The sequence below is a fragment of the Ipomoea nil genome, unplaced genomic scaffold (assembly GCF_001879475.1).
Source record: "Ipomoea nil cultivar Tokyo-kokei standard unplaced genomic scaffold, Asagao_1.1 scaffold1026, whole genome shotgun sequence".
In the NCBI taxonomy this organism is placed as follows: domain Eukaryota; kingdom Viridiplantae; phylum Streptophyta; class Magnoliopsida; order Solanales; family Convolvulaceae; genus Ipomoea; species Ipomoea nil.
Genome location: NW_017617454.1, coordinates 2,612,202 through 2,756,380, shown reverse-complemented (window position 1 = coordinate 2,756,380; position 144,179 = coordinate 2,612,202). Strand labels below are relative to the sequence as shown.

General features: G+C 33.6%; 11 protein-coding genes and 1 long non-coding RNA gene across 22 annotated transcripts; 6 read left to right on the top strand and 6 right to left on the bottom strand.

Annotated features, from left to right (window-relative positions):
- Positions 1 to 9,104: 9,104 nt before the first annotated feature.
- On the bottom strand, positions 9,105 to 10,571 carry LOC109180172 (esterase AGAP003155-like). Its single transcript, XM_019329656.1, has 5 exons — positions 10,260 to 10,571; positions 10,079 to 10,177; positions 9,811 to 9,997; positions 9,627 to 9,728; positions 9,105 to 9,393 (listed from the first exon to the last, which is right to left on the bottom strand). Exons 1-5 carry the CDS (start codon positions 10,479 to 10,481, stop codon positions 9,317 to 9,319), a joined length of 687 nt encoding a protein of 228 aa, XP_019185201.1. The 5' UTR covers positions 10,482 to 10,571; the 3' UTR covers positions 9,105 to 9,316.
- An 11,008-nt stretch (positions 10,572 to 21,579) lies between these two features.
- On the top strand, positions 21,580 to 21,963 carry LOC109180252 (classical arabinogalactan protein 7). The gene has a single exon (XM_019329741.1). It carries the CDS (start codon positions 21,580 to 21,582, stop codon positions 21,961 to 21,963), a length of 384 nt encoding a protein of 127 aa, XP_019185286.1.
- Positions 21,964 to 32,185: 10,222 nt separating this feature from the next.
- Positions 32,186 to 61,308, top strand: LOC109180455 (protein DETOXIFICATION 27). 3 transcript variants are annotated; one of them, XM_019330053.1, is made up of 7 exons: positions 32,186 to 33,127; positions 59,490 to 59,576; positions 59,725 to 59,781; positions 60,299 to 60,537; positions 60,716 to 60,834; positions 60,928 to 61,017; positions 61,140 to 61,306. In XM_019330053.1, the coding sequence occupies exons 1-7, from the start codon at positions 32,289 to 32,291 to the stop codon at positions 61,197 to 61,199; spliced, it is 1,491 nt and encodes a 496-aa protein (XP_019185598.1). In that variant the 5' UTR covers positions 32,186 to 32,288; the 3' UTR covers positions 61,200 to 61,306. The 3 variants fall into 3 exon arrangements, with proteins under 3 accessions (XP_019185598.1, XP_019185597.1, XP_019185596.1); XM_019330052.1 differs by lacking the exons at positions 59,490 to 59,576; positions 59,725 to 59,781; positions 60,299 to 60,537; ... (1 more) ...; positions 60,928 to 61,017; positions 61,140 to 61,306 and adding exons at positions 33,403 to 33,489; positions 33,602 to 33,658; positions 34,188 to 34,426; ... (1 more) ...; positions 34,715 to 34,804; positions 34,935 to 35,078 and having other exon boundaries at positions 32,188 to 33,127; XM_019330051.1 differs by lacking the exon at positions 32,186 to 33,127 and adding an exon at positions 58,332 to 59,247 and having other exon boundaries at positions 61,140 to 61,308.
- On the bottom strand, positions 42,090 to 49,173 carry LOC109180458. Its single transcript, XR_002054077.1, has 3 exons — positions 48,529 to 49,173; positions 46,256 to 46,258; positions 42,090 to 42,101 (listed from the first exon to the last, which is right to left on the bottom strand). It is a non-coding gene; the product is annotated as an uncharacterized LOC109180458 (long non-coding RNA).
- Positions 61,309 to 62,917: 1,609 nt separating the features above from the next.
- On the top strand, positions 62,918 to 67,827 carry LOC109180456 (protein DETOXIFICATION 27-like). The gene is made up of 9 exons (XM_019330054.1): positions 62,918 to 63,301; positions 63,608 to 64,149; positions 64,579 to 64,665; positions 64,809 to 64,865; positions 66,246 to 66,484; positions 66,565 to 66,683; positions 66,803 to 66,889; positions 67,028 to 67,082; positions 67,787 to 67,827. Exons 1-8 carry the CDS (start codon positions 63,002 to 63,004, stop codon positions 67,076 to 67,078), a joined length of 1,482 nt encoding a protein of 493 aa, XP_019185599.1. The 5' UTR covers positions 62,918 to 63,001; the 3' UTR covers positions 67,079 to 67,082; positions 67,787 to 67,827.
- A 6,612-nt stretch (positions 67,828 to 74,439) lies between these two features.
- On the bottom strand, positions 74,440 to 75,741 carry LOC109180457 (putative clathrin assembly protein At4g40080). The gene is made up of 2 exons (XM_019330056.1): positions 74,575 to 75,741; positions 74,440 to 74,458 (listed from the first exon to the last, which is right to left on the bottom strand). The coding sequence occupies exon 1, from the start codon at positions 75,641 to 75,643 to the stop codon at positions 74,597 to 74,599; it is 1,047 nt and encodes a 348-aa protein (XP_019185601.1). The 5' UTR covers positions 75,644 to 75,741; the 3' UTR covers positions 74,440 to 74,458; positions 74,575 to 74,596.
- Positions 75,742 to 88,811: 13,070 nt separating this feature from the next.
- On the top strand, positions 88,812 to 90,016 carry LOC109180164 (protein MIZU-KUSSEI 1-like). The gene has a single exon (XM_019329646.1). It carries the CDS (start codon positions 88,838 to 88,840, stop codon positions 89,564 to 89,566), a length of 729 nt encoding a protein of 242 aa, XP_019185191.1. The 5' UTR covers positions 88,812 to 88,837; the 3' UTR covers positions 89,567 to 90,016.
- Positions 90,017 to 98,202: 8,186 nt separating this feature from the next.
- LOC109180163 (probable glucan 1,3-beta-glucosidase A) lies at positions 98,203 to 101,790 on the bottom strand. 9 transcript variants are annotated; one of them, XM_019329641.1, is made up of 11 exons: positions 101,466 to 101,790; positions 100,997 to 101,110; positions 100,792 to 100,907; positions 100,585 to 100,704; positions 100,319 to 100,504; positions 100,090 to 100,248; positions 99,839 to 100,008; positions 99,607 to 99,762; positions 99,157 to 99,509; positions 98,666 to 98,851; positions 98,203 to 98,533 (listed from the first exon to the last, which is right to left on the bottom strand). In XM_019329641.1, the coding sequence occupies exons 2-11, from the start codon at positions 101,055 to 101,057 to the stop codon at positions 98,460 to 98,462; spliced, it is 1,581 nt and encodes a 526-aa protein (XP_019185186.1). In that variant the 5' UTR covers positions 101,058 to 101,110; positions 101,466 to 101,790; the 3' UTR covers positions 98,203 to 98,459. The 9 variants fall into 9 exon arrangements, with proteins under 9 accessions (XP_019185186.1, XP_019185187.1, XP_019185181.1 ...); XM_019329642.1 differs by having other exon boundaries at positions 101,553 to 101,790; XM_019329636.1 differs by having other exon boundaries at positions 101,002 to 101,110; positions 101,466 to 101,789.
- Positions 101,791 to 113,198: 11,408 nt separating this feature from the next.
- LOC109180271 (transcription factor bHLH96-like) lies at positions 113,199 to 115,085 on the top strand. Its single transcript, XM_019329762.1, has 3 exons — positions 113,199 to 113,726; positions 114,044 to 114,463; positions 114,773 to 115,085. The coding sequence occupies exons 1-3, from the start codon at positions 113,256 to 113,258 to the stop codon at positions 114,860 to 114,862; spliced, it is 981 nt and encodes a 326-aa protein (XP_019185307.1). The 5' UTR covers positions 113,199 to 113,255; the 3' UTR covers positions 114,863 to 115,085.
- Positions 115,086 to 119,847: 4,762 nt separating this feature from the next.
- LOC109180637 (E3 ubiquitin-protein ligase RING1-like) lies at positions 119,848 to 121,283 on the bottom strand. Its single transcript, XM_019330332.1, has one exon. It carries the CDS (start codon positions 121,125 to 121,127, stop codon positions 120,093 to 120,095), a length of 1,035 nt encoding a protein of 344 aa, XP_019185877.1. The 5' UTR covers positions 121,128 to 121,283; the 3' UTR covers positions 119,848 to 120,092.
- An 8,934-nt stretch (positions 121,284 to 130,217) lies between these two features.
- LOC109180142 lies at positions 130,218 to 131,016 on the top strand. The gene is made up of 2 exons (XM_019329612.1): positions 130,218 to 130,439; positions 130,470 to 131,016. The coding sequence occupies exons 1-2, from the start codon at positions 130,417 to 130,419 to the stop codon at positions 130,924 to 130,926; spliced, it is 480 nt and encodes a 159-aa protein (XP_019185157.1). The 5' UTR covers positions 130,218 to 130,416; the 3' UTR covers positions 130,927 to 131,016.
- Positions 130,921 to 136,844, bottom strand: LOC109180251 (ATP-dependent RNA helicase DEAH11, chloroplastic-like). The gene is made up of 3 exons (XM_019329739.1): positions 136,005 to 136,844; positions 132,553 to 135,673; positions 130,921 to 132,376 (listed from the first exon to the last, which is right to left on the bottom strand). The coding sequence occupies exons 1-3, from the start codon at positions 136,842 to 136,844 to the stop codon at positions 131,157 to 131,159; spliced, it is 5,181 nt and encodes a 1,726-aa protein (XP_019185284.1). The 3' UTR covers positions 130,921 to 131,156.
- Between the last annotated feature and the right edge of the window lie 7,335 nt (positions 136,845 to 144,179).

Here is a 144,179-nt window from a genome sequence, read left to right as displayed (position 1 = left end):
TTGATTCTAATAAAACTTTATCAGGACACTTTTGGTACTATAATTAATATTAATAAATATTAAATAATTTACTATATTTTTTTTTTGAAAGGCAATTTACTATATTTTTTGAAGAGATATTACATGAAGATGTGTTTGGAGTTTTCATATTTAAGAGAATGCAAGACATAGGAACCGACTTGTGTAATTACGGTATCCTCTCCTCTTGGTCCAAAAAAAATCATTTATTTTTATATACTTTTTTGATATGGGATCTTTTCAACAACATATCTGTCAACCTCGACGGGAGAGCCCGGAGTCCGGTGGCGTAGTCCCATGGGACTACGTTAAAGAGGCTAACACATAACAAAATAAAAAATAAAAAATAAAAGCAAAATCACGTGAGCAAGAATCTAATAAACGACCCTGCGTCGTCCAGACATCCCGAACGGAGAGGATTCGGATCACGAATTAAAATGCAAGGCTAAAAGTTTTAAAGGTGTTGGAATAAGCAAAATATTTCCATTCAAGTTGACGCTGAAGCATTCATCCAAGCATGGAGCCTCTAGAAGCGGCTTCGATTGGGCCAAATGTTTACTCTCTCTCGTTGACGACTTCTCGCAACTTAGAGAGTGGGGGACTGATGATGGATATATTGGAAATGACCCAATAATAATAGAGACTCGGGTCCGGGAATGTATGACCCGAGCAGCCCAAGAAGAGTCACAAGCGCGGAGCTTACCTCCGGGACCAGAATGATAGGCCTTGGCTTAGTCTCACGGCCCACCACATGGCCTTGGATTTAGTCTCGTGGCCCTCCACGAATTTAGCCGTAATTGGTTGGAATTTCCTTTGGATAAATAGCCTAGTAATTGTCTTGTTAAGGGCAGGTTCTATCTTGTGTCCTAAACACTTGTCTTATTATTACATGTTCTACACCTCTGTAATAGCATTATACGTTCAGTTAATACAATATCAGTCTCCGTGACAATATTTGTACCCCTATTATCGTTTTAATCATATAATACGTTACATTTATTCATTTATTCGGGTTAATTAATCCGGATCCCGATTTAATTAATTCCATCAATTAGATTACACTTATAATTTGTTTTAACTCCTAAAAAAAAACAATAAAGCAAATAAACAAACTTAAACAGATAATGTAAATGAAGCTAAGCAGATTGAGATGAGTCGTCAAACGACATCAAAAGTATAGCAAAAGACAAAGTATGACTAGACTTGCTGATCGTGTCGTGTGTATGTATTCAGTATATGTACTAATGTACCGCGTAAGCCTTCTGTATTATTCACACAGAGCATAATAGAAATGAATCAGACTGTGAATTGCGATTCACTCCGCCTTTCAACTCATCCCTTCTCCATCATGCCAAATTATTGTGCGGATCGTGATCTACACAACTGTCACTAAAAATAAATTTCTTATATATTTATGTATATAATGAGTCTAATACAAACTCAAATTCTCAATGTTCATGACATGAATCAAATCCCAATCAGTTCCGAAAAATAAATTTTAAATAGAGACTTCACATTTATTAGATGAATGTTTTGTGACAAAACATATCATTTTTGTTTAATTTACAAGATTCTTGAAAAACACCAAACACATTTATAAAATTCTACTCCCTAATTTTTAATAAATCAAATAATGACTAGTAGTACGGAAATGGAAAACAACAAACAAAAAACAAAGAAACAAGTTTTTTTTTTTTTTTTTTTTTTTCAAAACAATCCCGGCCCGTTTCTCTCCTCTCTCATCTTTCATCCCTAAGCCAAAACCCAACAAAAACACTTGAAAAATGTACCAATGGAAATGCTTTAAGAGGAGCCCTACAAAATTTGGGTTTAAATTCGAGTAAATACCTAAAATGCTCCCTCGATTATATTTAATTTACAAATTGGTCATCGACTTTCAATTTCAACCAATTAAGTTTTTAACTTTGCAATTTTGACACGATTTGATCCTCTATCTATTTGACCGTTTGTTGACCGTGATCTTTGAGGATATATATGTAGTTTCTCGTGCAAAGCTCAAGAGGACGCTCTTGGAGGTGACATCGTTGTTTCGGAGGGGGAAGTGCTTCTCCGCTTGCTGCTTGGGGATCACGAGCTGGTTCAACTTTGAGAATGCTCTTGGAGGTGACAGCACCGTTTCGGAGGGGGAAAGTGCTTCTCCGCTTGCTACTTGGGGATCCCGAGCCGGTTCAGCTTGCCTACATCGCTTGGAGTCACGGCTTTCTCGAGGAGCCACTCCAGGGACTTCGGCGATCTATCTATCAAAAGCTATAATCTCTCCGGCATGGGGTGCAGCGCCGGCAGTGGATTCAAATGTAACAGTGCGGTTTAGAAATGCAACCGGAACCTTAAAAAACAGACGATGGACCATGAAATTACATATATATTCTAAAAAAGCGCAGTTAACAAACGGTCAAATAGACAAAGAACCAAATTGTGTTAAAATTGCAAAGTTAAAGACTTAGTTGGTTGAAATTAAAAGTCAAAGATCAATTTGTAAATTTAGCTATACTCGAGGGACATTTTGAGTATTTATTACTCTTTAAATTCCAAACAAAACAATTGAATTGAATTCTCATATATTTTCCCTCCGAAAAGGGGTGGGAGAAGCAGTGATGGTGACTGGACAAGTGCAGCATTGGCCCATTTCTGATTTATATTTCCTTTTCTCTCTCACACTCCATAGTTTGCACCATATATCACATCACACCAAAAATATACAACCCTAGCTTAGCTCTTTTTTATGTCATTTCGTTTTTGTCACGTATATATGTTCGCCCCCTTCAAGTACTGCTTCCTTCTGCATCTCCACTTTTCTTTGTTTCCATCACTGCAATCTACCCATTCCACTGCTATAATATACGGAATGTGTATATATATGCTAATGATCATCTGAGAACAATACCATAGGAAAAAAATAAAAATCAACTTCAGCTTTACACTTATAAAAATTTGAAGGATCTGATCCGATGTTAAAAAAAAAATGTGGTGACATTTTTGTAATTGAATTTCACTAAGCAAACTTGAACACTTAAATATGTAATATTTAACAACTAAATATGCAAACCTAGTAAATTTTATAAAATTAATGAAAAATAACTAAATTTTAAATCTAAACAGTAAATGTTAGATCCTAAGCAGTAAAAAGTGAACCATTAAACAAAATAAAACAAAAAACTCAGTCATAAATTCTAAAATAGAAACACTAAGGGGCGTTTGGTTCCCGGAATGTTAGATTACGTTAGGGAATGTTAAATTACTGGAAATGTAAGATTCCTATGTTTGATTTAAAACTAAGGTATGTAAATAAGACAACGGTAATAAGATAAATTGATTAAAATGCCAAAAACCCAAAATTAGTAATAAGACAAAAGAATGTAAGATTACAAAATTGCAATCTTTTAATACTAAATATGCATAATGTTAATACTAAATGTGCAAACCTGAAAAAATATGAGAATTGCAAATTTTAGTGTTCAAATTTGCATTGTAAAGTTGGTGATGATTACGAAAATGCCACCATATTTTTTGTTTTTTCAGAAAAATTGATTTGATCCGTCGTCCGATCTTTCCAAATTAAGACGGAAATTGATTTTTGTTTCTCTCCTAAGGACTTGTTCTCATTCGCACATGAACGCTCTCATATATATATATATATATATATATATATATATATATATATATATATATATATATATATATATATATATATATAGTTATCTTTTTACATAAGCCATCATTTAAAGCATACTGTGTTATGTTATAAATAGATCAGACATGTTTTGAGTACTCATATATATAAGTACAAATAATTGTATCGACATGTTTTTAGTACATATATATAAATATACAAATAATAGGATCAACATGTTTTGAGTACACATGCACATATATAAATGTACAAATTCATTGCTAAAATTTTTACAATCTATAGAGATAATTTATTGATTCTTAAACAGATCAGAGGTCTTGAATTTAATTTCTTTGTTAATAATAATTATCCATGAACCTCAAGTCCTTACCAAGGTTTTGGTGTTGGGGCTTTTAATTTTGTTTTTTTTTTTTTTAAAAAAAAAAATTTATAACCCAAATGTGTTATGAGTTCAAATTTTATTAGGCCAGGGTTTATATTTGGTGGTGGTAACTAGTTTTTTTTTTTTTTTTTTTTTTTTTTTTTCCATTTTTTAGAGTGACCTATTGCAATAATATGTTATAGTGGGCCAGACTACTTAATAATTCAAATTATTTAGTGGTATACATTAAAAGATTATAGTGTTGTATTTTTTAAACAAAGCGACAACTAGATCACTACAAGAAAAATGTGAATTGAAAATATTACAATCTTTTTAGTTAAAACGGTTGCTTTTTATGTAAAAGACATTAATTTTTAGAAAAATCGTTGGCTTTGAGTATACATTATATTTTGTCAAAAGACAACATTTTTTATACATCTATTGTCTTTGGCGTGTTTTCCTTAAGCAAAAATTAAATATTTTGTAAATAGAAAACACTTTGAAGATAAAATTGTTGTCTTTGATAGTATATCTTTTTCAAAGACAATGGTTTTGGTCCATATGTTGTCTTTGGTGTGTTGACTTTAGGCTAAATTTGACATTTTGTAAACAGATAACACTTCAATAACAGTTTAAAAGATACCGGTGAAAAATCATCGTCTTTAACGAAAAAGACAATAATTATAAACTATTGTCTTTGAGTAGAGGTCTTTAACAACACCTTCATCAACAACAATTTAAAAGACAAATGGTGAAAAACGTTATCTTTAACGAAAACTTTTGTTTTTTGTTTGTTTTTTTTTTTTTTTAACTTTTGAGTCAAGGTATTTAAGAACACCTTTGCCTCCATGAGAGGGGAGTTGGACATTGACAAGTCTACTTCAACTTTGATTAAAGACGGCAGATTCCTTAGTTCTTGCATGAGAGATAATGTTCTCCCACACATTAAGAGAAGGTAAGAAAAGCGCCGACTGGCTTGTGAATTTAGGAATGTTGTAGATTGGGGTACAACTATTATGGATCACTCGCCAGGAAACTTGGAGATTCCTCTTCTTGCGGATGCCCACGGTGCCATAACACATAGAGTGTGGTAACCTGTTTTTTCTATTTTTTCACGGGTCTTTTCTCACCCAAAAAAAAAGAAAAGAAAACAACAACAACACCTTCATTAACAAAGCGTAAAAGACAATGGTGAAAAATGTTGTCTTTAACGAAAAAGATAACAGTTATAACCGTTGTTTTTTTATGAACGAAAATCCTTAACAACACCATAATCAACAACAATTTTTATTCTTGATTAAAATACAATGGTTAAATTAAAATTCATTTTCTTTAACAAAAAAAAAAATGGTTGTAAATTGTTGTCTTTGAGTGAGTCTTTAACAACACCTTCAATAACAACAGTTTTATCTCTTACAAGACAATAATTTTTTACCATTGTCTATGTGCATTTTTCTTGTAGTAATTCCATATTAATATTTAATATATCATAAAAAGATGAAAAATAAATGAATAGTCACTCCATAAATCCTCTCGATCAATTTGTCAGAGACAAAACTTTCCTAGCAATTAAATTGGCAACATTAGACAAACATAAAACAATATATACTAGAAAAAATCATTATTCGCAAATTCCTGAATGTTTCTAATAATCAAATCAAAGGTAGAAATCATGGAGTTGGACCTAATGTCATGGTACACCTCTAGCGTATCGATCTCAATCTGAATATTGTCTGCCCCAGCATTTTCAACCTCATTTGAAGAGTAGGCTCCTGCTATCCACAGCTATTTCAACCATACATAGGGTACATTATTTCTACGTATATGATACATTATTTAATACGCACTAATGTATATGAATGCATATAAAATAGTATGAAAATAACTTGAGGTTCATTATTTGTATGCATAAAATTATTATTTGTGTACATAAAGTTCATTATTTTAGCATGTACAAACTGATTGAATGTTGATTATTTAGATATGTATATATTCTAGGCTCATTTATGTCGTATATGAGCTTCATTACTTGTAGAGCATAATTTAGAAGTTGATTATTTAGACATGTGTTGGCTTGTTAAAATTAGAAGTTTATAATGTTAATTTTAAAATGTCACAAATTTTAGTTAAACTCACATATAAGCTCAATAGTTCATGCTTTTATATATGGTTACGACAAAAAAAAAAAAAAATTGAACTCAACAAAAGAAATTGATAAGGCGGAATAGATAATCTCGATAGCCTGATAGGAATAACCAAATCTAAGGGATTAGCCTGATTGACATCCCTAGTCCTCTTCCACATTCCTACTGAAAAATATAGAAGATTTGCTATAACTTATGACTTGATTTGAGGCTCTTGCAAACTCCATGTGTTAGAATAAGGTACTTTATATGTATTAGAATAATAAAATTTCTTTGGTAAAATAATATATTTTGTGTTAGATTAATGTATTTTATGAATTAGAATAACGTACTTTATATATTAAAATAATATATTTTATTAATTATAATAATATACTTTATGTGTTTTTAGGCCATTGTTTACACAACTATCTGGGCCACGGTCAATGCAATAATGGTTGAGTGTAATAACGCGAATTATGCCGTGCAACCGAATGCACCTTGCAAGGTGCATACGGCGCCGTTTTGGTTATAAAAAAAAAAACGCTCGCCCACTTAAAGAAGAAATCAGGTTCGATTCTCGGCAATAGCATTTTTATATATCCAGAAATTCATAACTATATATCCACAAATTCATAACTATATATCCACAGTGAATAAATGAAGTAAAAATCCACAATGAATGAATGAATGAATGAAGTAAAAATCCACATGAATGAATGAACTAAATATCCACAATGAATGAACTAAATATCCACAATGATTGAACTAAATATCCACAATGAATGAACTAAATATCCATAAATTCATAACTATATATCCATAAATTCATAACTATATATCCACAGTGAATGAATGAACTAAATATCAACAATGAATGAACTAAATATCCATAAATTCATAACTATATATCCACAAATTTATAACTATATATCCAGAAATTCATAACTATATATCCACAATAATGTTATTGCCGAGAATCGAACCTGAATTTTTTTTTTAAAGTGGGACGCGCGTTTTTAATCAAAACGGCGTCGTTTTGCATCGTATGCACCATGCGCAAATTATGCCCTGGAAACGTGTTCACCGTGAACGGTCAACACAAGGCCAAACGACGTCGTTTTTAGGCAAAAAAATAAATAAATAAAAAAATCGCGGATGTGGAGTTAACGGCGCGCGTTGATCAAATTATGAATTTTCTGTTATGAGATTATGAATTTTCATAAAATTCATAATCGCATAACAGAAAATTCATAATCGCATAACAGAAAATTCATAATCTCATAACAGAAAATTCATAATCTCATAACTGAAAATTCATAATCTTATAACAGAAAATTCATAATCTCATGGTTCCAAAGTGAATGTGTAAGCATGGTTCCAAAGTGAATGTGCAGGCATGGATTCATAATTTATGAATGTCCGTGATTTCGGATGGGAATGTGTAAGCATGGTTCCAAAGTGAATGTGTAGGCATGAATTCATAATTTATGAATGTCCGAAATCATTGTTCACCTCAAATTAAAGTGAAACCGCAAAATGTGAAAATGAAGAAGAAAAGTCACGCAATTAATAAAGAAAAAAAAAAAAAAAGATAACGATGTACTAACACCGTTGGAACCGTGTTCACTATGAATGGTGAACACGGTTCCATGGTATAACGCTCCTGCACCATGTGCATGGTACATTCGGTTGCACGGAATAACTATTGGTGTAATAAAGCTAGTGGCTTCGGGGTATAAATTTAATGGGCTTTCATAGGCCCAAACCTCTAACTTCGTGGTTTAATTCCAGTTCTAGGACTGCTGGATGTTGGACTTGTATAATGGAATCATTCTGTATATAATTGGAGTGCTAGGGAATATGGGCCGCGTACATAGTGCTGACGTCCTCTTGTGTAATGGCAAATTATGTTCCATTATTTTTGTACCATAACAAAAAGTATATTTTTAATATACTAAATGTATATTATTTTTGTAATGAATGTACATTGAGTACAAAAAAATATACATCCCGTAAATACAATGTACATTATTTTTGTATTGAATGTACATTATTTTATAGTATACAAAATATGGTCCACACAAGCTAAATGTACATTATTTTTGTAATGAATGTACATTATACAATATAATGTACACTGAGTACAAAAAAATGTACATCCCGTAAATACAATGTACATTATTTTTGTATTGAATGTACATTATTTTATAGTATACAAAATATGGTCAACACAACTTGTATGGACCATGGTCCACACAACTTGTATGGACCATGGTCCACACAATAATGATTGCATAAATGTGGCAAATCATACTATGGCAAATTATATCGTGCACCAGGACGCACACTGCATTGTGCGTCCTAAGAGTTTATGTGCATTATGTATTATGTTAAATTTTGTGTATTATGTTAGAAGTTTATATGTATTCTACTATACAATTATGTACATATGAAACAGAGGATTTTTAGGACGCATGTTGCATTGTGCGCCCTGGTGCACGATATAACAATTGTCATACTATGGACCAGAGTTCATCTTACATTGTAGACCATGGTCCAAAATGATATTCAGATTATTAGTTTGTAGTTAACATATTATGTGTCTACAATTTACAAATTATGTTGTGGTTGTAAATAAAACTATAGACAAATCATATGTCATTAACATATTATATGCAGTTAACATATTATGTGCCTTTACTATATTTACAAACACACAATTTATTAATTGAAGCCACATAATATGATAACACACATAACTTTTGGGATTCACAATGCAAGATAAACTCTAATCTATAGTATAACAATTGCATAATTGTCCCATCCAACTACCAGCTACATTTTTTTTCTTGTTTAATTGAGACAGAACATTTCATTCAATACATAAAATCATAGGAATGCTTTGTTTACACTCCCCCCCCCACACACACAAAAACAATTTCAACTGTTTTAAGTTGAAAGTGGACAAAACTTTAGAATTCATGATATAATATGCATGTACCATTGTACCAATCACAAGATTTGTGGTCGAGTAACGAATTACTAGGATTACAAGTTAAACACAGTTTATTTAACCTAATTAGTATGGTTACTAATTAGACACTGCATGTTGCTTTAGATCATTACCATGCATATATAGTCATTAAGGCTGAACCTAGGCTAGTTTCCTTCCTCCTGCACTGCCATTTTCTCAATTTTGTCGATGAACCCAAGCATTGTTCCAACACTTTCCTCGTCTGCCTCAGGAAATACCAAAAACCATGTTAACAAGATCAAATTAAACTCCTAATATTAGATGGTAAATTGGTCATTAGTTTTTTGATGCAATCTTTTGTTGTTTGAGGTTTAATGTAATCTTGTTTCATGATTTGCAAGAATTGAATGATGCATTCAAAGTTGATAATGGGTTTGGCGCTGATACTAAATTGAATGATATGTTTAAACTAATACTCCATAATTAAGGACTAACCTAATCTTGGTACTGTGTGTCCTTTGGGGTGATGAATAAGATGTGGATCCACAAAGCACTCCAGCAGAAGTTTCCCTTCTTCTTTCTGGAAATCTGTCTCACCTATTCAAACAACAACAACACAAAATTTACACAACTAATCAGACAATTATGGGAAATCCACAAATTAATTAGTAATTGGTACCCAAGAAGTGCAAGGAAGGGCAATGAAGTGGATGTGAGAATGCATTGGCAGCTAGTTTTGGAACACCAAATTTGGGGCCTCCAAATTTAGCCCCAGATATTATTATCACAAACTTTATTTTTGCTGCTTTGCTCAAAGCTGCACCTTCCCTCTGCATTCCTGGCATTGCTGCTGCTAAAACTGCTCCCTATATATATATATGGACACAGTAAGCACCGATGGATTCTCCAAAAATGAAAAGAAATTGTTTATTGTAATGAATTCCCACCTGGGAAAAACCAAGAACTCCATCAAAGGGCCCATTTTTGACCATATAATCCTCAATGTATTCCAGGCACTCTTCAAATTTGTAATATTCTTTAAATTCCTGCAGGGGCAGAGTTTTTTCTTCTTCTTCTTTAATCCGAGAATGGAGTAGAAAAGGGGGGAAAAAGGAATGAATAAGCTACCTTATCAGCTTGGAACCATTCGAAGTAAGGAGGGTCAAAGATGCCTTCGACGGTGGACTTGCCCTGAGCGGGGAATGGTGCGTCGAGAAAGTGGAGATCTAGGCGGTCGAGGACGGATTCCGGCCACCGGAGAACCAATTTCTTGAGGATTTCGGCGCTTGTTCGGAAGCCGTGGAGGCAAACAACTCTGAGTTTCTTGTGGATTATTTGGTTGTTTTCCATTTTTAGATGAAGGAAGGAGCTGAGATATTCTCTCAATTCTTTGTTTCCCAAAAAATAATTAGACGCAACGTAGTTACAATGAATCTTCAAACTCTATTGTTTGACTATCTCGTGCTTGTATAGCAACATTTCAGCAGCCACTCGGAACTTCCACAAAATTAAATATTTTAATTTATACTTTACTTTATTCACCTACTACTCAAACAGTAATACTACACATACTCTCACAATCTATTTTATTTTTTACTCTGTTTACGTATCACACCTATTGATTCATTCAAAAAAAAAAAATGTAAGCAATGATTTTTATTACAGAGAATATTTTTTTTCATCTTTCTCTAATAAAATCAATACACATGGCGGGAGTTTTATAGCTTAGAGCTCATGCCATGTCTTTGGTGAAAACATGATAACTGCATAAATGCATACAATCTACTTCATTAATGCACACAATCTCAAAAGAACTGTCTACAATTTAGAGAGAAAATTAGTCACTGTGTTCGACGGTGAAAACTCTTGACATACTAAAAAAAATGCACACAATCTATACCTTATAGATGGCACCAATTATGGAGTTTTTACCCATGTCCACCATGAAACTTGGGAAAAGCATAGTATTTTTACAAAAAAAAAAAAAAAAAAAACGTGTGCACAAGGCTGTGTGATTGGAGTAGTCATAAGCGGGATGGTGATCACTGATTACAATATTAAACTGAGATGAATACTTTTTAAAAGTTACAACAATTAAAATTATGAGAATGATTTTTTTTTTTTAAATATTGACTTCAATTTCTTCTAGACTAGAAATATAGAGTAGGAAAGTCTTTAAAATCAACATATAACAAAGGAATAAAATTAAAATATATGGTACGTCTTAATTAAAAGTTTAAATTAATAATTAAATTTTATATATTTATATTTTATATTATACATTCAACAAAGAGACAATGAAATTTACGGCTTCACTAATAATTCAACCATATCAAATTTTTTGCTAAATTTTCATCCACATTCAGGTTAAGATAATGAGAAGGACCATCATATCATGTTAATTTTGGGTTCAATGCAAACATAAGTAGTAGAGTAATCAAAATGAGTTGGCTAGACAGGCTGAGATAACAAGTTGGGTTTCAAAGGGGTTGATGTTGGTTTAGTTGGGAGGTTTGGTTCAGTGGTGTGGTGTGGCGCAAATTATGCTGTGGAAATGTGTTCATCCGCAGTGACAGAGCTACTTTAGAGGGTAGGGAGCCTTGACCCCCCTCCCCCCAACCCCATCTCACTCCTAACCTCACTCTAAATTTTTTTAGTAAATAATAAATATGCGTGTATATATTGATATAGTAGGGATAAAATACACTTTTGCCCCTCTCTAATTTTTTTTTTAAAAACAATCTATTATGTTTATATTAAATGAACTCAATATATATAAATTAAAAGGCTAAGCTGATAGTTGGATTGCACATTAATGACTATATTAGAGCTGTCAAAGCGAGCTGGCGGGGCGGGGCCCGCCAAAGCCCGCCTTTTGGCGGGGCGGGCTAAAAAGCCCGCCAATAATAAGGGCCTAGGTAGGGGCACTACTGGAAATTCTGAAATTTCCGACCACCTGAAAATGATCTTAAATTAAGTTGATACCAAAAAGTCCAAAAAGTGGTCGGAAATAGCAACAAAGATTTTTCCGGATACCAAAAGTGGTCGGAACAAGACTTTCTACTTGATTTAAGATCACTTTCAGGTGGTCGGAAATTTCAGAATTTCCAATAGTGGGGCAGCCCGCCCCGCCCCGCCTTAGGCCCGCGGGCACCCGCCAAAGCCTGCCTTTTTTTTTTTTTTTTTTTTTTTAATCCTGTGTGATGTGTCTCTAAAATCTAAAGTGTCTAAAATCTAATGTGACTATGTTAATAACTTAATTGCTATCTACTTAAAACACTTATTCATAAGAAAATAACATAAATTCGTTCATCACAACATGACAACAATGACACCAATAGGAGTAAGTGTAATTATCCCTATTATTTATATTATTATATTATACATATTATATATATTAATTTTAATATATATATATATATATATATATATATATATATAATATATATATATATATATATATATATATATAAACTAAAAAAAAAAAAAAAAAAAAAAGGCGGGCTGGCGGGCTAGCTCGTCAGCCTGCCAGCCCGCGGGCTAGGCGGGGCGGGCAAAAAAACCCGTTTTTAAAACGGGCTTAAAAAACATGAGCCCACCCCGCCCTTTTGGCGGGCGGGGCGGGAAAGCCCGGCGGGCTAAGCCCATTTTGACAGCTCTAGGCTATATGCTCAACATGCCCCCACGTGTGGGGTGGAACAACGCCCCCATGTGTGCGGTGGGTTCCAAGCAACACGTGAGTCAGGGGTGGCACTGAAATTCGAACCCATGCCCTTTGGCATGGCTTTGATGTCAAATTAAAGAATGTGCTCCATCTCAATTAAAAGCTTAAACTGATAGTTGGATTGCACATTAATGGCTATATGCTCAACACAAATTCATTAAATAAAAAGAAATCAATTAAATAATTAAAGTCGTCATTTCTCTTCTTATCCTATTTCTTTTATCAAGATTTTAATAATGGAGGACATCAATTATCCATTTTAATTTAAAAAATCTCCAAATTGAGATAAATGCTTTAGTTTTATTAGTTATGTTGACTAATTAATTAGTGATTTATTGTGTGTTTTAATTATTTATTTATACTTTGAATATGTACATTTGCTAGTTTAAATGATTAGCTTTTGAAATTGGCAAAAATTAATATTGATTATTTAATTCGCGATCTTGATTATCATCTTTATTTTTCAAATTTTGAAATATTCAATTAATCAGTAAAATGGATATCAATTAATTATATAAAAAAAATGGTGGCAAAATAATTGACAAAACATTTTATTTGATAAAAAATGACAATCTATATTTAAATAAATGGTGTTGTTGTTATATTATTATTATTATTATTATTATTATTATTATTATTATTATTATTATTATTATATCTTGCGTTATGTGAAAAAAATTCTAAAGTAATGATCATAATAATATGTGACTAACATTGTAAATTTTTTCTCTACTATATTAGTGCCCCCCCCCCCCCCCCAATTCGAGTTTTCTGGCTCCGTCCCTGACCATGCGCATGGTGAATACTGTGATAGATTCATAATTTCTATACTGTAGATTCATAAATTTTTTTAAACGTAGATTCATAATTTTATTTTTCATTTGTTGTTATAGATATTATGAATCTACAGTATAGAAATTATTAATCTACAGTTAACAACAAATGAAAAAAAAAATTATGAATCTACGTTTTCAAAAAAAAAAAAAAATGAATCTACCACTGTGTTCATCATGTGCATGGTGAATACGTTTCCACAGCATAACAATTGGTGGTGTGGTGGGGGGTAGGGGGAGGCTATTGTGGAAGGAAGAGTTTTCTTTTTTTTTTTTTTTTTTTTTAGTATTATTGACTCTATTACAAAATATAGAACAAGATGCACCGTACATGCAACGCTAGATGAATGGAATATTCTTCAGTTTCACTTCAATTCTTTTCTAATTTTAATATATATATATATATATATATATATATATATATATATATATTGGTAAATTTTGAGACCGACAAATAACTCATTAATCTATCGAGTTGCTCAAACAGACGCTATCGTTATTATTTTACTAATTCTGTATTTTTCAAGTTAATTTTGAACATGTTGTATTATGGAGTAATTATAATTTTGTAGAACCATAGTGGTAGCTAACAACATATTGCCCCAACTAATAAGCCTAAGTTTGTTTTAAAAAAAAAAATCAAATAAGTCATTGCAATACACGTCAATATGTAATTGAGTCATCGAACACAAAGAATTGCAATTTGGACCATGAACAACCCAAATTATGCAATTAAATTGAAATTGATATGTTTTATTACGCTTAAACCTTTAGGTTTGGACACTTCAACGGCCTAAAAGAACAAAGTAACGAGCTTCCCATCATAAATCATAATCCGTGGCAATTCATGGGCAAATTATGTTGTACATCCGTATGCACCTGCATGGTGCATACGGATGCAAAAACGACGTCGTTTTGTATAAAACGCGCGTCCTACTTAAAAAAACAAAAATCAGTTTCGATTCCCAGCAACAACATTATGTTATTCATTTTTAGTTCATTTATTTTGGATTTTTTAGTTATGAAATTCTGGAAGTATAGTTATGCAATTCTGGAAGTATAGTTATGCAACTATGGATGTGTAGTTATGAAATTATGGATGTGTAGTTATGCAATTCTGGAATTATAGTTATGCAATTCTGGAAGTGTAGTTATGCAATTCTGGATGTATAGTTATGAAATTATGAAAGTATAGTGAAATTATGGATGTGTAGTTATGCAATTCTAATTTTTTTTTTTTTTTTTTTTAAGTTAGACGCAAAAACGACGTCGTTTTTGCACAGTATAACACTCCCAATTCATGTGTGAAACAATAACGTCAGACTTCCAAAACAGCAAACTCATTCACGTACACGTATGGCCTTTATATTCATCCACGCAAGAGATTATGCTTACTCCAGAAAAATCCCCTGACAATGGTCCAGGTTTTCGGGCCCTTTAAGGTTTTTCTGTCCTGCCTTGGGCTTGCTACCTTGCACAGCCCATACCACCTACTAGGCAAACTATATTAGGAAAATATTAGATGTATTTTTATTTTCTACTCTAAATTTTTATTTCCACACACAAAATCTTGATGTAGAAATTTGTATTGGACTCACATAATAAAAGTAACTTGCTCGCCACATAAAGAGTAAAATTTAGAGAGTATGATTTGGGAGTCTATATAGTAGAATTCATTATATTATGCACATTACGAAGTTGACCACTAATAAATATTTAATTTTATTATATTCAAAATTTATTTTTAATTTAGGAAAAATGTATAAATAGGTCATTGAACTATTTAGGAGATAGCAATTAAGTCATTAAATTCGAATAAGCTCCAAATTCATCCATGAATCTGGAAAAAAAAAAAAAACAATTAGCATTTTTACCAGGTTAACAACAAATTTTCTCTGATTGGAATGTCATGTGTATTTTTATTTTTTTTTGTTATTATCCTGCTCGGACTACAGGTAAGCATTTGACCATTTAAAATCAAAATTTAAAGTCCTAATTTTCTCTCTCCTCTATTTTCTTATTCAGTTCTTCATTCGCGTATGCAACTTTCTCTCCTTCATTCTAACAATCTCTCCGGCTCATATTTGATTTTCTCTGGAAACCTACGCTAAATTGCTAATTTCTCCTATGTTTTTCATTTTTTTCCTCTTTCACGATTGTTTGCAGTATTTTTTAATCAAGAAAAATACTATCTGTGTGTAATTTCTTAAATTGAAATTTCCCTTGATCGAAGTTTATACACCGAAAAACTTTCACAAAAAATACATACATATTACATGTAGAAAATTAAAACAAAAACAAAACAACAAAATTGAAGGACCTCTCTCGTATGGAAAAACCAATCTGGTAGCCCTTTGCCACTTAATTGGTTCGGCCCGGTGAGAATGAGGATTAGTCTGAGTATGGTACGGGCTTAAAGATGTCTCTTATAGGTAGGGATTGCTCGAGACACCTCATGGCTTGACAAAACAAACAATTTTCCTTACACGCATATAGTATTTTTCCTGATTCAAAAATACCACAAACAACCGCGAAGGAGAGAAACATTGTAAAGTTGAGAAGAAATTACTAATTTAGCATAGGTTTCCAGAGTAAATCGAATATGAGCTAGAAAGATTGTTAGAATGAAGGAGAGAAAGTTGTAGACGCGAATGAAAAATCGGAGAAGAAGATAGAGGGGAGAGAAAATTAGTGCTTTAAATTTTGATTTCAAAGGGCCAAATGCTTACATGTAGTCCAAGTAGGATAATAAGAAAAAAAAAAAACATAAATACACATAACATCATCCCAATCAACGCAAACATGTTGTTAACATGCTAAAAATGCTAATTGCTCTCCTTTTTTTTTTTGTTTTTTCTCTGGGTTCATGGATGAATTTGGAGCTTATTCAAATTCGATGCCTTAATTGATATCCCAAAATAGTTTAATGGCCTATTTGTACCTTTTTCATTTAATATATTATATATTATTTTTTAGATAATACATTAAAAATATACCTTCAACATATTAAAAACAAACATGTATATCATTGAACATCTTGCAATATGAATCATGACCTACGGTGTAATAATTGACCTACTAGTACCATATTTTTTGAATTAACGTCCTATGTATGGCTCTGTTTGGCAAACCTTGCTGAAAAACTATAAGCTAGGAGCTGAAAGTTGAAAAGCTATAAGCTCGGAGCTGAAAACTGAAGAGCTATTAAGCTAGCTGTTATGATTGAAAGTGTTTGGTAAAATTAACTTTTTGATAAACTGATAAATGTAAAAAGACTAAAAGGGACATCTTCATAAAATTTAAATTTTTTCTTTTTGAATGTTACTGGCCCTATTACATTGTAGTATCTGTTCATATACTTTCTCAACCTATTGAAACACAAAGAACCAATAACGCCTCCACGGAGGCTCAAACTCATAACCTTCCAAATGGAAGTCCAACCCGGGTACCATTAGACCACATAATCTTGGTTCATAAAATTTAAATTAGTTTGTTTACATATTAAAATTTAACATTTTGTCTTTAAAAAAAAAAATTAACATTTTGAAATAAAACTATTAGCATAATCATGATCTAGCATCTCATAATGAAGTAGCAATATTGTTGCAAATAATAATAATAATAATAATAATAATAATAATAATAATAATAATTGCGGTGAAAATTGCGGATAAAGGAGAAGAGAAAAGAGTATTAATTGAGAAGGATAAATTATGTCATTTCTTTAAAATAATAAGGATAAAGATTAAAAAAAAAAAAAGTTAAGAAGCTAGGAGCTTATTTTGGGAACACTACCAAACAGAGCATATAGCTTATTAGTAACTTAAAATAAGCTATAAGCTCCTAAATAAGCTCTGCCAAACAGACCCACATATATGTGTTTAAGCTTCACCACATCAATATTTTTTTAATGTGATAATTTTTTACATACTATATAGATATCAACACCTTATAAAATGTGACCAGTCTAATTAAATATTCATCAAACTTCAAGTTGAGACAACTCTTTCAAGAATCTTTTGAGAAAAATGCATTAACTTTTAAAGGTCATATTATTGTATTCCAATTGTCACTGATGGCTCTATTTGGGAGAGATGTAACGTTAAAAAATGATAATATTAGAATGGCATCGGTGAGAGTGACTTAAAAATACAATTAGATTATGATTTGTCTAGTCATAATTCATTTTTTTTCAGAGTTATGAGATTGAAAAAAAATCCACTACAAGAAATGCTATGATTCCAACTCTTAAATTTAGATTCAAGAAATGGACAATTATTGTAAAATTATTAGAGATGGTATGATTCCTCATCAAATTATCTTCGGTGGCTGACAACTCTTGCCAGCTACTTCAGCCTCATTATGTACTTTAAGAACATGGCTGTTTAATATTCTTTACATGTGATTAGACAAAAACACATGAGGGATGTCATTGGCCAATCATCATTGTATTGTCTTTTTCTTTTTTTTTTTTTTTTTTTCTTTTATATTTTATTTTATTTTTGAATTGCATAATGAACCAATAAAATGCTACCAAGTAGTCTTTACATAATAAAATGCTAATGCCATCCCCTCAAACCACTTTGATGCAAAACTTTAGAAACACTATACATTTTTTTTTAATATAGTTGATGAGAGAACAAATTAAAGAGATCAACAACAAAATTTAAAATATATTATTTGAAAAAGTTGAGATATAGGGGTGTTTGGTAAATAGTTATTACCTATTAGTTGATTGAGTTAGTGGATTTAACTAGTTGATAACATTAGTTGATGGTAGAAAGATGTATGGTAAATTAGCTGTTATTGATAGTTGATTACATACAAAATGACTTTTTCAAAAAATCAAGTTGATAGCTACTTTGAACAACTTTTTGAATTTTAGTGTTTTGGAGCAATAAACTGTTAAAAAAAACAAATTAATCAAACACTCATATGAGTTGTTTAACCAAGTCAAACAGTTGGTCAAACAAGTCAAAATTGACTGATGGACTAACTATTTTATCAAACAGGGTCATAATTTATACTAAAATATATTTTGAATTTTAGACTATATGTATAATGGGATTTTTATTATAAATAATTAAATTAAAAATTAATTATATTTTTCATTTTGTTAATGTTGTTATTATGATTAAATGCTGCATGTAATGCTCATCAAAGCGTGACAGTCTGGCCAACAAAGTGCAAATATTTTTGAGAAATTTTCTAATGAAACAATAATAATAATCTTAGCTGTTTTTTTTTTTTTTTTTTCCTTCCATTATCCGTTGTATGATTTAATATTATTGATATAATAATTAAATAGTATTTGTTTATCTCCAATAATGTACCTACCAAACGGTCATATTACATCTATTCTTAATCCCGATGGAGGCCACGATAAAATAATGCTACCAATAAAGTGTCTCCATCTTGATCAATTCTATATTTCCTTTGCGTTAATTCACTCCTTGTAAACGCTGTATTTTTTAAAACATTAATACCAATATTAGTTATATATACCTTAGCATTATTCGGGTTAACCTTCTTCTCCCAAAATGTTAAATTCCTAACCCGACAGAGCATATAGGAGAAGATAAATCAGGAAAACTCATTGACTCAACAGACCCTACATTATGGTTGCCGAGTTTAGAACTCTAGTCTTTGATCTTTTCCAAAATATTGCCTATTGAATCACTAAACTAAGCTTGTGCGAGCATTATTCAGGTTAACCTGAGGATTGTGGTTGAGTAGAATGGACTCGGTCATCTATAAGCAAACGTCAAAGGGGTCGATCATTGACTTTGGGTATGGGACAGTTGAACAGACTTAACTTTCCAAGCAAGCAGAGGATTAGTTATTGTGTTCGATGAAAGTCTTAGATTTTATGTGTATGCAGTTACCTTAAACGGGATCGATTGAAACTTAATTAGATTAGTAAATTTGAGTTTAAACTATCTCAAATACGTATATTAGTTTTCAAGAGCGAAAATGAAAGTTCACCCATCATTCTAAGACTTGAAAATGCCAACGCGCAGGGCAGACAAATTAGGAATGAAATTAGCGGTCCGCAGCTGTTAAAGTTGATTTAATCAAATAATCAATATGGAAATTAGTGGCACGAATGCATTTTATAAATATTGCCAGTTATTTAGATAACGACATTTTACTTAACATACATAAAATTGACTTTATATTAGGTAGAGGGTTGTTTGCACGTAGAAATTTGGCCATTGTACGCGTAAAAACACCAAATTTGGCCATAGTACTGGACCTTTGCAAGGTTGTTTTCTCACACAACCGTCCACTAGTATCCCGAATTATTGTTTATAAATTTTACCATGTGACCAACTGAGTTAATTTACGCAAATTATGCCGTAGAATCGTGTTCACCGAGAATGGTGAACACAAGTCAAAACGACGTCGTTTTTAGGCAAAAAAAAAAAAAAATCGCGGATGTGGAGTTAACGGCGCGTTACTGATCAAATTATGAATTTTCTGTTATGAGATTATGAATTTTATGAAAATTCATAATCTCATAACAGAAAATTCATAATCTCACAACTGAAAATTCATAATCTCACAACTGAAAATTCATAATCTCATAACAGAAAATTCATAATCTTATAACAGAAAATTCATAATCTCATGGTTCCAAAGTGAATGTGTAGGCATGGTTCCAAAGTGAATGTGCAGGCATGGATTCATAATTTATGAATGTCCGTGATTTCGGACGGGAATATGTAGGCATGGTTCCAAAACGAATGTGCATGCATGAATTCATAATTTATGAATGTCCGAAACTCCGAAATTATGAATGTAATGAAAATTCATAATCTCATAACAGAAAATTCATAATCGCATAACAGAAAATTCATAATCTCATAACAGAAAATTCATAATCTCATAACAGAAAATTCATAATCTCATAACAGAAAATTCATAATCTCATGGTTCCAAAGTGAATGTGTAGGCATAGTTCCAAAGTGAATGTGTAGGCAGTCACGTAATTAATTAAAAAAAAATAAAAAAATAACGGTGCACTAACACCGTTGGAACCGTGTTCACCATGAATGGTGAACACGGTTCCATGGCATAACGTCTGGTTAATTTAATACTCGAATTAAAGAGATGTGTTTTACAATTTTTTCTAAATGTTTTTGACATATTTTATATGCTCAATTTAAGATGTGTTATAGTTTGATACTTTTTGAATTAAATTATATAAAATTATTACAGAGTATAATTTAATTGCAATTTGACATTATATTCATCTTATCTATCGCTAATATATTCTATAAATATTTTTAAATTCAAACAAAAAATCTTAACATGATAAATCCTGAAAAAAAAAAAAAAAAAATTGTTTTACTTTTTTTTTGTTCGCACTTTATGGTTGCTGACGATGCTACGAATATTGTGGCCTTATCAATTTTCTATTTTAAGAACAGTGCCTACCCATTACATCAAAAGATGCAATGTCGTGAAGCAATATTAAGTCCTTGTATTTTAACATTTTTTTTTTTTTTTTTGTCTCTGAGTCTCTTGTATTCTCCAGGCATTTATGCATTATTGCATCTTTCTGAAATTGTTATATTATTTCTAATTGAATTTATGTAATATGATAATTTCAAAAGGAATTGTGATTTAAAAATAGTCTAGTTCTTTTTATAAAATTTATGTCATCCAAAAAATAAAATAATTTTTTTTTAAAGGACTTTTCTAGTTCTTTTTCAGTTTTTCTCTCTCTTTAGTGCTTATTAAAATCAAGAAGTGTGTATCTGCTCTTTGCCTGTTTCTATATATATTTCCTCTCACAGTTTTCTTCTATTCTCACTTCTTCTCATTTCTCTCCCAAAAAACCCTCTTTTGTGAAAGAAAGAAAGAAAGAAAGAGAGAGTTAGTGAAAATGAGTCTCAAGCTCTTTCTACTCTTAGCTCTCTTCGCCACCTCCTGCCTAGCACAATCCCCGGCGCCGGCGCCCAAAGTCTCTCCTTCCGCCGCGCCGACGCCGGTGCCTACGACGGCGCCGCCTACTCCGACCCCAACTCCTTCCACTACTTCTCCTTCCCCAGCACCGGTCACCGCACCGACCCCGTCAGTTGCTCCTACCCCTGACGCCTCATCTCCCGGTCCGTCCATCTCCTCGCCGCCGGCGCCGGTCCCCAGCGGCGCCGCACCTTCTGCTGATCAGCCCTCCGCCGAGTCTCCCCCGCCGCCAAATGCTGCTTCCAGGGTCGCCATGGGAGGCGCCGCACTCGCTGGCGTTGTCCTCGCGGCTGCCCTGATGTAGTGCCACGTGTGGTGTGGGCTTAACTGAGTATAGATCTGTACTTCTATGGACGGACCAGATTTATTTTGTACTCTGTTGGGTTGAGTAGTGGAGTAACTTTTCTTTTTTCTTTTTCTTTAATGTATTTTGCTTTCACTTATTGTGGCTATATTTTCTCATTGTTGTTCATTTGATTCTACATTGGGTTTGACCTCTGTATATGAAATAATTGAATAAATTTTGTTATTCTTTTTCATTTTCTATTTAATTTCATATTTCCCTTTATCTTGCTTTATAAACATTTCTTCATTTATAGTATTACCATGGAATTTCAAAAACAATATGATTAACGATTGAGTAAGATTCGATCTCGATCTCAAATATTCTACGATCAGCTAATGTTATTAACTAGTTAAATTTATAAATTCATTCAGTTATCAACTATTTACCCAACACCCATAAACTAATTAAATTTACAAATTAAATCACTAAAAATTATTTACCAAACATACTATTTTAATTTGTTGTGAAAATTTGAAAGCTGGGGTGGTTATTAGTTGGCAGTAGGAAGAAAGCACATGAAGCAGCGACGATGATGCTGGGGGACAACCTGTGAGGCGCGTTTGTTTTGCGGGGAAAAAACTTAAAATAATCGGTTATGGTGGGAGTATGGCTTAAAATATTTGGGGAAGGAAGAAAAAGAAATTAATTAATAATGAATTGGTTGAATTATTAAAATTACGTGTGTAGAAGAAACAAGAAAGATGGTGGGGGGGGGGGGGGGGTAGGGACTGATTGAATTGGGGGTAGTGGTGGATGGCGTTTGGTGAAATGATGAAACTCCACTGTCTTTTCCTGAGTTGACTCGGCCCTACGCTTTCCTAATGCCTATAATGCATGACAGACTGGACTGGGTAACATGAAATGAAAACACACAAAATAGTAATATTACATTATATACTACCCTACACCTTGGGTCAACCTTGGTCCAAAATGATAACATTACATGGTGCTGAATATATTTCAAAATATTAAGTTTTGAGTTTATAAACATGCATGCACTGTGTATTATATTTTGAACATATAATAGAGTGAAAGTTATAGAGTCTAATTTATTAACGTTAAGCTTTGAGTCGATGAAAATATAGTGTCTAATTTTTAAACAGTAAGCTAAGTTTTGAGATTTTGAACATTAAGCTAAACATTGAATGTAGTGTCTAGTTTCTGACCATTAAATTTTGAGTTTTTGAACATGTAAATAAAGAAAAATAAAAAATATATATATAAAAAGAAGAAATGTTGGCAAAACGACATCGTTTTAGACCAAGGTCTACTTTGCAAGGTGGACCATATTTCACAATATTATTTATGATTTAAACCGATTTTCAAGTTGCGTCTTTTTAACTAATTGTTATGCTGTGGAACCGTGTCCACCTTGCAAGGTGGGCACACTTCCACAGCATAATTTGCCCTTTTTAACCATGACAAATAATTTTTCTATAGACCATGAAAATATACATTTTATTGATGGTCCATGGAATAATGATTGTTTTAACCACATATTGGGCTGCCTGACTACACTTCATTTCATGGATCGTTATGCTGTGCATCCGTATGCACCATGCATGGTGCATACGATGGTGCATACGGATGCAAAAACGACTTCGTTTTATTAAAAACGCGCATCCCACTTAAAAATAAAAAATTCAGTTTCGATTTCTCTTAACAACATTATGTTGTTCATTCATCCTGGAATTTTAGTTCATAGATTATGGAACTTTAGTTCATTGATTATGGATATTTAGACGTAAATCGAAACTGATTTTTTTTTTTTCATTCATGCTGGATATTTAGTTCATTCATTATGAATATTTAGTTCATTCATTATGGATTCTTAGTTCATTCATTCTGGAATTTTAGTTCATAGGTTTTGGAATTTTAGTTCATAGGTTCTGGAATTTTAGTTCATCGATTCTGGAATTTTAGTTCATTGATTCTGGATATATAGTTTAAATTATGCACAATATAATGTTGTTGCTGGGAATCGAAACTGATTTTTTTTTTTTTAAAGTGAGACGCGCGTTTTTAATAAAACGACGTCGTTTTTGCATCCGTATGCATAGCATAATTTTGCCTCTTTCATAAATGGGCTGAACTCCAATGTTGGGTTTAAACCACATATTGGCTTGTTCAATCCCACTATATTTCATTAATGGGCCAAAGCCCAATGTTGGCCCAAACCCACACTTGCGGCATTGCTATCAAAAAGACTACTAAAAATCTGGGCTATAGAGTGGGTGTGCATATCACCTAGTTGTTATACCATGGACTAGGTGGTCCTAAACGACGCAAATTATGCCGTGGAATCGTGTTCACCGAGAATGGTGAACACAAGTCAAAATGACGTCGTTTTTAGACAAAAAAAAAAAAATTGCAGATGTGGAGTTAACGGCGCGTTACTGATCAAATTATGAATTTTCTGTTATGAGATTATGAATTTTATGAAAATTCATAATCTCATAACAGAAAATTCATAATCGCATAACAGAAAATTCATAATCTCACAACTGAAAATTCATAATCTCATAACAGAAAATTCATAATCTTATAACAGAAAATTCATAATCTCATGGTTCCAAAGTGAATGTGTAGGCATGGTACCAAAGTGAATGTGCAGGCATGGATTCATAATTTATGAATGTCCGTGATTTCGGACGGGAATATGTAGGCATGGTTCCAAAGTGAATGTGCATGCATGAATTCATAATTTATGAATGTCCGAAACTCCGAAATTATGAATGTAATGAAAATTCATAATCTCATAACAGAAAATTCATAATCGCATAACAGAAAATTCATAATCTCATAACTGAAAATTCATAATCTCATAACTGAAAATTCATAATCTCATAACAGAAAATTCATAATCTCATGGTTCCAAAGTGAATGTGTAGGCATGGTTCCAAAGTGAATGTGTAGGCAGTCACGTAATTAATTAATTAAAAAAAAAAAAAGATAACGGTGCACTAACACCGTTGGAACCGTGTTCACCATGAATGGTGAACACGGTTCCATGGCATAACGTCTGCCTAAACGACGTATAAATTGTGTATTTTTAATATTGAAATTGTGAACTTCTAGAATAAAAATTGTGTTTCTAAGTCAAATGGTAGAATGATTTTTTTGTGAATACAATACATGGTCATCAAATCCTAATCTGTTAATATTGTGTGACTGTAGTATTTGAAATGAGCTTATAACTACAATACAAGGTAATCAATTACATATATGTTAACATCGTGTGTTCATAGTATACAAATTGTGATTTTTTAAAAGATAAATTGTGAACATGTAGTATGTAATTTTTTTTTTGGAGTAAATCACGAGGTGGTCTGGATCTTTCTCTGTCTGTTTAACGGTCCAAGTCCATTCGACTAATCCCCATTCGCTCTGAGAGGCTGGAAGCTGACCCTGTGAGAATTGTTACTTGTGAGAATTGAACCCGAATTATCCCAAAATTCTCTCCATGAAAAGAACTCATTTATCATATAAACTACCACCCAAATTTTTAGTATGTAAATTTTGAGCATTTGCAATGTGGACTCACGTTCATAGAATAATTTGCCCATATCACCTGCCGAAAGAAGGGAATGAAGATACTGCCATATTACGGGCATTGCTATCAAATAATTTTTTTTTTTTTTTTTAAAGATAACGGCGCCGAAAGAGCGGAATGAAGAAGCTGCCATATAGTTATGGCTGTCAAAATGGGACAATAATATTCAAGTATTATTAGTGTTTGTGAATTAAGATGAGATGTATCATATACTATCATGTTTTATATTGTTATTCGAAAGAACAAACTTAACAAAAATATACAGTAATTTTCATATTTAGAAAATGTTAATTACCTCTAATTTTCATTTTACATTTTAAACGGCTAGCACTGAATAAATAGTAGTAAATTTTATTAAATATATATATTTTTTGTGTAATATATTATTTTTTACCGTTAGACATAGTGGCTAATAAACAAAAATACTATATTTGTTTATTATTTTTTTCTTTTTTTCCTCCAATCAAATTTGAACACAAGTGAAAGTATAAATTGGGAGTATAATTTTGAGAATACATCTAGTATTTTTGTTTATTTAAACAATTAATACAAGTTATTGCTAATATAATAAATCAAGGTTGCAAAACATGTTAGGCGCCGATTATTTATTTATTTAAATGTAAAAAAAATTAAAAATTAAAAATTATCAAAATTCACTAATAAAACATAAGGTTCTCATAATTTTTTCTTACAAACTATTTATTTAAGTGGCTATAAAGTAGTTTAAAATATTGTTGAAACCATCTAAATAGATAAAAACTAAAATTAAGAGCAAAAGAAGCATTTTTTGAAAAATTGGTGAGGACAACCGAGTCAAATCAAAAAAATACGTGATTTGAATAAAAAATTGTCCAAAACGGACAATCGAATCAAAAGTTATGTCTTGCCGAACTTTTAACACTACAACAAAAAAATAATAATAATATAAAAAAATACATTAAACGGCCGGTTCAGCCGGCTAGCCGTCTAGCCACGGAGGTGGTCGATTCTGGACTTCCTCGCGGTGGCCGGCGGTACCTAGCGCCTAGACGCGAATTTTACAACACTGTAATAAACTATTAATTAATTGACATGCAATAGTTACGTGTCACCTATAGATTTGGATTTCTCTGCAACCGTACTGATTTATGCATGAATAATTTATTGCAATAAAGCCACTTCTGTAATAGAAAGCTACTTTTCAATTATTGCGGATAAATTCTGACATAGGAATTGGATGTATGCAATTATGCACGAATCATAGTCTATTCCAAGAAAGCTACTTATAAATTCATTTCATTTAAGAGGAGAAAATGGTAATCAACATTTGAAAGGGTAAACTAATTAATATTCTTCTTGCGTGGAATAACTTATAAACTACATAAAGGAGATAAATTGTAATAAAAGGACCATATGTAACATAAGAGTCAAATTTAATCAATAAGGTATTGACAATAACATTTTGGAATAAGGTTCAAATTGGTCACTGAACGTAACCTGAAAATGTAATTAGGTCACTGAACAAAAAAAAAAGTGCAATTAGGCCACTGAACACTCCAAAAACATGCAATTAGGCCACTGAACTCTTCAAACGTATGCAATTTCACCGGATAGCAGGTTACCTGCTTACGTGGCAGCTAAGTTGGCATTTTTAATAATTTTTAATAATTAATTTTAATAATAAAATTTATTAAAAAATTGAAAAAAAATTAAATAAAAAATAAAATAAAGTCGTTTTTATTTTTTTAAAATTTTTTAAATAAAATTTTATTATTAAAATTTATTAAAAATGATTTAAAACTTATTAAAAATGCCACCTCAGCTGCCACGTAAGCAGATAACCTGCTAAAATTGAGGGTAACCTGCTATGAGGTGAAATTGTACATTTTTGGAGTGTTCAGTGGCCTAATTACACTTTTTTTTTTCGTTTAGTGGCCTAATTGCATTTTCAGGTTACGTTCAGTGGCCAATTTGAACCTTATTCCTAACATTTTTCAATTTTTGAAATATTACATTTTCTTTTACTTGTTAATCTAATGTTATACTCATTTTCTAATTTTACCTTCTTATCATCTTATGTAACAATATATTATTGGTACTAGGGTCGTGAAAAGTCTTGGACTTTCCGCGACTGTTGTGAAACAGCCACGGAAAGTTGAGTCATCCATGACTATTCTTATCTAAGAACAGTCGTTGAACTTTTTAAAGGGTATCCACTACTGTTCCTAAGCTGGAACAATCGCGGATACGCCTTAAAAAAATAGGTATCCGCGATTGTTCTAGCTTAGGAACAGTAACGGATACCTTTTTTTTTTTTTTTTTTTTTTGTGGTTTTAAAAAACAATATTTTATAAATAACTTAGCAAATAATAATCGTGAAAATCAATATAATCGTGTTTTTTTCTTTCAGACCATGACCATTTTCTTTAGAAACAGTTGCAGATTCTTATTCAAATATTTATGATTATGCTACCACGAATTTTTTTAAACAATACACCATTTTTTTTTTAGAATAATTGCTAAAAATCAGTGTTCTTTGTTCATTTTTGTACTAATGCAATTCATAGTAGGAACTAGGAAGTGAATTACACATGCATATAGCTATGTGACAAACTAAAAATTTTAATGGTCAAAATTACACATATCACTTTCGTAGGAAGTGACAGTCGCCATAATGTTGAATCAGCTATCTAGCATACGAAATCTCAATCACATGTAAAATCCTACAATATATATATATAATTGATTAATTGTCTTTTAGACGGCGTAGACTTGTCTGTCGGAATGGTCAAGAATAGACAACATCCCTTACGTAATGGATTACGTACATGATCCATCATCCATTCCTGAAGTAGACTTGGAGCCAAAGAAAGCTGTACACAACACTTATTGGTATAAAATTTGGGGAGACCACTACAATCACATATGGCCAATTAACCTATTTTATTCAATTATTCGCATTTCAACTTGCATCATCCTTAAACTATAATAATTTCCATTTCACGAGAGAAGAAAATACTGAGACGAAATTGTAGTTTTTGTCCGATAATTGTTTTTATTTTTGAAATGTTAAATCACTCTCTTTGGCATTGCTCATTAGGTCACTTTCAAGCCACATTTGTTACAGGTCATACTTCAATTTTCACGTAGAGCTATTGCTTTTTTGATGTTTAATAATTTACAATAAGCCAAATGTAAACAACCATATCGTAAAAGAGGGGAAGCAATAATAGTTACGTAACGTTTGAGAAATTATAAATGTTATTTAAATGGAGAAAATTAGTAATAAATTCGTTTAAACTAAACAACAAATTTATAGTTTTATTGTATTACTTACTAAAATTCATGTTTATACTGAGGGTGAATTTGACAAAACGGACACTAGTTGTATGAGTAGGCAAAGCCAAGTGGACCGGAGGATAAGAATGATGAAATGGAAGATGATGATGATAGTTGAACAAAAAATATTGAAAGGGTAGATGAGAAATTATTGTGTGGACCATAACAAAAAATACATTTTTAATATACTAAGGGTGTGTTTGGTTCGCACATGGGAATCGGAATCGGAATGAGTATCAAATACTTGGTAATGGTAATGGGTTTTGGTGAAAGTATTTAACATGTTTGGTAATGGGGTGGAATGAGAATGGTTACTAATAGTAGTGCTTGAAAATAAATAAGGGAATGAAACCCTTATTGTATTTGGGTATGAGTTTTTCAATTGATGGGGTATTGGAAACCCATAGTAGTGTTCTAAAAACCTATCAACCAAACAACAACAATCACTTTCATACCCATTCCTATGGGCAAAACCCACCAACCAAATACACCCTAAAAGTATATTATTTGTGTATTGAACAGACTCGAATTTTGGCCTGGGTTGTGCTGGGCTACCGCACAAGGCCTCAAATTTTAGAGAAGCCTCAAATTTTAGAAGCCCAATATTTCATTTTTACCTAGTTAGTTTAGAAATACAAACTAATCTTTAAGAATATTTTGATCAATATACAAATATAAATAATAACAACGAATATTATATAGTGCAATTGATGAAATGGGTTGTATCAATTATATTTTTTTATGTTATCCTTACTTGAATTCGAGTAAATAATTGTCCAGTTATCCGTGTAGTGCGCGTGCAATGCATGGATAATTTTTTTTATTATATATTTAGATAATAAAATTGTTGCTATTTCTTTAATCCTTTCAAAATTTGTTAAATATTCATTCGATCAAATACGTATCAATGCAGAACACTACTGAAATTTTTCGTATGAGCAGAAACAGACATGGGGGACCGTTTCTACATCAGAGATAAATGGTCTCCCCAAATCTGATTTTCCTTAGTTGATGTCCGATTAGAATAGTATAGATTAGAAAAAATTATGGTATTAGTTTTAAAGATTTTGATTTTGGTAGGGCCTTATTTATTTACTCGAACAGGGTCACAAAAATATAAAGACCGGCCTTAGTATTGAATGTACATTATTTGATAATATGGTCCACACAATAATAACTGAGGGTAAATTGAGTTACAAATTATTCTATGAATTGGTTCAAAATGTTCACAATTTACATACAAAATGTTCACAATTTATCTTTTAAAAATTTACAATATGAAGAATAGTATACATACATACACTTAAGACAAATTAAGATAGGTAAGTTGGCAAGATTCTTAAACATGTGGGACAAGGCATATCATCAAATATGTGAAAGAGTAATGGAGTATAGACAAATTACGCTAGTTTAATATAATAGGCCGGATTATCAAACATAGTAATCCAAACACGAAATTAAAGATAAATTTAAGTTAGATTGTGAGTAGACGGAAGAAAGAATATAGATGTTAGGCGAATTATCACATCGGTCTGTTACGTTAGGTTATATTTTATTTTGAGTATACATTTCAACTTCTTTAATTGCAACTCATGACTGTCAATTGTTGCAATCTTCATAATCTTGACATGTCATGTTCTAGTTTAAGGTTCGACTAAATTTTTGTTTAATAAAGCTAAATGTTATTATTATTATTATATTTCTCATAATCTTATTCATTGTAAGGTTTGAACTCAGGTATTTGCTGGCTAACACAGTCACACTCATATTTTCATCACTGGGCTATGCCCGGAGGCATAAATTAATAAATTATAATTATAATAGTATGGAAGTATGATATAATAAGATAAATTAATACCCAGGTAAATTGAACAAGAATGTGACATGGAATGATATGATGGGAAACATTATTTATTTATTGTTGAGGCCGGTATATATGGTGTGCCCTCTCGAGATGTGTAATGATATATACATACTGGAAATCTCAGCACGCAGGAATGTCTGTTCCATTCATCAAATTTGAGACGTGTATTTTTATATATCAACATTATTGATTGGCAATATTATAGTAATACAAGAAACTAGAAAAGCCACATAATGTTGGGTCACATCCAGTCTCAGTAATCCAGTATGCTACTCTCCAAAATCTCGAGTTTTTTGTGCAGATCCATATCATCATCATGTTTCTTATTTTTAATATATATATATATATATATATATATATATATATATATATATATATATATAAAGTGATGACTAAATTAACGAGTATAAGATTGTAAATACTAAATAGTTTGGGGAGGGTAAGTAACGTAGATTAAGGATGGGGAGATATGTGAAAATTAAAAATGAAGGATTAAATTGGATGTAACCATTAAAGTTAAATGAAAACTAGTATTAAAATGTATTAATTTACATTGTGACATTAATCTGCAAAGAAATATAATGAGGTAAATCAGTTTAGGTTGTCTATAACTGATCGACTCAAACCAAAAAAGTCAATATGTCATTCTAACTGGATATCAAATTTAGAAATTTGTAATTATTAAATCAATTATTGATCAATTTGATTGGAGTTGTCTTTTAATGATATTACTTTTGTTTTTTTTTTTTTTTTTGCTTTTATTTTTGTTTTTTTTTTTAATTTTTTTTTTTTTTTGTTACTTGAGATACCTGAAGTCACTATTTTGAGAGTGTGCATTAAATAAATCTTACTCTTGTAATAGTCCACAAACTACACATGAGAGGTAAATTGCACCAAGGATCCGCTTGAAAATACAAAACATGTTTTTAAACGTAATTTTTAGAAAATGAACTATTTTTCATTTGATCAAAATGAATATTTTCCGTTGACTTATTTTTCATTAATAACCAAATACTAAAAAATGTTAAAAATAATTTTCACATGCCATTTTTTAAATTTCTAAACCAGCACTAAGTAAATCATATAAACAAATAACCCTGTGAAAGGGAGTTATTATTAGTTTACTACACTATGCCACTATGGTAATGTTTCTAAGAAATGTACCCGCATAGGCAGCTCAATTGGTCATAGAGATAAAAATTGGAATGAATAACCAGGATCGAGTAAGTTACCATGATTTATATTTTTTCAGACGCTCTAAAAAGTGTCTTTTTAAGAAATGTTGGTATTGGACCCACTTTGATTTAAGTTAGTTCCGTTTTTAGATGTCCGATTAATCTTATTTACGAATAAACTTTGTTGGTATTCCCATATTTATATGAAATTATTTCGAGGTCCCATTTAATATTTTGTCTCTTAATTTATGGCTATCCAGTAGTCTATAAAACATTCACCATACATTTCCCAACCTTAATTTCAGTAGCTCTTCTCTTCCTTTTCTCCTTCTCTGTTTATTTGCTCCTGCCGGCTCTATCAAGAGCTAAGAAAATGTCTGGCAATGGCAGCATGGACGAAAATAAGGTGCCGTTATTAGACTACTCATCGGCCCAGGTCGTCGAAAATAACATTGAAGAAGAAGAAGAAGAGGAGAAGAAGTTTTTGGGGAGGTTTTGGGTGGAATCAAAGAAGCTATGGCAGATCGTGGGGCCGGCTATCTTCAGCCGTATAGCTTCGTACTCCATGTTCGTGATCACCCAAGCATTCGCCGGCCACCTGGGAGACCTGGAACTGGCGGCGATGTCGATCGCCAGCAACGTGATTCTGGGGTTCGACTTCGGGTTGATGCTGGGCATGGCTAGCGCCCTGGAGACGCTGTGCGGGCAAGCGTTCGGGGCGAAAAGGTATGACATGTTGGGGATATATCTGCAGCGGTCGTGGGTGGTTCTGTTTCTGTGCTGTGTGGTGATGCTGCCGTTGTTTTTCTTCGCGACGCCGGTGCTGAAGGCGCTGGGGCAGGCGGAGGACGTGTCGGAGCTGTCGGGGGTGGTGGTCATGGCGTTCTTGCCGCTGCACTTCTGCTTCGCGTTCCAGTTCCCGTTGCAGAGGTTCCTGCAGAGCCAGCTTAAGAACTCGGTGATTGCTTGGGCGAATTTTGTAGCTCTCATCGTGCATATTCTCCTCAGCTGGCTCATTGTTTACCGGTTCCAGCTCGGAATCATCGCCACCGCCTTGACCTTGAACTTCTCCTGGTTCGTCATCTTCTTTGGGCTGCTTGGCTACACCGTTTGCGGCGGCTGCCCCCTTACCTGGCCGGGCTTCTCCATGGAAGCTTTCACTGGCCTATGGGACTTCTTTAAACTCTCTGTTTCATCCGGAGTCATGCTATGGTATACTATTTTCCCCTCCCGCTTCAATTTCTATTTTTACCACTATGGGGTGTTCCATAATTCAATTACAATGAAATTAATAGAGGTGAAAAAAAGAAATTTTTTCCCTTGATTATTATTGTTATTATTAATTATTAATAGTGGACATTTTAGGTTAGACTCTAATAATTGCAGAAGTGGTCAACATTAAGCGGCCAATTTGAGTTTGGATCTGACTGGTTTGTTTTTTGTTTTTGTGTTGTGGCTTATTTTGACACGGAATGGATAACATACAGCTTGGAAAATTGGTACTACAGAATTTTGATAGTGATGACAGGAAATTTAGAGAATGCTAAAATTGCCGTTGATGCGTTGTCAATATGGTAAGAAACTAACTTGTGACTTGTCACATATTTAATTATTCCGATCCATCAACATATGATGATGAAGATGATATTTGCCAACTATATATGGTTTTGTTTTTACACTTTGCAGTATGAACATTAACGGCTGGGAACTGATGATTCCTCTTGGTTTCTTCGCTGGAACTGGGTATGTACCTGCTAATTAACCTACCTTTAATGCCACTTTAATTTCTTTCTTTAAGTCTAAACCACCTAGTATTTGTCTCACGAGAAAAGTCGTAGCTATTCCTTGATAGTTCATGTATAATCCCATAAGCTATACAAGAGAGGCATGTGTCACGAGATAAACTAATGAGACGATGACTGGTAGATGCTAGTTAGCTCTACAAGCTGTCGGTTCGGGGTGTGAACGTCTGGAGTGGATATTTTCACTTTTTGTCACAATAAAAAGAAATGAAAACTTGAGATTGGGTAAGTCGTAATTAATTGAAGACCTAGACAGGTTGTCTTGTTAGGTGGAGGGTACGGTACTAGAATTCAAATCCGAATTGAATTGAGATATTGAATACTTTCTTCCCCATGCATGATTCACATGGATATTTATGAATAATGGAGCAACAACATTAATTAGTAACATGTTATATTGTTACGATTGGAACGCAACATTATTTTGGTACTATTGTTTTGACTTGCATGGCATATATATATACGTACAGTGTTAGGGTAGCAAATGAGTTAGGAGCAGGGAATGGAAAAGGAGCAAAGTTCGCGGCATTTGTATCAGTGTCACACTCCATGATAATTGGTCTCTTCTTTTGGCTGCTAATCCTAACCTTCGACAACCAGCTTGCCCTAATTTTCTCCTCTAGTCAAATTGTTCTTGACGCCGTTCATGACCTCTCATTCCTCTTAGCATTCACCGTTCTTCTCAACAGCATTCAACCAATCCTATCAGGTATGTATATATATAATTTCATTTGACTCCTAGGATCGGAGGCTTGTTCGGAAATGCTGACATTAAAAAACATTGCAGGGGTGGCTGTTGGATCTGGGTGGCAAGCATATGTAGCATACATAAACCTTGGGTGCTACTATTTGGTTGGAGTCCCTCTTGGCATTATGATGGAATGGGTTTTCCACCAAGGTGTCAAGGTACCTACATAAGTTATTAGCAAATATTAAACCGATAGTGAAATTGTACGTTTATTAATTAATACTTAATACATGCGGATGGATACTGCAGGGGATATGGGCTGGGATGATCTTTGGTGGAACAGCAATGCAAACTATAATTTTGTGTATAATCACCATAAGATGTGATTGGGAAAAAGAGGTAATTGAAACCTTGATTTTGGATATGCTTTCAATGGCTTTTTTTTTTTTTTTTTTTTTTTTTTAATTTAAATTTTTGACAGTTTTGCTTATTTTGTATTGTATTGTTTTGTTTATACGTTGAAATGCAGGCTCAGAAGGCGAATACGCACATTAAGAAGTGGGAAAGCGTGAGTCACGGTGCCTCGTAGAAGTTTAGAATTTTCATTTGTTAATATAATATAATATATGATGGCGAAGATTTACTAATTTTGAGGAATTGATCTTTCATTTAATGGATTTTAATTTTCTATTAATTATAATGAGGGAATCAACTCCTCCCTAATTGCCAATCAACATCGTTCTGGTTCACGTCAAAAATTGGACTCTTGTTCAAGTTTGTCCTACAAGATAAATTACTTGACTATTATATACTCATGTTCAAAAATAAAAAATATAAATTTGGTTACCAATGACAAAAAATTAAGTCGAATGACCAAATATGATGATGTTTTAAAAATTGTGAGATAAAATGTGAAAAAGTAATACTCAAAGACTAAATGTTGAAATATAGTCCAATAGTTATAAGACAAAAAGTTTTTTAAAAAGAAAAAAAAATCCTCGTATACCAAATTAAAAGAGGCAAATTATATCATGCACCAGGGCGCACAATGCATTGTGTGCCCTGGCCAAAACGACGTCGTTTTGGTTATGGTTCAAATTGACCACTGAACGTAACATGAAAATGCAATTAGGCCACTGAACAAAAAAAAAAGATGCAATTAGACCACTAAACACCCAAAAACGTGCAATTAGGCCACTGAACAGTCCAAATGTATGCAATTTCACCGGATAGCAGGTTACCATCAATTTTAACAGGTTACCTGCTTACGTGGCGACTGAGTTGGCATTTTAAATAATTTTTAAATAAATTTTAATAATAATTTTTTTTAAAAAATTGAAAATAAATAAATAAATTAATTTTAAAAAAAAAATTAAATTTGTTTTAAATAATTTTTTTTTAAATTATTATTAAACTTTATTAAAAATGATTAAAAATGCCAACTCAGCTGCCACGTAAGCAGTTAACCTGCTAAAATTGATGGTAACCTGCTATCAGGTGAAATTGCATACATTTGGACTGTTCAGTGGCCTAATTGCACTTTTTTTTTTTCGTTTAGTGGCCTAATTGCATTTTCAAGTTACGTTCAGTGGCCATTTTGAACCTTATTCCTTTTTTTTTTTTTTTTTTTTTTTTTTTTTTTTTTTATATATATAGAAATTTCGTTTCTCGTTTTTACTGTTAACTTAAAAAAAAAAAAAAAAAAAACTCTGTTTCGAATGTATATAAACTCATAACATAATACACATAAACTCTTAACATAATATACATAAACTCATAACAAAATACATATAAACTCTTAATAGAATACACATAAACTCTTAATAGAATATACATATATTATTAACATAATACACATAAAATTTAAATAAAAAAACGACATCGTTTTGATCAGGACGCAAAATCTGGTGTACGATATAACGATTGATTAAAAGATACTTTTAACTTCCAACTTATTATTTTATATATATCATGTTACAATGAAGTTAATGGAGAAATTAGAAAGATGAGAAATATTTGTAAAATGTTGGTGATAATGAACCAAAATCGATTTAATATCGTAAAATAATATTTATATATACACAAACAAGTATATAAAATATTATTTGATATTTATCCGAAATATATATATATATATATATATATATATATATATATATATATATATATATATATATATATATATATATATATAAAACGGATCCAACGGTTATGTATATATATGTATATCTACGAAGAGATATACCAATATATATCAACCAAAAAGGAACAAATAATCCTCAGATTATAGGTCCAATCCAACGGCAAAACAAATATGGAGAACGGATTTTGCTTAGAAGCATAATCTAAAACCGAAAGAAGGAAAGATTGGCTCGTGTTTGGGTAGGGTTTTTTGCGTGAGTCAAGAGACCACTCTTTACTTAAAACCTTATTTGCCACGTCCAAAAAGTGCTAGGAGCGCCGTGGCCTAGGTTTCCCAGGATAAAACGCGCTACGGTTCGACGTTTGAGCACCCAAACGAACGAACCTGGCGAACTAGAGCAACAACCTTGAACACAGTTAGGCTTAAGAAGGGAGTAGAAGCAGAAGGTTTTGAAGCTTGAAAAACAAAATTCGTGTAGAGCTCTTGTACTTGTTCGTAATGTGTAAAGCTTCTACTTTCTACCCCTTCTTATATAGGGGAGGAGTACTTAATAGCATTTATCATGGCCTTAATTACACGTTGTGTAACATCTGAAACAGCAACCCCCATTAACAGAATTAAATTCACAATTCAAAACTGGAGTTAATGGACTGTTGGCCTTCAGCCTCACCAAATTTCGGCCCCAGGCCGAAAGTTTCAGCTTCGCCAAGTTTCGGCCCAAGGCCGAAACCATGGTTCAGTTCGGCCTCGATCTCGGTCTTGGCCGAACCCAAGATCGAAACTATCAGGTTTCGGCTTCCCAAGGCCGAAACCATGGTTCAGTTCGGCCTCGATCTCGGTCTTGGCCGAACCCAAGACCGAAACTATCAGGTTTCGGCCTCCCAAGGCCGAAACCATGGTTCAGTTCGGCCTCGATCTTGGTCTTGGCCGAACCCAAGTGGCTATTGTGTTAGAAAATATGATACCGAAAGTTGGCATAACTTAGCCCGCAAGGCCAGCCAATTTCCGGACGACATTCGTGCCCGTAGGTGGCGGCGCACACGAGCTCGGGCTTGAATAAAGCCTTTCCGAAGTCATCTCTATTTGGAATTTGATTTGCACCCCCCTCCCCCCCCACCCCTCGCGGGAGAGAGCCTCTATGCTACACAATTCTACAAGCTCTAAAAAAAGCTCTTGTATAAAAGGGGGGGTGAAATCCTCTTTCCAAATCAATGTGGGACAAAGCTCACTTTTCCCTTACATTTTTCCAACTCAATGGGTCTACTTTGAGAATCAATATCTCATTCACCCATTATCCGTTTTGAGCGTACAATATATCAATCTCTTCGTCTCACTACGAAGAATCCGAATCCACTTTGACCCGACCCAAATCGGAAGTGGACCCCACCGATAATTGTACCACAAAATAGCCACTTAAAGGCCATTTTAATGCTATTTTTCCAACAATCCCCCACATGAATGAAAAATTGATTTTCGGGGTATTTTGAAATCGGAAACAACTGTGTTCAAACGGTCGATCCCTGCATAGGATAGGTAGGGAGTCACTATACCCTTTGAACCTTCCCTTGTGAAGATATATTTACTCCACTGGCTGTACGGTAGAACGCGATGTCTTTGAACCGACTGCCATTTGTGTAGACGATGACATATCTCACACAGGAACCTTCCAACCATGCTCTGTTCTCATGAGTGTGCCCATTTTGGTCGTGGGTCAACGTTCCTGGTTCTGCGAGAGTTTCTAAAGAATTGTGCCCAACAATTCTCCTTTGAAGCGACCCTCACTTCTCTCTTACATAGGTGATTCTTTCTCGAGTATCCCGCATACTCACATATGTCAACCGACATTCGAATCATTAAAGCATCAACGTGCTAGCCTCGTGCGGGAGTCACTGTTTCTAACGAGGAGTGGTAGGGAGTCCGAGACCCCCACAGTGACACGCTCCGTTCCATAATTTAGTTGTCCCATTGAACCTAGGTGTCAGCTAGGTTGGGTATCCACTATAGAACTTTTAGTTCAAGGGCTTTAGACCCATTCCTCGTTCCAACTTCTCCACAACCATTTTCTTACCCTCGGGTTAGCGAGTTAGCGGCCGCTACGTTATCTTTTGACATCACGTAGTCAATAGAGATAACCCTCGTTGTTAGAAATTGTTTAATGGTATTATGTCTACGACTTATAAGTCTAGACTTACCATTCCACATCTAACTCTGTAGTTAACCAATTTTGGCTTGACTATCGCAATGCACGCAAATTGGAGGTACGAGTTTACCACTAGGAACATTCCCGAAAAAATGGCATAGCCATTCGGCCTACTCGTTCGCGACACGAGTGTAAGGCTCTCAGCTTTGATCCCGTCGGATCTTAGCTATCACAAATTCATTTCTAGAATTTCCATCCAACCGACTGCACTTGCCTACGTAAAGACGTAGCCTTTGATGGATTTATCATCCTTTGATATCCTGTTAACGTGCTATACTTTCCAAGTACAGCTAGATATCTACACGTAGTGCAGTCCAAAGTCACGAGTATACCTCAAGTATCTCATAACTCTCACTATTGCCTTCTAGTGCGCATCACTAGGGTTGCTCAGATGTCTACCAAGTTCGTTAACCGCAAAGGCAATATCTGGCTTAGTATAACCCATTTGATACAATTAAACTACCAATAATCTGAATGTATTCTCCACGAGAATTACAATCTCCATGATCATTGGCTAGTTGTACGTTAGTATCTAACGGTGTCCAAGCTACTTGATTATCACCCTTGAAAGGATTCAATCAACTCGTTTGAGATTGGCATAACACGAGACCATACGGTCTTCTCACGATTTTAATCTCGAAGATTAAATCTGCCAGACTCACACCTCTCATGTCAAATCTCAAATTTAACATGTTCATGGTAGAATTGATCATTTGATCGTTACTACCCACGTTGAGTTTATCGTGTATAAACAAACAGTGATATCACCGTCTATCGTATGCAATACGTAGACCCACTAGTCACTTTTATTTATACTAAACATGTTGGTCATCAATGCATGATCAGAACTTCACATGCCAAACACTAAGGCAATTGTTTCGAACAATACGATGATCTCACCAATTACACACTTTCTTTCCATAGCGCGGAACCACAAAACCCTCGGGTTGTTCCATGTCTATTAAGAAAGCGATACATCCATTTCGATAAACTTCCAAGTCTCACTAAACGACTTTGGCAAGTATCATTCTAATGGATTACATTCTCATCGCAAGAGAATATATATATATCGAAGTAACCGTGGCACTCGCATTACATGTAATCTACAATTACAAGTCCGGCCATTTTACTTCAATATAACCAACCGGTTTTATCTTCCGACTAGTGATCCACTTAGGATCCCGAGGTTTTACAACCTGGAGGAAGAACAATCAGTTCCAAGTATGATTCTTTAAGATAGAATCCACTTCACTCTCGGTAGCCTCTCTCGGGTTGGTCCACCTGTAGAAGTCACCACTTCTACATACGTTCGAGGCTCATTTTCTAACAACCATGTCAGAAAATCCGGATTATTTTCTAGTAAACAAGTTAGATTGTGCGCATCACACTCTAATATGTATGTCAGAAAATCTGGACCAAAGGATTTTTCAATCCTAGCTCTCTTGCTACGTCTAACTTTGAGCTCGGGTTCTCTTCCATACCCTTCAACCATAGCTACGCCGAAAGTTCCTTTCAACGTGCTAGGTCTTTTATTGATCCTTCACAAAATTACATCTTCCAAGAACGATGAATTTCTTGAATCAATCTTTCGTGTTCTTATGTACATCCAAACTCTTGGACTCGTGTACTAAGAACCAATATACACATTTGGCAAGACACCCCCACATTTCAGGCATTAGTAGGACAACTTCCTACGTACCCACAATTCGTAAAAATTTCATGCGGGTAACCTTATTTAAAAGGTACTTACTTGTCCAAAGTATCGTCTCACCCCATGTACCTTGAGGTAGACCCGAACTTATCAACGTCTTGATATTTATGTTCGACAACAACGTTCGATTGAGGTGAATAGCATGTCGTACGCTCGAGTACGATACCAATGCTTTCGTAGAAATCACCAATAGGTGTTTCATATTCACTACATCGATCGTTCGTACCGCATTAATCCTCAATTAATTTGGTTTTTTTTTTCTCTTTTTATTCTTTAAAGAATAAACATGTGTTACACGCTAACACATCTCGTAGGTGCTAACAGATTAGCCCTCACGAATCCATTCGGTTTTGACCAAAAGGCCACAAACCCGAATCAGTGCTTCCAAAATTGAAGCACGAATCAGTGCTTAGTATTGAAGCACGAAACATGCTACACAAAGCACGAATCATTGTTGTCAAACTAACGCACCGATTCCAAAGCAATCTCTATTGCTTTAAATTATAAACTCATAGCAACATTCGGTTGCTTAATTTATAATTCCAGTGCTACCTAGCACAAGGATTAGTAGTTAATTACACAATTAACCAAACCTCCTTTCGTGCTAGTCACATAGCACTTTTTACCACGCTAAATTTAATTAGCCACATACGAAAGGTTTAAGCTAAGTAGATTAGCATTAAGACCAATCATAATCTAGCACCTTTATTGCTTTTACCAAAGCACCAAATGCTTAAGTTTCCAACACATAAAGGTGCAGCCACCAAGTGGCCGAAAGTGCTTAATTAAGCACTCTACCTAGTGCTTAATAGCACTATTGCAGTGTTCTAATTTGCACTTCAAAGTGCCAAATTAAATTGCACTTTCCATTAGTGCTACAAAAGCACTATTCACCAAAACACAATTTGTCTCAAATTAAATATACTAGTATAATTTGGAATTTTTGATCAAGTTAATTATCACACAATTAACGAGAACAAATCAACCAAATTTTCCGACTAGTTGAATCAAGCTTACATAATCGTTCTCAGAATATTAATTAAAATATTCAACAATTGAGCTGTTACGCTCACGATTATATAGCTATCCCAATTTTTGACAAATTGATCATTGAAATCCTTATCGTTCTACATGAACCAGGACCGCAGTCCTTTTACGGGATTTCAAACATGTAACACGCTTGTTACATTTCGTTCCGACCGTTAAGTCATTTTAGCATTTTCCACATAATGCTACGTGATGCACTACGCACCCGTATTGAATCATTTCATACATTCAACATTATTTCATCAAATAATTCGTATGTACTATGATTCAATAGCCCAATGGAACAATTCATTTTTTATTCAACAATAAAAAAATGTATCACAAGGATACTACAACATTTATTTAACAAATAAATAAATAGGAAAAATTACATTGGAAACACATTTCCTTATTCCTATCTCGTAGTAATCCTTCAAACCCGTGTGCCTTGTTCCATTCTCAACCGTCCACTCCACAAAGGGTGGTCCATAGCGCACATCGGGGGTACCTCGGTTGTGAACTCGTCCAACCATCCACATGTTTTAAACATAGCGAAGTTGTCCTCAACCTTCTCACCAGGATGACGGTTCGCTTCATAGTGGCATTTCTCCTTCTTCTCGTAATCTTCTTGAAAGCTAAGCTTCCGCTTGAGTTTCTTTCGATTACGGTTGAAGTCATTGGTAACACTACCATAGTCCTCAGACCATGTAGTGATTACACCATCATAGGATCCTTCGTGGCTTTTAGCCGATCCACTAGGCAACACAATAGGTACCAATTGTGTGCCATTAGCCACAAGTCTACCGGATCGTGAACCAAAGTTCTCCGGAGCACCATCGTGTGTCTTTGCAACTCCCATGGAAATATCATTTCCAACGTTGCTGCCATCAACTGGCATCACAGAATGTGCAACATCGTTGCCGTTCTGACCATTTGAATGTGCACCTCCGGCAACATTCACGGATCCAATACTCTTGGAATCCATCGATTTGTTCATTATCAAAATAAAATAAGGTTTTAAGATTGTTGGTGATAATGAACCAAAATCGATTTAATATCGTAAAATAATATTTATATATACACACACAAGTATATAAAATATTATTTGATATTTATCCGAAATATATATATTCCCACAAATATATATATATATATATATATATATATATATATATATATATATATATATATATATAAAACGGATCCAACGGTTATGTATATATATGTATATCTACGAAGAGATATATCAATATATATCAACCAAAAAGGAACAAATGATCCTCAGATTATAGGTCCAATCCAACGGCAAAACAAATATGGAGAACGGATTTTGCTTAGAAGCATAATCCAAAACCGAAAGAAGGAAAGATTGGCTCGTGTTTGGGTAGGGTTTTTTGCGTGAGTCAAGAGACCACTCTTTTCTTAAAACCTTATTTGCCACCTCCCAAAAGTGCTAGGAGCGTCGTGGCCTAGGTTTCCCAGGATAAAACGCGCTACGGTTCGACGTTTGAGCACCCAAACGAACGAACCCGGCGAACTAGAGCAACAGCCTTGAACACAGTTAGGCTTAAAAATGTAGTAGAAGCAGAAGGTTTTGAAGCTTGAAAAACAAAATTCGTGTAGAGCTCTTGTACTTGTTCGTAATGTGTAAAGCTTCTACCTTCTACCCCTTCTTATATAGGGGAGGAGTACTTAATAGCATTTATCATGGCCTTAATTACACGTTGTGTAACATCTGAAACAGCAACCCCCATTAACAGAATTAAATTCACAATTCAAAACTGGAGTTAATGGACTGTTGGCCTTCAGCCTCACCAAATTTCGGCCCCAGGCCGAACGAAAGTTGACATAGCTTAGCCCGCAAGGCCAGCCAATTTCCGGACGACATTCGTGGCCGTAGGTGCCGGCGCACACGAGCTTAGGCTTGAATCAAGCCTTTCCGAAGTCATCTCCATTTGGAATTTGATTTGCACCCCTGCCCCCCCCCCCCCTCGCGCGCGCGCGAGAGAGAGCCTCTATGCTACACAATTCTACAAGCTCTAAAAAAGCTCTTGTATAAAAGGGGGGTGAAATCCTCTTTCCAAATCAATGTTGGACAAAGCTCACTTTTCCCTTACATTTTTCCAACTCAATGGGTCTACTTTGAGAATCAATATCTCATTCACCCATTATCCGTTTTGAGCGTACAATATATCAATCTCTTCGTCTCACTACGAAGAATCCGAATCCACTTTGACCCGACCCAAATTGGAAGTGGACCCCACCGATAATTGTACCACAAAATAGCCCCTTAAAGGTCATTTTAATGCTATTTTTCCAACATAAAATAGTATAAAAATGTTTGTGATTAAATAATATATATTTGACTCCTACAAATTTTAAAAAACCACTTTATATACAATGTTTGATGTTGAATTATTTTGGGAAGCGAAGTTAGAAATTTTTTTCAATGAGGGCAAAAATTTAAAACAAATGATGTTTTCTATTTGAATCATTTTATCACAATGATTATGTTTCATATTTTGTTATCAATATTTTTTATAAAATTTTGATATAATTTATTTTTCGTTCATATTTAACAATATTTTGTGGCAAATTATGCTGTGGAACTGTACCCACCTTGCAAGGTGGACACAGTTCCACAATGGTGAAAATGCCGTTCTAATTTTTTTAAAAAAATTATTTTTCACTTGCCGTTAACGGCGTTTCTCTCTTCGCAATCGCACAGTTTAGAAATTATGAATCTATTGTATTTAAATTATGAATCTACAGTATTAGGTTTGTAAACATGTGATAGAATTATATGTTCATAATTTTATAAATATATGTTCATAATTATAGAGCTATATGTTCATAATTTTTGATGATTATATTTCCAATTGTTGAATTTTGTATTCACAAATCACATAACTATATGTTCATAATTTGATAACTATAGAGTTTAGAAATTATGATGTTTAATTTCAACCCACATTTGTTACAGGTCATACTTTAATTCACATAGATCTATTGCTTTTTGATGTTATTTACAATAAGCCAAATGTAAACCACCATATCTTGTTTATTAATACAAGAGTGGAAGCAATAATAGTTACATGACGTTTGAGAATTATAAATGTTATTTAACTGGAGAAAATTAGTAATAAATTCGTTTAAAGTAAACAAATTCAAAGTTTCATTGTATTAGTATTACTTATTAAAATTCATTCTACCAAAAGGTTGAACTCCAATCCTAAGGGCTCCCACGCTCCGGCCCGACTGAGCATCTGGAAGCAACTTACTAAAATTCATGTTTATAGGGTGAATTTTGACAAAACGGACACTAGTTGTATGAGTAGGCAAAGCCAAGTGCACCGGAGGATAAGAATGATGAAATGGAAGATGGTGATGATAGTTGAACAAGCAGTCTAAGGGTAGATGACAAATTATTGTGTGGACCATAACTTATAATACATTGTTTGTGTATTAAATGTTCAGTATTTGATAATATGGTACACACAACTGTGTGGACCATGGTTCACACAATAATGATTGAGGGTAGAATGAGTCACAAATTATTGTATGGACCCGAGTCCAAATGTTTATAATTTACATACTAAATGTTTCACAATTTACCTTTTAAAAATTCACAATTGGTATACTAAGAACGCACAATGTTAACATATATGTAATTTATTACATTGTTTTGTATTCGCAAGTTCCTTTCAAATATTGCAATCACACAATATTAACATATTAGGATTTGATGACCATGTATTGTATTCACAAATTCCCTTCTACAGTTGTTATGTGTTTTTACTTAGAAACACAATTTATATTCTAGAAGTTCACAATTCCAATACTAAAAATACACAATTTATACGTGAGTTAGGACCATGGTCTACCTTGCAAGGTGGACCCTAGTCCATGGTATAACAACTCAGATTGAGTAGAGCTGCCAAAAGTCACTAAGTGCGAGCTTAGGACCAATACTTGGAACTATCGGTGATTTTTGGGAACTGATTGGGTTGATCGGATCCATATGTATCCTTACATTTTCAGAGAAGATTGTTATTACACCGATACCGACTCTGTTGTTCTTGTCGGTCCTATTCCGGATGAAGTACTCTCTTCCACTGTGCTGGCCCCCGTCTCCACTGGATCTGTTCTCGTGAGTATTCTTAAAAAAGGAACCTTTCCTCTCCCCGGTCATTTCGGCTGTGAAAGCGTGTTTATCTCTATAAGAACGATGCGTTCCGAGGTGTGAAGTGGGAGAGAAGGGATGTGATAATTGGGATTTTGAATAAGAGGACCCTAATGAACTTACAAGTACTGCTAAGTAAAGTTTCATATGATAGATCTATAGATTTACATATTTGACCATTGAAACCCTAAGTTGTTAACAATGTAATATATGTTTGTTATTAATTAAAAAGGACTTAGTAGTCAAAGAACCATAAAAATAATTAAGGGTCCAAATATACAAAAATCGAAAGGGATCGGAGATTCTACATTTTAAAAATAGAAATCATTGAAGCTAAAGGCCAAATGCATGATTTTTTCTGAATACTTATTTTGTAGTGCTAATTAAAAGTCCAGTTAAATGCATCCATCAATAATGAGCACAGAATAGTATAAGTTGGTAAACTGTAATCCTCAAACACGAGAATATGAAGAATAGTATACATACATATATACAGTTTAGACAGATTAAGATAGGTAAGTAGGAAGATTCTTAAACACCTGGGACAAGGCATATTATCAAATTGGTGATGAAAGAGTAATCCAAACTCTCTTCGGACAACGCTTGTTTAATATAATAGGCCGGATTATCAAACATAGTAATCCAAACAGGAAATTAAAGATAAATTTAGGTTAGGTTGTTGATGAAAACTCAATGCATTGCTTGTGTAAAATTAGACAGCTCAATAGAAGAGAAAACTGAGATGAATTGAAGATGAGTTCTAAGGTCTGAAAAGTACAACTAAGAACTGGAAGCACAGCTTCCTTATATCCAAAGAGCTAACTCGTTTGGTTCGCGGAAAATATTTTAAGGAAAGTGGAATTGAAATTTCATGGAAAAACAATTACTCAGATCCATATCATCATGTTTTGTATTTTTAAATAGTTCATATGAGAGGTAAATTGCAGTAAATAAATCTTACTCTTGTATGCAAGAGAGGTAATAGTCTACAAAGAGTGTACATTAAATAAAGGGAAAATGGCACTTTTTCCCGCTGTGTTATATGCTTATAGTACTTTTTCCCCCTGAGTTATTCATGCATTCACATTTGTCCCCTCAATTATTATAAAAGTGGTGGTTTTTCCCCCTGATAATATTAAATGGACATTTCTACCCTTAAAACAAATATTTTATTTTTTTCTCTTCTTCACCAAATTATTACTTATACGTAGGGATGACCACGGTTCGGTTCGAACTGAACCAAACACTATAGCAATCAAATTAAAAAATTTCGATTATGATTCATAACATAACCCAATATTTGGGTTTCCGTTTATTAAAATCGTGAACTGGAAAAACATGGATCCTGAATCGTGAACCGGAGGTTCAAATCGGAACAACTACTAGCAATAGCTTAAATTAGAATTATAATATTTGCAAATAGTGTATGTTTTTTCCCGCATTTATATTGACTCTCACATATAAGTATATATAATCGCGATTTGAGTTTTATTTTGAACCGTCGGTTCACGATTTTGGATCCAATTTGAACGGTTGGTTCAAACTTTCTTTTAAAATTTTATTTTTTTATTTTTAAAATATTCTGAATTTAACACTTAATGTATTTTATTTTTTCAAATCGTGGTTATAATTTGTTGGAGAAGAAAAATAAATGAAATATTTATTTTAAGGGTAAATATGTCCATTTAATATATCAGGGGGAAAAACTGCCACTTAAATAATTTAGGAGAAAAAAGTGCTATAAGTATACAAAGGGGGAAAAAAGTGTCATTTTCCCTTAAATAAATCTTACTTTTGTAATAGTTCACAAATTACATATGAGAGGTAAATTGCACTAAGGGCTCACTTGAAAATACAAAACATGTTTTTAAACATAATTTTTAGAAAATGAACTGTTTTTTATTTGATCGAAATGAATATTTTTCGTTGGCTTATTTTTCATTAATAACGAAATACTAAAAAATTTAAAAATAATTTTCAATTGTCATTTTTTGAATTTCTAAACCAGCACTAAGTAAACCATAAAAACAACCCTCTGAAAGGGAGTTATTATTAGTTTACTACAATATGCCACATAGTGTTATGCTGTGCAACCGTGTGCACCATGCAAGGTGTACATGAAATTGGATCCATAATTTTTATACTATAGATCCATAATTTCTAATTAAACTGTAGATCCATAGTTTCTATACTATAGATTCATAATTTTATATTATAGATTAATAATTTCTAAACTATATAGTTATCAAATTATAAACATATAGTTCAGTGATTTGTGAATACAAAGTTCAACAATTGAAAATATGAACATTAAAAATTATGAACTCATAGAGTTTTGTAATTGTGAATACAAAGTTCAATAATTATGAATCTATAATATAGAAATTATGAATCTAATTTCGTATGCACCATTGCACAACATAATTATTGTAATGTTTTTAAGAGGGTAATTAATGTTGGTATTGGACCACTTTGATTTAAGTTAGTTCCGTTTTTAGATGTCCGATTAATCATATTTAGGAATAAAATTTGTTGGTATTTCCCATATGTGCTTGAAATTATTTCGAGGTACCATTTAATATTTTGTCTCTTTCTTTTTTTTTTTTTTTTTGAAACAATATTTTGTCTTTGTCTCTTAATTATTCACCATACATTTCTGTTGCAATAGGAGCTACATGAACGAAGCTTTTGGAGAGAAGAGAGAAAAAGAAAAAATGCAAAGTATTATTATGTGAAAGGATGATGTGTTGCAGAGCTTTACACCACGGTTATAAGACTAATAACTGAAAAGCAACAAACATTAAGAAGATTACAATTCTACCCTCCTAATTATTTTTTATCCTCCAAACAATTTCCCAACCTTATTATTTGCTCCTGCCGGTTCGATCAAGAGCTAAGAAAATGTCTGGCAATGGCAGCATGGACGAAAATAAGGTGCCGTTATTAGACTATTCATCGGCCCAGGTCGTCCAAAATAACAGTGAAGAAGAAGAAGAAGAAGAGGAAAAGAAGTTTTAGGGGAGGTTTTGGGTTGAATCAAAGAAGCTATGGCAGATCGTGGGGCCGGCTATCTTGGGCCGTATTGCTTCGTACTCCATGTTCGTGATCACCGAAGCATTCGCCGGTCACCTGGGAGACCTCGAACTGGCGGCCATGTCTATCGCCTGCAACGTGATTCTGGGGTTCGACTTGGGGCTGATGCTGGGCATGGCTAGCGCGCTGGAGACGCTGTGTGGGCAAGCGTTCGGGGCAAAAAGGTATGACATGTTGGGGATATATCTGCAGCGGTCGTGGGTGGTTCTGTTTCTGTGCAGTGCAGTGTGGTGATGCTGCCGTTGTTTTTCTTCGCGACGCCGGTGCTGAAGGCGCTTAAGCTGGCTCTGATCTGCAGGAATCTCTGAAGAACTCGATGATTGCTTAAGAACGCTTAAGATGACTCAGCCTGTTGAAGTACAGCGAGAAATGACAAAAGGAAAGAGGAATGAAAATGCTTATCACACGTATATTATTGTTAAGACTTATTAGAAAGTGACGCCTTACCAGTCACCATATATATCGACAACAGTGCTGCATTTTTATCTCATTTTTCTAATTTCATCAAAGCTTCCAACGATCAATGAATATGATTTTTTAAAGAAAAATTGTAATTTATGTCTATCACTTTTAGGCCAATTATATATATCACATCTTAATTTTATGTGGTATAATGTTGTCCTTTGAATTGTTTGAATTTGTGTATATATTGTCCATTCCTGACAACATTTATAACGAGAATGAGCAACATATACATACACTTTAAGACAATCATCGAGTTCTTAAGCTGGCTCTGCAGGAATCTCTGAAGAACTCGATGATTGCTTAAGAACGCGAAGAAAAAGCACAGAAACAGAACCACCCACGACCGCTGCAGATATATCCCCAACATGTCATACCTTTTCGCCCCGAACGCTTGCCCACACAGCGTCTCCAGCGCGCTAGCCATGCCCAGCATCAGCCCGAATTGAAGTCGAACCCCAGAATCACGTTGCAGGCGATAGACATGGCCGCCAGTTCGAGGTCTCCCAGGTGGCCGGCGAATGCTTGGGTGATCACGAACATGGAGTACGAAGCAATACGGCCCAAGATAGCCGGCCCCACAATCTGCCATAGCTTCTTTGATTCAACCCAAAACCTCCCCAAAAACTTCTTTTCCTCTTCTTCTTCTTCTTCTTCACTGTTATTCATGGAGTACTGAATGTTACGTTTTATAGACTGGATAGCCATAAATTAAGAGACAAAGACAAAATATTGTTTCAAACAAAAAAAAGAAGAGACAAAATATTAAATGGGACCTCGAAATAATTTCAAGCAAATATGGGAAATACCTAAGAAGACAAAATAAGATTAATCGGACATCTGGTGCCAAAAAGATTAATTGGACATCTAAAAACGGAAATAACGTTAATCAAAGTGGGTCCAATACCTAGGGGTGGGCACTTTGGTTCAGCTGCCTTTGTTTTTTTTTTTTTTTTTTTTTTTTTTTTTTTTTTTTTTTGTGGCTTCAGAGATGTCACCGAACTGTTTAGGAAATAGTAATTAAACCATCGAACTCAAATAACCTCCAAATAAGTCACTGAATATGGAAAGAAAGAGTAATTAACATTTTTAACAGGTTGACTTCCAATTTTTGCTGACTGGATTGTTACATATTTATTTAATTTAATTTATTATTATTATTATTATTATTTATTGGGAAAATGGCACTTTTTCCCCCTGAATTATATACCTATAGCATTTTACCCCCCTAAGTTATTGAAGTGGCTGTTTTTCCCCCTGAAATATTAAATGGACATATTTACCCTTAAACTAAATATTTAATTTATTTTTTTCTCCAACAAATTATGACCATAATTTGGTTCAAACTAAACAAACACTATAGCAACCAAACCGAAATATTCCAATTACAATTTAGAATCGAAATTCGATATTTAGAGTTTATTAAAATCGTGAACAGGAACGGACGGTTCATGTTCCGAAAAAAAAAATAAAATACATTTATTGTTGAATTTAGACTATTTTAAAATAAAAAATAAAATTTTAAAATAAAGACGATTCAAAACCGCGAATCAGATCCGGAACCGCCGGTTCACGGTTCAAGATTCAATTTTTTGATACATAATTTTAATAAATTGACATTTAAATATTGGGTTCTAGATCTGAATTATAACCGTAAACTATTAATTCGATTGCTTTAGTATCCGATTCAATTCAAATCGAACCGTGGTCATCCCTACGTATACGCAATAATTTGTTGGAGTAGTAAAATAAATAAAATGTTTACTTTAAGGGTATAAATGTGAATTTAATATATCAGGGGGAAAAAGCACCACTTTTAGAATAATTGAGGGGGCTAATGTGCTTACCTAAATAATTGAGGGGGAAAAAGTGCTATAAGTATATAACTCAGGGGTAAAAAGTGCCATTTTCCCTTATTTATTTGTATGCAAATTCTCAAGTTTGGCAAAAATTTACCAATTTTGAGGAATTGGTCTTTCATTTAATGGATTTCAATCTTCTATTAATTATAATTTATAATGAGGGAATCAACCCGTCGGGCCCTCCCTAATTGCCAATCAACATCGTTCAGGTAAATAATTGGACACTTGTTCAATAATATAATATATGATGGCAAAAATTTACCAATTTTGAGGAATTGGTCTTTCATTTAATGGATTTCAATCTTCTATTAATTATAATGAGGGAATCAACCCCTCGGGCCCTCCCTAATTGCCAACAATAGTTATGATGTGCAACCGAATGCACCATGCACATGGTGTATACAATGCAAATTGACGTCGTTTTGATTAAAAACGCGCGTCCTACTTTAAAAAAAAATTCAGGTTTGATTTTCGGCAATATCATTATTGTGGATATATAGTTATGAATTTCTGGATATATAGTTATGAATTTATGGATATTTACTTCATTCATTGTGGATATTTACTTCATTCATTCACTGTGGATATATAGTTATGAATTTATGGATATTTAGTTCATTCATTGTGGATATTTATAGGGCTGTGCAATATCCGACCGCCCCGAATTTTCCATCCGACCCGAAAACCGAAACCACACTTTGTATGGATAACCGTATCCGAAGTATGGATATCCGACCCAAACCGAATAACATGCCGGGTTGATTAATTCGGATAGGGTAGTATAATATGCTACCCGATCCGTCCGAACATCCGAAAAAAATTAGGGTTAGATTAAAATACATCTAAACGACGTCGTTTTGATTATATATATATGTTAATAAGATGATACCCTAGACCGGTCATTCCTCCATTCTCCCCTGCGCAGCTGCTTTCTTCTTTGTTCTTGTATCTTCTCTCTCTCTCTCTCTTAGTTTCTCTACTCACCATTCTCACAATTTTTGTATCTTCTTTCCTTCTCAAATCTCAGTTCACAATCCTTTACTTCTCTCAATTTCTCTACCCACCAATAATTCTTGTATCTTCTCTCCTTCTCAGTTTTCAATCCTCTCACAGAGTCACAATCTCACTCTCTGACACTCTCAGTTCTCGAATCTCTACTCCGATGGCTCATTCTTGGTGGTTCGATAGATCGGTGGTGACAGGTTGAAGCCGGAAGCCCAACGTCAGAGTCTCAAATGGTTGTAGTCTCGTAGGAACCCTTGTTTTCTGAGAAATTTTTGGAAAAAAAACGAAGTAATCGCAAATCCTAGTTTATTTTTATTTTTTTTATTATTTATTCATCTTATTTTGAATTTTTGATATACTGTGTTCATGTGTTGTATACATGGTATATTTGTATATAGTGTGAAAACAGAATACTGTGTTGTATACGTTGAAAATTTTAAGTTTATTTACTTTTGAGTATTTTTTGTTTAAATAAATCCGAACAACACCGAAATCCGATATAATAAATCCGAATCCGAAAATGTATATATCCGCCGGTTTAGTTTAAAAAATTTTACGGATTGGGTAAGCTGAATATAAACCGAAATCCGAACGGGTTGACGGTTCGTATATCCGAACAGTCCGAACCCGCCCGATGCTCAGGCCTAGATATTTAGTCCAATCATTGTGGATATTTAGTTCATTCATTGTGGATATTTAGTTCATTCATTGTGGATTTTTACTTCATTCATTCACTGTGGATATATAGTTATGAATTTATGGATATATAAAAATGTTATTGCCGGGAATCGAACCTGATTTCTTCTTTAAGTGGGATGCGCGTTTTTTAACCAAAACGACGTCGTTTTGCATCGAATGCATCATGCGCATGGTGCATTTCGGTTGCACAACATAATTTGCGAATTGCCAATCAACATCGTTCAGGTAAAAAAATTGGACTCTTGACTATTATGTACTCATGTTCAAAAACAAAAAAAATATAAATTTGATTACCAATGACAAAAAATTAAGTCGAATGATCAAATGTGATAATGTTTTAAAAATTGTGAGATAAAATGTGAAAAAGTAATACTCAAAGACTAAATGTGGAAATATAGTCCAATAGTTATAAGAAAAAAGTTTTTTTTTTTAAATCCTCGTATACCAAATTAAAAGATGCAAATTATATCGCGCACATTGTGCGCCCTGGCTAAAATGACGTCGTTTTGGTCTCTTTTTTTTTTTTTCTTTTTTTCTTTTTTTAGAAATTTCGTTTCCCGTTTCTACCGTTAACTTCAAAAAAAAAAAAAAAATCTCATATTTTGATTGTACATAAACTTATAACAGAATACACATAATCTAACATAATACATAATACACATAAACTCATAACAAAATATACATAAACTCTTAATAAAATACACATAAACTCTTAATAGAATACACATAAACTCTTAACAGAATACACATAAACTATTAACATATTTAACATTATACATATAAAATCTGAACATAAAAAACACCATCGTTTTGATCAGGGCGCACAATATGGTGAACGATACAACGATTGATTAACAGATACTTTTAACTTTCAACTTATTATTTTATATATATCATGTTACGGCCGGTGAAGTTAATGGAGAAATTAGAAAGATGAGAAATATTTGTAAAATAGTATAAAAATGTATGTGATTAAATAGTATATATTTGACTCCTACAAATTTTGAAAAACCTTTTTATATACAATGTTTGATGTTGAATTATTTTGGGAAGCGAAGTTAGAAATTTTCTCCAGTGAGGGTAAAAATTTAAAACAAATGATGTTTTCTATTTGAATCATTTTATCAAAATAATTATGTTTCATATTTTGTTATGAATATTTTTTTATAAATTTTTGATATAATTTATTTTTTGTTACATCCAACAATATTCATATGGCAAATTATGTTGTGGAATCGTGCCCACCTTGCAAGGTGGTGGGCACGATTCCACAACGGTGAAAACGACGTCATTCTAATTTTTTTTAAAAAAAATTGTTTTTCACTTGTCGTTAACAGCGTTTCTCTCTTCGCAATCGCACAGTTTAGAAATTATGAATCTACTGTATTTAAATTATGAATCTACAGTATTAGGTTTGTGAACATGTGATAGAGCTATATGTTAATAATTTTATAAATATATGTTCATAATTATAGAGCTATATGTTCATAATTTTCGATGTTCATATTTAGAGATGGAAATGGGTCGGGTGTGGGTCGGGGGAGGGCTACATCCATCACCCGACCCATCTTATATTTTCTCCACCCACCCGCATCTCCAACCCGCGCATCGGGTGGACATTTTCAAAATCTACCCCCAACCCGTCGGGTGCGGTTACCCACCACTTATCATCCTATAATTTTTTTTCAAAAAATAATATTTAAATTACTTACACATAATAAAATAATAAAATTAATTAGTGATACTAATATAAAACATAAAATAATAGAAATATTTAAATATAATAACTAAATTGTTAATTTTTTAAAATAAGCATAGTAGTTTAGATATAAAAAATTGTAAAATGATACACGAAGTTATATAAACTTTCATAAATAACTATATACTAATACTTATTTTACTATTATATATATATATATATATATATATATATATATATATATATATATATATATATAAACACATACATGGTGGGTCAGGTGGGGTTCTAGGCGGGTTTTGTACAAAGAACTCGAATCCAACCCGACCCATTGCGGGTTTACTTTTTTAAGACTCACCCCTGACCCACCACCCACCATCACCCCAAAAAAACCCGATCAATGTGAAGTGGATTCGGGTGGATATCCGCGAGGCAGATTGAAATTGCCATCCCTATTCATATTCCCAATTGTTGAACTCTGTATTCACAAATCACAGAACTATATTGAAATATATATAAGCGCAGCACACAATGATGTTGAAATTGACGTTGTAACACAAACGATCTGTAACTCAGTTCGGGCAAACAACCCTAATCTGCGAGGCACTTCTCAATTTGATTTACCTAAATCCACTAAAAGCTCAATATTTGAAGTACACTGTTTGTAACCTAAGATTACACAATAGAATGATCTTTCCTACCAAACTATTGAACCTAAACACATGTACTACTTTCTAGGGAAATTTAGTATCCTATTCTCAAATACTCTCATACCTCACAAGATTAATGTTGAATGCTTGAGTTCTACAATAAAGGATAATCCCTATTTATAGTAACTACTCCTAACAGATTTGTGAATAACAAAGCTATTCCTAATCAAACTAGAACTAGAAAAACTTCAATAACAATTCCCTTTAGGATTAGTATTCTTCATTAGCTATTCCTCTTATATCTGATATTCCTTTATAGAACTCGAATTCTTTTTGCACATAACTTTGACAAAACACTTTGAGTTAACATATATGTTCATAATTTGATAACTATACTGTTTAGAAATTATGAATCTACAGTACAGAAATTATGAATCTACAGTACAGATGTTATGAATCTGCAGTATAGAAATTATAAATCTACTGTATAGAAATTATGAATCTACTGTATTTAAATTATGAATCTACGGTTTAAAATTATGAATCTACAGTATAGATTTTTTGAATCGACAGTATAGAAATTATGAATCTACAGTATAAAAATTATGGAGAATAACGGCGCTACTAACGGCACCGTTACTCAACCACATGAAAACGGTGTTGTTTGGAACCGTGCCCACCTTACAAGATGGGCACGGTTCCACAACATAATGATCCTATTTATGTAACTTCAAACTATCTTTTTTGTTTTAATATCTTGCCGCCGCTCGGATTTTGGTAAATTATGCTATGCATCCGTGCGTCCTACTTAAAAAAAAAGAAAAAAAAAAAAACAGTTTCTATTCCCACTAACAACATTATGTTATTCATTTTTTAGTTCATTCATTCTGGATTTTTACGTATGAAATTCTGGAAGTTATGCAATTCTGGATGTATAGTTATGCAATTCTGGATGTGTAGTTATGCAATTCTAGATTTATAGTTATGAAGTTATGGATGTGTAGTTATGCAATTCTGGATGTATAGTTATGAAGTTATAGATATAGTTATGCAATTCTGGATTTATAGTTATGAAATTATGGGTGTGTAGTTATGTAATTCTGGATGTATAGTTATAAAATTATGGATGTGTAGTTATGGAATTCTGAATATTTTTTTTTTTTTTAAATTTAGACGTCAAAACAACGTCGTTTTTGCATCCATATGCACCATGCATGGTGCATACGGATGCACAGCATAACTAACGATCAATCATTATTGCGTGGACCATGGTTTACACAAGTTGTGTGGACTATTATTTTATCTACTGTAAAATAATGTACATTCAGTATAAAAATAATATACATTCAATGCAAAAATAATGTACATTGTATTCACGGAATGTACATTATTTTTGTTCTGAGTGTACATTATATTGTATAATGTACATTCAGTACAAAAATAATGTACATTTAATATATTAAAAATATACTTTTTGTTATGGTCCTCATAACATTGTGTGGACCATAATTTGTCCATAACGATTGTCGATTTTTTTCTTTGGGTCCATCGGATAGTTATGCTGTGCATCCGTATGCACCATGCATGGTGCATACGGATGCCAAAACGACGTCGTTTTATTAAAAAACGCGCGTCTCCCCTTTAAAAAAAATTCAGGTTCGATTCCCAGCAACAACATTATATTGTTCATTCATTATGGAATTTTAGTTCATAGATTATGGAATTATAGTTCATTGATTATGGAATTATAGTTCATCGATTATGGAATTGTAGTTCATCGATTCTGAAATTTTAGTTTATAGATTATGGAATTTTAGTTCATTCATTCTGAAATTTTTAGTTCATAGATTAGATTATGGAATTATAGTTCATCAATTATGGAATTATAGTTCATCGATTTGGAATTATAGTTCATCGATTATGGAATTTTAGTTTATATGTTGTTGCTGGGAATCGAACCTGATTTTTTTTTTTAAAGGAAAAACGAACGTTTAATTAAAACGACGTCGTTTTTGCATCTGTATGCACCATGCATGGTGCATACGGATGCACAGCATAATTTGCCGGGTCCATCCCTGACTGGGCCGTATTTGGGTTTTGGATTTAGTTTCCTGTTTATGGGTTGTATTTCTTGTGCTATAAACTTTTTGGACAAATTAAAAATATTTTGTTATAAAAAATGCAAATTCATATTCTTTGCTCCGATTTCTTTATATATATACATACACTTCTTTAGTGGATTACTTTTTATTCAAATTATTTTATCTAATTAATTATATTTTATATTTTGTTTTGAATTTTTTTATCTCATATTGATGTATTTTAATTTTTTTCATCCTAATTAACAATATTGATAATTTAGTCTGTAAGTATTTTTTTATTTTCAAAAGACCATATCCACACAATTGTGTAAACCACAAATAAAAAGTACATTTTAATATACTAAAAGTACATTATTTGTGTACTGAAAGTACATTTTTTGAAGGTACATTATTTAAGCCCTGAAAATACATTATTTTATATATACAATTAAATAATATATTTTCAGTACATAAATAATATACTTTTAATATATTAAAAGTATACTTGATATTCATGGTACACAGTTTAATGGTATTGGACCCACTTCCATTTAGGTTGGTTCCCTTTTTAGGGTTCCGATTAATCTTATTTTGGAATAAAATTTGTTGGTATTTTCCATATTTGCTTGAAAGTGGGGCCTACCAAAAATTAATACTAGATGCTTTTATTTCGTGTGCCCGGTGGGAGTAAAGAAGTGCGCCCAGCTGGCGCGTGCAGACATTTCATGCGTTGTTTATGATATTTTTTTTATTTTTGAAATCAGAATTTTATGATATAAATTTTATTTTATTTTTATATCTTCTCATCTTCTCTTTCCTAATCACACTCACAAAACTTTCTAAAAACCACATCAAAATCACCACTATTATGCCCTAATAGATAGTATATAAACTATCAATGACAAGTACATAATGTGTCAAATTTAATTTGATAATTGTTTACACATAATATGATAGTTACAGATATAAAAACTATCCAGCAAATACAATACTGAATATTATTTTTGGATCTAGTGCATGGTATAATTTGTTCAAGTAGTCTATAAAACATTATATTCACCATACATTTAGAATCCTCTCCCTATCATTTTCTCAACCTGAATTGAAGTAGCTCTTCGGTCGTCTCTTCCTTTTCTCCTTCTCTGTTTATTTGCTCCTGCCGGCTCGATCAAGAACTAAGAAAATGTCTGGCAGTGGCAGCAAGGACGAAAATAAGGTGCCGTTATTAGACTATTCATCGGCCCAGGTCGTCAAAAATAACATTGAAGAAGAAGAAGAAGACGACGATCGGAAGAAGTTTTTGGGGAGGTTTTGGGTTGAATCAAAGAAGCTATGGCAGATCGTGGGCCCGGCTATCTTCAGCCGTATTGCTTCGTACTCCATGTTAGTGATCACCCAAGCATTCGCCGGCCACCTGGGAGATCTCGAACTGGCGGCCATGTCTATCGCCTGCAACGTGGTTTTGGGGTTCGACTTCGGGCTGATGCTGGGCATGGCTAGCGCCCTGGAGACGCTGTGCGGGCAAGCGTTCGGGGCGAAAAGGTATGACATGTTGGGGATATATCTGCAGCGGTCGTGGGTGGTTCTGTTTATGTGCTGTGTGGTGATGCTGCCGTTGTTTTTCTTCGCGACGCCGGTGCTGAGGGCGCTGGGGCAGGCGGAGGACGTGTCGGAGCTGTCGGGGGTGGTGGTGATGGCGTTCCTGCCGCTGCATTTCTGCTTTGCGTTTCATTTCCCGTTGCAGAGGTTCCTGCAGAGCCAGCTTAAGAACTCGGTGATTGCTTGGGTGAGTTTTGTGGCTCTCATCCTGCATATTCTCCTCAGCTGGCTCATTGTTTACCGCTTCCAGCTCGGAATCATCGCCACCGCCTTGACCCTGAACTTCTCTTGGTCCGTCATCTTCTTTGCGCTGCTTGCCTACACCGTTTGCGGCGGCTGCCCCCTTACCTGGCCGGGATTCTCCATGGAAGCTTTCACTGGCCTTTGGGACTTCTTTAAACTCTCTGTTTCATCCGGAATCATGCTATGGTACTTATGCTATTTTTTTTTTTTTTTCACCTTATTCTTTTTCTCATCAAATTACAATATATTTTTTTTTTACCTAATTCTCTCCTCCCAGCCAAACATCGGGTTAGACTCTAATAATTGAAGAACGAACAACTGTTTAACTTTTCAAATGGTCAACATTAACAGGCCAAATTTAGTTTCGATCTGACTGGTTTGTTTTTGTTTTGTGGCTTATTTTGAAACGGAATGGATATAACATACAGCTTGGAAAATTGGTACTACAGAATTTTGATAGTGATGACAGGGAATTTGGAGAATGCTAAAATTGCCATTGATGCGTTGTCAATATGGTAAGCAACTATCTTGTGACTTGTCACGTATTTAATTACTCCGATTCATCAATATATAATGATGATGATGATATTTGCCAACTAAATTGAATATATAAAGTTTTCGACACTGACCCCCTATATATGATTCTGTTTTCACTCTTTGCAGTATGAACATTAACGGCTGGGAAATGATGATTCCTCTTGGTTTCTTCGCTGGAACTGGGTATGTACCTGCTAACTAACCTACCTTTAATGCTACTTTAATTTCTTTCTTTAAGTCTAACCATCTAGTATTTGTATCACGAGAAAAGTGGTAGCTATTCCTTGATAGTTCACTTAGTCTCATAAACTATACAAGAGAGGCTCGTGTCACGGGATAAGGTGATGAGAAGGTGATTGGTAGATGCTAGTTAGCTCCACAAACTGTCGGGTCAGGATGTGGGTGTCTGGAGTGGGTAATTCCACCTTTTTGTCACACTAAAATGAAATGAAAACTTGAGATTGTGTATGTAATTAATTAAAGACGTGGACATGTTGTCTTGTTACGTGGAGGGTACAAGGATTGAAGTCCAAATTGAATTGATATACTGATCCTTTGTTCCACACGCATGATTCACATGGATATTTATGAATAATGCAACAACAACATTAATTAGCAACATGTTATATTGTTATGATTGCAATGCAACATTATTTTGGTACTATTGTTTTGACTTGCATCTATATATATACACGTACAGTGTTAGGGTAGCCAATGAGTTGGGAGCGGGGAATGGAAAAGGAGCAAAGTTCGCCGCATTTGTATCAGTATCACACTCCATGATAATTGGTCTCTTCTTCTGGCTGCTAATCCTAACCTTCGACAACCAGCTTGCCCTAATTTTCTCCTCTAGTCAAACCGTTCTCCAAGTTGTTCATGACCTCTCATTCCTCTTAGCATCCACCGTTCTTCTCAATAGCATTCAACCAATCCTATCAGGTGTGTGTGTATGTGTGTGTGTGTCTATATATATATATATATATATATATATATATATATATATATATATATATATATATATATATATATATATATATATATATATATATATATAGTTTCATTTGACTACTAGAATTGGAGGCTTGTTCGGAAATGCTGACGTTAAAAAACATTACAGGGGTGGCTGTTGGATCAGGATGGCAAGCATATGTAGCATACATAAACCTTGGGTGCTACTATTTGGTTGGAGTCCCTCTTGGCATTATGATGGAATGGGTTTTCCACCAAGGTGTCAAGGTACCTACATAAGTTATTAGCAAATATTAAATCGATAGTGAAATTGTACGTTTATTATTTTATACTCAATACGTGCGCGGATGGATACTGCAGGGTATATGGGCTGGGATGATCTTTGGTGGAACCGCGGTGCAAACTATAATCTTGTGTATAATCACCATAAGATGTGATTGGGAAAAAGAGGTAATTAAAGCCTTGATTTAGGATATGCATATATGCTTTCAATGGATTTTTTTTTTTAAATAAATTTTTGGCAGTTTTACTTATTTTGTATTGTTTTGTTTTGTTTTTACGTTGAAATGCAGGCTCAGAAGGCGAATAACCACGTTAAGAAGTGGGAAAGCGTGGGTCATGGCGCCTCGTAAAAGTTTATAATTTTCATTTGTTAATATATATTCATATAATATATGATGGCGAAAATTTACCAATTTTGAGGAATTGGTCTTTCATTTAATGGATTTCAATTTCTATTAATTATTATTATTATTATTATTATTATTATATTATTATATTATAAGAGCCAATCAACATTGTTCACGCCAGAAATTGGACTCTTGTGCCAACCAAATAACACTTTTAAGTTTCAACCCACTACATTCTTTTATTTGATCCATGATTTTTAAAATCTTGTTACATTTGATCTCATACCCTAATTTTTTATTATCCTAACTATATTTTTTAGATGAAAATATCATAGAAAATGACAACTTTATCCTACAGGATAAATTACTAGATTATTATGTATTCATGTTTAAAAACATAAAGATATAAATTTAGTCACCAATGACAAAAAATTAAGCCGAATGGTCAAATGTGATAATGTTTTAAAAATTATGGGATAAAATATGAAAAAGTAATACTCGAAGACCAAATATGAAAATATTTCAATAGTCATGGGATAAAAAAATTTTATTAAAAAATCCTCCTATACCAAATTAAAAGACACTTTTAGCTTTCAACTTATTATTTTATATATATCATGTTACAGTGAAGTTAATGGAAATTTAGGAAGAAGAGAAATATTTGTAAAATAGTATAATAATGTATGTGATTACATAGTATATTTGACTCCTACAAATTTTGAAAAATCTCTTTATATACCATGTTTAATGTTGAATTACTTTTGGGGGCCTAGCCTAAAATTTTTTACAGTGAGGGCGAAAAATTAAAACAAATGATGTATTGATAATCATCATCAATGTAAAACAACTTTATATCAACTGACATTATCCCTTTATTTATCGTACACCCTAAAATTGGGCAAATTATACCGTGAATCCGTGTCTATATTGCATTATAAAGGCTAATTCAAAATGACATTCAGATTATGTATCTATAGTTAACCGATTATGTGCAAGCAGATAAAATGAAAGCACATAATGTGTTAACTACAAACACATAATATGTTAACTGCATGTCCATATTATGTTATTAACATATTATGTATATGTAGTTAAAACGTTATGCGCTTTCATTTTATTTACATGAACATAATTTATTAACTAAAAACACATAATATATTAATTGTAAATCCATAATTTTTAAATAAGGAGTACACAATATAAAATAGACCATAGTACACGATATAATGAATGTATGTTGACCGGATTCACATTAAATATGACAACATCGGTCTAGTTACAGCTGAGCTCAGCCAGTGAAGAATTGGGTCAGTGGACTGTTATACCTGCCCTAATCTCCTTATTAAAATTACGTACAACTAACTAAATAATCTTTAATTTGTGTACACTCTGATCAGCAAAGTTCATCTTCCAACAATTTTGTGAAGCATTGTACTTCATCCTTAATACCATCATTGTACTTCAAACAATAATTTTTACATAATCAATACAATGATTAATTAATGTTTTAATTACGCCCATGAGAAAGCAGCAAAAATTCTAATTAAAAAGTCACTTGTTCAATTTTATTTTAATTGTTGTTTGTAATTTGTAAATATACCTATAAACTATTTTTTTTAATTAAGCAAGCTGGCATTGAATTGTCAACATGTTATAACTTATAAGAACTTACAATCAATATTATTCTAAGAATTATAATATTTAATTTTACGAATTAGGTTATTATATAATGAGATCCAAGTCTTTCCTATATTCACGTACGCCTGTTCCAAGTTCTAAATAGTATCAGATCGAGGTACGTAGAAATGTCCGGCAATGTCATATCGGTGGAGAATAAGGTTCCTTTGTTAACCTCGTCGTCATCGGAGGTTGACCGACATCATCCGGAACCCCATCACGCGACCGACGACACAAATCTTTCACGAAGAATTTGGGTAGAAACGAAGAAGCTATGGCACATAGTAGGACCCGCCATCTTCACCCGAGTCTCTTCTTATTCCATGATGGTTATCACCCAAGCTTTCGCCGGCCATATTGGCGATGTTGAACTCGCTGCTATTTCTATCACCACCAACCTCATCCTCGGCTTCAACTTCGGCCTCATGGTAATCCCAAACTTATATTCTTTCTAATAACATCATTAAGGTTAATTCTTTAATGTTTTTGCTGGGCGGAGACTGGTAAAAACCAAGTCTAACACTGGGTAGTTAGGTGAGGAAATTGTTGGTCAGAGGCTAACACTCAGTGTCTGGAAAATGTTGGGCAGAGACTGGTAAGAGTTTAAAGGCCAAGTCTAGCACCCAGTGTCTGAAAAATGTGATCGCTGTCTATAATTAAATAAAGTTAGGCCTTGCTACTAATTATAGTTTTTGGCGTAAGTGATTAACAGTTTTAATGTGTGTGGTTTTAAGCTTGGGATGGCGAGTGCGTTAGAGACGCTATGTGGGCAAGCATACGGCGCAAAAAGGTATCACATGTTGGGTATATATCTACAACGTTGTTGGGTAGTTCTATGGCTGGTCGGTATAGCGATGATTCCGTTGTATGTGAACGCGACGGCGGTGTTGAAGCTACTGGGGCAGCCGGAGGACGTGGCGGAGCTGTCCGGGGCGGTGGCGCTAGCGTTCCTTCCGCTTCAATTCTCCTTCGCGTCATGGTTTCCTATGCAGAGGTGCTTGCAGAGCCAGCTGAAGAACTTGGTGGTAGCCTGGATAAGTTTTGGGGCCTTAATTGTGCATATTTTAATCAACTGGTTAATTGTGTACCAGTTGAAGCTTGGGATCATCGCCACCGCCCTTGCGCTGTCCTTTTCTTGGTGGCTTATTGTGGTGGGGCTGTTTGTGTACACCGTCTCCGGCGGGTGTCCTCTTACTTGGACTGGTTTCTCCATGGAAGCCTTTTCTGATCTTTGGCCTTTCTTCAAGCTCTCCATATCTTCCGGAATCATGTTATGGTAATCTTTTTTTTTTTTTTTACTAACAAAGTCAACAATCTATATCTGATCTTTTGCACATGGCACAATTATATTTTCTTTTAAGTGATTTTAAGTATTGTTAAGATAAGTTGATTGGGGAGGAAACAAGAATTGACAATACTATACTCGGACAACCTTAGTCAAGATGACTGAGAATACAAATTTGTAATCATAAGATCACTAGTTCAAATCCTAACCTTCTTAGTTTGAGTCAGTCAGCTATGACTAATCTAAGCTATACTGGTTTACCTTTTTTGGGTCATAAGGCGAGATTTATCCGGTGCATATACACTCTAGGGTAGTAGCTTTACCCAAAGAATTGAATTGAGAGTAACATCGTCTAACACTAGGATCAGACCTATATTAATTTTGGTGCTTCCTCTTTGTTCACCTCTTCAAATGGAGCAGCTTGGAGAACTGGTATTACAGGATATTAGTTCTGATGACTGGAAATCTGTATAATGCGAAAATTGCCCTGGATGCATTGTCCATTTGGTAAGTTAACTTTATTATTTTATATTTTTCTTCAATATTCATGGATTAAACTATATAAATCGAGTCTAGTAATCTGTAACAACATCTTCTTGTGTTAAGTACTATTTTACTATGTCTTTTCCGTCCTTACTAATTTTTGGCAGTATGAATATCAATTCCATGGAGCTTATGATTCCTCTAGCCTTCTTTGCTGGAACTGGGTAATGCTTATTTCAATTATTTTCTCTTAATTATTATATCGTTTCTTGCTTTTCATTTCAACTAGTAATTGTCCCGTGCGATGCACGAACTATTATTAAATTAACAAATTTACCAATTAAATTTTTAACCTCATCTGAATTAGCAAAGAAAGTAATGGTTGTGGAAATAGAAAAAACGTACTTGAGTTATTGAGCTCATAATTAGTTTGATTAAAAATGTAAGTATAACTATACAATGTAATATTTAAATAAAACTTGTAAATAAACTAACATGCTATATTTGTCGAAAATCTCCACCAAAAACTTATTCATTTGAAAAAGATTATTTATGTAAGAATTATATTTATTTTATATCTCATTTCTCGTCTTTATATATGTGGAGTCAAATTAATTATAATTGAGGTTTAAATGTACACAAATTATATTAAATATAAAACTTTACCAATTTATTTGAACGTAATAAACTTTTTTCCATACTTCATTATGCTTTAATATATATAGAGATAGATATAGAGTTATAATAATAAAATATAATTTATAAAATATAAATACACTTAATAACTTCAAAAAAGTATGTATAAGGGAGAAGACAAAAAAAATATGTATAAATACATCTACCCATACAATTAATGCATTCATACTTACTAATCTTGTTTCTATCAAAATACATTCACACTTTAGAGTAAAAAAGATATAAAGATAAAATAAAGATATATAAAGATGATTTTATTTGCATAAAAAAAGAGCTAATTAAGAGTTTGCAAATTAAATGCTACCCACTGAGAAGACTTTTTCTCCTCTTCCAACTATTAAAGTGCATGTCTGATTCACGTGTAATATTTAAGGCCAAATAATTAAAAACAGCTGAATAGATCTTTTTTAGCGATACACTAATTGATCACTTACTACTATATAATTGTAAATATCACTATCCTACTTTGAGAATAACGCCGGTAGTCATGATATATTATTATTTCAGACGTACAGCCGGTCAAGTGGTTTTTGCCTTGAAATTTTGAGACTTTAGCCTATTAAAAATGTTACTGCTATTATTTGTAGTTAAGTTATTGCTTCGATAATATAATATCGTATTTCACCGTCACACTAAATTATTGTTGCTACTTTATATGAGGTGATGTTTATTTATCTTTGAAAACATTGAATGTGGTGGTCTACCCTAAACATCTAGTTGTTAAATTTTTAGAATCCAATTAAAAATTTAAACAGACAGTAAAACTATAGGCACCAGCATATATACAGTTGTGACATAATAAGCATGTCCATATATATGTTTCATCTTACTTTTATCATAGTTGATTATTAGTATTGGAAATATTACTTAAATTATATTGGGTTTATATTTGTGTTTGGTGTGTAAAGAGTAAGGGTTGCAAATGAGCTAGGAGCAGGAAATGGAAAGGCAGCGAGGTTTGCATCCATAGTATCAGTGATGGAATCCATAGGGATTGGAATAGTGTTCTGGGTGATAATCATTTTTTTACACAATCAACTTTCCCTCATCTTCACCTCCAGCCAACCTATCTTGGATGAAGTTCACAAACTCTCTCTTCTCTTAGCTTTCACCATTCTCCTCAACAGTGTCCAACCAATTCTTTCAGGTTACCATTAATTATATTAAATTCTTTTTCACATTTTGAGGGATTCATTGTATTAAACATATATGGGATTTAATTTGTAGGAGTTGCGGTTGGTTCGGGATGGCAAGCTTATGTGGCGTACATAAACCTAGGGTGTTACTATCTGCTTGGAGTTCCTTTTGGACTTATATTGGGATGGGTTTTCAATAAAGGAGTCATGGTATTATATGTTGCTTATCTGTTTAATCTTTTAGTTGAATTCGACGTTATATTTTTTAGTTCTTATGCATTTGTACAAGGTTTGAACATCTAGTCTCACGTTGCGGTTTGGTTTTGCAGGGAGTATGGAGTGGAATGATTGGCGGGACTGCAGTTCAAACACTGGTATTGGCTGTAATTACCATTCGAACTGACTGGGATAATGAGGTAACAAATTTTTTAAATGCAGTTGAGTTTCATTTTTGTTTTTTTTTTTTTTTTTTTTTTTTTTGGTTTTAGAAGCTAGGAATTGAATGTGATTGTACTATTTTGATACCAATATTAAATGTGAGTGTTGAAATGCAGGCACGGAAAGCAAATACGCATGTGGAGAAGTGGGATCATGTGAAACCATAAGCTTGTCGTTTGGTTCACAGAATTAAGATTACCTTAGGGAATGTTAGATTGCTGGGATGTTAGATTACTGAGAATGTTAGATTCCTGTGTTTGGTTAAAATTGGAGTATGTAATATAATGATGTTTGGTTTAGGGTTATCTTTTATACACACTATAATATCCTTAACATATTTTTATATATTTTAATAAATTTAAAAATTAAAATAAATAAATAAGATAACGGTATCACCGGTCTAGCCTCTGTGGTTCATGTTCAGTAGAGTCACCATGATTTACATCCTCCCAAATGCTCTGTCGGGCCGGGGTGTGGGGGGCCCTTAGGGTTGGGGTTCAGCATTTTGGAATAATGATTTTAAAATATTAACTAAAATCTTGAACTTGAGAAACAAAATTATTTTATAAGCTAACATAACATAATAAAAATAATATATATATAATTACAAAAATAATTATATATATATATATATATATATATATATATATATAAAATAAACTACCATAACCAAGATTATCTTACATTACATAAGATTTTGAAGGGAATCACATTCCCTTCAAAATCCTATGTGGAGGGAATGTGACATTCCTTGGGAATGTGACATTCCTTGGGAATATTAGATTCCCTAAGATAATATGAACCGAACACCGGAATGTGAACTTTGAAATGTCACATTCCCTTGGTTATGTTATATAACCTGAACCAAACGCCTCTCAATTCATTCGCTTATATCTGGGAAATGCTAGCTATAACTATTGAATATTTATTTTCATTTTATTTTTAAATATTAATGAATTGACTGATTCGCCTGAACTGAAATGATTTGTAATAACAGGTCACTTACTCGGTCTTGAGCTTCATTTCCTCAATTTAACATGTTTGGGGTTTAATTGCACTTTTTAAAAGTTTAGGTGTCTAATTGACTTTTGGTGTAAAGTTTAGGGGTCTATTTGACCATTTTTCCTAATAAGTGTAAAGCTAATTTAAGTAGCTTATTGATATTAGCTTATTGTATTTTTGTACCCTCATTCTGTACTTCCAAACTCGGTTTATGGTAGACCGGGTTCTGACAAAATCGTCATTGGCATCACCTGTAGGGAACGCTATGAAAAGCACGCGTTCCTAGTTTCTACTTGTTTTACCATTTCCCTTTATGCAATCAAACCTGAGATATGTCGAAATGACCGAGTCACAAAACGAATGTTCTTCGCACGCGCAAGAACGCCTTAGCCGACATGGCGGGGGTTGATCTGGTTCGCGCGTGTCAGTTCCCCATCCTAGGAACATGAGTGGTTTGACTGGCACTAGAGACACCTAAGTAGACACTATCATCTTCGGAACCAACCAAGGTCTTTAGGAGTGAGTCGGACCTAGCGTCCAATCTTAAGCCCGAGAGACAGTTAATTAACGTCATTTGCGAGTGCGTTGCTCTTTGGATTGGTGCCATAGGAGAGAAATAAAAATCAATCCCAACCTTATATCTGTAAAATTTCGATAGATCTGTTAGATTTAAATATGCAACCTTTAACAACTAAATGTGTGACTTGGTCATTTTATAAAATTAAATCAAAAGCTAAATTTTAAATCTAAATCGTAAATGATAGACCTTAATGCAAAAGTATAAATAAAATATTTAGTCTTGTTCTAAACCATCAAAAGAAGATTAATAAAACGGAAAATAAAAAATTAACCTAGATTTGTTTTAAAAAATGCAATAAAATGATTTTCAAGGTTATTATTTGTAATATTTGATGCTCAACTTTGAATGCTATGTATATAGGTTGACTAATTAATTGACCAAAGTTCATGTTAAATTTTATATCGTATGTTTTTTTTCTGACACACTCTAATAACATATTAATAGTATATGTTTAACAATTATGCTAACTCTTATTGGGATGGGGTTCGAACCTTATACTTTCCTTATGAAAATCAATGAGTTAGTTAAGAATAATAAATAGTTAACGGAATATTCCGTTATTAAAGTTTATAACGACGGAATTAGGGACGAAGCTAGTGTACGTGGGGGCAGTGGGGGTAGCAGCCCCCACACAGCCCACCCACCCCTTTATATATATATATATATATATATATATATATATATATATATATATATATATATATATATATATATAGCATTAGATATTATATAAAATAAATATTTATGTTTAAATTGTTGATAGTTTGAGTAGCTTAGTTGGTTAAATTTTACTTTTTTATGTTAAGAAAGCGGTCAAGGTTCAAATCTCATTAACAACATTTTTCTTATCTTCACATGTTTATTTTATCTCTTTTCATTCCTTCCCAAGATAAATATTTGTTTAGTCTACTTTTATAAATCATTTAATTAATAAAGTAAATATTCTTTTAGTCTACTTTTTATGAATCATTCAATTAATGTGTAATATACAAGTTTATATTATACTTCATTGTATTCGAATTAATTTTGAAAAACTTAAAGTTGATCTAACTAAAAAAAAATTAAAACGTATTTATGAATATAGTATTATTAAAATTATTTTATCTAATTTATTACGTTTCATATGTTGTCATAAATATTTTCACATTGTCACCCCACTTAAGTATACTTTTGGCTCCGACTCTAACTATATATCATGTAATGTATCAAAAACATTCTATTGTAATTTATAATGTATTTTGTATTTTAATCTTATTATGACTGTTTGATATTTTGTAATTGACATTTCTAACGTTATTTAAACTTCGTCCCCACTCACAAAATTTTCTAGCTTCGTCCCTAAACGGAATGCAGGAATATTAATTAGTATATAAGTATATATTAGATATAGTTATTATATATTTAGTACATATTAGTAGATAGAAAAAAAAATTATTTTTATTACTTTTTATTTTTTATACAGAAAAAAAAAAACGTGCATTAAATAAAGCATGGCTGATCTACACTACACTATCGGCTGCAATCCGTCTGTGATCCCTGGAATCTCTAGAATAACTTGCAAACCAACCTGCCCCGTTCTTTTATCTGTAAGATTACGTGTTTTCTTGAGGGGAAATGTAAAGATTTGCAAGTTATTTTGCTTTAGATTTTGTACATCCTTGTCTTTATGAATAAACCTTCCTCCTTAATTAAAATAATTGCTAGTTGAAACTACCAATTAAATTAAAATCAAAATTGGGCAGCATTCGATTATTGTAATATTGTCACATTTAATCTTTTTTAAAATTTTGTCACATTACATTCTTGACTTTTATTTGATTGTCATAATTAATTGTTTATTTAAAATTAAAATTTTATCATTCAACCATTAATAAAGATGACGAAATATGTAATTCAATCATTCAAACTTCTTGTCCCAAATTGAAATTTCTAGTCCTCTCTCATAAACTTCTTACAATATTATACTTAAACAAAATAAAATTTTATTTCAATTGAATAAAACACTTTTAGTAACCTTCATCATTATTTAAAATGTACGTATTAATTCGTAAACTATCTTTTCTTGGTGAAACTTCTTGATTTCTTGATTTGCAAGTCATTTACAAATTTCAGTGAATGTGACAATAATTATTAATGCTTATAAAATGTATTTGAGAAGATGCCATCCAATAATAATGAATCTTTGAAGAGGATGCTGAAACGACCAAGAAACGGTTGGGACTATCAATTATGGTTAAGAATACAGTGAAACATGCAGCTATATATGTACCAAATAACATGGATACCTGCTGGTGCGATCGATCAAATTGCGCTAATTAATTAGGTGATACCTTAAGTAGTAATCGTCGTACTCTTCAAGAAACGCAGGATGCATTTAAGTACTCACCTACACATCTGATTTGTTTGGAGGAGGAAATTATGAGGAATTAAGGGTCCGTTTGGAAAGCAGGAAAATGACTTTTGGAAAATGTTTTCTGGAAAATGAGTCATTTTTTGGAAAACATTTTCCTTTCCAGTGTTTGGTTGCATTATGGAAAACTGTTTTTCTGTGTTTGGTTCATTTTCTGAAAAATGAGTAGAATTGTATAATTAAACATTTTAATTATTTTATTTAAAATATTACAACATGTATAATAATATATAATAATATAATATTAATTTTAAATATAATAAAAAATAGCTATGTTTTTCAAAAAAAAAAAAAAACTAATAACATATCAAAAATATTATGGTGGTGGTGGTGGTGTAGTGGTAGTGGTGTTATTCGTTATAATAATAATAATAATAATAATAATAATAATAATAATAATAATAATAATAATAATAATAATAATAATAATAATAATAATTGGTGGTGGTATGACGGTGGTGGTGTGGTGGCGGTGGTATGGTGGTGGTGGCGACGGTGGTGGTTGCGGTGGTATGGTCGTGGAGGTGGCGCGGCGGCGGTGTGATGGTGGTGGCGGTGGTTGCGGTGGTATGATGGTGGCAGCGGCGACGGTGGTTGCGGTAGTATGGTGGCGGCGACGACGGTAGTGGTGTTGGTGTGATGGTGGTGGTAGTATGACGGTGGTGGCAGTGGTCGTGTGGTTGCGATGGTGGTGGTGGTGGTGGCGGCGACGGTGGTTGCGGTGGTATGGTGGTGGTGGCGGCGGCGGTGGTATGGTGGTGGTGGCGGCGACGGTGGTGGCGGTGTGATGGCGGTGGTGTGGTGGTGGTGGCGGTGGTATGGTGGTGATGGCGGTGGCGGTGGTATGGTGGTAGTGGTGGCGGCGATGGTGGTTGTGGTGGTATGGTGGTGGTGGCGGTGGTAGCGGCGACAGTGGTTGTAGTGGTATGGTGGTGGTGGCGGCGACGGTGGTTGCGGTGGTATGGTGGCGGTGGTTGCGGTGGTATGGTGGTGATGGCGGCGACGGTGGTATGGTGGTAGTGGTGGCGGCGACGGTGGTTGCGGTGGTATGGTGGTGGTGGTGGCGGCAGCGGTGGTGTGGTGGTGGTGGCGGCGGCGATGGTGGCGGTGGTATGGTGGTGGTGGTGGTGGTAGTGGTTGCGGTATTTGTGGTGGTTGTGGTGGTGGTGTGATGGTGGCGGGGGTATAGTGGTGGTGGCGGCGGCAATAGTGGTGGTGATGGTGGTATGGTGTTGATGATGTTGGTGGTGGTGTGATGTTGGTGTAAAAGTTGGAAAATGACTTCCCCCCCAAAAAAAGGGAAGTCATTTTCCTCCAAAACAAGCCTATTTTCCAAAGTCAACGAAAAATGATTTCCGTTGACTTGATTTTCCAGGCATATCCAAACACTGGAAACTTGGAAAATGATTTTCAGAACTCATTTTCCAGGTTTCCAAACACACCCTAATTGTGATTTTAAGGAAAAAGAATAATGTGGAAATAAAATATGAATTGAATTTATATTAGTTGGTAAGAAGAAATAGAATTATTTGGAATGTGAATAGAAGAAGTCATATGAAGATTAAAATGTCTTTATATAATAATAATAATAATCAAAGGCAATTTAATCATTTTCCTACCTTTTCTTTTCCCCGCTGCTGTTGAATTGGGATTCTCATGGGGAGTGTATGAATTCCAATTCCAATAAAGGACAGAATTGTAATTCCCCCAACAAAACAATGTAGTTTCACTAGTCAAAGAATTACATTGCAAAGTAATTGCTATTACAATGTAAGTGTTTGGTAGGTATTTGGATTGAAATGGAATAAGTAATATAAAAATCAAAGTGACCATCGTGTCATTGCAATTCCCAACAAAAGATGTAGGCCCTGTTTGGTAAATGGTTTTTGGCTGATAACTGTTAGCTGATTGTGTTAATTAGATGGTATAATTAATTGATAACATTAGCTGTTGTAGAAAAGTATTTGGTAAATTAGCTGTTAGCTGATAGCTGTTTGATATAATTTCTTTTCTTAAAAAACTAATTGAAAAAGTTGCTTGGAGTAGCTTTTTTGAATTTTAGCATTTTGGAGTTGCAAAAAGCTAATTAACCAAACACTTATAATATTTTAACTAAATCAAACAATTAATAGTGGTCAAATAAGTCAAAATTAACCTATAGACCAATTTTTTACCAAACAGGGTCGTAATATATATATATATATATATATATATATATATATATATATATATATATATATATTATGTAATAATAATAATAATCATTATTATTATTATTATTTATATATTTTGTACAGGGGTATTTAATTAACTATTTATGTCTTTTAAAAATACATTCCATTTCTATTTCTTAAACCAACCAAACACTGGAATAGCTTCATAAAGTCTATTTCTTTATCGAACCAAACAATAGAATATAATTCATGTTCTATTCATTACTTATTCCATCCCCTATGAAATAACATTCATATTCTCTCAAAATTCATTCCGTTAACCAAACATGCTCTAATAGGTATGCAAAATGTAGCATAATACGAGCGGCATGCCTTGATATCTTTGCATTACATTCTCTTATTTCTACTCCAAGATTCTCACTGCGATGACATTACAAACGTGCTTAGATATGGTTCAATAATTTTGTTATTTTATATTTCTGAGTTTGGTCCGTTTATTGAGGTGTTAAAATTGAAATCTAATAAATTTCTTTGATTGTTGAATCGTTGAGCTGGAATCATTTCCTATTACTCCATCAATTATTATTATATTAATTAAATTAAAATCACTCGACTACAAAGTTTAGGATCATTATATTGAATAGCAATGTTAAGGATAAATTTAGTCGTAACTTTGAAATTAAGTTGTCCAGCATGCAGCTAGGCAAGCAATGATTAAAACTTGTACAAGGGATTATATTGCTGGTGCTAATTTATTGTAACATATAATGTTTAAGTAGATTCACATTTTCCTAAAAAAAAAAAGTAAATTCACATTTTCCTCAAGTGGGTGTGTTTATAGTTTGTTTGTGTGTTTCAACGGTATTCCACAACGGTAAAACACCTTTAATTTGTCCCTTTGTCGGATTGGATACAACACAATCTTCCACCTTCTTGGGGGAAAGAGTCTGCTCCACTGACGGAGCTTTTGTGGTCCACCAACTCTGCTCTTTATTAACTTTTCCCTATATGCCAATGTAACGTAACGGTCCAATATTCGCCCTTTGCTCAATTCAAGCCAACACATTCATTATTATTTTTTTCATCCTTACAATTTTATTACAACAAAACTTTGTTTATATATTAAACATTATTACAAAAATTAAATACTACAAACAAGACAAATGAGAGTATCATACAAACCAATCAAATAAATAGAGAGAACTCAAAAAAAAAAAAAAAAAAAAAAAAAAAAAAAAAAACAAACTTAACATATTTACCTAAAAAAAAAAAAAAAAAAAAAAAAACAAACTTAACATATTTACCTAAAAAAATGTAATATCTACTGGTTTCAATGATTTCGTACCAATTAAAATAACATATGCTATGTTATCCTATTATATTCTATATAAATGTCCTTTTTAACTTTCTTGTTTCACAGTATCCTCTCAATGTTCTCTTAGACCGACCAGATCGTGGTGCCCTTGGAGTTAGAAATTTAAATTTTTTGGAACAAAAATATTTCCACATGTAATTGTGATCATGGTTCCACAACTACAAGAGCAAACTTGTTGATTTGATCATACTTTCCGGAAGAAAACCGGACCGAGTTGCAGAATTTGGAGACTCGGTGGTCGAACCGAGCCGACTTGCTTTCCGTCGTCCCAAAAGTCAGCAATCTCCCATCTCTACAAATCTCAATTCTTTCTCTCAAGTTTTGAACCAAACTCCACAGATTCTGAACCGGCGGCTTTGCCACGGTGAACAGACCGGATAATCTCTCTTTACAATCTTCGAGTCTCTTCAAATCACAACCCAACTCGACCGAGTCGGCGAAGCTTAAGCGGCCGAGTCTCTCCTTCAACTCGCCGAGTCTCGGTAATAACTCGTTGGTTAAGGACATATAATCGTTGGATAATAATCCGACAACCTCGTACAACAATTTGTTACCTTCCAAGAGGAGGGAATCGGGTGCTTTGCACATCTCTTCCATCAATCCGATCAATGAATTAACGTCTCTGATTAAATCCGAGTTCATGAGCGATGTGAGCTTTTCCATCTGTTTATCTTTGGCGGCGCTGCAAGAAGATGAGCAGAGGAAGTAGCCCGATACCCGTGAAGCGAAGAGTAAAGTCTCGAGGTAGCGCGCGTAGAATCGGACCCAGGCGGAGAGCATCCAGGAGGAGGCGGTGGCGCCGTCGCGGAAGGCGGAGAGTTTGAGGTAGTTGCGGCCGCCGGCGGCGGGGAAGATGGAGAGCTGGTCTTGGAGGATGAAGGGCCCGCGTTTGATGACGTGGTGGATTGTGAGGAGGCACTTCAGGGCGACGATGGAGTCCCCGGTGCGGTGGAGGCGGTCCATGAGAGCACAGATGAGGGTGGAGGCGATGGCGCGTGAGTTGTCACCGAGGGAGAGGAGAGATGAGAGGTAGCGGTCATCTGGCGGCGCGTTTGGCGAGTGGGCGGTGACGCGCAGGACTGCCAGGCGGAGAGACAGAGTGCTGGGTTTCGACACTAAGGCGAGTTTGGATTGGGAGGCTTTATCTTTCACGACTCCGATGAGATCTCGTAGGTTTGTAATTCTCCCCATGAATGAAGAATGTGAAGGGAGAGAGTTTCAGAGAGAGAGAGAGAAATGAGGAGAAAGGTGGAGTTGTTGAGATGGCAAGAAGATTTTCATAAATTGAGAATTTTTAGAAGAAAGTCAGATAAAACGGCAGACTATATTGCTAATCATCATCACTATTCACTTACCTATTAAATTATTATGAAATAAAAAAAAAAAACGCTTTATCTTGTCTTTGTTTTTAGGCTTTTTTTTTTTAAAAAAAATATTCTCGTTATCTTTGTCCCTTGAATACTCTCTCACTCTTAAAAATAGAATCCACTTTCACAACCTGCACGGACTTAACGCAATAGTTTAGTAGACAGTATTTGGGATAAGAATCTACTTTCACATCATTAAATTTAAAAATTCTTTACTTTTTTTTTTTTTTTTTTTTTACATCCATGCAATACTTTCTCAATTTCAAAACTAATTCAACTTGCATTTTATATTATAAATATAATAATAATAAAATAACAAATAAAAAAAAAAGTCAATTGCACACTTGCAAGCCATATAAGTAACAAAATAAAACAAAAAAGAACAATAACATGGTTTCCTATATTACCTTCACATATATTTATTATGTTGAAATATTTGATACTTTATACTAATTGTTTTCAACAACCTATAGCAAATTCCTTTTTAGTTCTCAACTATTATGAAATTACCACATCTAGTCTTATTTCTTTGATTTTTTTTTTTTTAAATGACGATGGAAATCCGTAACTACTACCAGAGAGTGTGTACTAGGTAAATCTTGTCTTGTAACCTTAATTGACAAAGGACAACAAAAGAAATAAGTCAGACTAGATTACCGATAGTTGATTGAATCAAACCAAGAAGACCAATAGACCACTTGAAAACCTTGTGATTATTATTTTAATTTTATTTTATTATATTCTTGACTTTCAATTATTTGTCACCATTAGTCATTTGTTTAAATTTCTATCATTCACTATTTATTTATTTAACTAGCATTTTGTACGCGCGATGCGCGAAAACTTATGCCCAATATTAAAATATTTGTAAGTAACAAAATTTAAAAAATTAGTTAAAATTATGTTTTGCAATTTCTTAAAGTGATGATACTTTTGAATTATCATATTTTTGAATAATATAGTAATCAAAACAAAAAAATAATAATAATAAATTATATTTTTATATAATAATAATTTACAAATAATACTAAGCTAAGACTCACATATATGATATATTGATATGGATACACAAATAATATATATATATATATATATATATATATATATATATATATATGATACACATATATAATTTAACATTCATATAAATATTTAATTAAAATATAATTTATAATTAAATTAATTGTTATATGATAATTTTAATAAAATGATAATTAAAAATAGGAAAAAGATATGATAGATGTAGGTGTATGGTAAGATTGGTAGATATATTAAAAACTAACGGTGTTATAACGGTGTAAGGGTGATTTTGTCCAATGCAAATGAATGTACAACAATTAAAGCAAAATGTATATATTTATTAGCATATAAAAAAGGAACAAAAATCAAGGACATAACTTGTATTGACACTTATTATGTTTTTAGATTTTAGATAATGATGGTTAACATGTAACTTATCATTTAATTGAAAAGAGGTTATAAGAAAATAAAATAAATTACATGTTGGGGTAAGATTTTTGGTTTTCAATGTTACTCAATGAAATTACATAAATTTAAATGGATGATTATGCTCGCCAAGTAAATGAAAGTCGATATAATTAGGCAACTATATATATATATATATATATATATATATATATATATATATATATAATTGACTAGATGTGACAATTTAGAATAATTGATGGCTAAAAAATGCTATTTCAATTTTTTTCTACGAACCAAAGATGTTGTTTGTTCCTAAATCCCAAGCACGCAAATTAAAATAACTAAAATATGGCATACAAATTGTATCATCTTAACCATATAGCATTTTTCAAATGGTTATTTATGATTTTTTTTTTTGGCCAGAAAACATTAATGTACGTTAAAGTGGATCAATCATTCAATATTTTAAATTACTCCTTTTAAAATGTTAAAGACATGCTCCGATCCAATTGATATAATTATGAAAATAACTCTTTATAGTTTATAGAGAAAAATTAAATTTTTCGTTCCTAAGTTATAGAGTAATTATAAAATTCGTTTCTAAGTGTTGGTCATACTCACTTTTTGTCCCTAAATTATTATTGGCGTTGCACTTTTCGCTCATAAGTTATCAGGTAATTGTAAGATTCGTCCCTAAGTGTTGATCATGTTCACTTTTCTTCCCTAATTAGTTATCATTGACGTCGCACTTTCCGTCCATGAGTAATACTAAAATTGCAAATTTCGTCCCTAATCATTACCACATAAATGGTATACTATGTTACTTAATAGACGACGGTTTTTTAAATAACCACCGTCTAATATATTGTATTATACTACGTCACTTAATAAACGGTGGTTGTTTAAATAACTGCAGTATATAGTTAACATACATGGTGGTTTCCAAATCGCCGTAGAAAGTGTATATTTACAACGACAGTCGCTTACACGCGTGACACTTCAAAAAACGGCGTTTATGTGTAAAAAAAACTGTCGGTGGTTATTTAAAGTGTATGACATAACAAAATTAATATAATGATGGTATATATGGCAATTATTTTAAAAAAAAATCGCCGTCTATTAAGTGACGTAGTATAACAAAATATATTAGAGAATGGTTATTTAAAAAACCTTTGTCTATTAAGTGACATAGTATACCATTTATGTAGTAGTGATTAAGGACAAAATTTGTAATTTTAGTATAACTCAAGGACGAAAGTGCAACGCCAATGATAATTTAGGGACAAAAAGTGAGCATGATCAACACGCAGGGGTGAATTCTACAATTAGTCTAACTCAGGGACAAAAAATGCAACGCCAATGATAACTTAGGGACAAAAAATGAGCATGACCAACACTCAAAAACAAATTCTACAATTACCCTATAATTTGGGGACGAAATTTGCAAATTTCCCTTCTTTATATTATATTATAATTATCTATTATAATATTGTCACAAACATCATGATAGAATATAATTCACTTATATATAAAGGCCGGGTGGCGGGTGCCCCATGGCATATTAGAACAGTCATATTATCTATTTTTTTTGGTACTATATATAGTTTTAATATCGTTTTGAAAGGGTTGCCCCAACAACTCGTAGAAAACGTACATGCAAATTGGCTAATAATTTGAAAACCAGAATCAAGAAAAATGATAAATGAAGCACATAAGCATTGCATCACGCTTATATTACTCAATCCTAGTAACCACCATTATGTTACAATTCTCATGACAAATCTTATAATTTTATTTTAAGTTAATTAATAAGTTAAGTTTTGTCTGAAAAATTAAGAAATTAATTTATATTATTTTATGATGGGGTCGGGTGTGATTCGTCATGTATTAAGTAAGATGAATTGACAAGTCTATTAGTACTGAATTATGAGAAAGTTTACATCGTGAAATTAGTTGACAAAAGATCAGATGATCATATTAAGAAGGTTAACAATCAGCTCACATGTATTGTACTTATCAAACTAATTGTTTAACCAACTCGATTATTGAAGTTGATTTCACTGCACATTTATTTTCTTTATACGCATTCCCTCATGTTATTTTTATTTTTTATCGTTCTTTTCATGCATTGCGTCATTTGCGTGTTAAGTATCCTCTTGATTATGCACGTCTCTATTCAGCGAATTCAATCCAAGAAGCGCCGAGTCTTCTCATAACGATGGAGACAACATTACAGAAATTTGTTTGCTTTTGACTAATAATAAAAAAGACCCTTAAATTTAGCACATGATTTCAATAATTGTCGATACCTTTTGACTGAGTGAGTATTTTATAATTAAAAATTTATTATTATTATTATTTAAAGCGAGAGGGAGACACTTGAAGAAAATAGTTATTTCTCTTACTTATGATAATAATAAGAAAAAAAAATCAAATAAGTCCTTGAATTTCACATAATAAAGTAATTATATTTTTAAAATTTTAAAAGTTACAATTAAACACTCTAACTTATAAAAATTGGTCAAATAAGTTCAATTTACATGTAACTATTAAATCACCGGTAAAATTAAGAAGCAAATCATCATTGACCAGAGCTGACCATCATTGACCATCGTTCTTAAAAACAAAATCGCCACAATTCAAATGAATATATTCAAAAATATTTTAAATATTAACTCAAAAAATAATAATAATATCTAAACTAAATTTTAGATAAATTTAATAGGTTATTGGTTAGGATGTGTTTTTAGTTATGTTATATACGAATATAAATTTAGTTTGGATATCAAATGTAAAAATCTTAATATATTAGCTTTAAAAGTAAATATTATATTTATTTCATTTAAACCAACTATATCCTAAAATATTTTAAATATAAGAACTAAAAATCCTAAAATATTTTATTTTAAATATATTTATTGTGTTAATTTCATAACGTTAGTCTACAAAAAATAAAATTGAAAAAATGAGTGTTAGTAAATAAGTTCTATATATAAACAGAAAACAGAGATCAGAATTAAAAAAATAAAAAAAATAAAAAAAATAAAAACAAGAAAAAAAATTGAAAAATTAGAAAACAGAAAGCAAAAAACAGTTTCGTGAAGTAAACGCTACGGGCCCAAACTTCTAAACACATGAAAAATATTATAAATTCAATTAAATACATCAAATGACAATGCTAAAACGTCTCCAATTTGTTTAGAGCAATGTTGCAAAACACGCTAGGCGCCCCCTAGGCGCCAAGGGGGCGCCTAGCGCCTAGGCGCCGGTTTATTTTTTTATTTTATTTTTTTATTTGTTTTTTAATTAAAAATAAAATTTAAAATTTAAAATTTTTAAAATTTAGTAATAAAATATAAGGTTTCCCTAGTTATTTCTTAGAAACTATTTATGAACGTGGTTGTAAAAGTGTTCAAAAGATTGTTTAAACCATCTAAATACATAAAAAACTAAAATTAAGAGCTAAAGAAGCATTTTTTTGAGAAATTAGTGGACCAAACTGCCTTTGGCTGTTTGCGGTGGATAGATCTCGAAAAAATACGCGATTTGAAAAAAAAATTGACCAAAACGGACAACCGAGTCAAAAGTTATGCATTCCGAAACTTTTCCGACATTAAAAAAAAAAAAAAAAAAAAAAAATCCGCCGAACCGGCCGGCCGCGGAGGCCGTTCCTCGCGGCGGTGCAATGGCGCCTAGCACCTAGACGCGATTTTTGCAACATTGGTTTAGAGTAGAGGCCATTATAAGTTGATACTAGAAATGGATTCCGCTTCATTAGTAGTCAAGATGTTCCAAGATATGAGAGATGTTAATGGTGGACACAACAGGTCTTTCCCTCCCAGCAGGGGTGTTTTGTCACTATGTTGTGAGGACAATGGATAGAGCTACTCGGCTGTGCAAAAAAAACAAAAAAAAAAATATATATATATTATATAAACTTATCAATAAAGCTAAGGTGTTTATTTTTATTTTCTAACATAGAGTTGAGAAATGGGCTATGCTGGATTGAATTAATTGCAGGTAATGTCTTTTGTTATGATGTCCAATACCGAATTGCGTGAGGCAGCCCAAAACATGAGACCACATCAAAATAACATATAAATTATGCTGTGCATCCGTATGCACTATGCATAGTGTATACGGATGCAAAAACGACGTCGTTTTATAAAAACGCGCGTCTCACTTAAAAAAAAAAATCAGTTTCGGTTTCCAGCAACAACATTATATTGTGCATAATTTGAACTATATATTCAGAATCAATGAACTAAAATTCCAGAATCTATAAACTAAAATTCCAGAATGAATGAACTAAATATCCATAATGAATGAACTAAATATCCAGCATGAATGAAAAAATCAGTTTCGATTCACGTCTAAATATCCATAATCAATGAACTAAAATTCCATAATCGAAACTGATTTTTTTTTTAAGTGGGATGCGTGTTTTTAATAAAATAGCGCCGTTTCTGCATCCGTATGCACCATGGTGCATACGGAGGTGCATACGGATGCACAGCATACCGATCCAAAATAACACTTCAACCTGGTTGTATGCTCAAAAAAGTCTCCGCCTATTTGGTCTCATGCTAACCTATCGGCAAATTATTATGTGGAATTGGGTTCAAAAATACACAATTTATATATTGAATATTCATAATTTATATACTGAATGTTCACAATTTTACATACTGAATTTTCTCAATTTACATAAACAATTTACCTACTAAATGTTCACAATTCAAATTGTGAACCTTTAGTTTATAAATTGTGTATTTTAGACTCGATTCACCTTGCAAGATGGATCTGGATCCATAGTATAACTGCTATAACCTACCTGACCCAACAATTGTTATACCATGCAACACGGTCCACTTTAAATTGTAGATTTTGATTCAAAACAGCATTCATATTGTATAACTGCAGTTAACATATTATATACTTATTTCAATTAACATATTATATACATGTAGTTAACATATTGTTTACTTATTATAATTAACTATTATGTACCTTCAATTAATAAATTTATGTACCTTTTACAATTAACATATTATATACTTTCAATTTATTTACAGGTAAATAATATGTTAATTATAATGGATACATAATAGTTAATTGTAATAAGTTATAATTATATATTAAACGAATGTTGTTTTGGATCAGAGTCTATAATGCAAGGTATATTCTGATTCATGGTATATTTTGCCACATATATAAATGTCTCATTTCAAACATTTACGACAGTATGAAGTGCATTTATTATTGAGTTAATACACAAAATCGTCCTCGACTATAGTGGTTTTTCTCAATTTCGTCCTAAACGACTTTGGTGACCTAATATCGTCCCAGACTTTTGTGTTTCGCTCAATTTAGTCCCAGACTTTTGTGTTTTTGCTCAATTTAGTTCATCATTTGTTATTCTGTCCATTTGGTGTTAAATAAATAGACAATTCAGTAATTTTAATATTGGCATCTCTTTACTCATAGACATGTGAACTGCGAAATCCCTTTTTTTTTTTTACGAATTACTCCTAAAACTGCGAATATAAAATTTGATTTGTAGGTCCGGGAGTAATTCGTACAAGAAAGAGGAATTTCGCACTTCACAAGTTGAATGTAAAGAGAGATCAATATTGACATTACTGAATTGTCCCTTTATTTAACACCAATTTGACGGAATAACAAATGGAGGACTAAATTGAGCGAAACACAAAAGTCTGGGACGATATTAGGTCACCAAAGTCGTTTAGGACGAAATTGAGAAAAATCACTATAGTCGAGGACGATTTTTGGTATTAACTCATTTATTATTCTAAAATGTATGCATAATTTTTGTTGGGTCGAAAAGTGAAGGCAAGATTTTATTATTATTATTATTATTATTATTATTATTATTATTATTATTTTTGATATTATGATGGATGGAACGGGATGGGATTGCAACAACCGCATTCATTATTGTGTGGATTATGAGTGGATCATAGTTCACATAACTGTATAAATTATATTATCAAATAATGTACATTTAATATATAAATAATGTACTTTGAGTATATTAAAAATGTACATTATATTTAGAAAAATTATACTATTTAAGTATTAAAAATATATTATTTTGTATAATCATTACTGGAAATTATGAAATTTTCGACCACCTGAAAACGATCTTAAATTAAGTTGATACCAAAAAATTCAAAAAGTGGTCAGAAATAGCAACAAAGGTTTTTTCGGATACCAAAAATGGTCGGAACAAGACTTTCAACTTGATTTAAGATCACTTTCAGGTGGTCGAAAATTTTATCTCCAGTAGTAAATGTATATTCAATACACAAATAATGTATTTTTAATATATTAAAAATAAACTTTTTATTATGATCCACGTAATAATTTGCCGAGAACGGAGTGATTGGGGTGGCAGGTAACGTTGTGTCGTTATCTCTGCGTCAACAAAGGGGTCTTATTATCAAACTCTAGACAAGAAAGAGAAGGCAGAAAAAAGAAAAAGAAAAAAGGGAAAATGGCACTTTTTCCCTTTAAGTTATATGTTTATAGCACTTTTTCCCCCTCAATTATTTATGTAAGCACATTAGGCTCCTTAATTATTTTAAAAGTGATGGTTTTTCCTCCTAATATATTAAATTGACATTTCTACCCTTAAAGTAAACATTTTATTTATTTTACTTCTCCAACAAATTATTGCGTATATGTAACGATTACCACGGTTCAGTTCGAACTGAACCAGACACTATAACAATCGAAGTAAAAGTTTTCAGTTATGATTTAGATCTAGAATTTAATATTTGGATTTCAATTTATTAAATTTAAGAATAAAAAAACTGGATCATGAACCGTGAACCGGCGGTTCCGGATCCGGTTCGCGATTTTGAATCGTCTTTATTTTAAAATTTTATTTTTTATTTTAAAATAGTCTAAATTCAACAATAAATATATTTTATTTTTTCAGTTCAGAACATGAACCGGCCATTCCGGTTCGCGATTTTAATAAACTATAAATATCGCGTTTTGATTATAAATTGTAATTGGAATATTTTGGTTTGGTTGCTATAGTATCTGTTTGGTTTGAACCAAATTATAGTAATAATTTGTTGGAGAAGAAAAATAAATGAAATATTTATTTTAAGGGTAAACATGTCCATTTAACATTTCAAGGGGAAAAAGAGCCACTTAAATAATTCAAGAGGAAAAATTGCTATAAGTATATAACTTAGGGGGAAAAAGTGCCATTTTCCCAAGAAAAAAAAAAAGGCAGAAAAAAAAAAGAAAAAAAAGAATGGTGCAAATTTTATAACGTGGAACCAAATTAAATGCAAATCACCTGAAAAATTGACACCACTATTTGTCTCCATTCGTTCCCCGGATGTCGTCGCCGGTTGTATTTGTTAATTAAGAACATTCTCAATAGTTTAAGCTGAGATCATTTCTCTAATTTTTTGTAAGTTTCAGTATTTATATCATTATTGATTATCTCACTCAATTACAAAAAAAAAAAAAAAATTATTTATTTTTTTTAAAAATTCTCATTTTTTGGGATTCACCATTTTATTACACTATATTTTAATTATTTCTTTATTTATTATCATTCTAAAAATTATAATTGTAATTATAATTATAAAATTGATCTAATGTTATTAATAATTATAAATTTAATAATAATATTATTGATAAATATAAAATTTTAATTTAATTAATAATTATAAATTTAATAATATTATTAAATTTAAAAATTAATTAAATAAACTTGCAACATAAATTTAAACATTACTGAGTATGTTAAATTAAATAAATAAATAAGAACTGGAGTTGATAGCTATCACTTGCAGAGTGACAACTGGAAAGTTTAAAATTGAAGTTGGCGTTAACCTCTCCTCATGTATAAAAAAGGAGTCCTCCAAACTTAGAAGAAGAGGGAAAAATCAATGAAAAAACTCTCTTGTTATCAAAGTGTTCTAGTTACTATGAAAAGCTCTATGTTGTTGAATCAAGTTTCAAAGTTGAAAAGAAATCTGTTTGATTTCTTAAGTCCAACACTCAACTACAACCATCTTTTAGTCAAATTAAAAGAAATTGGAAAATCATCCTAGCAAGGCGACTTAGTGTGTGATCTTTGGTTTCTTTGATAAGACATTGAATGATAGGACAACTTCGTGATTATATTAACCCTTATCTCAAGGATTGTCAACTGGTAGATGATGAAGGATTCATGCCACTTTGTATTGGTGCACAAAATACTCCGTGGAAACCTCTTTGGAGTTGAGTAGAAGAGTTGAGTAGAAAAGTTCTTCCGAACCACTATATATAAAAATCTTTGTGTCACTTTGCATTTATTTTCCTTACTCTTATTGTGCAACTAATCCCATACTTACACATACAAACACTTCAAATATAATCATCAAATTTAGCTACATATTTTATTAGGTAAGCGTAAAGACTTTCACCGCAAAGAAACTCTTTTCTAGCTTAAATTTACAAATTGAAGCTCAGTTCGAGCAGACTCGAATATGTTTTTATATTTGTTAAAAAATCTATTCAACACCATCTTCTCCCCATCCCTTCATAAAATGTCAAGGGTTCGATCCTTGGCTTTGGGTATATATGGAACAGTCTTAAATCTCCAGACCAATTATTCCACCCAATAGAGGTGCCTATAATTCAGCTAGAGAATTAGTCTCTGTGTCGACGGCTCCCTCCCCTCATTCATTATAGTAATTAATTTAAAAGAACCAAACAATAAATCATTACTTAAAGGCTATCTTCTAAAAGTATCATCAACTTTACAAGGCCTTGTCTCAAATTTTACTTCAAAAGATTTGTCTTCGATTAGAAAGACACCACTAAACTCATGATTGATCGAGATAGCAACTTCTTATAACAAAAATACAGAAGAATGAATTTCTTAGAAGAAATCTACTTTAATTTTGTGAGAGGAGTTAGCATCATTTTATTTAAGAAAATATTAAAATTCTTTTAAAGAGTATTGTCACACTTTGTCATTACTTTTAACTTTAAGAAGTAATAAGTAATATTCAAATTAAAAAAGTATGGGGACATTGACTCTTTGTGCTCCAGTAGGTTAAGAAAGTATGTATGAACACACACACATACATAATTTACAGTACTCAAAACACATCTAATAGAATCATCTCCTTTATCTCCAATAAACTACTAACAATAAATATAACACATGTTTAAAGTTTCAGTTAAAATGATTAAATGAAATACATGATTTTTGTTACAATGTCTTTAACTTGTATGTTACAAATGAGTGAAATGCCCATTCTAACCATCTAGTGCCCAGAATTGAAAGGCAATAATCTCAAATACAAGTTGATGAAAAAAGACATTAAAAAAATACCCCCAAAAAAGTTTATTTTCCCTCCTGTCATCTCCTTAGAAAGTAGACATACAACAAAAGGAGAGGTGATGAGGGACAATAGTAGTGGAGAAAGGTAGTGAGAAACCAGGCTATAAAGCAATTTGTTGTTATTCGTTTTGTTATTTTTCCTGTCATATACAATCCCAGCGTCTTAATGTCAGTCCAAAACTTAAACGTAACTGCCCCGTATAATATTAATATTAATATACTTCAATTCTTTTCTGAAAATATATAAACAAAATAAAATAAAAAATCAATTCGATTGAACACTAAAATGAGGGAGACCGTATATAAATTAAAGGTGCTATATATATAATCAGAAAGCAATAGAGGAAACAAAAGAGTGATGCAAGGTCTAGAGTATTCAAGCACTATATATGTAGGGGTGGTTTCTTTAAAATAAAAAATAAAAAATTATTATTAAAGGCATTAATGATTAAAAACTTTGCTTACTATAAAGGTACGGTATTCGCATTTTACAAATTTTCAATATTTTGTGGTCCGGTCAATGATTAAAGTAAGTGCGCTCCACACAACATTAAAGGCAGCTACCATTTTTGTGGCAATTAATATCATATATGAACCAGTTCCACATAGCATTATAGACTATGGATTAAAACAACAAGATACATAAACCATATTTGTAAGATACATAATTTCATAACACAAAACATAAAAAATCACAACACAAGACACATATCATAGTAATTTGGACCCAGCTACATTTAAAAGACGAGGTATAATATTTATACTCGTAAGGTACATAATTTTATAACACAAGACACAAAAGATCATAACACAAGACACATATACATGCATGTTATATAGTTACTTATTTTGCCAATATGATTTAGGTACATAATTTATATTCAATTCATAGGCACAAAATTTCAGAACACAAAACACATAAATTCTTAACATAAGATACAATTACTAATTTGTTCCATTACAGAATTCATACTCATAAGGTACATAATTTCATCATACAGGACACAAAAAGTCATAATATAAAACACAAATACATGAATCAGGGTCCATAGTGCAGTGTGAACCCTGATCCATGGTAGCCTATGATTAATCTGATTATATATTATGTAATATGTATACATTATTTGAGGTCTTACGTTTGAATTACACTCTAACCCGTCACTGATGCTATGCTTTAGAAGTGATAAACAATTAATATATTAGTAATTATACTGAGTTAAGTGTTTAATAATATAAGCTGTCAATTTTAACAGCTTATCATAGTTGCTAGTCCAGTAGAAATCTAAAAATCGGTAATTGGTTAATTTCCTATAATATGTCTAATTATAACATAGTTTGTTTAACTCCTTAGATCTTAACCTTAATGAAATTAATTAAGAATTAAAAGGTTGGAATTTAATGTCATCATTCCGGCATGAAAAACTGGCATTTTGCATAAAGGAAAATACTATTTTTACTCTCAATTTTTAATCCATCCCATAAAATTTTGATAGTGGCATTTTCATTGGAACCCACAAAATGAGATAACTAATCATCAATTGTCACATAAGAAAGTAAAAGTAAGAAAGTAGAAATACGGAGTATAATTCCCTTTAATTTCAGTTGTTGGATGGGCTGTGGATTCAGTAATGATTTGATCCCACCTTTGAAACAAATTATTGTGTGGACATATAAATTGTAATACAAAGTACATTATTCTTGTATTGAATGTATATTATACAAAATAATATATTTTAAATATTCAAATAATATATTTTTTCTGAATACAATTTATATTTTAAATGTACTAAAAGTACATTATTTATATATTAAATGTACATTATTTAATAATATGACAACACTGTGTATGATCGCATCTTAGATCTCCATTCTTTTCTTTGCAATGCCAAAAAAATTAAAAATTAATAAATAAAAAGTGAAATATATTATTATCAATTGGCAGCATTACATCCTTAGATTCCATGGCCCCTCGTGGACTTCACCATTCATAAAAAGCACCTTTTGTTTATATTTTATTTATTTATCCTTAATTATTCTTTTTAAATTTTCTTGAATACTTTAATCCACTGCAAAACGAAAATATTTACTAAGAGCTGAGTAGTTTTTTTTTTATTTTTTTATTTTTTTGTAGAATAATAAAATACTATATAAACCACCTCCACCCTCCACACCATTTGGCCAAGTCCCATTTCCATCATACTTACAAAAATGATCAAGTCGTATCCGGCGGCGGCCACCAATATTTCCACCGGAGTTACCACCGTGGATTGCCAAAAGCAGGTCCGGTCATGGCGGCTCCTCCGTGCCATCATGGAGTTCCTTATTCCCAGCTGCAACTGCACCTTCGTCGAAGAAGATACCGACGACGAAAACTCCAGTCAGACCTCCGACAACTATCAACGCCGACAACAACCGCCCTACATCTCTTCCTCCTCCACCACCATCACCGGCACTCTGTTCGGCTACCGCCGCGGAAAAGTCAGCTTTTGCATCCAAACAAGCTCCAAGTCCTCCGCCGCCGCCGCCCCGCTCCTCCTCCTCGAGCTCGCCGTCTCCACCACCACCCTCGCCAGGGAAATGCGCGGCGGCGTGCTGAGGATCGCGCTGGAGAGCAAGAGGAACGGGTCGCCGGGAACGCCTCTTCTGTCGACGCCGGTGTGGAATATGTACTGCAACGGGAGGAAAGTCGGGTTGGCGGTGAGCCGCAGGCCGGGAAAAGCGGACATGGAGGTGCTGCAGAGGATGCGTTCCGTGGTGGTCGGCGCCGGAATCATCAACGGTCAAGATCTGAACCGGAAAGATGATATCATGTACCTGAAAGGAAAATTTGAGAGAGTTCATGGTTCGTCGGAATCGGAATCATTTCATTTGATTGATCCCGACGGTAATGTCGGTCAAGAACTCGGCATCTTCTTTCTCCAGTCGCGCCAGCATTGATGGCATGCATGCATGCATGTAGGGTGTTATTAATTACTCCGCACATGTTTGACTCACTGGGTTGGTAAGTTGTATTTGGAGAAGAGATTAAGGTTCCAAACTCTACAAGAACAATATGAGGAGAATTATATTCAAAGTGGACAGATATTCTGTGAACACCAACATTTGACCTTAACTGCTAAGAGTGAGTTACTATGATCTATATTCTTCTAAATGCTTTGTCCCGTCAAAGTATGGAGGATCTTGGGTTGGGATTTATTTTTTTCGGCTTTCATGTCATTGAATTGTTTTCCCTTGACTTGCCGTGTACCCTTTTTTGAGTCATGCTTTGTTGCATGGCTTTTCCACCGGCACCGGAAATATTGTTTGAGGGTGTTTTAGCAGCCGAAGAAAACTAGCTTGAAAAGTTGTACTCTTTTTAATTAAAGTATTAATAATTGAAGAAACTTCAATAATGTCAATAAATCTGGGTACTTGATTGTATGTGTCGTTATATCGTGCACCACGATACATAATTGATTATGCACCGCGCAGTGTTAACGGAGTGACACTATATTGTATTTAAACCGATACTGTCTCATGTATTATTTTTATATTATCAAATGAAATTGCACTTATATCAAAATGATACTGTAGTTGTGGTGAAATGAAACTGCAGTATATATAAAATGAAACGGAATAACATTTCACATATTTGAGTGTATATTGTACAATGAAGCTCTAATTATATCGAAATGATCATGTAGTTGTGTTTTAATGAAACTACAGTGTATATAAAATGAAATTAAATATCATTTTCACATATTTGAGTGTATAAATATTGATTGAAACTGTAGTTATATCGAAATGAAACTGTAGTTGTGTTGAACTGAAACTGCAGTGTATACAAAATGAAACTGAAGAACAGAGTTATTTTTTTGCGGATTCCGTTTCTTTTCCATTAAATAAAACAACGTTATTTTGATGCGCGGTGCATAATCGATTATGCACCGCGGTACACGATATAATTTGCCTGATTGTATTTTACCTAGAGGTATCTACGATCTGGTTCAAGGTCGAACCAGTCCTAAATAAATCCTAAAAAATGTGGGTTTGGGCTTCACCGGGTTTAGGTCTAGTTTAGCCCAAACATGAACCGGCTTATAGAGGGTTAGTTCATGTCTTAAAAAATAGCCCGGAGTCCAGCTTGAAATCCACCCAGGACCCGGCCCGAGCACAGTCCGAGTCCTTAACCAGCTCAGGTATGGGTCAAGTCCCGAGCAAATCTAGTATGGGCTTTATAAATTATAATACACTTTATAATATTTATAAGTTATCAAATAATATTTCAAGTCTTATAAAAAATTTTAATAGTACAAGTTCAAATGTTATTAAAGTCTTATAAATTTTTAATTTTGTAGAAACTCATATTAATTTTTTATTTTGAGATTAATGATTAAAATATTATTTTAAACAAAAATATTAACTTTAAAAAAGTGTGCGTGAGTATATATATATATATATATATATATATATATATATATATATATATATATATATATATATATATATATATATATATATATATATATATATATATATATATATATATATAGGGAAGGGTTCAGGTGCGGGTATAGCTTCCCGTGCGGTTGTGCGGTTAGATCTGAGCTGTTGATCAAATTTAGATCAACGGTTCAAATCAATAAAAATTTTTAAAAAAACGCGTGTCGTGAAGAAGATAGCGCCTACAGAGCGTCTACACAAATGAGTAGCGTCTGCACAACCTCACGCATATTAAGTACAAACCCACACACATTAAGCACAACCTCACGCACATTAAGCACAAACCCTACGCACTTTAAATATTAACTCACATATTTTAAGTTTCAACAACTATTGACTTTAAGCACAACCTCACGCACATTAAGTACAAACCCCACACACATTAAGCACAACCTCACGCACATTAAGCACAAACCCCATGCACTTTAATATATTAACTCACAGATTTTAAGTTTCAACAACTATTGACATTAAGCACAACCTCACGCACATTAAGTACAAACCCCACACACATTAAGCACAACCTCACACACATTAAGCACAAACGCCACGCACATTAATCACAGATCCGCTCACCTTAATTTCGACCTACATGCAAAAATTACAAAATTGCCACCGCGTTTTTTTTTTTAAAATTTTGACAATTCTGAACGTTGATTTAAGCGAGATGAATGGTCCAGATTAAATCGCACAACCGCACCTGGGCACTCTAACCGCACCATAACCTAATTCTCTCTCTCTCTCTCTCTCTCTATATATATATATATATATATATATATATATATATATATATATATATATATATATATATATATATATATATATATATTCGGCCTAGCCCGATACCGGTCCACAAGAGGCTCGACTAGGGACCTTTCCAGGTTATCCTTTCCAGGTTATCCTGGACTGGTCCTGATCAGTGCTCACCTCGGTCTGGACCCGGTACGAGATCTGCCCAAGCTCGAAATTTTACCACCTCTAATTTTATATGTGATAATAACACTTGATATAACATAACCAAAAAAAAAAAAGTATATATAATTATACACGATATTATAATCCCAATATAGATTTATATATATATATATATATATATATATATATATAATTATATTAGTTATCTAATATTTTTGAAAAAGTGTCGCTTTAAAAATACGTTGAGAGCACTCTAAAGTCTAAACTCATTAGATATAAAGGGTTGTGAAGGAGAAATGTTGGTTGGAGGGAGGGAATTAGATGGGAATGAAATTGTAATTTTATGGGGGATGAATAATAATGTGAAAATAAATTGATAATTTAAATTCTAGTGTTTAGTTTGCTTGAATAGAATTACTAAGAATTGCAATTTCAATGTTTGTATACATGGAATTGAAAGGGAATAAGTAGTATAAAATCTAAAATGTCTATACTTATTATTGTTGTTGTTGTTGTTATTATTATTATTATTATAAATCGTAATTGACCAAATTCAAATTTTGTTTTTGAAAATTTATATAACTAGTTGTAAATAAATTATAGAACTGCATAACAAAAGCAATAAAATAGATTAGGGAGTTTTGAGAAAACATATTTGATTGTGGTTGGCCTACTGATTGACGTTCTGTTTTGAGAGTATAAGAAGAAGACACGCTATATTCAAAATAGAGATGTTAAACATCAATTTTAGGTGTTTTTTTTTTTTTTTTTTTAAAACAGAGTCTCAAAGTTATTTTTTTTTTCTTCTTAAAATTCATAAAATTGAAGTATCAAGGGGGACATGGGATTCTAATTCAATGAAAACGAAAAAATTTCACCCTCCAACCAAACAAAGGAATTTGTTTGCCTTCAAAATTATATGAGAATGAAATTGTAATTCCATCCAACCATGGGTAATTTATTTTAAGTGAAAAGGAGGATACTCACCCAATCTATGCCTTCCAACCATGGGTAATTTATTTTAAGTGAAAAGGAGGATACTCACCCAATCTATGCCTACACTGAGGCTCAAAATCTAAACCTCTCATATAGGAGAGCAATCTGATACCAATAAACCACAAGCCACTTGGTAATTATGGGTAGCTTGTTAATAATATAACTCATAACGTATCACATTATTTCGAGGAAGATATTTGTTGCAAAAGATTTGAATACCCTTCTTTACATTCTCCGATCCACAAATAAATAAATAAATACTTCGTAAATAAACTCACTTCAATTGTGAGTTGGCTAAAATAAAATCCAAATAATATTGGCCGGCAGGGTAAGCTTATTGGATATAAATGCATGTACAAATGTTTGATTATGACATAAGATCAGACAACAAATAGAATAAAGATCACGACCGCAGTTCGATTCATAGCTGCCAAATCTTCTAATGCATGTTTGTTTCCTGACTAATAAATATGGAAATCATTCTTAGTCATTATAGGCTTAATTATAATTGAAAACTATAAAAAAAAAAAATGTTTAATTATGTAGCACGGGAAATATGGCACGGTACGAGATCAGTAATGAAACAATAGTTAAAATGTAAAACATAAAACAAAGAAAAAAAATGTGTAATATAGAAACAATATAATGCCATAATGGAGCATATTTGTAAATATTTTATATTTTTCCTTAAATATGTATAAATATTAATTATATATTATTTTATAATTAAAAGTAATACACTATAATAGGGGTATATATACTAAAAATATAGGCATATATAGATGACAACACTAAATAAAAAGAGTTAATTCTTTTCTTCTTTTTTTCTTTTTGCCCTAAATTTATAGATGTCATTCTACTTTTGTTTTTTTTTTTAACAGATTCTGTTCATCAAGAGAAATTGGCCGTCCGGCTAACGCAATATTCTCCACTAATATTTGCGCACGGCCAAGATACTTAGCTGCCGTACTGCTTCCTTGGCGTAAAGAATGGAATTGGCCGAGGAGACTTAAACAACGCGCGCGAGTGGAACTGCTCAAAGCCGTGGTGATGGATTCCCATACTTCCTGGGACGTCGCACGTCCTACCGCTAAATGCATTACCTCATCCGAGAGAGATGAGATAAGCAGAGACAAGATCGCTTGGTCTTGTTTGATCCACGCCTTATACTCAGGATTCGGGATCGGAGTCGGGGTGGCGGATGCGGTCGCGGACTGACCGGAAACTGGCGGAGCGGTGATGACCGGCGGTGGGCATGGGATTTCGCCATCCACAAACCCCAGCAAGTCTTGGCCACGGAGAAACGGTACTAGCTGAGTCCTCCAAAAGAGGAAATTGCGCATTGTCAATTTGATTGACACGAAGTGATGCGCTCCGGACAGAGGATTGGAGCCGGAGGTCGGAGACGCGCCACCGGCGGCAGTCACAGTCCTCTCCGACGAGTCACTCGACATGGCAGCGTACGGTGGTTGATGTTTTTCGGTGAGGGTGGGGGATTTTTTGGAGAGAGAATCGACCTGGTTGGCTGATACCAGATGAGAATGATAATCGTTGATTCAGATCTGAACAGATTACAATAGAATACTAAACAGATGAGTCTAACGTAAACTACTCCTATACAGTAGGCTAGTTAGACTAGTAGACTATTGACTTATTCTAATATAATTATAACAACTATATAATAGAAATAATAATAACATGGCTAACATAGAACACCCCATTGGTCATAACATTATTATTGCAGCATGACCATTTTTGATCATCCGTCAACAAATATGTTTAAAATATAATTAACATGAGAGTATTTCGGTATATTTAACATAACATCTCCCTGCTCTTCTTTGGTCTAATGAGTTAATTCTTCTAGCCTCTGTGGTTCATGTTCAGTTGAGTTACCATGATTTACATCCTCCCAAATGAGCTGTCGGGTCGGGGTGTGGGGGGCCCTTAGGGTTGGGGTTCAGCCTAATGGAAGAATGAGTTAATTCTTATTATGGTTTTAAATTTATGTGTCATTCCACTTTTAGTCTTTTCCTAAGCCACCACCACCACTACAACACCACCATCACCATATATTATTATTATTATTATTATTATTATTATTATTATTATTATTATTATTATTATTATTATAACAAATAATATGTTCATTTTCAAGAAAATGAATCGAACATTAAAAAAAATGTAATTTCTTAACTTTCAGTCAAACAGAAAAAGATAGTTTTTTTATATTAAGCCAAACATCAAAAAATTAAAATATTTTTCAAAAAATGAGTTATTTTCTAGAAATATTTTTTTTGAAAACATTTTTCAGGTTTCCAAACGGATCCTAATATAAAATGTGTTTGTGTTTGATTGTGAATAGGAATTGGAATCAAAATAAATAAATACAAATATAAGTAAATAATTGAATAAAAATATAATATATATATATATATATATATATATATATATATATATATATATATACACACATATACACATACTGACATAGACTTAGACACATGAATATATATTAAAGTTCTACATTGAAAATATGGATGATGACATTTTTTCTTCTTTTTTTTTTTTTGGAATAAGGTTCAAATTGGCCAATGAACGTAACCTGAAAATGCAATTAGGCCACTGAACGAAAAAAAAGTGCAATTAGGCCACTGAACACTCCAAATGTATGCAATTTCACCTAATAGCAGGTTACCATCAATTTTAGCAGGTTACCTGAGTTGGCATTTTTAATAATTTTTAAATAATTTTAATAATAATTTTTTAAAAACATTAAAAAATAAAATAAAATAAAATGACGTGGTGGCTGCCGTTTATTTTTTTATTTAATTTTTTTTAACTTTTTAAAGGTAATTATTAAAATTTATTAAAAATTATTAAAAATGCCAACTCAGCTGCCACGTAAGCAGGTAACCTGCTAAAATTGATGGTAACATGTTATCTGGTGAAATTGCATACATTTGGAGTGTTCAGTGGCCTAATTGCACGTTTTTGAGTGTTCAGCGGCCTAATTGCATTTTTTTTCGTTCAGTGACCTAATTGCATTTTCATGTTACGTTCAGTGGCCAATTTGAACCTTATTCTTTTTTTTTTTTTTTTTTTTCTGTCATTTTTAATTTTATTGTTCAAAAGTAGAGAAAATTGAGAGAATTAGAAGAATGAATTTTTATAAGTATTAAATAATTTAAATGTGATAGTAAAGTTGTAGAAATAAGCAAACAAACATATTACGGAGTAATTAACATCAAATCCCGGTTGGGATTCAACCTTTTGGAAGAATTAACATCAAATTCAATAGCCTATAACAGGGTAGAAAAGTACTTAATCGAACGCCTTTAAATAAGGTATATAAAATGGCAATTAATTACGGAGTATTTTGTTTTGTTTTGTCGGTAATGCACACAAACGTTGGTTAAAAGGGGCATGAGCTGTGGCTGATTCCGTGTGTCTTTCAAGTATACACTAATTCAATCATTTTTCTATTTATTAAATAGAGGATGAAGTTGAACATGCCACCTTTTATATTATTAGAGTGAAAAGAGAAACTTGTCATCACTACTAAAGTCTGAAAGTGCGACACATCGTATAAATCTTGTTATTGTATAATTATTTAGGGTGACCTACTGAAACACAAAGACCTCATTGGGGTTGGAACCTAGGACCTCTCATTTGAGGGGCCACAACTATGCCGCTCGATCACTAATATTGATATTTGGTTATATGTGACCCTATTAATGAGAATAAAAGTTTTAAAAATATCAAAAAAAAAAAAAAAAAAAAAAAAAGACAATTGATCATAATATAATGACATCCAAAGCACCAATATGAACAAAAAAAATCAAAACATAATTTTTTTTTTGAATGCTACTAACTCTATTACATTGTAGTATCTGTTCTATACTTTCTCAACATGCTGAAGCACTCCGCTGAGACTCGATCTTATGACCTCCCATATGGGAAAGTCACTACATGACATCTGAGCACAAATATAAAAGTACTAATCCAAACTTAAAAAGCATATTACCAATAAGATGGAATGATACCTTTTTAATTAGGGAATGAAATTTTTAATTAAAGAGGTAATCAAATCCCATAATTATGTTTTAAAAAGTTGTCAACCGAACACTAATTATGATTTTGATTCCCATTCCTAATGTGTAAACTCATGAACCAAACACGCACTTAATTACCTTTGCAATTTGATGTAATAACTCTTTGTATTCTTGTATTTTAGTTATATCACCATTACCATTTCAAACGAAATGTCACATATTATTGAATTAATTTCACAAGAGGTCTCTTATCTTTGGTGGCAATTCTAAATTTAGTCCTAGACTATCGTTTTTGCTATTTAACATTTCAGACTATTATTTTTTGGACACTTTTAGTCTTTCTCATTACTTTTCCTATTTTTAGTAAGGATATTTTTGTTTCTTCATATTTTTTTTTTGTTATTTTTCTGATTTCAACTGGTTTAATTGATTTAGGACTTTACTAAAAATCAGTTGAAAAATATGGTTACTAAAAATCATAAGTTACCTAAAGTTCTAAACCAATTAAACTGGTTCAAACGGTTTCACCATTACCATTTCAAACGAAATGTCACACAGTTCAAAGGGTTGGCATATTGAAACAATTGGCCGTTTGGTTTACGGAATATTAAATTACCTTAGGGAATGTTAGATTGCTGGGAATGTTAGATTGCTGTATTTGGTAAAAAATATATATAAAAGATAACCCTAAACCAAACATGATTATATTACATACTTTAATTTTTACCAAACACAGGAGATTTAGGGTTATCTTTATATATATATATATATATATATATATATATATATATATAGAATTAAAAATGGCAAAATTTATAAATATTCAAAATTATCTCACATAACCTAAGAAAATGAAATGAATCACATTCCCTTCAAAATCCTATGTGGAGGGAATGTTCCATTCCCTAGGAATGTTATATTTCCTCAGAAAATATGAACCAAACATAAGAATGTAAGCTCGGGAATATCACATTCCCTTAGTTATGTAATATAACCTGAACCAAACGCCCCTTAGGATGGGAATATATTACATTAGTAGCTGTTCCACATAATATGCAAGAAAGGTGATGAAGTTGTATATCAAAAGGTGCCTAAAATCTAGGCAATTAGCTTTAGATAATTAGATGTGCCAAAAAATAACAACTACTGTATTGCATATGAGCATTTCCAACACAAACGACACTCAAAGAATTAATGATTAATGTCTGTCTCTTTTTTCCCTCTTACATTGCTACTATTCTCAGGACATGATCCATATTCCTCTCTGCATCTGCACACACAAATATTTTCCTTACTTTCTGCATCACTCCGAAGGTCGAGCTGCGGGCAAGAAACAAAACATAGCTCTTCCTCAATCTGCTAATAACGTCGCAATAATATCATTAAACGAGGAACCAACTGCCGGCCAACCCAAGTAATGCTGCAACGTAACACATCTTCCTCGTTTCTGATTTACCTGCAACGAGTATATACCCGTGTAGTTCAGACCACGAAATTATCGTGTCATGTGAGTCACAACAACGAGAAACAATCTGCAGCTTAAGAATTGAAAATCGGTTGGATTATAGTTAATTTTATACACGCTTACCTGTTTGTAGTTGAAGATAGTTTTTCTGAACACTCCATTCTAAATCCCAGTGCTTTCTATCATTCTTTATAGTCCAGTAAGCCCATCCAAAAGACGCACTATTATATACGTCTAACTGGGCTCGACCATAATTTTGGTAGTCGATTTGAGAAGCACCAGTCGTGTTCCATTCGTTAACCCACTCTCCTGTAATCACTTCAATAAGCTTCAAAATCTGTTTAGTCCAATTTCTAATGGATGTAATTGAAGCATGTCTCCATCTCAACTAAAAGCCTAAGCTGATAGTTGGATTGCACATTAATGGTTATATGCTCAGGTTCCAAACAACACGTGGACCATAGTGGCTTTTAGGGTGACGTAGAGATTCAAACCCATGACCTTGGTCTGGCTCTGATACTGAAGCATGTGCTCCATCTCAACTAAAAGCCTAAGCTGATAGTTGGATTGCACATTAATGGTTATATGCTCAACAGATGTAAAGAAAAACTTACCAATAAAAACGAGTGGTCCATTTGCACCGTTCAAAGACTGAACTTGGGGTTGTCTACTATTATATATAAATTGAATATTCTCCTCGGCAGTTAGGTTATCAAAGTATCTGTCAAAGAGATTGTAGTAGTGCAAATCAACAACGGTATTTACCGAGCCTAGGTTAGCCTGGTAAAGTTCAATTGGATCTGCATTTCCAATTCTTTGGCAAAAAATGACATAAGCGGTTGAAGAATAGTTTCGAACAATCTCATATCCTTGCTTGTAAAACGGCACCAGGACATCCAACGGGACCCCTGCAGCAGATGGCTCGTTTAAAAGCTCAATTCCCAACAAGGCTGGATGCTTCGCATACCTGCAAATCCTCATCAAATAGAAGGCAGTTTTTTTTTTTTTTTTTTTTCTTTCAGCTTTCTGATTAACGATGCCTAGGTTAGAAACATAGAATCTACCTGTGGGCGAGAAAATCTATCACGTCCAAGGTTTTTGATATGGAATCTTGAGATGTAGGCCAGTCTGTTGTGCCGTCCCTATTAGCACTATGTTCCATCCAATTTTGGGAACCAGGGGCCGCATGAAGGTCAATAATGCACTTTATATCATAGGATCTGCAAAAAAGTTTTTTTTTTTTTTATAGTGCGAAAGCTGAGAGACACAAATGTCGAAGATGAACGACCTACTTACTGTGCCCAAGTGAATGCATTATCGAGAGCTTCTAAGGTTCCCCCAATGAAAGGGGCGGGAGGGTTGGGATCAAAAGCGATCCACCAACCAACAGGTATCCTAACTGTATTGATTCCATGCCTGTGAAGGAAATCAAAGTCGTCTACCGTGATAAAACTGTTCCTATGCTTCTGCAAAACACAGAAAGTCAGAAACCATGAACTATCAGAAATAGTCGATCAATTAATAGAAAACGAAACAAAGAAACTTACTTTAAGAACTTCTTTTGCCTTATCATGGCCATATCCGTTAGCAAGCTGGTAATCCCCATGATAATTATTTGACGCAATTATCATTTGAAATGTGGCAGCATTATCATCCCAACCTGGTGTCCCTCGATAGTCTGCTGTGAGCTGGTTGTCTTTTGAGGCCTAAAGAACAGTGTCATATTTCTTTCACACTAATCCTTTCTTAAATCTCAAAATCATCATTTGAGTTTACCTGCAAATAACCTCCATTTTTGAGTTTGATGTGAACTCTATTGTTATAGTTCCTTTCGACATAAAACGTCTCTGAATCAGAAGGCGATTGCACAGTTGCAGTCACATTGCCTCCGTTATCATTGCACGATAGAAACTGTCCCTGGGATGTTCGGAACTGAAAGATCGATTCTGATACCCTCCATAACTGCCAGTGCCAGGAAAAGAAAACACAATTAAGAAACTACTGAAAAACATTGTTTAATAGCAGTGTTTAAGGCGATTTACTCTAAATGTTTCCCATGATAACGGGGTATCTTTATCCACAGTAACACCCGAGCCACCCCCATTCTCTGCAGAAATATACTTCTGCAAAGTGAGAGATTTGAATTGGACCTCTGTACCATCCTACAGAACAAACAACAGAACTAATTAACAAATCAATCTAAGGAGAGGATTAACTAAAGGAACCATAGATAAAGATAAAGAGCCTACAAGCATGTCTCCATTGGGAATATCATCAAACAGAGAAGGCTTTATCCATCCTTCTATAACCAACCATCCACCTAAGTTCACTCCTCTAACTTTTGAACTTCCATGCAATCCCTCCACTTAAAAAGTGAATTATGTTACATTTTGATAAAATTTCAACAACTATAATCTTTAAAGCTAGAAAAGACATATCAATCAAGTGACAGACCAAACCTGAGTGCCCAATAGAAAAGATGAGAGAGCAGCACAGCAGAAAAGCACAGACCCATTTACAGAAAACAAGTTCCATGGAGAATGCAGAGCCACAGTCTCATCAAGGCATCTGTATAAGAGGAGAAAAAAAATCCGGAAATAAGGACAAAACACTATTTAAACCCTCCAAAAACCCAAAATTGAAAGACAGATAAAGGAGAGAATCTCAGTAATCCTTCCTGGTAACTCAACCAACTCAACAAAGGACCCCATAAAGAAGAATATATCTGCCCAGATAAATGATTATATAATTCCAAATTGCATTATTAAATGAACGAGGAAACCTCAAGAATGCAGACACAAATCAGAACAAGAAAAGAACTACATTCCTAGTAAGAAGGGGTGGGGGGGAAAGGGATATGTGTCACATTACACCTAAAGAAGCATAAATCACGAAAGCAAAAGGAAAGACAAAAAGAGAGAACCTTGCTTTGAGATCTGTCAAAGGGTGAAAGAATTTTGAAGAAAAAGGTAACCTTTCTTTTGAGTGATGAAGTAGAAGTAGTACATAGACAGCTAAAGAGTAGACGAAAGGCAAGGAATTTAAGGCGATGGTGGCTCAAACTTCCAGCACCACATCATACGCATGCTCGCTCTTGATTGCTTCATTCATTCTCTTTGTGTGCAACAATACAATTTAAATTCCGAGGAAAAAAACAAAAAACAAAACAATTAATGTGGGACTGTGTACTTGTGAAACTGAAAGTTGGAAGCTTGTCCTTGGACAGTTGGACTAAAGAATCCGAGAATGCTTTATTATGTTGTTAGATTTAGAAATGTTTAAAGAGATTAATGTGAAAGGAGAGTATAATGTTATGGCCACCGCCCAGCGGGACTTTATCCAGAACCGGCCTATTCCATTTCTTGTTAACTTATTAGTGAATTTAGTCAACAAATGAACAAATTTCATGGCCATAATGGAATCTTTCATTATCTTTTAGGTCGATGAGAATACTCGTGGGCCATTTTGTTTATCTCCGCAAGCCCATTACTATACCCAGTATTATATATATATATATATATATATATATATATATATATATATATAATACGGTTCAAATGTGGATGGTGTGCTCAGGTACGAACGTGGGGTGAGATGAAAGTCATTGATATTGTCAAGACCAACGTCTAGGATTAACAAGAATTTAAAAAAATATAGTGACAATTTGGTTTTTTACATCTAGGTCAAATTTAAGGTGCGTGGTTTTCCTTCTTAAAGTGTGTGATTTTCCTTCTTAAGGTGCGTGATTTTTGTGCTTAAGGTTCGTGGTTTTTGTGTTGTGTACTTAAGGTGCGTCAGTTGTTGAAACTTAAGTACGTCGATCTAAAGCTTTAGGTGCATGATTTTTCTTCTTTAACACCTAATTTACCAAATACATTTCTACAATCAATTAATATTATCAACTAGTTATATTCTTTAATTAACTCAATCAGTTAACAACTATTTACCAAATAGGGCTAAGCCTTCTTGGCTTCAACTAACCTCAGTTCCAAGTCACACATTGAAACCCTTCGATGTTAGCCCAGGGCCAAAGAGTAAAGGTAGGACTTTTAAAATATATAAGGGGTGAAAAGAGGCATGTTCTAAAGATCAAAATGGAGATGGGGTTTTATTTGAATAAGATAATGTGGATTTCTTCTAATTTAATTAAATGTCTTAAGAGGAAAAAATTGTGATCACACAAAAGAAACATTAATCAAGATATTTTCTTTCCCAATCATTGTAGAAAACTTTCTAAAAGATGGAAATTATTTAAAAGAAAATTTAATAAAATTAAGGAGTACTCTATATCATATATTTGAAAAAAAAATTCCAAGAAATAATTATCATATTCAATATCTAGTTTTAGTTGAAATGTGTTAATTTCCCAAACTTTTCAACAACATATTACTCTTAAAAGACATTTGGTATTCAAAATTATTCCCACTTTTGGTAAAGCCTTGATTTGTTAAACTTCAAGTTAATTATGAATCAAATTCCTTAATTTTGTTTGCAGTTTGTGTTTTTTCTCACATTGTTTTGACGAGTTTCTTCCACTCGTTTACTTGACGAGTTCTTCTTTATAAAGCGTGAAACGATAAAAGTAGTAGTAATAGTGTGTGTGTGTGTCTATATATATATATATATATATATATATATATATATATATATATATATATATATATATATATATATATATAATAGAAAAAATAATATAAAAAATTAAACACCATATAATCAGATAAATATCTTGTGAATGCTGAAGAATTTAAACCTGAAAGAGAGGCAAGTGTTGTACTGGAAAAAATAAGTCTAATAGCCTAATACCAGGGTGGGTCATTCTCGGGAACAATATTCCTCTGAGAATGTTATTTCAATCCAAGCCTATTCCATGAACCAAACGTGTTGTAAGTTTTTCTTTCTTTATTGGGGAGATTAAAAAACTCAAAATAGGTTCAAACTATTGTGGATGTTCAAGTTTAATTGTTTGTTTCATCATTTTTCATTTTTCTGCATATTGGTATTCATTTCACATCAATTGCGGTAGAGGCTATCTTGATAAATGGCAACACGCATCCTCACGTGTGCGGTGGCTTCACCTTTGGTCGGACTCTTATACCAAATTGAAATATGTGCTCCATCTTAACTAAATGCCTAAGCTGATGGTTATATGCTCAATCGTGTCTACAACTACTTGAGGGGCTCAAACCTATGACTTATATGAAAGAGCCACTAGACCACAAGATCATTGGCAATAAATCAAAAGTTTAAAATAACTTTAATGACAATTTAATTATTATGATTTTTAAGTAATACTAAATATGTTAATTAATTTTCATAACAAAATTATTCCTGCAATTATTTTTTCAAAAGTTTAATTGATAGAAAAGTAACAAGCGTCTCATAATTTGTAGTTAATAGAAGTATTTGTGATATAATATGATAGAAGAAAAAAAAAAGTTTGTCATTTCACATGAATTTTCTTGCCATAGACGACACATGTACTTATCATCATCTGTCACACATCAGCAAGTTGATTAAATATGTTGGCTAGGTAGCTATGGCTCAACTTTGACATGCATGAACCCAACTAAAAATTGCTTCTATCTTCCATAACAGTTCAAGTATAAGCATATAATTACACAATTATGAAACAACGATACAAACTTTTTCTTGACAATGACAATTCAAGAAACTAATCCAACGACGCATCACTGCTTTCCAAATTAAACAATTTTATTTTTATAATTTTAATAATTTTTTCAAGTGTTTATTATTACGTCAAAAGTTATACTTAGTAATGAATGTATAACTTTAATTTATTTCAGTATATATACTTGCATAACATTTTGCAGTGTCATGTTTCGATAGTAAAATGTTGTATTCGACTCTTCAAGATGCCTACAAACAATCATCTCCTAACACTTATTGGCCTCAATAATATTGCACAACATGAGAACTTATGACCTATTTTGATAGTAATTGTTAGGATCAAACACTACCATTATGTTAAAAGTTATAACTAATAATTAAGAAGTGCACAACTTTATTTTCTTGTAATTGCGTAAAAGTTAGGACCACATTTTCATGACTGAATTAAAGAGTCAATAATAACATTAATTTTTCTAAAGTTATATGCGCCAAATTAAACGGAAAAAAAAAAAAAAAAATCAGCTCGCCACTTCGGACTTTGCAAATACCCCATCCTCCTAATGGTTAAGAAATGTACTAAACATTACAACTGATGACAACGATATAAATAGATTAATAGATTATTTGAGCACATAATAATATAATAATATATAAGTGATTACAGGGAATGTGCATTGAACTTCACATTAATTACAAAATCCTTAATTATATTATGACGAGCGAATAACGTCGCATGCTGTTCCTGTCGTCGATCTTAGGGGTGTGCAAACTTCGGATAATTTTCGGTTAACCGACCGAACCGACAAATTTCGGTTAACCGTTTTCGAACCGAACTTTTTCGGTTCGGTTAATGGTTAAAGAAATTTTAAAACTTCGGTTAACGGTTAATTCGGTTCGAAAGGTCAGTTAACCGAATTAACCGAACGGTTAACCGAAGTTTGTAATATATATATAAATAATAATATAAATATAAATACTAATTTGAAGTTATGGATGTTTGGAGTTTATAATTAATGTTTTTGTATATTTTGTTATGAATTTATTATAATATGTATTTTATTTTAATTGGATTTATTATTTTAGGTGTTATTTTTAGAATTTTAAATTTTAACTTTAAAAAGTTCGGTTAATCGGTTAACCGACCGATTAACCGAAAAAAATTTCGGTTCGGTGAATTCGGTAGAGAAAACTTCGGTTCGGTTAACGGTTAAAAGAAAAAAAACTTCGATTAATTCGGTTCGGTTAAAACGGTTCGGTTATCCGAACGGTTAACCGATTGAACACCCCTAGTGGATCTTTCAAGCAAGTAGGGATAATAACAGTCCCTTGTTTCTCAAGCGACAATAGCTTTCAAGGCATTAATTAATATAACATTAATATATACTATACCTAGATTGCCTCTCAGATCATATTATTAGTGTTTTAATTTATGCTTGAATTCGTCGAGAATGCTTTTGTTTTGCACGCATATATGGCGCTGTTGGGTTGTTACATTGCTTATTTTTGTTTGGATAATTGATTAGCTATTATTCGAGGGTATACATTGGATAAATAATCTTTTAATACTAAATGTGTAAACTTGAAAAATTCTAAAAATTACAGATTTTAGTATCCAGGCTTGCATAGTAAAATTGATGATAATTTTAATTATTACATAAAGTGTCAGAGTTCACACCTTCAAATAGAGATAGTAGATTTATCTAATCACCAAAAAGAATAATTCGATTTATGAATATGTTCCTATGTTTATTAAAATTTGATTATGTTCATGAATCAGGAAGAAAAGACAGACAGAGAGTTTTGTCCATCTATCAGCACAATTCCAAGTAGATGAAAAATATGATTTTAAAAATTATTTATATCCAATTAGTGGACTGAATTTTATAAATTAATATTTAAAATAATAATTACTTTTTGTCCAATTAGCAAGACACAAAAGTGGGAGAAAATTCAAAATAAATGAAAAGATAAGTTTCAAACTCCGTGACATTTCATCCCCTAGGTGTAGTGGTTCTGTGACTTAGCTTCTTTCCAACTTGTGCACTAAAAACACGCATGTACATATGGAGAATCAACCTTCCCATGTATATATACATTAGAAATCATATCAGAATCAATTTCTCTATAAATTTATGAGAATTAATCTGCTGCATTAAAAAATAGAATTATAGATAAAATTAATTGAGGGAATTAAAAACGCACGTATGCATATGGAGCATTATAATGTGTACATATTAAGTATGTTCCTTTGTTGCACACAATATAATGCTTCATATGCACAGGTGCGTTTTTAGTTATCCCAATTAATCTCATCCATACATCTATTTTTTTAATGCACCAATTTGGTTTTTAATGTACCAAATGGGTATTATTAAGTGAAATTTCATCAATGCCCTCCAAGTTAACGTAATTCTAACGCTTGATCGAACGGAGGATCAAAATGATTAATTTTTTCAAAGTTGAGGACTTAATTGAAGAAAAAAGTTATCTAAGACCAAATTAGTAATTTTATAATAGTTGATGGACCATTGCAGTAATAAACTCATTGTTTAATTAACATTTCAAATAACGACAAATTCAAGAGGCTTCATTAATACTTACGGAGAGAAAGAAAAAAGGAATAATAATTAAGTTGATAAGTAGAAGTAACACGATTAAACACCTCTAATTAACTAAACACTTAAAAAAAAAAAAAAAAAAAAAAAAACTAAACCCTAATTCTCTCTCGACACGGTCGCTGCCTCCGTGAAGCAAGCGGATCAGAGGCAACGTCCAATCGTCTTGCCCTGTTGTCATCTCCACCGTTGACAACATCTACCTTCATCGTTTTCTCCTCCATCTCCACCGCTACTGGTCGTTACTCCCTTACTTTTGCACGGTTGTTTTCCTTTACTTTGGTTTACTGATTTAATTTTGTTTGCAGTTTTTGTGTTTTTCCTCTCGTTGTTTTAACGAGTTTCTTCCTCTCGTTTACTTTGCGAGTTATTTTTCATAAAGCGTGAAACGATAAAACTGGTCATGGCGTATGTGAATGTCATCCTGTGTGACAAGCATGACAATGAAAAAAAGACTCCTCTGAACTATGATATGTAGTTCAGCCCGATGGAGACATTGTTAATCGATAAAAGAATGAAAATAAATACTCAGGTGGTGTGCAAAATCATTAAAGAAGCTTTAAGTTCTTCCAAAGAATTCAGTTTCATATTTGTGAAACAGTTTGCGAATCAAGTTTTCTCTGGCATTGCTAGAAAAGCTGTTTCTATGTCTTGACTGTAAGGAATGTTTGACCATTCCATCGATCTTTATTGTAAACGTTTCAGCCTTATGATTAATGAATTAGTTTCTTTATCTTAAAAAAAAAAAAAAAAAAACAAAAAACAAAACAAAACAAAACAAAACAAAACAAAACAAAACAAAAAAAAACTTAATTTGGCACCAAATCCACCGATCTCTTAAACAATAATTAATTTGATTTTTTGGAAGAATAATTAATTTGATTTATTCAAAACGCTGCCAGTTAATTAGATAATTAAGATAATATACCCCTCTAATTAATTAAATAATTAATTAGATCGAGATCAACATAAATAAAGTCAGTCCATTAATTAATTGGTCTTGACGTTAAACAAAACCTAGAATGCTTACATCAAGTTCTAGTCAAGAAAGTTAGGAGGAATAATATCTATAAGAAAATTACAAACAACTAAATATTAGCTTCACATATATTATTGAGTTGGCATTCATAGTTTTTGACATAATTTGTAATTTGTAGATAAATGATTAATTAAAAATACACCGTTTAAAAAAAAAAAATGCATACCCATAACTCGGTGAAAAAACACCACTATAACATGCACTATAAACTCTTCTCAGTTATTTTTAGACTTTATTAAGTATCATTGTATCAAGTATCATGTAGTGATTATGATAAAAGTTTAGCTACTTTAATAAACCTTTTCACCATATAATATAATTTGCTAAGATCCAATATCTATAAAACTGAAGTTGTATGGACCGAATTGATAATTACTTGTGAAAAGATCTTCATTTCATTTTTTATTTTTAGTTATATAAATTAGCTAGGAAAGAGACACCCAAATCTGGTCGTTTGGTAAGGAAAATTAATCAAAATAAGTACAAACGAATAAAATAATAATAATAATAAAAGTGGTCCTAATTTACTAATATGCTGTGATCCTACAACATCTTGAATTCTTGATAAAACAGACAATGCAAATCTTGGAAGAAATAAGTGCAGTCTTCATTTGGACCGTATATTAAATATAACCTACGAATTGAACCCTTATTTAACACAAGAGGATATTAGGCCCACACGTACTGTCCTCGTGAATTTATTCTCCCCTGATTCAGTCAAATTGGTTCGTTTAAATGTACGTTTATAGCTTTTAATTGATACATAATACTTTTTAACAAAAATATAATAATTTTTTATAAGTTAACAAACATTACATTTTTACCGAAGGGTATCATTTGCTCATTGAAAATATTAATAAATTAAAAGACTAAATATAATAATATCACAATAGTCGAAAATTAAAAGTAGAATTTCCTTATTAAAGAAGGAAGCTTAGCGCCTCTCCAGTAATCTTGTTGGATTAAAAGAAATATATTATCATCTTATGCCAACAAATTGGAGTGGAGTTATAATTATATGAAACTGATATTATACCTATATGGGCAGGTCAACTGGTCATAGAGATGAACGTTGGAAAAAATGATCAGAGATCGAGTCTCATCAACAATAGCGTTAGAACAACCTTTCAAAGTGAGGGGGGCTCATCAACTATAGCGTTAGAGTAACCTTTCAAAGTGAGGGGGGCTCCTTGTGCACAATAAGTCGAGCTAGAGTGTGGGAAACTTTAATATTATAAATTAATTAGTGACTTATAAAAAATCATAATATCCTTTAAAAATTAATCCATAATAATAATTCTAAGCTATTTTGTCCGGAACCGGATACTCGTCAATGAATCCCTTTGATCAAGCTAGCATGCCCCCCTTGAAGCTGCTAAAGCTTAAAATGACAGATTTATATACGCTTTCTAAATATCTATAATTACTTTCCAAGCACGAATTTAAGATCCTATTTCTAATAATCATTTTATATTCAATACCAAAAAGTGATGTAGGTCTGCATGACTGCATATAATTAATATAAAATAGAGTTAATTCTCAAAATAATCATTCATCCAACTATTGCCTTTTCTTAATTTTGAACCGTTCACTTTCAATTGCACCAATTTGGTCCTTTAAGTGTGACTATAACTAAAAAAATTTAAATTCAATTTATCATAAAAGTTCTTTATTAATAATATAAAATAGAGTTAATTCTCAAAATAATTAGTTGTTTATTACCTCTTTTTATTTGAGTTAATAATTTATGAACAAACTAAGTTGGTTTATGTTAGAAGACGTCATGCACTAAGTAGTAAAGACGGATGAAGCCAAGCCAAGCCAAGCGGGGAGGTGATGATAGAGTAGGGTGTTAGAGTAATTTTACTCTAACACCCTTCTCTATCATCACCTCCCTGCTTGGCTTCATTCGTCTATGATACTTTGTGCATGCTGTCCTCTAACAATTTACCTTGTAATTTTTTACTGATTAGAGTCAAAATGTAAAATTAATTCAAAATGCATATTTAAGTACCAGCTACAAACTTTTACATAAATCAAAAATTTAATTATAATAATGATATAAAGTACAGGGCGGGTTTATACATATATAGCTCCTAAACATTAGGATACTCAAATTTTAGCAAGAAAAGATTGATAAAAATATGCATAAAAAGTAACAATTCATCAAATAAAAAAGCAGATGAGATGATGAAATGTGGGGTTGAAGCTAAGCAGAAATGGCTGCTAGAAGACTAGAATGCTAGGTGAGTTACTATACATACGTAGGTTGTTGGGGCGGTCTTTAACATGGATGATTAGGGTTGCAGAGATTCGCATTTGTTTGTGTGTGGTCGGTCACATGAATACTTATGATGATGATGAGATGAGAAATCATACAGCAGCCTTAATTCCTGGCCTCTATCACCTGTACCTATACTACTGTCTCTCACCCTCTACATATTATATTGATTCCACATATCTTTTCATCTCTAGTCAATTAAAGTTTGAGCCCTCAGTTCATCTATCATCTTCTTTCAAAGATTCACTTGCTTCTAGGTCAAACTTCATATCATCGTCGCTGAATCAAGACAAACAATGCCCTTCCAAAATCCAAAATAAATGCACTTCCATTCACCTTTCTTTTGCACCCTAATCATCACTTTCACCTTAAATATAATTAACTTATATATATATGATTATTTTTAGGGAAAATGGCACTTTTTCCCCCTGTGTTATATGCTTATAGCACTTTTTCTCCCTGAATTATTCATGCATTCACATTTGCCCCCTCAATTATTATAGAAATGACGGTTTTTTCCCCTGATAATATTAAATGGACATTTCCACCCTTAAAACAAATATTTTATTTATTTCTCTTCTTCAACAAATTATTGTTTATACGTAGGGATGACCACGGTTCGGTTCGAACTGAACCAAACACTATAGCAATCAAATTAAAAAATTTTGGTTATGATTCATAACATAACCCAATATTTGGATTTCCGTTTATTAAAATCGTGAACTGGAAAAAAATGGATCCTGAACCGTGAACCGGAGGTTCAAATCAGAACAACTACTAGCAATAGCTTAAATTAGAATTATAATATTTGCAAATAGTGTATGTTTTTTTCCGCATTTATATTGACTCTCACATATAAGTATATATAATCGCGGTTTGAGTTTTATTTTGAACCGTCGGTTCACGATTTTGGATCCAATTTGAACGGTTGGTTCAAACTTTCTTTTAAAATTTTATTTTTTTATTTTTAAAATATTCTAAATTCAACACTTAATGTATTTTATTTTTTCAAATCGTGGTTATAATTTGTTGGAGAAGAAAAATAAATGAAATATTTATTTTAAGGGTAAATATGTCCATTTAATATATCAGGGGGAAAAAACTGCCACTTAAATAATTTAGGGGGAAAAAGTGCTATAAGTATATAACAAAAGGGGAAAAAGTGCCATTTTCCCTTATTTTTAAATACAAACTTCTCTTAAAATACAAACTGTGTGCATGTAAGTATGTTAATGTGTGCACGAGCTAATCTCATATATTGTTTACAGTGTGCTCAGTGTGCATGTAAGTATGTTAATGTGTGCACGAGTTTTGATGGATGGTTGTGATTTTTTCCTCCTACGCGATGTGTGCATGTAAGTATGTTAATGTGTGCACGAGTTCAAGTTTGTATTTTAAGGGGGTTTGTATTTGAATGCAACCCTATATATTGTTAATGATATCTGTGACTGACGTCTTTTATATATATATAGCGCTCATGCGGGCCATCCTTTCACATAGATTTGATAATTAAAAGTTTAAGTTGATAATTAAATTTCACATTTAGTATTTATATGTATTATGCTTAATACATTCAGACAAATAAAATTAACTTACAACTATGAAACTTTTGTCCATCTTTTGACTATAAAAAGTGGTCGAAAAATGAAAATTTGTAAGAAAACAACTTTTATAATTACCGTTGAGCATATAATATATAAAGTAAATGTGTAATTCAACTATCAACTTCGTTAAAATGGAACACATACTTTAATTTAGTACTAGAGCCAACTTCATGTCATGAGTTTGAATCTCTACATCACTCAATAAAAAAAGACTACGTTCCGCACATGATTCAATTTAACACTTTTCTCATCTGAAATACAAAATATGGTAAAACCAACCACAACCAAGAAAAGTTATTGAAATGTCCAAATGCTTAGCTAGCTTGCTAGAGTTTAATTTCCGACCACGGGGTCCCATAATATTATCTATTATGAGGCTTGTCAAATAATTTAACCACATCCTATATGAGCCTACCGTGCAGCACTTCACTTTATGGAAAAGGATAATTTTGGTAAACTATATACGCAAACTTCATTTTCAGAATGATGATGGTTTCAATAATTACCCCCAAGTCCACAACGCCATCCATTCGTGACAAATTAAATATAATATATAGTTGATATTTATTATATATTTTTCCATCCAATTGTAACTAATAATTTAATTATTTAATAATTTTCGAATTCTGCATCGCTATCAAGACAAACTTGAGTCTATCATTCGTTAACCCCAAAGCTATCATCAATATTGTAAAGGAAAGTTCAACAACAAAATCACTCAAAATAGTACGAATATTTGGTAAATAGTTATTAGCTGATTGAATCAGTGAGTTTGACTAGTTAATAGCATTAATTAATTGTAGAAATTGTTTGATAAATTTGTTGTTAGCTATAGCTGATTATATACAAAATGACTCTTTAAAAAAAATTGATCGAAAAAATTACTTTAAGCAACTTTTTGAATTTTAGTATTTTGAAGTTACGAAAAGCTAATTGATCAAACACTTATATTGATTGTTTAATTAAGTCAAACTGTTAATATTGATCAAACAAGTCAAAATTAACTGATATGCTAATTATTTACCAAAAAGGACAGTACCTACATGTTTCGTGTCATATGTGCATATATGACTATATGTATACAGCTATACATTTTCCTGATATTTTATTTGATTAGATAGTAATAATAGTATATAGAGTACATACAACTTGTTAATATATACTAAATTATTGGAAATAAATTAATCTTCAATATTTTGCGAGTACATACCTACTCACCTAACTATCTAGTAGTAGTGTATTTTTCAACTTAATTACTTAGCTAACAAGAGAATGATTGTGTTCACTATCTCAAGACAACAAGAAACACATAAGTCCTCAAGTGTATAGTAATAGTTGCAGTTTTCATACATCCAATAAGTTTTATTATATGGTTGGTACGTGCAAGTTGGTCCAAGCTAGCTTAATTATTCCTATTTTGAAGCCTTTAAAAGGGGAGGCAAACCCATCTTCTTTCTTACTGCATTCATTATATTCCCTCCTTTGTATATTAGCTTCTTTAAGGGAGAGAATTGAGAGAAAAAGAAACTAAAATAGAAAGGCGATGGCTTTAGAAGCTGTTGTGTTTCAGCAAGATCCCTTTAGCTATGGGTACTGCAGAGATTTTCACGGTATGGAGGGATGGGATTGCTATGGCGGCTTTGGTTTTGAAGAAGACGATGAGAGGAAGTTGAATTGCGAAACATTTACGGAGCAAGTTGGTTCGAATGGTGGATATTACTATTGGGATTCGTCTCCTCCGGTTTCAGTGGCGAATACTTCGTCGCCGGAAGTTTGTGCGGCCGCCGCCGGGAACGGGTTGTTGTCGTCGGTGGAGTACCCGGCGGCGATGGATCCCCAGGCGGCGGCGCCCTTGACTCGACGGAAGAGAAGGCGCACCAAATGCTCCAAGAACAAGGAAGAAATAGAGAACCAAAGGATGACCCATATTGAGGTTGAGAGAAACCGCCGCCGCCAAATGAACGACTACCTCGCCGTCCTCCGCTCCATGATGCCGCCGTCATATGCTCAAAGGGTACGCACGCCTTCAATTCTACTACCAACAATAAGGTTTTAATTAATATAATTAAATTATTTAGTCTTAACTGGATAATAATGCTTAATTATATATATGCATGAATGATTGCATGGCATATATGCATGTGCATTAGAAGTTCTTAAACTTATATTAAATCTGCACACACTACTCGAGAACTGGTAAAATGTCATAAAGATATAAATCAGATTATGTTACGCATAGCTGATTGACAGCTCTGGCAGATATCGAGTTGAACTTATCTTTATTAGATATAGAAAATTGATAAATCCACAAAATAAAATGTGAATTAACAGGGTGACCAAGCATCAATTGTTGGAGGAGCCATAAATTTTGTGAAGGAGCTAGAACAACTCTCTCAATTCTTGGAAGCTCACAAGCTGGTGAAAAATCTGCCATATTACAACGCCAAGAAAACTTCAACATCATCATCATCATCTCTTCCCTTCTCCAACTTCTTCCACTTCCCTCAGTACTCAACCTCAGCCACCCGGAACCACGCCGCCTCCGACAAGGCGGCGGCCGAGAAGTGCTCCGCCGTAGCCGACATCGAAGTCGCCATGGTAGACGACCACGCAAATGTCAAGGTACTATCAAGAAAACGGCCAAAACAATTACTGAAGATGATCACATGGTTTCATGCTATGTCCCTCACAATTCTCCACCTAAATGCCACCACAATTGATCAAATGGTGCTCTACTCTTTCAGCCTAAAGGTTAGTCGCAATAGTTTTTATATGATATGTTTTTCTTAAAATTAAAATTAATTAACTTAGATGAACTCAGATGAACTATTATATAATGTGATAACAGCTCTGTTACCAATTCAAATAATTGATCACAAAAAAACTTAAAAAGTATAAAACATATACTATCTGGTAAATAATCATTATTATTGTTTAATAAACATGAATTCAGAGAACATTAATGGATGACATGACAGACATGCTAATTTAAGTAATTACGATAATTATTTATTTGAATATATTTGATGTAAAGTATAGTGTTTGATATGATGGAAACAGGTTGAGGAAGAGTGTCGGCTAAGTACAGTGAAGGAGATCGCCAGTTCTGTGCATGAAATGGTTGCCATGATTGAACAAGAGAACCAGTAATGATCTCAGAAGTCCCACTGCAACATGGGGACCCAGAAAGAGAAGAAATATATAAAATTAAAAAGAATATTCTAAAAATTGTAAAATTATTCTTGGTCGATCGCATTGTCAAATCAACCCTACTTTATGCTTTAAATTGATCTCATCTCATAATCATCTGTAATGTTTATTAGCATTAATATAATACGAGTATAATCTAGTTTTGGAATGTTTTGTCTTTGTATTAATTATTGCCTCAATCAATTAATGTTCTGTCTTGGAAAATTACTTTGCCCTCTTTCTAGATCATTCTGCAAGTCAAAAAGACGATTCACTTTTGACAGAAATCAGCTTCCCTTTCAACAAAGCCTGAGAAAAGCTTTTTCAGTTTAAATTTTCGAGGTTATATTTACCATACCTTAGTAATTACCAGCTTTCTCAATACAATTAACTGAAAATTTAAAAACTATAATACTAATAATAATAATAATAACACTACGAAGTAATAATAATAATAAGTGAATGGTCTATGGTCCCGTACCAAGGTTTTAATTAAGTTTCAAACTTTAAAATGTTTGGGAATGATATGTAGAATAACTTAAATTTAGTAAGAGCATCTACATCAGAGGAGAAATGGGGGAGAATTCACTACTTTTGAGGCCAAAATGTCATAGTGGCAGAGAGAGAATCAAGAGAGAGAAGGGGTGGGGAGCATCTGCAAATGTTGGGATATTACTCTGCCCAAGAAAAAAAATTAATGAGGGAGGAAAGAGAACCAATAGAGAAATGACATGCTTATTTTTTATATATTTTTTTTATAAAATCAGTTTTGATTTTTTTTTTTCCCTCCCTTCCCACATTATTCTCTTTCCTACTCATTCTTACATTCTCCCCCTAATATCTCCAACTTATATGGATGCTCTAACAATTAACAAGTATGGCGTAGGATTCAATTTTATCTGCATGGAGATTGGGATAGTTGTAATAGAAACATATAGACAGATAATAGGATGGTAAAGAAATTCTTCTAAATCAGGTTTACCATATCTCTGTGTGTGACTATATATTTACTCTGAAAATTTTCTATCAAGGACATTTGCTAAATTAAAGGAAGTACAAGAAGCCTTTAGCGAAGACTGAAGATTCACTGCACAATTTCAATAATTGATGCAACGAAAAAATTTTCACACACACACACACACACACATATATATATATATATAATGGATTAGGTGAAAAACTTTTTTTAGGTGAAAAATGTCCAGTCCAGATCAAGGGTTTAGAATGAAGCTATTTAAAAAAAAAAAAAAAAAAGTGATGATATTATGGTAATTTTGTGTAAATAAGTCAATATTTTAAAAAAAAAAAAAAAAACTTTCAAAGCATTTTTTTTTTCTTGCAGAACACAATGTTGTAACCTTCAAAGCACAATGGTGTGCCTTTCAGAGCAGACTGATGTGTCTTCCAGTGCATTGCTGACCTTCAAAAGTACATTGTTGAGCCTTTCAGAGCATATTGTTGTGCCTTCCAGAGCACATTGTTGTGCCTTTGAAGCGCATATTGTTTTGTCTTAGAGTACACATTGTTGAGCCTTCTAGAGCATATTGCTGAGTCTTCCAAAGCACATTGTTGTACCTTCGAAGTGCATATTGTTTTGCCTTTCAGAGCACATTGTTGTGCTTTCCAGTGTACACTGTTGTGCCCTCCAGGATACAATTTTGTGCCTTTCATGATTTGATCAAAATGCAAAGATAGTAGATCAGAGATGGTTTACGGGAGAAGATAGTGTTGTGCAGATTAGAAGCGCTCTTTTTTTTTTTAGAACCGTTGATCTGGACAGATCAAAGGCTTAGATTTCTCTTTACATTGGCACCTGAGGCCTTCTTCGCGTGAGATCAAAGCTCTGGTATTCTTTCTGTATTAAAATTTTAGGATCATAAATTTACACCTTAAGGTCATAAATTTGCAGCTTTGCATCTTAATGTGCATAAATTTGCAGCATAAGGTGCATGACTTTGTACCCATCCTATGACTACTTATATGAAATTTGTATTTGTTGGATTTTGGGTGGTGCTAGGATTAAGCGTTCATAGATGAGGAGATTAATCAGTTTAGAATAGAGTTAATACCCAAAATCGTCCTCGACTATAGTGGTTTTTCTCAATTTCGTCATAAACGACTTTGGTGACCTAATATCGTCCCAGACTTTTGTGTTTCGCTCAATTTAGTCCTCCATTTGTTATTCCGTCAAATTGATGTTAAATAAAGGGACAATTCAGTAATGTCAATATTGATCTCTCTTTACTTTCAACTTATGAAGTGCGAAATTCCTCTTTCTTGTACGAATTACACCCAGAATTACTCCCGGACCTGCAAATCAAATTTTATATTCGCAGTTTTAGGAGTAATTCTGGGAGTAATTCGTAAAAAAAAAAAGAATTTCGCAGTTCACATGTCTATGAGTAAAGAGATGCCAATATTAAAATTACTGAATTGTCTATTTATTTAACACCAAATGGACAGAATAACAAATGAGGGACTAAATTGAGCAAAAACACAAAAGTCTGGGACTAAATTGAGCGAAACACAAAAGTCTAGGACGATATTAGGTCACTAAAGTCGTTTATGACGAAATTGAGAAAAACCACTATAGTCGAGGACGATTTTGGGTATTAACTCAAATGTATAATTTAACAATTAATAACAAAGAGTCTGATCTTCTTACCATCTTTTTTTTTTTTTTTTTGAATGCTGACTTTATTACATTGTAATATCTGTTCAAACATATTTTCTCAAATTAATGAAGCACAAAAAGTCAACAACACCTCCATTGAAATTCAATCTCATGACATCCCACATAAGAAAAGTCATTACATACCATATGAGCATAAGATGCTTAGCTATTAGTGTCATCTTAGTTGCAATTTAAGCAAAGTAATAATCTAAAAACTATGCATAAAAATAATAATCTAAAAACTAAATCTCACATACTTATCTTAGTGCTAAAACTCTTTATTTGTACACTTTAATTACTTAGTTTACTATTACAACCAATAAGAATCTTGATGTAGAAATAATAGAATATGACATATACTAAATATTCACAATTTACCTTTTAAAAATTTATAATTTGTAATGACCCTATATTTATATATAAATTTTTAAAATTTAAAAACACAATTTATATTCTAAAAGTTCACAATTTCAATACTAAAAATATACAAAAATAATAATAATAAAAATACACAATTTAAAACCAAGAATGGACCCTAGTCCATGGTATAACAATTCGCAAATTATGATGTGCAACCGAATGCACCATGCGCATGGTGCATTCGATGCAAAACGACGTCGTTTTGGTTAAAAAACGCGCGTCCCACTTAAAGAAGAAATCAGGTTCGATTCCTGGCAATAGCATTTTTATATATCTGGTAGGGAATGTCCCGACCGACATAAGCTCCACCACGACCGACTTTGCCTTTGTCTTTTTCTTCTGATCTTTGCAGGTAGCAGGTCGGGCTTTTTCATGAAGACCCCGGTCGGGAACGGCCGGAAGTTGCCCGAACGCTGGTGTCGATCACCGACCGGTAGCCCTTTGACGAGAGAGCTGGCAAAAGGACGCGAAAGGACGCGTGGCGGCTCTTCATGATGACAGACAGGGCACCCGGGAGGGTGACACGTGGTGGCTACGTGGAAGACATGCCGAGCGGCCGGAATCCTGTCCCCGGCACGGCGGCTATAAATACCCACAGTAGCTACAGTGTAGGGGACTTTTGGACGATCGATAGGTTGTTGTTAGAGAATCCCGACCGCAGTCAGTCGGTACTCAGAGCAACCAAGTAGATTGTACTTAGGGCCTCTATCGTGATCAATAAAGTCATTTACTTGCTTTAATTGGTCTCGTGTTATTACATATTGCTTACGTATAATTAGCAGTATCAATATCCATAAATTCATAACTATATATCCATAAATTCATAACTATATATCCACAAATTCATAACTATATATCCACAGTGAATGAATGAAGTAAAAATCCACAACTATATATCCACAGTGAATGAATGAAGTAAATATCCACAATGATTGAACTAAATATCCACAATGAATGAACTAAATATCCATAAATTCATAACTATATATCCAGAAATTCATAACTATATAGCCATAAATTCATAACTATATATCCACAGTGAATGAATGAAGTAAATATCTACAATGAATGAACTAAATATCCATAAATTCATAACTATATATCCAGAAATTCATAACTATATATCCACAATAATACTATTGCCGAGAATCGAACCTGAATGACGTCATTTTGTATCGTATGCACCATGCTCATGGTGCATTCGGTTGCACAGCATAACTATTGATAACAATTGGAGTTGCACTAATTCAGTCTATTCGCTTGTGTTTTCAGATTAAAAATTGGGCTTTACATCATGGATTTCACGCTGGGCCTAGATATCTCTGTGGCCCAAACAAGCCTCCTTTCCTATACTAAACTCAAAAAGTCCCAAAACTTAAAAACACAATTTATATTATAGAAGGTTTATTATTTGATATTGTTTGTATACTGACAATTTATTATTTGACAGTATACTAAATAATAAACCTTTAATACACAAAAAATAACATTTAATGTATTAAATATATTAAAAATAAGTAATTCACATTCTTAACCATGGTCTATAGTATAATGATTGGACTCCAAGATCCAGGCGAGTTGAATTTTGTCTAGGGAGCACAAAATAACAAAAAATGTCGATTTTAAGTGATGAACTTTCCCAGTATTTTCCTGCGAGAAAAATTGCTGCTTTATGTCATTTTCCTTATTCATAAACTCAGCTATGATACATCGAATTCAGGGAAAAACAAAAAACGATGGAAACGTCAGTAGAATGGCCATGACTTGTAACGTTTCTTGAAAAATCTTTTTGTGACTTTGATGTCAATTCATATTGCATAGAGAACAGAGCATAGCAAAGAACAGTAGAATAAAAACCAAAAATTACTGCATAAAATACGGACAATGCAATGGAAAGGGAAACAAAAGACCAATTTCATCAGTTAATGGAAGTGTATGCTTCACTGTAACTTCTTATTAAAAAAAGCATTCAAGATTCAGAGAGCCTCAAATTCATTGCTTACAATAAATCTCTGCGTGTTAGCCTGCTGAAACCAGTTGGATTTGATATACAAATTGCAATTTTACAATAGGTGCTTCCATTAATCCCCTCAAAATTCAAAAATCTTGGCTTCTGCTATTTGTAGTTGGCAAAGAACACTTCCCACTAGAAGTTGAGGATGATCTCTTCATACCAATCGGAACTTTCTGCAGGGACCGCCCGAATGAAGAACTCTTCATTGCGCTGTACCAGCGAGAACTTCTACTTGCAGAAGAAGAAGAAGAAGATGGCTTCGAGGAACCAATCTCGAAATTCCTCTTCGCAGCTTCAATCTCCGCTGCTGAGAGGCGAATCATTGAAGCCGAAGAGGAATCCATCGACACTGATCTTCTGGGTGGCTGAAAATTCTCATTCTCGTCGTCCACAACAACTCTGTGATTTCTTGCTTCAATTGGGGGCCTGATTTCTGGGCTCACCTCTTCATTTTCTTGATGGGGTGTTTCTTGATCGGCGAGCGCGACAACGTTGTTTGCTTGTTCGACATCGACGACGTTTGTTGTTTCGGTGATTATGGGCGCGCGACACAGTGGGCAGTTCTTGTGTGACCTTAGCCAAGTGTCGATGCAGGGGACGTGAAAAGCGTGGCTACATTTAGGCAACAGGCGGAGCCTCTCGTCTTCTTGAAATTCCGTTAAGCAAACGGAGCAATCCGTGCCTTCCGTTAAACCCTCCTCTCTTTTATACTTAAAAACAGATATAGACTCGATAACGGCGTCCGGGAGGCCGACGGTTCTGATATACCAAATCGGGTGATCCACCTGCTGGGTCTGCTCCCCGTCGATAAAATCCCGCCGGGATTCCTCCACCGGAGGAGGAGAAGCCGTCGTCCTCCTCCGGGAATTCCTCAGGCTTAACCGTTTAAGGATGGTGACGTAGCTGAGGATGACGAAAAGGGCGCCGAGTAGACATAGCATGAAGATGAAATATGCGGGCATGTGATATTTCACACCAGGAGGAGGAGAATAAGGAGAAGCAGGAATTATCAGGGTACACTCTTGGGAACAATCTGAAGCAGAAGGTGAACAATCGGAACATTTGTACACTTTATATGCTGGGTGGTCTTCATCATCATCCAAAACCCTTCTAGCCATGGAAGAAACGGAGGATAGATACCTCAAAAGATGGGGTGAAACAGGGAAATGGGGATGAATGGAAGGATTGGGAATTGGGTGAGTTTAAGTGCGGTTTCTTTGCGTTTTGGTGTGAAAAGTCAATAGAGCTTACTGGGTCAAATACGCGCAAGTTTGATGGTGGTGGGGACCGGGGCTACATACTAACAAGACACTGGAATACTGCAATTTGTGGGGAGTCTTATTGTTTGGATGGTTGGACTTACACGGTGTTTGCTTGTTGGCAATTAGTGAGCAATCCCATTAGGGGTTTTTTAGATGATTTTTGCAGATAAAATAAATATGAGTGATGGGATATGGACACGAGTTCGGAAGATAACGTTGGCGGGCGGTGTAAATGGAGATATTAGACGAGGGAATTGATCAAAGTGTAGTAAAAAGAAGACAAGTATCAGGACTTTGTGGTTCAATGGTATAAGTTGCATCCTATGTAGGAGGTGGTGGGTTCGAGGTTCGGTGGAGGCATAATAGCTACTTGTATTTGTGGGTATTCCCATTCCTTTGAGAGGCACCCTCCGTGTGCCGGATGAGAGCGTTAGCCAGTCTACCTGAAGGGGTTGCGTGACTCAATTAGCTGGGCAGTTAGGTTAAGTCGAGATGTTGGAGAGTTCAGACGGGTAGAAGGGCTGGGAGACGGTTCGTTGCGAAGGAAACGGGGAGCTTGCATAACTTCTCATGATTAAAGGCATTTATGACATTTAAAGCATTTATATCGTCATTTATGGCATTAATGATATGCTGAGCGTTTCAGTCTTCCTACCGTGTATAAAAGGCCCGAGAAGGGTAGTGTTGGCCCACCGGCTGAGTGCTTCGATGGTCACGAAATCAACAATGAGTATGATTTTTTCACAAATGGGAGAAGAAGTTTTTCATCATTTGTTTTTATTACTGAAAATTTGGTTTTTACGTGGGATTCCTACATGAATGCATACAATTTATTACATGAATGCACACAATCTACGCACCTAGAGTATTAATGTAGCAGATTGCGTGTATTTATGCAGTAATTCGCATGCTTTCACCTAAGGGGTGGTACGTTCTCATTTGAACACAAGCACACAATCCACACATACATTTCTATTTCTGCTCCATCACTTCACACATTCTTATTCCTGCAACATCACTTCATCACCATTATGCACTCTGAATCAAAATTTTCAAAATATAATCTTTCATTTTTTACCTCCAATTCAGTATTCAATCATACTAACACAGAATGCAAAATATTGCCCCACAAAAATGCAAACAAGTTGACAACTAGTTTTTGAAACTAGGTATCAAGTTTGAGTCAAATGTTATATATTGTATAATGTATAGTGGTAATTATTATTGTACAACTTTTTATAACAATTTATTTGATGAGTACTATAAACATAGTCAAATAATGACAGTGTTAGGTTTGAAAAATCTAAAGTTAAATAATGATAATAAAAGGCTTGGATCCCTCCTACTTTGGTGCCACCATACAAAAATAAATAAATAAACAAATACGAGACTAATTTTGAAAAGATCATTCTTTTCTTTTTTAATCATTTAATACAACATCACCAATGTTCAATTAGATAACTACCCATTTAAAATGATAACAAAGACGTCATCACATCATAATAGTTGACATTTCTTTTTTCATTTAAAAAAGAAAACATGTACAATATAGTAATTAATACAGACTCGACAATTAGAGTCTACTTAGGACAACAGAGATTAGTATGATATGGTACGAGTTTAAAGGTACCTCCTACCGTTAGGGCCTGCCCAGGACACCTCGTGGTCTAACAAAAAAAAAAAAAAAGACACCCGACAATGTTTTCATAAATTATTTTAATTTATTGTTTCAATAAATAAACTAATAAAACAATTACATACTTTTTTTTTTTATGACCAGGAAAATTCACAACATTAGGTAAACTTTGTTGTTGTGTAATATCTTACAAATTGCACTAAGAATATCTCGTGTAATAAGTTTGACCAAAAGAATATTACCATGAATCAAATTCATGGCATTTAGATATAAAAAAAGTTAATTCCAGCAATGGTCCTCTGACTATATTGATTTTCCAAAATTAGTCATTGACTTTTAATTTGGACACTTTAGGTCCCTTGACTTTCAATTTCTTTCCAATTGAGGTCCTTTCGTCAGAATACGGTTAATTGAATTTTAAATGAAAAGGTAAACTCATCATTTCACCTGCCTATGTATTATTCTTAGTATTTCTCCATTGTATACGCGATATATATGAAGATAATCTTAGTCGAAACCCTAAAATGTTCCTCGTCGTTCCCCATTTGCTGACTACTCGTGTGTGCGTTCCTCTATTATTGAGATGTTTACAAGGTATAACAGCGAAATACGAAGGGAGAAATACGAAGAATAATACATAGGCAGGTGAAAGGACGAGTTTACCCCTTCATTTAAAGTCTAATGCACCGTATTCTAACGAAAGGACCTCAATTGAAAAGAAATTGAAAGTCAAGGGACCTAAAGTGTCCAAATTAAAAGTCGGGGACTAATTTTGAAAAATCACTATAGTCGAAGAACCATTGCTGGAATTAACTCGATATAAAAATCATGCTCCAACCACTCGAAAAAACAAATCCATACTTTAATTTGATATACAGCTTTTCCTGTCATTGGATAAAAAAATAAAAATTACTCCGAATATAATAAGATAAGTCTATGAAAGCTGGCACCATGATTACCCTAAGTTTGATATCGTGTTCTAAATACATTTGCATATAGGTTCATTTACAAGCACACAAATATAATTGTCAATGCTCTGTGGTAGGCCAACTAATTATCGTATAAAAATTCAAAATTTTGTCCACTCAATGAATTAAAGAAAAAGTCTATTTTCATACTATAAGATTGAGGTGTGCCATTTTTCACTGTTATTTCAACCATATATAATGTATAAAAAAAATATGGAAAATTTGTAATTTTCTTCATTAAGTTATTAGGTAATTATTATCTTCATCCATAGTTTGTTGTATTTCATTCTTAAACTTTTTTTTATCCAAGTTACTCTTTCTCATCCCTAATTTTTGGGTAATTGTTATTTTTGTTTGTAATTATTGGACAATACCTTCTATCGGAATTTTTTTTACTATAAAATATTTTAATTAGTTATTGCAACTCTTCACATTTGCATTGCGAATTTTTATTATAAAAATTTGAGGACGAAGCATTATCATATTCCTTAACACTTGACACTCTTTTAATATGAAAATTTGATCGAAGACAAAGCAGTTAAGTTTCACAACATTTTACACTTCAATAGGTCTAAAATATTAGGAAATTCAATTACTTTGTCCTCAAGTTTTAGATTAAAGTTTTGCAATGTTAATTTGGAGAATTGTAACCAATGAAAATATCTTATTAGAGTAAAAATAATATATGTTGATAGAAGATATTATATGAGAATTATGAACAAAAATAACAATTATACAAGAACTATGGGCAAAAATAAGAACATGGATGAAAAGTTAATGATGAAAAATGAACACGGTAAAAACCTAAGAATAAAAATAATACTTACCTAATAACTTAAAAGAAAAAAATTATAATTTTCTAAAGACTATTCATGTGGAGTTTCTTGATATTTTTATTGTATTTTTTCATTTTTATTTTATTTATTTGGTTTCGTGGAGGGGGCGGTGCAGACCAATGGTTTAGGGCCAGTAGTTTATTCGCCATGATGCGTAGTATCATTATCTTCGTATCACTGATGTAATCAAAATCCACATAAACAAACGACTGGAATCATATGCATAGTTATATTGGAACCATTTGAAACGTTTCTTTTTAAACTATGATTAAATTAATATTAATTGTTGATTTGATGGAATTCAATTTTTTTTAACTATAAAAATTAAAAATTGGCAAATTAGTTCAAAAGGTAAATTATGTCATATACTATGGAATTCAATTTTTTTTCTTGTATTGCGGACCTTGATCAAAAATAACATTCAAATTATGTGTATGCAGTAAATATATGATGTATTTGCAGTTAAGTTAACATATTATATTATGTGCATGTAGTTAAATGTGCTTTCAATTTATTCATATACACATAATTTATTAACTGAAAACACATAAATATATTAACTGTAAATAATATAATTTTTTGATCAGGATCCACAATGCAAGGTGAGCTTTGGTCCATGGTATAACAATTGAGTTCAAAATATAGGATCTCATAAAAATATCATTAAGAATTAGAGATGAAATCATTATTATGGGAAATCATCAATAGATTATGAGTTACAAAATTACGGAGTATGATCAGTGGTGGACCCAGAAATTTTGTTTAGTGGGGGCGAAACATTAGAACAAAAGGGATAGTTTAAAAAAGATGAAATAGTTAAAAAATTAATCATAAATATGGTTAGATATGGGCGAAAAAAAAAACATGTATAACAAAATATGAAACATAATTAATTTGATAAAAATTCTAATAGAAAACACATTATAAATGACACATTTTATTATCAATAGAAAACACATTATAAATTACATATCTGAAGTTAACCATAAATATTGTTAGATATGAACGAAAAATAAAATAAAAAATATTTATAACAAAATATAAAACATAATTAATTTGATAAAATAATTCTAACAGAAAACACATTATAAATTACACATTTTATTAATAATAGAAAACACATTATCTTATTATTAATATAAAACTATATACATATATTTTGAAAGTATTATAAACTATATACATATATTTTGAAAGTATTATAAAGTATATACATATATTTTGAGAGTTTAACTATGTTTAAGCCACTATTATTCAGATTGTCAAAAAATATACATTTAAATTATATGCCAGAATTGAACCCGTAACCTTCTATAAACTTATATGCACATTCTACCATCTAGGCTAACTTCACTTTGTTGATACTAGCTGTTTTCATCTACTTATACTGAAACCTTGTACTATATATACATACATATATACATACAAGGGTTATATATTAGGGGGGTGGGGTGAGTGGGGGCAGCTGCCCCCGCTATAGGTCCGCCCCTGAGTATGATGCCTAATTATAAGAGAGTATCCTAGATAGATCTAATAATTTAGTACTCCTAATCCTTTTGAGACAAGTTAAGAGCATCATCAATAATGAGTAATGACAAAGTTAAGACTTTTCGAACTTTTTAGATGACGTGGTTATTTTAGAAAGAAGAATTTTTTTATGATTCTTGTAAATCCTTTTTTTTTTAAAAAAAATGTGCCCGTGGTTTAATGTTTTGTTTTTCCTCTGTTTTATTTTTAATATTTTTTCCATTTTCTTCCTCCATTTCTCTGTCACTTGGCAAAAAACTTGACAAAGTTTTAAAACTGATGAAGATAGTCTAAGAGCAAGTCCATAGTATGAATTTTTTGTTGGTTTTTTTTTTTTTTTTTTTTTTTTTTTTTTTTTTTCATATACATGAAGGAGAGAGAAAGAAAGAGGAAAAAAAAAAAAAACAGTAACTGAAAAAAAGAAGAAGAAGAAAAAGAAAAGCAGGTCATAACGGCACACAAATAAAGAAGGGTAGTCTACGTGTTTCCTTCTCTCATCCAGTGGACCCTATAAAAGTTTTCATTTTGTATGAAAAAAATCACCAAAAAACTCCACCTCCCATTTATGTAAAAACAACACACTTAATTTTTTCTTCCTAAAAAACTGAGCAAAAAAACATATTTGCCCTACTCTCAAGCGAAGTAAGAATCTATCTCATTAATTCTTGGCCAAGCCATGCTATGTTTGTGACTCAGTTCTTCCTTCTCAGCCCGAAACACAATACTGTAGCCCAACAATCAAGTCGAGCCCATTCAAGAATCCCAACATCATTACTTAATTTAAATTTTAATCACTTAAAACAAAAACTAATTTTAATCACTTTTTTGAAATATGGCGTACCAGTATATTAATTTAGAAAACGAATGATAGAGTCAGGAGGGATTAAATCCCAGTACATAGAATGTTCTTGATCATAGGCTAAACTAGCAAGAGTATGCGCATGTAAATTTAAAGTTCTCGGAACAAAACTAAGCGAACAATGAACGAAACTACTAATAGCTGTCCTGCACTGCTCAATCACAATTCCAACATAAGATAAGTTCGGTGTAGTAACTGCATGAACCGCATTTCTTAAGACAAGACAATCCGTAAGAATATCCACCTCGTTCTCGTTTCGGTCTTTAAGCCATGACAAGGCTTCCTTGCATGCTAGTGCTTCTGCCATAAGAGGGGTTAAACACCCCGGGAGCTTTCCATTTTCCGCTGCTTTGAACAAACCATTCGGATCGAGTAAGACCGCCCCATAGGTTGCATTTCCAGTTCTCGGATCGTATCCGGCGTCGACGTGGCATGTCGGCCGCCCGGCTGCCACAGCCTGCACCACGCCTGGCAGTGCCGCTACTGGACGAGAATGGAGTGCCGTGTAGCTCGCTTCTCCCGCCACTGCACAGCGCCACACTACCTCCGGCCTCCGTACCGCATGTTCCCAGACCGCCTCGTTTCTGGCCATCCATAAAAAATAGAGGACCCCCACAACGCGTCTGACCTGTTCGCCTGTGAGCATATCCATAACAGTCATAAGCCAGTTCGGGAAAGACGTAGAAAAAACATTCATAATAGGCAACCTCGAAATATTCCATACGGCTCTAGAATAATCACATAAAACTAATGAGTGCATAACATTCTCATTTGTAAGACCACATAACATGCATGTTGGGTTCACATCTACCCTCTTTATAATCAAATTTGTTGTGGTTGGGAGTATATCACACACCGTTCTCCATATAAAAGTTTTCCACTTGGGTGGGACTTTCAACTTCCACAATGTAATCCATCTATCAAACTCTCCCAAAGTGTGACTAAACTCCCCCATTAGACGCCTATAAGCATCCTTTACAGTGTAGCAACCATTCGGGTCATTATGCCAATACCATGTGTCTCTATAGTCTGGGCTTACAGGTATTTTCAAAATACGATCCACATCCTCAGATTCAAATAGATCCGTTAAAATATGGGGGTCCCATGTTTTCGTTTGCTGATCTATTAATCCTGCCACAACTGCATCCCTTAATGGTTCAGGCATCACTGTTTGAACAAGTGGACTAGGATTATCCTGCAACCACGGATGACCCCATATCAAAGTTTCATGGCCATTTCCAATTCTCCTACGGACGTGTGCAATAACAAAATCATGAGCAGCCATAATACTTCGCCAACAAAAACTGGGATTATTTCCCACCGTTGCATCAACAAAAGAAGTTTGAGGGTAATATCTTGCTTTATATATTCGTGCTGCCAGAGATCCCGGGTTTGTTAAGAAACGCCATGCCTGTTTACCAAACATCGCAAGATTAAAATTCCTCAGATCTTTAAACCCCAATCCACCAAACTTTTTAGGGATACACAATTTATTCCATGCTTTCCAGTGGATTCCTCTGTCTGTCCCTTTCCCCCACCAATACCTATTCATGGCTCTTTGTATTGACTCGCAAACTGATTCAGGGAGCAAAAAAACACTCATTGAAAATGTGGGCATAGACTGAGCCACACTTTTCAAGAGCACTTCTTTACCAGCCTGTGATAACAATTTCTTGTTCCACGAGAAAACTCTTTGTCTGATTTTATCTTCTATATAAGAGAAAACAACCCTTTTATTTCTCCCTATAAAAGAGGGTAGCCCCAGATATTTTCCAAAGTTCCTCGCCCCGACAGTCCGCTACTTCCTCTCTCATCTGTTCCCCAGTATTCTTACTATAGCATATATTAGACTTATGATAGTTCACCAACTGACCAGATAACTCCCCATACCTTTCCAAACACTGCTTGACCACCATAGCTTCCTGGACATTTGCTTTAAAGAACAACAAACTATCATCAGCAAAAAAGAGGTGTGATATTGGGGGCTCCCCTAGCCACTCTACAACCGTGAATAGATCCTACTGCCTGCTCCTTCTGTAATAGCATGGATAAACCTTCAGCACAAATAATAAATAAGAAAGGTGAAAGTGGATCTCCCTGTCTGAGACCCCTTGTTGGTTGCACCTGGCCTCCACTCACGCCATTCACCATAACACTGTATGATACAGTGGTAACACATGTCATTATCAGCTTAATCCACCTTTCATCAAAGCCCATTACCTCCAACATCCTTTTCAAGAATGGCCACTCCATTCTATCATAGGCTTTCGCCATATCCAGTTTAAGCGCTCCCCACCCAGCCATTCCACATTGTTTACGATTCAAAAAGTGACCCACCTCCGCCGCCACAAGTATATTATCCGTTATAAGCCTACCTGGGATGAAGGCACTCTGGGATTCTGAGATTAGATCCCCCAACATAGGTTTCAACCTGTTGACAATCATTTTTGCCATAATCCTATACAAGACATTGCTCAGGGCAATAGGCCTCAAATCCGCCACAGTTGTAGGATCATTCTTTTTCGGGATCAATATAATATTGGTAGCATTCAAATCACTCGGAACTTCGCCTGAATTCAAACAATTAACAACAAAAGCAGACACATCCTCTCCAACTATATCCCAAAAACGCTGATAAAATCCCGGATCCATTCCATCCGGTCCCGGTGCCATGTCAGGATACATGGCAAACTAATTTTAATCACTTGATTATTGTATTGTTCAACTTTTAGTCCTCAAATTCAAAATCAAACAGATTTTTTTTTTTTTAGTACTATTGACTCTATTACAATGTACTATTTATTCTATACTTTCTCTAACTATTGCATACCAAAGAGTCAAGAAGAACAACAAAGGTATCATCTGCACACAAGGTGCTTGGCCAAAACCAAACAGATTAGACCACCAATTATTAAAAATGTCTTCACTTTTAGTTTTAAAATCACCATTTTAGCGCTGACGAAAGAACTTTTAATACTTAAAAGACTAATTATGTTATTTTAAGGTGTAGAGGTTGAAAATTTTGCTTTGACGGAAGGATGGTAGGCGCAGTTTCCTTTGGATACAATCAACCTACTCTTTTTAACAAAATTATCTAAATGGTTTATCTTTGCTTACACACAAAACCAAAGAATTTTTATTTCCTTATTCCAAAAAACAAAAGAGAAATCTGAATCAAACTGGTTACTTTCTTGCATAAACTATGGCGCTATCTCCCACTTCCTTGAACCTCTTGATAACTCCAACCTAACCACTATCCGTTCTTCAACCTCCACCCACCCCCATATTCTTCTGCGTATTAAACAGGAGAACAACGTGAATGGCAAGCTGGATCATGGCAAACCAGAAGCTCAGCCCTGGGCCTGCCGCCGCCTGGTCAAACAAGGATGAGATAGCTTTGGGTTTCACGTTTCTGGGTCAAAAATCCGGTCTTGAGCTCATGCAGAACTGCGATTTACCTCCGCCGCTCAAGGTGTTTTCCGGGGTGTCCCCGCCGCCGCCGGTGGAAGATCATAACGAGAAGCTAGAGCTTCTGAAGGCCCTGAGACTATCGCAGACCCGGGCGAGGGAGGCGGAGAGGAAATATCAAGTCTTGTCCAAAGAAACAGACGCACTGTCGAATCTTCTGCTGAAAGAATCTCTCCGGTTGCTCGCTTGCCGGAACTGGGTTAGATTGCTTGAGCTCCAAGTTTCCCAGATGGAAAAACAGAGTAACACAAGAGAGGAAATTGATGATCACAACATTAGCTCCACATGGTTTGTGGCAATGGCTTTCTGTATGGGAATTGCTGGTGTGAGCTTAGCCTTTTTTTATTGTGAATTCATTTAATCTAATTACTTACTTTTATTTATAACCTGTATATGTAAAGATGAAATATATCATATAATATCTCAATCAGCACATTTTTGTAAAGACACAGAGATGGAGAAAAGATGATATCAATTGCATTTCTGATTTCCCCTACTGCTTAGCTAGGGGAGGGGTGTATGATTGAATTGTATAGATATATGTCTAATTTACAAGAGATTTACAGAGAGCTAACTTAACCATGATTCAAGTTATGCATTAATGCTCAAATGAACAGACCTCAAATGGTTATAGCATTCATTACTGGCTTCATAGAACTCCAAGCAAACCCAGCAAACATGTTTCCCACACCGGCATTCGATGTGGTTGCACCCATCCACTTTCTCAATGGTGCACTTACAAACCGGGCACGCCTTCACGTTCTCCTTCCCCTCGGCCCACTCCTTCAACGACGAGTCTGGATCGTCTTTGAACTCCTTGTACTTTTTGCACGAGAGGTATGGATGATACTCTTGGTGGCATCTAGTACATGTCTCCGTGTAGCACACTCCACACACGAATGCTGACCCCGAGGGAGAATCCGAGTCTGTGATATGGTAAAAGGAAGGGCAGTCGTGTGAAGGGCAGAACCTGTACGAGGCGTTGCTTGCCACGAAAGCTGAAACCGAGGCCCTGAAGAGCTCGTCCAGCTTCTCGACTGGCAACAAAGACTTTATGTCTGGGATAAGGATAGGAGCATTGCAGCCATTGTGCAAACACCGCAATGGGAAGCCATCACTGCTTCTGATTGCTGACTCGCACTGCTCCAACAAGCACGATCGACAGAAGGCGTGGAGACAGCTTTCGAGCACGTAACGTTCCTCGAATTCACACAAGCAGATTGGGCAGCTTGCCTCGTTGTCGTTCCTTTGAACATGTGAGCCACTAGCCCGGGCAATCTCGTATATGGCATTCTCAACTCTTTGGCACAGGTCTTTAGTACCACCTTTGACACGAACACAATGGTGTCGGGTGTTTAGGTAGAACTCCCCCACAGGAAACCTCTCTTTAAGCCCTTTAAGGTCCGGGCCAAACGTATCAACCACTCTCTTCATCATATCAGGAGGCAAACCTTCACCTCGAAGACGCACCACAAGTTGCTTGCTCTCATGTAATGCAAGGAGTGAGCCCACGAATTTCTGCTGTGCCAAATCAACCTTGTTCGAAGAACCAAACATTCTCACAACGAGGTTATGCCTGTCAAACATAATATAGGTTCCTGTCTCCCATTGAATCGACCTCATAAGATCGATGCCTTCCCGAGAAAACAGAAGTTGCAGAACTGTGGGAGTAACGCCCTCATGTTCCATCACCTTCCCTTTCATAAGCTCCTCCAAACGTTTTCTCACTTCTACCACTGTTTTTGTAGCATTGGCAGATATCTTAACCCTATAGGGACCATTGTTATTTCGTTCAAGACGGCAATCAACACCTGCACAATTAAAGCCCAAAGCAATCGAGATAAATGAACATAAACTAAACCATGCAACTGAATAATGAGAAGTACTTTTTTGGCCAGTTTCCTTTTCTAATCAAGTTTAAAAAACATTTAATGCCAGACTTCTAATAATGATACAGATATAATTAGAAAGAGAAAGAATACTATACCTTTATGATTCTTGTTGAGTCTTTCTACTAAGGCATTCAACTCCGTCTGGATCGCATGATAGGCAGCAGGAGGACAAGAAACGGTGCTTTGGAATATCTGCTGGCATTTTATCTTCTGCCATGGGAGAAATCCAAGCAACACCTTCCCATCCAATTCTTCTAAGGCCTTTGCAGCTTCGAGATGGTGATTTCCGTCGAATGTAATAACAGCCCTCATGTAATTATCTTTAGGTTCGGGTTGGAAGACCTGGGCGGAAAGATGAATCCTCTTGGGCATCAAGGAGGATATTTCTCTCAACAACGCTTCCTCACAAGCAAGGAGTGGAGGGTTTTCTACTGGAGTTCCTCTGACGATGAACAAACTCAGGATTTTTCTCTCAGTCAGTTCATTTATGGCCTTGGAGATCTCAGTTTCGGATATGTCCTTGTCAATTCCAGTAATAACAACCCGGTCGGAGGACCAAGTGCTTGGCTCACACCAAACGAATTTTCCTCCTATTTCTAGATAAGAAAGGTCATCAGCAACAAGAGAAACATCGTTGGGATCACATTTCAGAATAGCTTTCCCTCTACTGGCCCGACGAGGCCAATAAACCTTTGCTCTAAGGAAAGGACATGAGAACAGTTTATCACCGCCCTTGGAAGGAACAAATTTCAGTAACCCACCATTAAATTTAACCAAGTTTAAGGCGGTAGCGAGATTAGCAGCCTCGGGGGTGAGAAATGTTACCCTGCCCCATTTTTCCATCTCCTCCCTCTCTTGCCTTATGCCCGAGAACTTGAAGATCGTACATATGTCACCACAGTTCCTCTCCAGAAACATCACCAACTCCTTATCATCAACCGCATTTCCAATTGAACGAAATATGTCAACCGTCAAACATCTCTTCTCGAGCTCCAAATGCTTTATCTCAGCACCAGCTCCGAAAAGAGCAATAGAAGCTGAAGAAGAACCAGGTCCTGCATTGTGCAAGCATTTCTCCAAACATTCATTTCTCAATAACTTCCTCTCGTGCTCCAATGCTTCATTCACCGCCGCTAAAACCCTCTCCATGTCTCCGGAAGAAGCATTCACTATAATCTCGTTGCGATCAAACCTCAACTCAATGCCAATGCGTTCATCCAAACACGATAGTCTGATTTGAGAAACAAGATGATTGAGACTACAGTTAGATCTCCCGCAGAACTTCTTCATTAATAGGCTTCCAAACCCCGTCAAAACCTTCTTCTGTAGCCTTCGAGCGTCCATCTTCGAAAAGTCAAACGATGGAGGTGGTTGAAGGGTGGCTAGAGAGCTGAAGTCAAATGCAGTAGCGCAAACCAGATACTCTTTAGCTGCCACCAAAACTTCACTGAAAATTATCCATGTCGGTCTTTGACAGAAACTCAACAACGAACATGAAGGATGCAACTGGAAATACTTCCCGGTGAGTGCCACTTCATAGCCAAGCTGGTCATACCCAGAGTACATTGCCACATTCTCAGAAAGGGATGCCAGAATTATACGTTTTAACGTATCATCATGTTCACTATGCACTTGGGGATTCCAAAGCCAGATACTTGGAGTGTCAATTCTCAGTTCATTCCGAAGGCATGCTTCCAATTCTTGCACAGTCTCCCGGCATCTCCTCATAGTTTTGGCGTTGACACTATTATCCCAGCACCATCCACTTCTCTTTTGAAGAGGCACCGCTTCCCATTCCTTGTACACAGAGAGTAAAGTGAACAGATCGCCAAAGGGATGGCAAAATTGCACCTTATAGCGATCGGATTTTAGTTTCTCTTCTTCAGTGCCAACTCTGCAGAAAATGGTGCTGTAATTAGCCATAACAGCAGCTAGGGCGAGACCCTCTTTACCCAATTCATGTTGGAAGCAATCAAGGAGCATTTTCCCGAGCCCAGGCTCGATACCCAACTTCACTATATGTAGTCCTTCTGCAGTTAATTCATAGCCGTCGTCAATTTGAGCAATGGCTCCTAACTGAATCAGACTTTGGATAGTCGTCTCAATAGCTTTTGGGCTAGGTGCATCAATAAAATCGAAACTCTGCACATCTTTTATGCCAAAGGCAAGAATCCTCAGCAATGCAATACCGAGATGAACTTTGCGAATTTCGGGTTCTTGATGGCAAGGCATAGTCTCGAAATCAGTTTCCGAGAAGAGTCTATAGCACCTTCCAGGCTCAGTTCTCCCAGCTCGCCCAGCTCGTTGATTTGCAGAACTTTGACTCGTCTTGCAAACCCTCAAAACATTCATTCCGCTTCCAGGCTCAAACCTTTTCTCTTTCACCAACCCAGAATCAACAACATATTTGACCCCGGGAATCGTCAAAGATGTCTCAGCAACATTTGTAGCGAATATGACCTTTCTCATTCCTGGGAAATCCAGAAAAATTTTATGCTGGTCTTGATTGGAGAGTTTTCCATGTAAAGGCAAAACAATGGCAGAGGGCGACTGGAAATTCTCACAAGCCCATTCTACTTCCATTTGAGAAGTCAAGAATGCAAGAATCGCTCCATCTCTATGGGTATTATTATGGATATCTCCCACCATCTTGACAACATTTGAAACATAAGGAGCAACCACACCAGAACAACCTTCAGATTCAAAAGGAACATATTTAATGTCAACTGGAAAACTCCTACCAATCACATGAAACGTTCCACACCCAACGAAGTAATTTGAAAGCTGATCTGCATCAGCTGTGGCAGACATAATGATGACCCTCATATCAGGCCTCCGATGAAGCAAACCTTTCATCAATGCTAGAAGAAGATCAGTGTTTAGGCTTCTTTCATGTGCTTCATCAACTATAATGCACGATATCTTGGACAAATCGTTGTCACTCATGTAATGCTGCAGCAGGCAGTGGTCCGTCATAAAGATTATCGTCCCTGCATCAAACCGGGAACTGGATGAATATGACGGGTGACAGATAATCGAATCATCCTCATAACACCCAACACATTCCAGATTAACCCTCTTTGCCAAAGAGACGGCAGCCAGTTTCCTGGGCTGTGTGCATACTATGGCACCATTTCCGCCAATTCCTGAATCAGCTAAGAACTGAACCAATTGAGTACTCTTCCCGGAACCCGTCTCCCCAGTCAATACAGTGACCTGAAATCGTTAAACAAAAATATATCATTTCAATTGTAAGGAAGCAATGTTTGAACTGAACATTATTAAGGACTACACACTACATGTGGGGAAGATTTGGAGATTGACTGAGAATCTATGCCCACACAATAGTAAATCTTTTCCAAAACTGCAAACTTTATTATGTGGGAGAAAACCCCACACTAAAGAATCATATTTTAGAAAGCATATAATGCAGCTATCAATCAACATCAATGATCTAATCAAAATAGTAAATAATCAAAAGCCTTCAATATATTGCTAAAATGGTGTAAAGATAATCATGGGGTTGAAGAATTAAAGCAGTAATTACCTGGTGACGACGAATTTCCCTGAGAATTTGGTTGCGGAAAGAGAAAATGGGCAACCCATCTTTGAGCCTTTTACACTCCCTCATCATTAGAGAATGTAAGCGGTCCCAATTGAAATCTCCCTCCAGCTTCAATACAGTCTCCTCAGAGTCATCAATATCTTCTGGACATGGCGGCTTAAGATGACACTTCACACACCTTATTCCTTGCCTGAACTCCTCGGTCCTTTCTCTTATCAACTCCAGCTCGGCCAACAAAGCCTCTTTCTTCTTCAACAGAGCTAAAGATTTCAGCTTTCGAAGCTGAACCGACACGGCATTTGCCACCGCCATTACTTCCGTCAACTTCTTCCGGGAGTTTTTAACTAACTCGCCGTCTATTAACTCCCTCACTCTCTGATAAAACATGGGTTTGAGCCGATTCTCCAACTCCACCTTGTCGGATGGCAAGTCCACATTCCGTATCAGCACCGGCGAGAACAAAAGCTTCCCGGCCAGCCTGGTTCGCCACAAATGCTCCATAACCTCAAGCGTCTCCGACCACCGCTCATAACAGAGCGTCGCCGCACAGCCACCGCTGTCGCATAGAGAATAGCTCTGTGGCTGCTTCGGCAATTTCCTCACGACTTGGTATAATTCTAAGTCCGTCAGCTTCTGCTTACTCGAACCGAGGTTAATTACAAAACTCGCCGGCTTCGTTGAAGGGCTCGGCTCCGGTGGAGCATCCCGGCGGGGTGTCCTCTGCTGCTGATAGTAACTACCCGGAGCGAAACTGGACATCATAGGCGGTGGGTACGAAGATGTCGACTCCTGACTGTCCGTAGTACGATCAGGGGTTTCCATTCAAGAAAGAGAAAACACAAAGCTCTTATGCTTGTACGGCTAGAGCTCGAAACAAGAAAACACAAGAGAGAGACAATCTCAAATTCGAAGGTTTCTATGACATATAATTATGGCTAGAGCTCGAAGCAAGAAAACAGTTTGAAAACGAGAATGGTTGCTACTGAGTGTTTCGAGTCAGCGGTAAAGGTGGCTTTTATACTGCCCAGTTGCCTTGTAGTCTTGTACATTTTACTGTCTATTTCTGTATCCCAAAATCTTTTCTTTTGGAAATAAATTTTACTGTCTATTTCTGTCCCTTTTTTTTTTTTTTTTTTTTTTTTTTTTTTTTTTATATCTTTTTTTTTTTGGTATACCTAGACTTTCCATAGTCAAACACACTAATTAATCTTCTCGCCGAATTGTAAGCACCTCTTTAGATGAGACAGCTGGCCTAATAATTAATTCACTCGTTGAATTGTAAACACATTTTTGGATAGGACAGCTGGCCTTTAAGACTGCTCCATTCTCAAAGTCAAAGATTTATATATATATATATATATATATATATATATATATATATATTAGAGGTAATACTTGTGTGAGCCTGTCTCACAGGTATCAATCCGTGAAACGAGTCGAATATTTAATTAATAAGTTAAATTTTTTAATTAATAAGACGGGACATTAACTTCATTAATTGACGATTCGATCTGTGGTCAAAATTTTGCCTATATTATATAGGGAATTTAAATCTAGAGAGGGGCAATGATAGAAGGTGTGAAGGTAGAATTAATTTTAGTAAGAAATCTATGGAATTCGAAATTGCATTGATTATCATACGTTTTCAATTCACACATGAAAAAAAAAAAAAAAAAAAAAAAAAAAAAAAAAGAAGGTATCAATGATTTTTTTGTCAACAACATTTAATTGGTAAAGAGTTAAATACATTACAAGTAGGAAAAACAATATTTTTGACCCTTAAATTATTTCGTTTATAAAAATTTGACCCTTATAAGTTAATTTAAATAAATTTAATCGTTTAATTCTTTATAATGTTTCATTTTTAGTCCTTAGTGATATATAATTGTCAAATTTTATTAGTAAAATATTTTTATGAGGTTATTTTTATCCCTTAGAATTAGTATTCATTGTTAAAGTTTAAATTTCTCCATGTGAACGCCATTTTTAATATTGAATATTAAAAATGAGATGCAATAAAGAGTTTCAATGAGAGTGGTTGCGAAGTGTAGAGAACATTTTTTTTTATTGTTTTGCACTAATTTTTTTGGGGGTTCAATTTAGAAATAAAATTTAATAAAATTCGATATTTTTTTCTTTTTAGAGAAAAAAATATTCAAAAGAATATTAAATTTAATCACGTAACAAAAAATTTAGTAGTAGAATGAATTTACTTTGTAAGTTGGTATGTGGAGGATTTAACATATACTTACTTACTATTATATATATATATATATATATATATATATATATATATATATAGGGAAGTGATCAGGTACATTTGAGGCTTCCCGTGCAGTTGTGCGGTGGATTAATGAGCGTAAGGTTTATACTTAATGTGCTTGAGATTTATACTCAATGTGTCTGAGATTTGTACTTAATGTGCGTTATGTTAATATGCGTGAGTTTTGTACTTAATGTGCCTGAGTATTGTGTTTAATGTGCGTGAGTATTTCAGAATTACGAGCTCAGAAGGAAGTAGAACAGAAACTCACGCACATTAACGCCCAAGCTTCTTGTTACTTATTCCTTCAATTTGGCCATGGATTCGGGATTATCAGCTACCTTCAGTGCAGTTGAATGTTTATATAGATGACGCACGCACAGTAAAATTTACACAGCAGCTAAGTGTGGATTTCTGTTGTATTATTCCCATAATTCTTAACCACCATAGCCCGCCTCCGCATCAACATCATCAGGGAGGGGGCAATGGCTACTGGGGATGGGGAAGAAGCTGACATCAATATTTTCTGCTGCATTTTACACTTTCACGCACATTAATCCACCGCACAACCGCACGGGAAGCCACAAATGCACCTGATCCCTTCCCTATATATATATATATATATATATATATACATACATTTTTTTTGTATACCATTCTCCAACGTCTGGTCAGCCTGACCTAGAAACTAACATTTACGTCTCGTCTATCTTTTCCCTTGTATTGAAACACTTGACACCACCTCTCTATCGATCAACCTATACCTTCCGCATGGAAGACATGCCGAATCTTCGGCATGTGTCCCCTTCTTTTATATGTGGGGCATTTATTACTGAAAAGGAGAGACTTTTGTTTAATCCAACTACCCCAGACCTACCCGATCTTGATTTTTCACTTCCCTCGTTTAAGGACAAACAATTTGCGATATTGATTCTTTGTGCTTCAACAGGTTGAGAAAGTATAGATGAACATATACGTACTACAATGTAATAGAGTTAGTAGGTTCAAAAAAAAAATAATGGTTGTTATAAATATTTTATTATTATGGCCATTAAACTTGTGACCTTTTGTTAGCCTTTACTTATTTCATTACTTATGTTAAAGGATGTGAAAGGTTGTAATCATCCCTATAAATTGAGGGTGAAGGCTTAATGAAAAGATGGTCTTATGTTATTGTGTTCTATACATTGTGTTCTTCCTCTCCCTTTTACTTATCTATTCTATATACTTGTATACATACAATCTCCCAGCATTACCGTGCAAACATCACGCGAGAACCAACGAGTTGATATGCCGAATTACAACACGTTATCAGCACGAGTCTCCATCATAATCTCCGGTAAACAGTATGCTTGGTATCTTGTCCATTTTATTATGGAATCTAGGATTTTGTTTGTGCATAATGATCATTTATATAGATGTTTTTGAGTATGAATTGGAACTTTCAATCCTTGTTTTAGCTTAATGAGTATTTTCCCCAATTTATGAATATTAGTAGCTCTATCTATAAATCGTTAATGGAGTGGATTTAGAAAGTGTTTGGCTTTTCTTATTTTGTTTATTCTACATATCTAATTGGCTTTTGGTTTTTATTATACCAATCGAAATAGTTTACCTACCTTCAAAGGAAAGATTGTTATTGTACAATTGAGATATGAATTTCTAGCTGAAGCAATAAAGAATAAATTGAGTTATGTGATTAATGGAGTTGTGTACCTGTGGGGGAAAAGGATGAATTTCTTATGCAACTATATGATGTTTCTCTTCTCTTTGAAGAGTGTGCCTTTCCTTTTAGAAATACTCCGTATTAACTTTCTATGCAATAATGTAAATTGTGTTTTTTCATCTATTGTTTGAACATGTATTTCAAGTAGTGTTTTTCCTAATATTGTCACACACTGCTTCGTAAAGTTGCATGAAAATAATGATCTGGTAGATCATGTCTTCCATTGCCAAATGTGAATTTATTGAGCCCGCGTATGAATGAAGCAATTATTTAGCTTGGGATCTAGATATTGAAATATATTCGGCATCTAAAGAATTGAGCCAAGTTTCTTGTTGCTAAGTCACATAGCACCGATGCCTAGAAGGCACAAGCTCTCTTTTTCATACGTCACAACTTGAACCACGATCTTAAAAATGAGTATCTGATTGAAAAAGAACCCCTTGAATTAATGGAAGTCCCTGAAAGACTATTCTGACTAGAAGTCATCAAATATTCTTCCTCGGACACATTTTGACTAGTTTATCTCATGTTTAATTTTGAGATTATAATGTAAGTTAGTGATATGATTAACTATAATTCAACTGTGTACAAAATAGTCTCGCAAGTGAAACTCTAAACAAGAAGTTTTGGGAAAATATTTAATTGAAAAGACATTGCCAACATTTCATGCGAGTAATTTGTACTCCAGCAATAGTACAAGACAACAAATTATGAGAAGCATCCTAAGCTATTTTTAGCACTCCTTGTGGCTAAGAAACATAATTAGTTGTTGATGAAGAATCAAAAGTGCATGCCTGGTTGATTTTCACATGTGCTTGAAGCACATAATGTTACCTAGTTGAGTAACTTTATAAGGGGTTGCAGTCGAGATTATAATCGATGTGGTATGAGTTTCGAGCTCAGAATAAAAAAAAAAAAAAAAAAACAAAGTTATCAAGATATTCAAGGACGACCAAACCCATCGAGGCAAAATTCTAGCCAGAAGCAGGTTTGCTATCAATGTGGGTGTGAAGGGAATTTATCCCTACGTGTTGCACACCAAAGCATTTGGTCGTCGAAGAATGCGTCTCATCTTGATGATTCTAGCTAATTTGCCTGAAGCAAATACAACGATAAATGATGATAATGAAATGATGACGAGGTATTATGAAGAAATGGTTGGTGTCATGATAATGTTTTGAACAATGCATGAAAATGTACTCATGGTTGAAAAAGTTAGTTCTTGCCAGAAGCATGAAACATCCGAGAAGTTAGCTCATGCTTGAAGCATCCGAGAAGTTAGTTTATGCCTGAAGCACCCGAAAAGTTAATTCATGACCGCAATATTTATTGCATGGTCGAGAAGTATACATATACTCCAAAATTGTTTTTGAGCGCAAAGTTATTTTTTGATGCAAATTATTATGAATGCAAAGTGATTTTACTTTGCTATTTTTCACTTTTTCCCTACTAATTTTACTACTCGAAGTGACTATTCGAAAAGTTTACTTCTATAAGCTTAACTTTCTAATCTTACTTCTTGAAATTTTACTTTTCGAATGTTTTTTACTTTCTGGAACTTTATTTTCCGGAGGAAGTTTACTTCTCGGAGTTACTCCTCTTAGTTTGCATGCTTATTTATGGAAATTTTTTTTCATGCATGCAACATGACTTTCGTATGAAATTGACTAGTTGCTAATTCAAAATTGAATTATTATCAATCCCAGAAGGATTGCTATTATCAATAAATTATGATAATAATCTTTTGACTAAATTTAAGATGTCAAAATGTCGAATCCCTCTCCAAGTATGGCTTAGTGCAATTTTGTGTTATTTAAGGGGTAGTATACTATACCCCTTTATAAGAATGATCCTTGACTTATGCCTTACATGATATGATTGATTTATATGTTATTAATTTGAAAGATAGAAGAAAATGATATCATATCAATTTGCCTGAAGCAAACGAAGGAATAAATTATTTCATATCAGTTTGCCCGAAGCAAATGACGGAGTGAATTAATGTAAAGTTGAGGATAATGATTTTTGGGAGATCCTGAAGATCTATTTTATTTGACAAGCTTCCAACTTCCTTATGATTGTTGTGTACCTTTATAATATCATTTGATATGTATGCTTTCATATCTGATTATATGTGTTGCTCTTAGATGATTGAATATGTGTTTTGGGTATTTCATATATTGCGAAGCATTTTTAAAGGCTTTAATGACCCACATGATTTTATAGTATAACATGAGCTAGTGCATCGCCTTGGGCAATTATATATTTTCTTGTTGGGGACATCAGTTTTATATGTTATTGTTGTTATCCCAATCTGGCATGTTGCATATCATAAGTATTCTCCCTAACACCTAGTACGTGGTATAAAATCAAACATTTCCCATCTGCGTTTTATTCACAATGTGCAATCTTTTTCCTATATCACCACCATAGCGTACATTGTGGGCATGTATATGTTGATTATAAACTTCCGTCTGTTATTTAAATCTTTAGAGCCCATGATAAGGGATCAATATATAATTATATACGTTGACTGCACACTTTATGAAGATCATTTCACGGCATTAGGGAGAGATAAGAGCTCAAATTTTATAGAATGCCGAGAAATTCTATGAATGATTTTTTTTTTTTTTTTTTGAACAAACTATGAATGATTGATCTTCAATATTTGAATCCACGTACTAGGTTGACTGAACTAGGTCCCATTAGAAGTAAACTGAACTGGAAGTTCAGAAGCTAATTAATCTGCCAATATATATACTGATAAAAAGAGTGACTAGGTCCCATGTATCTTCCCGAACTTGGACCGTATGTATTTACCAATTCTCCTTGACGCCAGAAGCGTGGAGACATGTTGGTATAAAAGACAAGAATCCGCGGAAAGCTATATCTAGTAGAAAATTTCGTCACTCTTGAAATCGCTTAAAGAAGTATGTCCTGCAGATATTCGTCCTGAAGACATTCGTCCGGAAGGCGAAAAACCCAATAAAATTATAGGTGCACCCAAAATCATAATACTGGGGATGCGGAACGACCAGATAAAAATATCTTTGGGAAATGGCTAGAGTCTGGTTGAATTAGAAATTGCCATTATTTTATATATATGGGAGAAATTTATGAAAAATGTTATAGTTGTCGACAACACAATTGCCTTATAAATTGCTCTTAGTATATGAGAATCTAGATCCAGAGCTAGGCACCAGTAGTGCCCTGTTTTTTTTTTTTTTTTTTATGTATAAAAGAGCAATTACAGCTTAACTCGCTAAAACTGTATTCTTTTTATAACATGTACACCATTTAATGTTAACCCTGAAGGTTACAAATGGGTGTTTGTACAAAAGAGAAATACAAATAATCTGGTGGTATGATATAAAGCGAGACTGGTAGCTTAAGGGTTTACGCAGAGACCCTAAATTGATTTTGATCAAATGTTCTCTCCCATAACAGATGGCATTACATTTCGCTAATTAACATCATTGGCAGTGAATTATAAATTTAGATATGCAGTTGATGAGTGTCATGACCGCAAACTTACTGGTCATTAGACGCTAATATTTATTTGTAAATCCCTGATGGATTCAACACTTTTGAAATTAGGAAAGTGAAAATGGCAACGCATATCATTAAACTACTAAAGTCTTTGTATGACTTGAATATTATTGACTGAGTGTTTTCCTCCCGAAGAAGGAATATGCAAATATGTACCATTACGTGTTCGTTACAGAATTGCTAATGGAGTTATTTGTTTATTATCTCAGTCGGTAATGATGATTTAAATGTTTTGAAACACATAGAGAGTTTGGTGATATCAGCTCATGCCGAAGGTCGAAGGACGAAGTTTTGAAATAAAAGACTTAGAAATCCAAGTATTGTCTCGACCTGAAGATCGAGCTTCTCCTTGAAGAAGTTTTATACACCAGTTAGCCTACTTGAAAAATATCTTGAAGATGTTTTATATAGACAAGTATTATTTACTTATCACACAAACGGTTGTCCAATAATCTCTTGAGGGTTATAATGAGGATATTTAGGGACTGGAAGTCCATTACTTCATTGCTATTGGAGAACTATTATTGAACTAGAAGTTTCATAATCGCATCAGGCCTGATATTAAATTTGCGATGAAATTGCTAGCAACATATAGTGTTCTCCCTACAATGAAAATTAG

Bases quoted from the DNA above. Each gene is read 5' to 3' on its own strand.
- LOC109180172 (XM_019329656.1), bottom strand. From the start codon at position 10,481: ATGGAAAACAACCAAATAATCCACAAGAAACTCAGAGTTGTTTGCCTC. The intron at 10,178-10,259 runs GTAGCTTATTCA...CTGCCCCTGCAG, and splicing joins AATGGTTCCAAGCTGATAAG to GAATTTAAAGAATATTACAA. The intron at 9,998-10,078 runs GTGGGAATTCAT...ATATATATATAG, and splicing joins GAGTTCTTGGTTTTTCCCAG to GGAGCAGTTTTAGCAGCAGC.
- LOC109180252 (XM_019329741.1), top strand. From the start codon at position 21,580: ATGAGTCTCAAGCTCTTTCTACTCTTAGCTCTCTTCGCCACCTCCTGC.
- LOC109180455 (XM_019330051.1), top strand. From the start codon at position 58,403: ATGTCTGGCAGTGGCAGCAAGGACGAAAATAAGGTGCCGTTATTAGAC. The intron at 59,577-59,724 runs GTAAGCAACTAT...CACTCTTTGCAG, and splicing joins ATTGATGCGTTGTCAATATG to TATGAACATTAACGGCTGGG. The intron at 61,018-61,139 runs GTAATTAAAGCC...GTTGAAATGCAG, and splicing joins GATGTGATTGGGAAAAAGAG to GCTCAGAAGGCGAATAACCA.
- LOC109180456 (XM_019330054.1), top strand. From the start codon at position 63,002: ATGTCCGGCAATGTCATATCGGTGGAGAATAAGGTTCCTTTGTTAACC. The intron at 64,150-64,578 runs GTAATCTTTTTT...CAAATGGAGCAG, and splicing joins TCTTCCGGAATCATGTTATG to CTTGGAGAACTGGTATTACA. The intron at 64,666-64,808 runs GTAAGTTAACTT...AATTTTTGGCAG, and splicing joins CTGGATGCATTGTCCATTTG to TATGAATATCAATTCCATGG.
- LOC109180457 (XM_019330056.1), bottom strand. From the start codon at position 75,643: ATGGGGAGAATTACAAACCTACGAGATCTCATCGGAGTCGTGAAAGAT.
- LOC109180164 (XM_019329646.1), top strand. From the start codon at position 88,838: ATGATCAAGTCGTATCCGGCGGCGGCCACCAATATTTCCACCGGAGTT.
- LOC109180163 (XM_019329636.1), bottom strand. From the start codon at position 101,077: ATGGAACTTGTTTTCTGTAAATGGGTCTGTGCTTTTCTGCTGTGCTGC. The intron at 100,249-100,318 runs GTAAACTCAAAT...ACTGTTCTTTAG, and splicing joins AAAATGGAGGTTATTTGCAG to GCCTCAAAAGACAACCAGCT. The intron at 98,534-98,665 runs GTAAGCGTGTAT...TACTCGTTGCAG, and splicing joins CTATCTTCAACTACAAACAG to GTAAATCAGAAACGAGGAAG.
- LOC109180271 (XM_019329762.1), top strand. From the start codon at position 113,256: ATGGCTTTAGAAGCTGTTGTGTTTCAGCAAGATCCCTTTAGCTATGGG. The intron at 113,727-114,043 runs GTACGCACGCCT...GTGAATTAACAG, and splicing joins CGCCGTCATATGCTCAAAGG to GGTGACCAAGCATCAATTGT. The intron at 114,464-114,772 runs GTTAGTCGCAAT...TGATGGAAACAG, and splicing joins TCTACTCTTTCAGCCTAAAG to GTTGAGGAAGAGTGTCGGCT.
- LOC109180637 (XM_019330332.1), bottom strand. From the start codon at position 121,127: ATGGCTAGAAGGGTTTTGGATGATGATGAAGACCACCCAGCATATAAA.
- LOC109180142 (XM_019329612.1), top strand. From the start codon at position 130,417: ATGGCAAGCTGGATCATGGCAAA. The intron at 130,440-130,469 runs CCAGAAGCTCAG...GCCTGCCGCCGC, and splicing joins GCAAGCTGGATCATGGCAAA to CTGGTCAAACAAGGATGAGA.
- LOC109180251 (XM_019329739.1), bottom strand. From the start codon at position 136,844: ATGGAAACCCCTGATCGTACTACGGACAGTCAGGAGTCGACATCTTCG. The intron at 135,674-136,004 runs GTAATTACTGCT...TAACGATTTCAG, and splicing joins GGGAAATTCGTCGTCACCAG to GTCACTGTATTGACTGGGGA. The intron at 132,377-132,552 runs GTATAGTATTCT...TTAATTGTGCAG, and splicing joins ACTCAACAAGAATCATAAAG to GTGTTGATTGCCGTCTTGAA.